This window comes from Scyliorhinus torazame, chromosome 4 (genome assembly GCF_047496885.1).
Source record: "Scyliorhinus torazame isolate Kashiwa2021f chromosome 4, sScyTor2.1, whole genome shotgun sequence".
Taxonomy (NCBI): domain Eukaryota; kingdom Metazoa; phylum Chordata; class Chondrichthyes; order Carcharhiniformes; family Scyliorhinidae; genus Scyliorhinus; species Scyliorhinus torazame.
This window is the reverse complement of record NC_092710.1, coordinates 171,552,734-171,696,912: the sequence shown is the minus strand read 5'-3', so window position 1 is coordinate 171,696,912 and position 144,179 is coordinate 171,552,734. Positions and strand designations below refer to the sequence as shown.

The window sequence follows — 144,179 nt, the reverse complement described above, 5'->3', positions numbered from 1 at the left end:
TCTGCAATCAGTTTAAATCAGCACAGCCATCCGGATTCTATTATTTGAATTAAAGGCTTTCTCCTGCTTAAATTAACAGACTGCCTTAAAGGCACATGTCCATAAATCATCCATGGATCAAAATTATAACGGCAAAAGTAAAAGAAAGGTGGGAACAAGGGAAAAGACAGGGAATAAACAAGAAGGGCCCTGACAGTATCTTCACACTCTTTCCTTGGAGAATAGCATGAATTGGCAAATGGATTGACAACCGACTATTAGTCTGATAGAATGTTCCTTTACTTACAACCTTTGTAAATTAATCTACAAAATTGCCAGGCCGAAAAAGGTGAAGTAACCCTTCAAACCTGCCCACATGTATGATGGTAGGGGTCTCCCTTGAGCTGGAATGGCAAGAGGGTCTCTGTACAATTATGAATTGTGGCCCAGAGCTGGAAATCATAGGCCTTGCACAAGAACAGCAGAAAAATGCTGGAAAAACTCAGGGAGTCTGACAACATCTGTGGCGAGAGGAAATAGAGGGTGCAAATTAACCATCGCGTTGAGCCTGCATGGATTTGGGCAAGCTGGGTAAATCACAGGAAAGGCCTAAATCGAGACTCGTACCGGCCGCGAACCAGTTTGCAATTCACCCAACACGCTCCTGGTGGCGAGTTCCGGATCGCGCCCAAATATGGCGAGAATATAATTTACCCTCATTTGCATTCACTTCAATCACATTAGCCAGATTGAAGTCGAAAGCAGCGACCTCCGATGAATTACCTGACTACCCAGCAAGAAATCATGCGGGCGTCGCTTAATACTCCTTTTTAAAAGTGTGAAGCTGGGGCGATGGCTTCTGAGGGGGAAGTGAAGGGGTGAGTAGCAATTTCCACTTTCTGACATCAAGGGCCCCAAAGCTGCTGTCCCAGTGGTGATCCTCCCGCGCACAAAGGGTAAGTGAATGAATCAGAGAAGGGCATCTGAACACGGTCTCTCTAATGCTCCCAGCAGACGACAGGGGTCTAGGGGCTCCTGATGTGGCCAGGGGTGAATGTGCAGAATAAGGTTTTCCAGCCGAACTGGCTCCCTGGGTAGCTCACTGAGAGAAGGCAGGACATGTAAGGGTGGGGGATGCTTGGGAGATTTGAGGGCCCCGAGGTGGAAGCCTTTACTGATTGTTGGTCTCTCTCCTTCTCCAGTTCCTTACAGATCCAAAATGGTTGCTGGTGTTGTTCCCACAATGGCTGCACTGATGGCAGCCGAGGAGGGCAGCTGCCGGAGAATGCAGCAGCAACGACGCAAGCTGTAGGTGGGGCCCCATGTGCAGGGGGCCGCTGCACACCCTGAATACCCAGCCACCCATCAGGCTGAGGAGGGACCCAGAAGGAGAGGCCAGCAATGGTCCGAGGTGTACATTCGTCACTCAATGAGCTGACGGACAGCATGTGCCCCAGAAGACTGCTTCTCAGGAGAGAGAGAGAAACAATGCGGCATCCTCTCGGATGTGGTACCCTTGGAAGAGGAGAAGGATACCAACTCCCGGTGTCCGTGAAGGTCACTGCAGCCCTGAACATTTATGTCACTAGTTCATTCCAGGGCTCGAGTGGGGACCTGTGCTGCATTTCACCACCCTACAGCCCACAGGTACATCCGGAAGGTTACGGATGCTCTGCATATCTAGGCATCAGACTTTATCACCGTTGAGCTGTACCAGGCCCACCAAGATGCCCGTGATGCAGAATTTACTTCCGTAGCCGGAATGCCCAGGTCCAGGGGGCCATTGATGGCACACATGTCCCCCTGCATGCACCAGGGCATTAGCTATTGTGGTCTCGTAACCCCCCCCCCCAATTTCCCTCCCATCCCTAATCCTCTACTCCCCCAATTCCCTCCTCCCCCCCCATGTCCCCCTCCCTCTTGCCCCATTTCCCTCCTTCCCACAATCCCCCTTCCCCCATTTCCCTCCTTCCCCTCAAACTCTTCCTCTCCCCCACCCCACCATCCCCCCTTCCAGACCACTGTTATCTCCTTGGTGACAGCCTTGGTTTTTTTTTAAAGTGTTTTTATTGCGGTTTCTGTGGTATACAAAACAAGGATAAGTGTGGATGAGCATTAGATGACAGAGGATAAAGAAAAATATTTACACATTGGTCTGTTTCTATAATGTACATAGTTCTTACATTATATACAGTGCTAGTTACGCTTCCCTTTATGTTCTCCAGTAGTTATTCGATTCTGGATGTTTCCCCTGTTCCCCCTCCCTATTCCATCCCGCCACCACCACCACCCCTCCACACCCCTGGTCGTTTATCAAGTCTTCTTCCCTCCTCGGCTCTTGTACCCTGCTCCAGGGTGATGATATTGGGTGATGATGTGTCTCATTTTTTGTTGGGAATGGTTGGGCTCCAAAGTTCTCCGTACCTCCTCCCACTCTCACTCCTTCCCCCTCTTTGTCGTATCGTGACTACTCCCTCCTATTCTTTGTCTTTTTGGCTACGAATAGGTCATGGAACAACCGAGTGATGTTGTGTGGAAGCCCACCTCCGACCCTCGGATGCCAAATTAAAATTTTCTCCATTTGGAGAAATTCCGATAGGTCGGACAGCCAGTCTGCAGTTTTTGGTGATGCTGCTGACTGCCAACCAAGCAGGATTCTCCGGCAGGTAATTAGGGAGGCAAAGGCAAGGGCTTTGGCCCTCCTCGCCATGAAGAGATCTGGCTGTTCTGATACCCCGAAGACTGCCCCTTATGGCAAGGCTCCACCCTCATCCCCATCATCTTTGACATTGCCTCAAAGAAGGCTGTCCAAAACCCAACAAGTCTGGGACAAACCCAGAACATGTGGGCATGATTGGCCGGACCTACTTGGCACCGTTCACATCTACCCTCCACCTCCAGGAAGAACCTGCCCATTCAGGTTCTGGTTAAGTGGGCTCCGTGTACCACTTTTAGCTGCATTAGGCTTAGCCTTGCACGTGTGGCAGTGGAGTTGACCCTGCACAGTGTTTCTCTCCAGAGTCCCTATTTTAAACCCCAAGTCCTCCTCCCATTTCTCTCTCATCTCATCCAGTTGGATATTAGCCCCCCTTAGCAGTTGCCCATACATGTCACCATAGTTCCCTTTGCCTAGGATGTCCACGTCCAGCAGGTCCTCTAGCAGGGATAGTCAAAGAACAAAGAAAAGTACAGCACAGGAACAAGCCCTTCGGCCCTCCAAGCCTGCACCGACCATGCTGCCCGTCTGAACTAAAACCTTCTACACTTCCGGGGTCCGTATCCCTCTATTCCCATCCTTTCATGTATTTGTCAAGATGCCTCTTAAACGTCACTATCGTCCCTGCTTCCACCATCTCCACCGGCAGCGAGGTCCAGGCACCGACTACCCTCTGTGTAAAAAACCTACCTCATACATCTCCTCTAAACCTTGCCCCTCGCACCTTAAACCTATGCCCCAGAGTCGCGGTGCTCATGGGTACTTCTTTGTTTCCCTTCACAGGAAGTTTTTGATCTGCAGGTTCCTTCGTTTGTCTCCCCTAGAAATCCCTAACTGTCAGCGTCCCTCTGTCCTGTCTCCACCTTTTGAAGGTGGCGTCCATTGCCACTGGCATGAACCTGTGATTGTTGCAGATGGGGCCGTGAATATTTTTGTTAGCCCTAAGTGCTGTCGCAGTTGGTTCCACGACTGGAGTGTTGCTACCACCATTGGGCTCATTGAATATTTATTCGGGGATGGGAGTGCCGTCATGGCCATGGCCCGGAGGGAGGTCCCTCTGCAGGAACCCTCCTCGATAAGCACCCACTCTGCACGATCAATTGCACAGAGACGAGAGTTGAATACAACTGAGGCTTTATTACTCTAAGATGTGTGGCCTCCTACAGCAGCTAGTGAAATGGCTGCTGTATGGGGAGCACATATATTTATACTCCGCCTACTCGACAGAGCCAGCAGGCAGGGACTACCCCCGTGCCTGTAGTACAGCGCCTCACCACACATCTCCTAATATAGATTTAGCCGGTCCGGGGCCTTGATGTGGCGTTGGGAGCGACGCAGTGGTGGCGGCAATTCCGGTGTTGGTCTGGTCCTTGGTGACTCCGGGAGCGTGCCGAAATCCTATTCATCCTCGGGCGTGGGCAGGGGGAGGCCGGATGGTCCTAGGGGGGTTGCTGCTGGGTGCGCCGGGGGAGGGGGGGTGGAGCCGGGCCGGAGGGGTGTGTGTGTGTGGAACCTGCTGGTGCCAGGTCCCTGAGGGAGACAGTATCCTGGTGGCCGTCGGGGTACGCTATGTAGGCATACTGGGGGTTAGCGTGGAGTAACTGCACCCTTTCTACCAACGGGTCCGCCTTGTGGAGTCGGACGTGCCTACGGAGGAGTACGGGTCCTGGAGCTGCGAGCCAAGTCGGGAGCGACACCCCGGATGTGGACTTCCTGGGGAAGGCGAAGAGACAGTCATGGGGTGTGTCGTTAGTGGTGGTGCATAGTAGCGACCGAATGGAGTGCAGTGCATCGGGGAGGACCTCCTGCCAGATTTCTGGACCATTGGGCCAGTTGGACGGCCCGCCAGACCGTCCTGTTCTCCCTCTCCATCTGCCCGTTTCCCCGGGGGTTATAGCTGGTCGTCCTGCTGGAGGCGATACCCCTGCTGAGCAGGAACTGCCGCAGCTCATCACTCATGAATGAGGACCCCCTGTCACTGTGGATGTAGGCGGGGAAGCCGAACAGCGCGAAGATTGTGTTGAGGGCTTTGATGACGGTGGCAGACGTCATAACGGGGTATGGGATGGCGAAGGGGAATCTGCAGTATTCATCGACCACACTGAGAAAATACGTGTATACGTGTTACGGTCGGTGGAGGCGTTCAAAGGGGCGAGAGGCCTTCACCAGGCGCGCGTGGTCCGGCTGGTAGATCCGGCTGGTAGAAGTGCGGTTCGCACTCCGCACAGACCTGGCAGTCCCTGGTGATTGTCCTGACTTACTCAACGGAGTAGGGCAGATTGCGGGCCTTTATGAAATGGTACAACCGTGTGACTCCCGGGTGACAAAGGTTATCGTGCAGGGTCCGGAGTCGGGCCACCTGTGGCTTGGGCCTCTTTTTCGATGGAGGAATGCCGAACTTCGGAAGCATGAAGGGTGCGGGAAAAGAATGCCCGGAGTCCAGCAGGCAAGAGGTCTCATGCCCATCGATCTTCACGCTTGTCGAGGTGGTGGCGAGATTGTGCGGGCGAGACTGGTCGATCGTGACCGAGGCGAGTCGTGGCTGGTCGTCGTTGGTGTCGAACAATGGGGTGCCCGGGAGTCACGGGTCCTGGAACAATGGTGGCGCCCATGTGCCGTGGGGAAGACAAGATGGCGGCACCTGGAGTTCCTGAGGTGGACAAGGTGGCGGTACCCATGGGCCGCACGTGGCGGGGGTTGAAAAAGATGGCAGCGCCCATGGGCCGCACGTGGTCCGAGAAGGGGAAGATGGCGGCGCCCACTGGCCGCGCGTGGTCTGAGGGGGAGAAGTTGGCGGCGCCCACTGGCCACGCGTGGTCCGGGGAGGTGAAGATGGCAGTGCCCATTGTCCGTACGCAAGGGGGGTCGGGGCAATAGCGGCAACTGAGCGGGCCTGGCACACCGCAGCGAATTGCCCCTTCTTGCTGCAGGCTTTGAAAAAGGCGGTGCGGGCCGGGCAGCATTGGCGGGGGTGTTCCTGTTGTCCGCAGAAGTAACATCAGGGGCCCCCGGGGTTGGCTGGCTGGCACGTGGCACAGGCTTATTGGCTGGGTGAGGCCCCCGGTGGGGTGGCCATCTGCGGAGTCCACGATGTGTACGAGGGGTGGGCCGCGCAGCTGGGGGTGTAGGCCTGAATATTGCGCGAGGCGACCGTCATCAATAGCGCCAGTTTTTTTGTTGCTGCGAGATCGAGCGTGGCCCCCTCTAAAAGTCGCTGGCGTATGAGGTCTGACCCTATCCCCATAACGAAGGCGTCCCGCATGAGGAGGTTTGAATGTTCCGTTGCCGTGACGGCCTGACAGTCACAGTCTCTGACCAGGGGAATTAAAGCACGCCAGAAATCTTCTACGGACTCACCAGTGAGCTGACTACGAGTAGAGAGTATGTGTCTGGCGAAGAGCATGTTCGTCCGCTGGGCGTAGTTCTCTTTCAGTAGCGCCATGGCTTCATCATAGGTCGGCGCGTTCTGGATAAGAGGAAAGACGTTGGAGCTCAGCCGCAAGTAGAGGATCTGGATCTTCTGAGCTTCCTGGATTGGGTCTGGTGCAGACCTAATGAAAGCTTCGAAACAAGCTAGCCAGTGTTGAAAGTCCTTTTTGGCGTCGCTTGATTGCGGATCCAGCTGCAGGCGATCCGGCTTGATTCGAGGTCCATCTTCTGAAAATCTTAGAGTAATAAATTGATGCACAATCAATTGCACAGAGACGAGAGTTGAATACAACTGAGGCTTTATTACTCTAAGATGTGTGGCCTCTTACAGCAGCTGGCGAAATGGCTGCTGTATAGGGAGTACACATATTTATACTCCGCCTACTGGGCAGAGCCAGCAGGCAGGGACTACCCCCGTACCTGTAGTATAGGGCCTCAACACACATCTCCTAATGTATACAACAGTGGTGATTACTACATTCGGTTCCTGGCTTCTTTATCCACCCCTTTACTCTCTTTGTGGTTGCCGCCCCGTGGTAGTATTGCAGGTTTGGGAGGGCTAGGCCCCCCATGGATCTCGTTCTCTGCAGTATTCTTTTTGAGATCCTTGCATCATTCCCTCCCCACACAAACGCCATAATCAGTTTGTCGAGTGAATTGAAAAATGCCTTGAGGATGTAGATCGGGATTGATCTAAAAAGGACGAGGAACCTGGACAGTACGTTCATTTTGTTCGGCTGCACTCTCGTTGCCAGGGAGAGTGGGAGTGTGTTCCACCTTTTTTACTTCCTCCATCAGGCAGGTCAGGTTTCACTTGTGGATCCCTGTCCAGTCATGAGCGATTTGGATCCTCAGGTAGCGGAATTTTTGTCAGGCCTGCTTAAATGGCATTCGCTCCAGCTCTGCCCCTCCCCCTTGCGGGTTCGCCGGGAAGATCTCGCTTTTGCTCTGGTTAAGTTTGTTCCTGTGATTTGAGGGGTGGCAGGTGGAACTGAGATAAGGAGAGAGGTGGTAACTTACCCTTGCACCTTGGTGGATGTCATTGGTCTCCTTCGACATTGGACGACGGTCCTCCTGGTCATGCTGCCCACACTGCCTGCCACTGCCACTGCAGGTGGCATTGCTGACCCTGCTGCCAGTTCCCGACCCCCTCGGGGGAACAGGGTGGCCTGTCTCGCATCAACAGTGTCGAAAAAGCTAGCCAGGTCAGCATCACCAAGGCGAGGAGCAGGTCTGTGCGCTTGCGTGTTTACTGGGGGTGAGTGACGAGGGAGCATTTAAAAGCGGTTCCCCCTTGTTAGTGGTGAGAAACTGAGGTGAGGGTCCGGCGAATCAGGCGACGAGACGGGCAGTAATGGCAATAATCTCATGGGGGCTCAGTTTTGGCACCAAGTGCCGCTGAATACAGGCCGTGATCTCGCCAATGCGGCTGTCGAGAAACACCTCACCAAACGCGTCCAAAATGACCTTCAGAAATATTTCCGCTGAATTACTTCCAGAGGTTTCAAGTCTGTATGATTCTTCTTCAGAGTTCTTCTAGCTTGAGAGGGACGCCAGGCTGCTATGCAAGGTAAGTAAGAGAGAGGGCGCTTCAATTTTTTGAATTCTGTCATGGAATGTGGGCATTGTTGGCAAGACCAACATTTGTTATCCATCACTAATTTCCTTTGAACTGAGCACTTTTAAGCCCATTTCAGAGAATATTTAAGTCAACCACATTTTTGGGGCAGTGGGTCTGGAAATACATAGGCAGATCAGGTAAGGATGGCAAATTTCCTTCCCGAAAGGACAGTAATGAACCAGATGGGTTTTTACAATTGGTGATAGTTGTCATGGCCAGCATTACTGAGACTAGCTGTATATATTCTAGATTTATTAATTGATTCAAATTCCAGCAGCAACCATGGAGGAATTTGAAGCCCTGCTCTCAGAGCATTTGCCCGGGCCTCTGGATTACGAGCCCATTACCATTATGTCGCCAATGGCACAATCTGCAATTTATTCAAATCATTAATTTTAAAAGTAGATTAATCAGCCAGGCCAGCACTGTGGGAATGGTAACCCCTTTACATGGCAACCCGGAGCTGCTCCAGTGCTCAGGCAAGCAAGGAGAGCCTCGAGGCCTGGCATGGAGTGCAGGACCCCGACTCTGCCACCAGGTGCACACCTCCAAGGACACAAAGCAGTCCCTGCTAGTGCTGGAGGCAGTCAGCCTCCTTCAATTAAACTGAATAAGGCTCTTAATGAACCCACAGCCACTTCCCTACACACAGGCAGGTGATACTGCTGATTGTCAATCCCACTTCCACAAAAATGGGCTGCAGGTGAATGAGCCAGGGGAATGACATTCCAGCTGCCTTCAATCCCAGCCTCACTGGGGCTTGAGAATTCAGCTTTATCTCTGGGATTTGGCTTGAGTTCAGCTTGGACAGATGAAACTGAACGTCTCCTCTGAAAGTAAGTAGTTATATGGACTGTAGTTATATTTCAGCCAAGAGCACTAAAAGTGCAAGACAAACTATTTCAGTTGATACTGCTTCCAAAATTGCAAGCACTATACTGCACATTGTTGATACTTAAAACTACAGTGTAAAATAGATTTAATAAATCCACACAAACACAACTCTAGTTCTGAGTAGAGGAGCACATATCACGAATTTGGATGCTTGGATCATCTTGCAGGATTTTCCATCTATTGATTTGAATGAACTGAAAATCCCGCTGAAACTGAACTTTGTGAATGAATTCCAAGTATGTGCTTCCCACTGTGCATAGCCCTACATTTGGAATGTGAATTTGTTAAATCTGCCCATATAAGTGGGGCTTAAGTGAAATTAAATTTGTCATGGTAAGGATAAACATATCCATTGATTCTAATTCATCTAGTTCTGAAAATAGTCTTCGGCTACTCCGTGCATCAGAGTATTTAATACAATCTTTTCCAGCATCACATGTCACCAGTGCAAGGCTCGTCATACCATGGCATCACCACATAATTGCTGTTGATAAAACCTGTTTCTCGACAACTTATAAGTACACCCAGCCTATAACTTGGTGAAACATCACAAACTGTTTCATGAGTGAAGGGGAGTGTAGACTGAGCAAATTTGGATGTTGAGTTTGGAGTAAAGTGTGGGGAAAGGTGGGGAGAGATAAAGTAAAGGATTTGGTGTAAAGGGTAGGGAAGTAGAGGCTGATGGTTGAAGTCTCATTATTAGTGATTGAATAACTGGAGGGATTGAAGCTTGAGACAGAACAGGCTACAGGAGGTTTCAGAACAAGGTAGAATGGATGTCATAGAAGTGGCTGTGGACAAAGAAGGTAATTTGAAGTTAATGTTTTGGTGTTGATAAGGACATAGAATAGAGGAACAAAAGTATTCCATTCAGCCCCTTGAGCTTGTTCCGCCAGTCAATCAGACCATGTTTGTTCTGTACCAAAGCTCCTTTTGTGCACCTTTGGTCCACAATTGCTGACACCCTTACATCCCCGATGCCTAACATAGACGAGCAGAGTTTGACACGGATGTTATAGCATTTAGAAAATAATCTTCTATTCACTTTCGTCAGGGCTTTAACAAACTGAGTTGGCAAATATTGCGACATCAATTAAATTCCAAACAATTTATACATGTTGCATCTGATGGTAAATTGGTGAGTACTAATCAGATGGCGTTTGACAAGCATTGTCCAGAAACCTGGAGTACTTGATGGGGAAATAAACGTCAAACACTTTGTTCATCGAAAGGGATAATCACTAAACCATGATCGAGCAGTCTGGAGATTGTTACAAGGATATCCTGGAGCTGGTATCTTAGATCTGGCAGCATTTGTGGGAGGAGTTGGCAGCAGGAGATGAATCTTCACGGTAGTTGCATCAATAGGTTTGCTGTCCTTTAAATTTTATATCCACTGTTAAGGGTCATTTATTTCTTAATTTTTCCAATTAATGGGCAATTTAGCGGGGCCAATCCTGCACATCTTTGGGTATAATGATCCGCTGAGTTATTGACACAGGCCCATCAGCCTGGAGTGATGTTAACCGGACCATGGAAGGGTGGAACAGGGCAAATTGGGGGCTCGGGGAGGGGGGAATGGGTGGAAGAGGATGGGGTGGCCAATGGGAAGAGGGGTCTGATTGGAGGAACTTGGGGGTGGGGGGGGAGGAAAGAGGGGAGGGGTTGGAAGGGTGAATTGGGGGTGAGGTGACGGACAAAGCCCTCTCCTATGAGAAGCGAGTGAGGATGAGGACCCCCTTGGCCTGCGGGACATGCCGGACCCATGCCACCACTGCTGCTGCCCATCGCCCTCTTTCCAGCCACTCCTGCAGGTCCTCCCTGGGCTTGTACTCCAGCCACTCCTGGTCCGGCCCCCCCTCATCCTCCTCAGACCAGGTTGCATGTCCCTCCTCCTTCTCCAGCATGTCACCCTGCTGCTGTGTCATGTTATGGAGGGCACAGCAGACCACCACAAAGCAGGTGACCTTCTGGGGGTGGGGGTACTGCAAGTCCAGGCATCGTAACTGCATTTTGAGCAGTCCAATGCATCACTCGGTGACAGCACGGGTGGCAACATGGGTCTCATTCTACCTGGTCTCCGCCTCGGTCTCTGGCCTCCGTAAAGCTGTCACTAAGGTGGACAAGTCCCCAGGTCCGGATGGGATTTATCCCAGTTTACTGAGGGAAGCGAGGGAAGAAATAGCTGGGGCCTTTGCAGCATCCTTGAGCACGGGTGAGGTGCCGGAGGACTGGAGAATTGCTAATGTTGTCCCATTGTTTATGAAGGATAGCAGGGATAATCCAGGGAATTATAGACCTGTGAGCTTGATGTCAGAGGTAGGCAAACTGTTGGAGAAGATACGGAGGGATAGGATCTATTCACATTTGGGAGAAAATTCACATTTTGGAAGAAAATAGACTTATCAGCGATAGGCAGCATGGTTTTGTGCAGGGAAGGTCATGTCTTACAAACCTAATAGAATTTTTTGAGGAAGTGACAACGTTAATTGATGAGGGAAGGGCTGTCGATGTCATATACATGGACTTCAGTAAGGTGTTTGATAAAGTTTTCCATGGTAGGTTGATGGAAAAAGTGAAGTCGTATGGGGTTCAGGGTGTACTAGCTAGATGGATAAAGAACTGGCTGGGCAACAGGAGACAGAGTAGTGGTGGAAGAGAGTGTCTCAAAATGGAGAAGGGTGACTAGTGGTGTTCCACAGGGATCCATGCTCGGACCACTGTTGTTTGTGATATACATAAATGATCTGGACGAAGGTATAGGTGGTCTGATTAGCAAGTTTGCAGATGATACTAAGATTGGTGGAGTTGCAGATAGCGAGGAGGACTGTCGGAGAATACAGCAAAATATAGATAGATTGGAGAGTTGGGCAGAGAAATGGCAGATGGGAGTTCAATCCAGGCAAATGCGAGGTGATGCATTTTGGAAGATCTAATTCAAGAGCGGACTATACGGTCAATGGAAGAGTCCTGGGGAAAATTGATGTACAGAGAGATCTGGAAGTTCAGGTCCATTGTACCCTGATGGTGGCAACGCAGGTCGATAGAGTGATCAAGAAGGCATACTGCATGCTTGCCTTCATTGGAAAGGTATTGAGTACAGAGTCGGCAGGTCATGTTACAGTTGTATAGGACTTTGGTTAGGCCACATTTGGAATACTGCGTGATGTTCTGGTCGCCACATTACCAGAAGGATGTGGATGCTTTATCGAGGGTGCAGAGGAGGTTCACCAGGATGTTGCCTGGTATGGAGCGTGCTAGCTATGAAGAAAGGTTGAGTAGATTAGGATTGTTTTCGTTGAAAAGACAGAGGTTGAGGGGGGACCTGATTGAGGTCTACAAAATTATTAGAGGTATGGACAGGGTGGATATCAACAAGCTTTTTCCAAGAGTGGGGGTGTCAATTACAAGTGGTCACAATTTCAAGATGAGAGGGGGGAAGTCTAAGGGAGATGTGCGTGGAACGTTTTTTACGCAGAGGGTGGTGGGTGCCTGGAACACTTTGCCAGCGGGGGTGCTGGAGGCGGGCAAGATAGCGTCATTTAAGATACATCTGGACAGATATATGAATGGGTGGGGAAGAGGGAAGTAGATCCTTGGAAAATAGAAGACCGGTTTAGATAAAGGATCTGGGTCGGCGCAGGCTGGGAGGGCCGAAGGGACTGTTCCTGTGCTGTAATTTTCTTTGTTCTTTGTCACCAGCCAGGTCCTCAGCTTCCCCTTAACCCCCAAGAGCCAACCCGTTAACCTGGGGTGGTCCTCTAAGATGCCGGGGATTTCCGTGTGTCCCAGGATGTAGTTGTCGTGCACACTCATTGTGAAGTGTGCACACGTGTGTATGATCCAGAGTTGGTGGTTGCACATCAGTTGAACATTCAGGGAGTGGAACCCCTTCCTGTGAATGAAGGGCCTCCCTGATGCCCCGGTACGCGCAAGGCGACATGCGCGCCATATATTCCCCACTGGACCTGGGGATATTGGCGATGGTGGAGAATCCTGCTGCCCGGGCACCTTGATGGGTTTGGTCCAACTCAAAGTTTATATGGTCAGCTACCTGGGTGTACAGGGCATCCATGACCTCACGGATGCACCTGTGGGCCGTAGATTGTGATATACCGCTCGAGCCCTCAGAACAATTCATATGTTGCGGTGACCTTACAGCCACCAGGAGTGGGTATACTCTTCCTATATGGGATACCAAGTCTAAGAGTAAATGACACGGGTGCCACATCATCTCTTTGTTGTGACGGAGCCTCCTGTGGCTCGTGCTGTCTGACATCCCCTCGAACGACCAACAACGCCTCTACACCTTGGGCCGTCGCTGGCCTCCCCCTCTCCCCGCGTCTCTCCCCGGCCTGATGGGCAGCCAGGTCTGCAGGGTGTGCGGAGGCCCCCTGCACATGGGGTGTCATGAGCCTACGACTCTGGCGTCTGGCCCTCTGGGCTGCCACCAACACCACGAGGACTGTTGCTGCGGGGTCACCAACACCATCCATATTGTGGTATCTGTGAGGAATTTGAGAGGGGGAGAGGCTGACAATCCGTTAGGGCCTCCACCCCGGGATACTCACAACCCCAAGCCTCCCCCACCCTTGTGTGTTAAAGCTTCTCTCATCCGGCACCCCGCCAATTTGACAAAATTGCGGCGCCTGCCACGCGGCCTGGAGCATCTCATTACCCGTCCCGATGACCGATTCTCTGGGGCCTCAGCGATTCAGTGTGCCGGATGGGCTAATTTCCTGACCGTGGTTCTAACCACCTGTAAAAAAAATTTGTGGCTGAGGCGGCTGCATGGGGAGGTAGGAGTTGTTGTGAGGGGGGACTGCGGGCTCCCGTAATGGACACCGGCCATGCTTTCGAGGAGGGGTGGGGCCAGGTCGAGCAGTTGGGGAGGCCCCGACATGACACGCTGGTGCCCACACAATAAGCGCTATTATGAACAAGAACAAAGAAAATTACAGCACAGGAACAGGCCCTTCGGCCCTCCCAGCCTGTGCCAACCCAGATCCTTCATCTAAACCTGTCATCTGTTTTCCAAGGATCTACGTCCCTCTGTTCCCCACCCGTTCATATATCTGTCTAGATGCATCTTAAATGATTCTATAGTGCCCGCCTCTACCACCTCCGCTGGCAAAGCGTTCCAGGCACCCACCACCCTCTGCGTAAATGGGTAATACTGCACGCAGTATTCCAAATGTGGCCTAACCAAAATCCTATACAACTGTAACATGACCTGCCGACTCTTGTACTCAATACCCCGTCCGATGAAGGCAAGCATGCTGTATTGCCTTCTTGACCACTCTATCGACCTGCGTTGCCACCTTCAGGGTACAATTGACCTGAACTCCCAGATCTCTCTGTACATCAATTTTCCCCAGGACTCTTCCATTGACCGTATAGTCCGCTCTTGAATTAGATCTTCGCCTCTGGCTCCGCCCTCACCGGGGGATATATAGACCGGCCACCTGTGGGTGGCACTCATTTGTACAACAGATGCTGGCAGGTGAGTTCCTGGATAATAAAGCCTAGTATTCACTTGTTCTCACGGTCTCACAGTGAATTGACGGTATAACAATTTATTATCCAGCGACAGCATCATGGAAGCCGCTCTAAAGCCAGATAAGCTCGAACTCGACACGCGAGCGACAGAGGCCAAGGAGATCTTCGAACACTGGCTTCGCTGTTTCGAGACCTACCTCGACTCTTCCACAACGCCTCCCTCTGAAACCATCAAGCTGCGACTCCTCCACGCTTGGGTGAGCCATTGAATCTCCATGATGATAGAGAAAGCTGCCACGTACGAGGTGGTCGCGACCCTCAAGGCGCATTTCGTGAAGCCCGTAAATGAGGTGTTCTCCCGACACCTCCTCTCTACTCGCCGTCAACGCGCCAGTGAATCGCTGGACGAGTACCTCGCAAACCTGACCCTACTCGCAAGGAACTGCAGCTATCGGGATGTGACGGCGCGGGAGCACATGAACCTACAGATCCGGGACACCTACGTGGCTGGGGTCCAATCGAACTACATCAGGCAGCGCCTGCTGGAAAATGGGACCACTGACCTGTGGGACACGGTAAAACTAGCCACCTCGTTAGCGGTGGCCTACCAGAGCCTCCGTGCGTTCCCCGCGGACCCAGCGAACCCCTCGTGGACACCATCGTCGCGGCCCCCATCGGACCGGACTATGTCACAGGCCTGTACCGCGCGGCTGCCCATCCAGACCGGGGAACGGCAATGCTACTTCTGCGGCCAGCGTCAACACCCCCGGCAGCGTTGCCCAGCCCGCACAGCGACGTGCAGCCACTGTGGCAAAAAGGGACACTTCGCAAGAGTCTGTCTGGGCTGGCTTAAAGCCCAGAAGTCAAACTCACCAGGCCCGACCCATGGACTCACAGGCCCGCACACCCCGCTATGTGGCTGCGTGCCAGCCGGGGACGCCCCCTTCAGACGCGTCATCAGCCTCGTGCGACTCGTGGGGGCAGCCACCTTGGTCGCCATCTTCGACCCAGCCCGACACGTGCGACTCATGGGGCTGCCATTTTGTCATACCGCCGACTACACCGGCTACCCGCAGCTGGGCGCAGTCGCCCTCGACCAGTCGCAGCCAAAGCACCCGAAAATTCCATGATGGTCGTCCGGGTCAACGGGCACGAGACCCCCTGTCTTTTCGTCTCCGGAAGCAAGGAGAGCTTTGTTCACCCTGACACGGTAAGGCGCTGCTCCCTTCACATCTACCTCGCATCCCAAACCATCTCCCTTGCCTCTGGGACCCATTCGGTTCAGATCCGGGGGTAATGTATCGCTAACCTCGCGATGCAGGGGGCTGAGTACGCTTGTTTTAATCTGTACGTCCTCCCTCACCTCTGTGCCCCCCTACTGCTTGGATTAGACTTCCAATGCAGTCACCGAAGCCTGACTCTACAGTTCGGCGGACCATTACACCCCCTCACGGTGTGCAGCCACGCGACCCTCAAGGTCGTCATCCCCCCCCCCCCTCCCCCTCTTTGCGATACTCACGCCTGACTGTAAGCCCACCGCCGCCAGGAGCAGGCGGTACAGTTCCCAAGACATGAATTTTATCAAGTCGGAGGTCCAGTGACTGTTGAGGGAAGGGATCATCGAGGCCAGCAACAGCCCCTGGAGAGCGCAAGTGGTGGTCGTCCGGACCGGGGAAAAGAACCGGATGGTTGTGGATTACAGTCAGCCAATTAACCGGTTCACGCAACTGGACGCGTACCACCTCCCCCGCATAGCGGAGATGGTCAACCAGATTGCACAGTACCGTGCGTTCTCAACAGTCGATCTGAGGTCGGCCTACCACCAGCTCCTGATCCGCCCGGGAGAGCGCCACTACACTGCCTTAAGCAGCCGGCCGACTCTTCCACTTCCTCGGGGTCCCTTTCGGCGTCACTAACGGGGTCTCGGTCTTTCAGAGTGATGGACCGAATGGTGGACCGGTACGGTTTGCGGGCTACATACCCGTACTTGGACAATGTTACCATCTGCGGCCACGATCAGCAGGACCATGACGCCAACCTTCAGAAGTTCCTCCAGGCCGCCCAATCACTCAACCTCACATATATCAAAGAGAAGTGCGTTTTCCGCACTACCCGACATTACGTCGTGGAGAGCAGAGTCCTAGGGCCTGGCCCAACCGCATGTGCCCCCTCCAGAACTCCCCCCTCCCCACAGCCTCAAGGCCCTCAAATGATGCCTGGGGCTGTTCTCCTACTATGCCCAGTGCGTCCCCAACTATGCGGACAAAGCCCGCCACTTATTAAAACCACCACATTTCCCCTTACGGCTGAGGCCCGCTAGGCCTTCGGCCGACACCTCTAAGGACGCAATGCACGCAGTGGATGAGTCCGTCTCCTTTCACGTAGAGAGCGCTGCGTCAGATGTCGCCCTGGCCCCCACCCTCAACCAGGCGGGCAGACCAGTAGCCGCCTTCTCTAGAACCCTCCACGCTTCCGAAATCTGACACTCCTCGGTTGAGAAGGAAGCACAAGCCATAGTGGAAGCCGTGCCGCACTAGAGGCACTACCTAGCTGGTAGGAGTTTCCCACTCGTCACCGACCAGCAGTTGGTTGTCTTTATGTTCAACAACGCACAATGGGGCAAGATTAAGAATGACAAAATCTTGAGGTGGAGAATCGAACTCTCCACCTACAAATATCAAGTATCGTCCTGGGAAGCTCAACAAGCCCCCAGATGCCCTGTCCCGCGGCACATGCGTCAGCGCGCAAGAAGACCGACTTCGGGCTATCCACGATGACCTCTGTCATCCGGGGGTCACCCGGCTTACCCACTTTATTAAGGCCCACAACCTGCCTTACTCCACTGAGGAGGTCAAGGCCATGACCAGGAACTGCCAAGTCTGCGCGGAGTGCAAACCGCACTTCTACCGGCCAGACAAGGCCCGCCTGGTAAAGGCCTCCCGGCCCTTTTGAGCACATTAGCATCGACTTCAAAGGGCCCCTCCCCTCCATCAACCGTAATGTGTACTTCCTCACCGTCATCGATGATGACTCCCGCTTCCCTTGCGCTGACATGACCTCGGCCACGGTAATAAAGGCACTGCACAGCATCTTCACACTGTTCGGTTTCCCTGTGTACGTCCACAGCGACTGGGGCACATCATTCATGAGCGATGAGCTGCATCCGTACCTGCTCAGTAAAGATGCAGCTCATTGCTCATCGTCAACGGGGGTGGGCAGGGGGAGGATGGACGGTCCTGGGGGGGTGGCGGGGGAAGGGAGGGTGGTGCCGGGGGCGATGGGGGTGGAGTTTGCCAGGGCGATACTTAAGCAGGACTACGAGCTATAACCCGCAGGGAAACGGGCAGGTAGAGAGGGAGAATGTGACGGTATGGAAGGCCGTCCTTCTGGCCCTCCGGTCTAGAAGTCTCCCAATCCCCCACAGGCAGGAGGTCCTCCCCGACGCCCTCCACTCCATTAGATCACTCCTCTGCACAGCCACGAACGAGACCCCTCTCGACCGTTTGTTTATCTTCCCTAGGAGGTCCATCTCCGGGGTCTCTCTTCCATACTGGTTGACAACTCCGGGACCTGTCCTTCTCCGGAAGCATGCAAGGAGCCATAATACCGACCCCCTGGTCGAGAGGGTCCAGCTACTGCACGCCAACCCCCAGTATGCCTACGTTGAGCACCAGGGACAGAGGGCAAGATACGGTCTCCCTACGGGACCTGGCGCCAGCTGGTTCCCCTGCCATCGCACCCCGCCCCCTGCTGCCTACCACCACGTCCTGCGTCCCTTACCTCCCCCTGGGTCTCCTGTATTGGCCTGCGCCTGCACTGCCGCCACCCACCACCCCACTGAGACACGATCAATTTGACTGGAGACTAAATTGAATCCAAACTGAGGCTTTATTAGTATCAGATGTGTGGCCTCCCACAGCAGCTGGAGAAATGGCTGCGGGCTGGAGGCCACGCATATTTATACTCCGCCTCCTAGGCGGAGCTAGCATGCAGGGGCCCAGGGAACTGTACAACCTCTAATATCAGAACACAGTGGTTTACCACATTCACCCCCTGTTAAAATTGAGTCCGCCGGGGGTGGTGGATACCTATATACAATTACCAATTTTTAATATTTACTGAGCAGTTTATATAAAAAAAAAAATAAAAAAAAAAGTGTCTCGTCATCCAGCGGGCCGGTCAGAGGTTCAGCCGGTCTGGCGCCTTGATCGTCCTCTGGGATCGATGAAGTGGAGCCGGCGATGTTGGTGCTGTCGTGGTCGAAGTTGACTCCGGGAGCGTGCCGAAATCCTCTTCGTCAACGGGGGTGGGCAGGGGGAGGATGGACGGTCCTAGGGGGGGGTGATGGGGGTGGCGGGGGAAGGGAGGGTGGTGCCGGGGGCGATGGGGGTGGAGTTTGCCAGGGCGATACTTAATCTCGTAGTTATAGGTGGAGAGCTCGATTCTTCATCGCAAGATTTTGTCATTTTTGATCTTGCCCCGCTGCATGTTGTTGAACATGAAGGCTACCGACCGTTGGTCAGTGAGGAGAGTGAATCTCCTGCCGGCCAGGTAATGCCTCCAATGTCGCACAGCCTCAACGATCGCCTGGGCCTCCTTTTCAACGGATGAGTGCTGAATTTCGGAGGCATGGAGGGTGCGGGAAAAGAATGCCACTGGCCTGCCTGCCTGGTTGAGGATGGCAGCAAGGGCGACGTCCGATGCGTCGCTTTCTACTTGGAACGCAAGTGTTTCATCTACGCAATGCATTCCAGCTTTGGCAATATCAGCTCTGATCCGGGCGAAAGCCTGTTGGGCCTCTGCCGTCAGGGGGAAATAAGTGGACTGTATCAGTGGGCGGGCCTTGTCCGCATCGTTTGGGACCCACTGTGCGTAATATGAGAACTCCAGGCAGCGTTTGAGGGCCTTCGGGCGGTGGGGAGGGGGCGCTCCATGAGGGGGCGCATGCGATCGGGATTTGGCCCCTAAACTCCGTTCTGGACTACGTAGCCGAGGATGACTATGCGGTTTGTACGGAACACACAACTTCTCCTTGTTGTACGTGAAGTTGAGAGTGGCGGTGCGGAGAAATTTAGCGATGTTGGCGTCGTGGTCCTGCTGATCATGGCCGCAGATGGTCACATTGTCTAGATACGGAAACGTGGCCCGCAGCCGTACCGGTCGACCATTCGGTCTATCTCCCTTTGGAAGACCAAAACTCCATTGATGAAGCCGAAGGGGACCCTAAGGAAGTGATATAGCCGGCCGTCTGCCTCGAAGGCGGTGTATGGTCGGTCCGATTTACGGATGGGGAGCTGGTGGTCAGCGGATTTCAGGCCCACCGTTGAGAAGACCCAGTACTGTGCAATCTGGTTAACCATGTCAGATATGCGTGGGAGGGGGTACGAGTCGAGCTGCGTGTACCTGTTGATGGTCTGGCTGTAGTCCACGATCATTCAGTTTTTCTCCCCACACAACCACTACCACTTGAGCTCTCCAGGGGCTGTTGCTGGCCTCGATGACTCCCTCCCGAAGTAACCGCTGGACCTCCGACCTGATGAAGGCCTTATCCTGGGTGCTGTACCGTCTGCTCCTGGTGGTGACGGGTTTGCAATCTGGCGTTAGATTGGTAAAGAGGGAAGTAGGATCGACCTTTAGGATCGCGAGGCCACACACAGTGAGGGGTGGTAAGGGTCCGCCGAATTTTAGGGTCAGGCTCTGGAGATTGGATCTGGAAGTACAGGCTGAGGATAAGTGCAGCGCAGAGGTTAGGGAGGACGTAGAGGCGAAAACCGTCGAAGTCTACGCCTTGGACTGTGAGCGTGACCGTGCAGTACCCCAGGATCACTCCGCAATGGGATCCGGAGGCCAGGGAGATACGTTGATTGATAGGCTGTACCTTAAGGGTGCAGCGCCTTAACGTATTCAGGTGTACAAAGCGCTCGGTGCTCCCGGAGTCCAGTCGGCAGGAGGTCACATGGCCGTTGACTTTCACGCTGGTGGATGCGTTGGTCAGAGTATGTGGTCGGGACTGGTCGATTGCCATGGATGTGAGCCGTGTTGATCGTCGGGTAGTGAGGCGGCTGTTGAGTTGGGTTCCTGAAACGCCGTTGGTATCCATGTGCTGCGGGGTGGACAAGGTGGCGGCGTCTAGAGGTCCTGGGATTACAAAATGGCGGCACCCATGGAACACACGATGCGGGGGTGGAGCAAGATGGCGGCGGCCATGAAACGCACGTGTTGTGCGGGGGAGAAGATGGCAGCGCCCATTGCTCGCTCCTGGCCTGGGGGGGGAGAGAGGAGGATAGCGGCGCCCATTGTCCGTGGTGGGGTGGGGGCGACCGCGGCCGCTGAGCGGGCCTGGCACACCGCTGCGAAATGGTCTTTCTTCACGCAGGCCTTACAAAGGGCAGATCGGGCCGGGCAGCGTTGGTGGGGGTGTTTTTGCTGGCCGCAAAAATAGCATCGGGGCCCCCCAGAGATCACTGGCTGGAGCGTAGTGCAGGTGTATTGGGTGGGTAGCACCCCTGCTGGGGCGGCTGCCTGTGGGGCCCATGAAGCGTAGGAGGTGTGGGCCGCGCGGTTGGGGGCGTAGGACTGGACATTACACAGGGCGACCGGCATGAAAAGCGCTAGTGTTTTAGTCTCTGCGAGGTCACGCAGAGGCTCCCTTCTAGGAGCCGCTGCCTGATAACATCAGACCCAATCCCAGTTACAAAAGCGTCCCTCATAAGGAGATCTGAGTGCTCCTTAGCTGTAACGTCCTGGCAGTCACAGTCCCGAACTAGTGGGATCAGGGCCCTCCAGAAGTCCTCGATTGACTCACCAGGTAGTTGAGTACGCGTTGCGAGCGCGTGTCTGGCAAAGAGCGTGTTCGTCTTATGCACAACTCTCTGAGTCAAGTCATAGCATCAGCGTAATTGGGCGCATCTTGGATCAGCGGGAAGATTTTAGAGTTGAGTCTGGAGTACAAGATTTGAATCTTCTGAGCCTCTGGAACAGGGGTCGGCGCCGCGTTGATATACGCTTCAAAACAAGTTAGCCAGTGCTGAAAGCCCTTTCTGGCGTCGCTTGCGTGTGGAACCAGCTGCAGTCGATCTGGTTTAATCCGGAGGTCCATCTTCTGAATCAGATACTAATAAATTGAGGCACGATCAATTTGGCTGGAGACGAAGTTGAATCCAAACTGGGGCTTTATTAGTATCAGATGTGTGGCCTCCTACAGCAGCTGATGAAATGGCTGCGAGCTGAAGGCCACGCATATTTATAACCCAGCTCCTGGGCGGAGCCAGCAGGCAGGGGCCCAGATGAACCTGTAGTGCAGGTTTCAATGTACAACCTCTAATATCAGAACACAGTGGTTTACCATACCCCCTGCCTACCCCACCCCTCAATCGTCTCCAACACGCCGGACTGAAGCTCAAGCTCCAGACAACACGCCCCCGGAGTCACCACCTGCAACAACCGTGCCCGCCGTATCGCCAGAGCTGAGGAGGTCTAAATGAACGATCCGGCCTCCAGACAGACTGAACATTTGATGACCCCACGTCACCCTTGCTGGACTTGATTTTTTTAACAGGGGCTGAATGTGGTGAATGTATTCACCTAAGTATGAACTGTCTGTATAATGCTGTGACCTATGACCTGGAAATGATAATACAGTGTGGTAGTATGTATTAGGGGTCATGTGGGACTGTGAAGCCGTGATGCTATTGGCTGACAGATCCCGGGTCCTGGTTGGCTGTTGACTCCTGGCTCCGCCCTGAAGGCGGAGTATAAGAACCCGAGCTTCTCCCCGCCGCTCCATTCTGTTGGGGAACTGCTGGGGACAAGACTCGCTTAATAAAGCCTCATCGACTTCATCTCTACTCGTCTCTCTCGTAGGTCATTGTGCGCTACATACAGTCTACTTTCAGGTACTGTACTGGAACCCCAGTGGGCTCCGCCTCTGGCTCCGTCCTCAACGGGGGTATATAGACCGGCCACCTGTGGGTGGCACTCATTTGTACAACAGTTACTGGCAGGCGAGTTCCTGGATAATAAAGCCTAGTATTCACTCGTTCTCACGGTCTCACAGTGAATTGACGGTATAACAATCCCCTGTGTGTCTGTCCCCTGGGTCGTGGTCCCCTGTGTGTCTGTGCCCTGGGGCCGTGGCCTCCTGGCTCGTCTCGGGCAGAGGGCTGCTCTACCGGCTGCTCGCCCCGTCGGTGCTTGGCAAGACACAAGACAACTGTATGGTTAGACAGGCAGACGGGGGTGAGGTGGTGAGGGCTGTTGGGGTGAGAGGTGTGTGGTGACAGGTTGAGGGGTGGGCACACGTGTCGTGAGGACCCACAACCAGGCAGGGGAGCTCACTTAGTGGCGTACCTCCGTGTCGGCGACCTCCCTCTCCGGCCTGCCTACAATGTCCAGTGCCCTCTGCTCAACCACTGAGGGAACGCAGGTCAAGTGGTCCGCCTCCGATCTTCTCCTGCTCCCGGAGGTTATGTGCAGACTTGTCCTGGGCGGGGAAACACAAACAGCAACAGTGTTAGACGCCTGGGTGCATGCAGCCCAGGGGTTGGGTCTCTGATGGCATAAGTGCAAGGGCACCCTCCCATTGCGGCTGGCATGGGTGGGTGCAGCCACGTAGGTCAGGGTGGGGGTGGGACCATCCCCCTGGTGGGGGGGTGGGGGTCGCATGTGCGTGGGGAGTAGGGGGGATGGTGCCAGGGGACAGTGATGGCTACTCACCCTGGCTGTCCTGAGGAGGTCGTGCAGCTTATTGTTACACTGGTCAGCAGTCCGGGCGACCTCGCTGACAGCGCTGATGGCCTCGGCCACCTCCGCCCAGGCACGGCGAACGATGGCGCTTGCTGTCCTCCATCTCGGCCTGGGGTACAACACCAGCCTCCTCTCCTCCAGGAGGCTCTTGAGTTTGCCGTCCTGAAATCGTGGCGCTGCTCTCCTGGCGGCCATCTTGCCTGCGACATTGTGTGTGGGGGGCAGAATTATTACGTGCAGCCGCGGCATCGTGTAAATGACGGAGCCGGCGAATCGGCGGCCGGTCTGTCGGGCGTTTCACGATGCTCCTGTGCTAGCCCCTTGTGAGCTGTTGAATTGCTCTACCTGTGGACCCGTTGACACCATCGTGAAATGCAACGGTTTTCACTATGCCGTGAACACTTGGCCTCATTGTGGGTGAATCCAGCCCCATGAGTGCAAATCAGGAAATTGAAAACAACATGCTTGTGATTATCCAATTTATGCTCACAACAGGCCATCTACCTCACCATGGCAGGCTTTCTACCAAAACAAATAGAAACACCTGTACGCAGCATGGGCGCAGTATATCAGTGGAAGGAAGATTTCCAAGATTTATTTTCTTCCAAGATTTATCATGGCTTTTATAATACGGAATGTCTCATTTCATTTAAGTGAATTGTGATCTATGAACTACATCAATTGACCTTTTTTACACCCAGTTAAATAAAAAAACTTATCCTGAGCAAAAAATATAGTATAAAGAATATTGCTTAAAAGTCTATTATCCTAACATTACACTCTTTTCCCAGGAAAAAAAAACGAGTACACTATGTGTAGAATAGTAGGTGGTGGAAAAGTGTGGAATGGACAGGAAGATGCTTTAGATACATCATGGGCTTAGCCCAGTGTTTTTCAAACTTTTTTTCCGGGGACCCATTTTTTAAATTTTTTATAATAAACATTTTATTGAGGTATTTTTTGCTATTATAACAACAATAAAATAAACAATATACATGAAACTATAAACATAGTGCAAAAGCCGTCTCCCTCCCTTACAGGTCCCACCTTTATTAACCCCCTACTCTAACTAAACTAACCTCCCCCCACCCCCCCCTTCTGCTGACGATTCATTTTCCGCGAAGAAGTCGACGAACGATTGCCACCTCCGGATGAACCCTAACAGTGACCCTCTCAAGGTGAACTTGATTTTCTCCAAACCGAGAAAGCTAGCCATGGCTGATAGCCAGGTCTCTGACTTCGGGAGCTGAGTCCCTCCAAGCTAATAGTATCCGTCTCCGGGCTACCAGGGAAGCAAAGGCCAGAACGTCTGCCTCTTCCTCCTCCTGGATTCCCGGGTCTTCCAACACCCCGAAAATCGCCACATCAGGACTCAGCGCCACCCTTGTTTTTAACACCGTGGACATGACATCTGCAAACCCCTGCCAAAATCCCCTAAGCTTCGGACATGTCCAGAACATGTGGACATGGTTCGCTGGTTCTCCCGCACATTTTGCGCACCTGTCCTCCACCCCAAAGAATCTGTTCATCTGGGCCACTGTCATGTGAGCCCGGTGAACAACCTTAAATTGGATCAGGCTGAGCCTGGCACATGTTGCGGTAGTATTGACCCTACACAATGCGTCCGCCCATAGACCATCCTCCATCTCTCTTCCCAGCTCCTCCTCCCACTTGCGCTTCAGCTCCTCTGTCTGCGTCTCCTCCGACCCCATAAGTTCCTTGTAAATGTCCCAGACGCTCCCTTCTCCTACCCACCCTCTGGAAATGACCCTGTCCTGAATTCCCCTTAGCGGTAGGAGCAGGAAGATTGACACCTGTTTACGAAGGAAGTCCCGCACCTGCAGATACCTGAATTTGTTTACACTCGCCAACCCAACCTTCTCCTCCAGCGCCCTCATACTCGGAAAGCTCCCCTCTATAAACATATCCCCCCATTCTCTCAATCCCTGCTCTCCGCCATATCCGGAACCCCCCCGTCCATACTCCGGGGCAAACCGGTGATTATCACAGATTGGGGCCCAGACCGATGCTCCCACATGTCTCCTCCATTGCCCCCAGACTCTCAGAGCCGCCACCACCACGGGGCTGGTGGAGTGCCGTGCCAGCAGGAACGGCAGAGGCGCAGTTACCAATGCCGCCAAACTGGTGCCCTTGCATGAAGCCGCCTCCATACGCTCCCATGCCGACACCACCCCCACCACCCACTTCCTGATCATGGCTATATTCGCCGCCCAGTAATAAGTTACTAAAATTTGGCAGCGCCAGCCCGCCATCTCCCCGACTCCGCTGAAGCATTACCTTCCTTACTCGCGGGGTCCTGCCCGCCCAAACAAAGCCAGAGATCACTTTGCTGACCCATTTTAAAAAAGGCCCGCGGAATAAAGATGGGGAGACATTGAAACACGAACAGGAATCTCGGGAGGACCGTCATCTTCACCGTCTGCACCCTCCCAGCTAATGACAACGGGAGCGTGTCCCATCTCTGAAAATCGTCCTTCATTTGGTCTACTAGCCGGGCCAGATTCAATTTATGCAGCCGGTCCCATTCCCGTGTCACTTGAAGCCTAGGTACCTAAAGCTTCTCCCTACTAATCTAAACAGCAGCTCCCCCAATCGCCTCTCCTGTCCCCTCGCCTGGACCGCAAACATCTCACTTTTCCCCATATTTAGCTTATACCCCGAAAATCAGCCAAATTCCCCTAGAATCCTCATGATTTCTTCCATCCCCAATAATGAGTTTGATCCATACAGAAGCAGGTCGTCTGCATAGAGTGAGACTCTGTGCTCCACCCTTCCCCCGGACCAACCCCTTCCAGCCCCTTGAGGCTCAATAGTGGGGAGAGAGGTTATCCCTGTCTCGTCCGCCGGTGCAGTCTAAAATAGTCCGATGTTTTCCTATTCATCCGTACACTTGCCACAAGAGCCTGATACAGCAACCTGACCCAGTCAATAAAGTCCTGCCCAAATCTGAACCGTCCCAGTACTTTCCACAGATAATCCCATTCTACCCAATCAAAAGACTTTTCTGCATCCATTGCGATCACTATCTCCACCTCCCTACCTTCCGGGGGCATCATGATCACATTTAACAGCCTTCTTACATTGGCTATCAACTGCCTACCCTTAACAAACCCCGTCTGGTCCTCCCCAATAACGTCCGGAACACAATCCTCAATTCTGGAGGACTAAATTTTGGACAGCAGTTTGGCGTCCACATTCAACAGGGATATCGGCCTGGAGGATCCACACAGCTCCGGGTTCTTGTCCCACTTCCGAATCAGCAAAATCGTGGCCTGTGACATCGTCGGGGGCAGCACCCCTCTTTCCCTTGCCTCATTGCCTCATTGAAGTTCCTCATCAACACCGGCCCCAATATCCCCGACAACGTTTTATAAAACTCCACTGGGTACCCGTCCGGCCCTGGGGCTTTACCCGCCTGCATGGCCTTCAGACCCTCCACTATCTCTTCCAACCCGATCGGGGCCCCCAGCCCTTCTACCAGCCCCCTGTCCACCTTTGGGAAATTCAGCCCCCCCAAGAAGTGCCTCATCCCCTCCGGCCCCGTAGGGGGTTCCGACCTATACAGCCTACTGTAGAAATCCCTAAACGCCTCATTCACCCCTGCTGAATCTCCAACCAGGTTCCCATCTCCGTCATTTACTTTCCCTATCTCCCTGGCTATCCAGCTTTGGCAATCAATCCGGGAGTACACTTTTTATGCACGTATGAGTAGAAGGAGAACTCCTTCACCCTCGGCTGCCCAAATCTCCATGGATCCATCCACCACCCACCCCCCCCCCCCCCCCATCTGCTCCATGAATCCTTTTAGTTCCTTTGCCATTGCTGGCATCCTGCCCGTTTTTGAGCTTGACCGGTGTGGTAGTATCCGGTATTGCAGTACCCAAGAGGCTGTAGACCATTGGGTAAACCTAGGAGTTTACCATTGGCTGTTTGGTATGGAGCTCCGCCCTGACAGGCGGGGTATAAGAACAGATGCCGTCCCAGCAGCTCTCATTCTGTACCGAAGCTGCTAGGGAACAGATCTAGTCTATTAAAGCCTTCAGTTATGTTACAACCTCGTCTTTGAGTTTAATTGATCATGCATCAATTTAATAGACTAGATCTGTTCCCCAGCAGCTTTGGTACAGTGCCCAGGACTGGATCTTCATCAGGTCAGAGGACCAAAGGCTACTGAGGGAAGGGGTCATTGAAGCTAGCAACAGTCCCTGGAGAGCTCAAGTAGTGGTGATGAAGACCAGGAAGAAACATAGGATGGTCATTGACTACAGTCAGGCCAGCAACAGGTTTACGCAGCTGGATGCGTACCCTCTCCTCCGCATATCTGACCTGGTGAACAGGATCGCGCAATACAAGGTCTTCTCCACGGTGGATCTCATGTCCGCTTACCATCAGCTACCCCTCTGCACTAGTTACCGCAAGTACACTGCCTTCGAAGCAGATGGGCGGCTCTACCAGTTTTTAAGGGTTCCCTTTGGTGTCACTAATAGGGTCTCGGTCTTCCAATGCGAGATGGACCGAATGGTTGACCGGTACAACTTACGCGCAATGTTCCCGTATCTTGATAATGTCACCATTTGCGGCCACGACCAGCAGGACCACGACACCAACCTCCGGAAATGTCTTCAGACCGTGAAAATCCTTAACTCAACATATAATAAGGATAAATGCGTATTTAGCACCGACCGCCTAGCCATCCTTGGCTACGTAGTGCGAAATGGAGTTATAGGCCCCGACCCTGAACGCATGCGCCCCCTTATGGAGTTCCCCCTCCCTCACTGCTCCAAGGCCCTGAAGCGCTACCTCGGGTTTTTCAGTTATTACGCACAGTGGGTCCCCAACTACGCAGACAAAGCCCGACCCCTAATCCACTCCACAACCTTGCCCCTGTCGACAAGAGGCCCACCAGGCCTTTTGCCGCATCAAAGCAGACATTGCAAAGGCCACGATGCACGCCATCAACGAGTCCCTCCCCTTCCAGGTCAAGAGCGATGCGTCCAACGTAGCTCTGGCCGCAACCCTCAACCAAGCAGGCAGACCCGTGGCATTCTTCTCCCGTACCCTCCATGCTTCAGAAATTTGCCATTCCTCAGTCGAAAAAGAGGCACAAGCCATAGTAGAAGCTGTGCGACATTGGAGGCATTACCTGGCCGGCAGGAGATTCACTCTCCTCACTGACCAATGGTCGGTGGCGTTCATGTTTGATAATGCACAGTGGGGCAAGATAAAGAACGACAAGGTCTTACTGTGGAGGATAGAACTCTCCACCTACAACTACGAGATCTTGTACCGTCCTGGGAAGCTAATCGAGCCTTCCGAAGCCCTGTCCCGCGGCACATGTGCCACTGCACAAGTGGACTGCCTCCGAGCCCTCCACAAGGACCTCTGCCACCCGCGGGTCACTCGTTTTTTCCACTTCATTAAGACTTGCAACCTGCCCTACTCCATCGAGGAGGTCAGGACATTCACCAGGGACTGCCAAATCTGCGCGGAGTGCAAACCGCACTTCTACCAGCCAGAGAGGGCGCACCTGATAAAGGCTTCCCGTCCCTTTGAACGCCTCAGCATGGACTTCAAAGGCCCCCTCCCCTCCAACGTCCGCAACACGTACTTCCTGAACGTGATTGACGAGTACTCCCGGTTCCCATTCGCTATCCCCTGCCCCGACATGACCGCAAGGACCGTCATCAAGGCCCTCCAGGATATCTTTACACTGTTCGGTTTCCCCGCATATATACACAGTAATAAGGGGTCCTCCTTTATGAGCGACGAACTGCGTCAATTCCTGCTCAGCAAGGGCATCACCTCAACAAGGACGACCAGTTACAACCCCCGGTGAAACGGGCAGGTAGAGAGGGAGATCGGATCGGTCTGGAAGACCGTTCTACTGGCCCTACGGTCTAGGACTCTTCCCTGTCTCCCGCTGGCAGGAAGTGCTCCCGGAGGCCCTCCATGCCATCCGGTTGCTGCTCTGTACAACTACCAATCAGACACCTCATGAACGTCTCCTTGTCTTCCCCAGGAAGTCAAGTCCTCCTCCGGGACTTCGCTCCCAACCGGGCTAGCGACACCCGGACCCACCCTGCTTCGGAAGCACATGCGGGCACACAAGTTGGACCCGTTGGTCGAGAGGGTCCACCTGCTGCACGCTAACCCCCAGTACGCCTACGTGGCGTTCCCTGACGTCCGGCAAGATACAGTCTCCCTCCGGGACCTGGCGCCCGCCGGAACCCCACGCGCACCCGAACCATTACCCCCACTCCCTCCACCCCCCCCCCCACCCCACAGCACCTCACCGGAGGGTCGGTCCTCCTGCCGCTCCTACCTAGGCCATCCCACCGACCGACGCCCCCTACAGGCGCCCCCCTCTTGTGTCAACCGTTTGCCCCACCAGCGCCGTCTAGGGATGACTAAGGTGCCAGGGAGGATGAAGCCATGCTCCCGGAGTCGCAGACGCCCGGACCCCCACCAGAATCACCACAGAGGCTCAGATGATCCAGGAGGACGACCAGGCCACCCGACCAACTGATTGCTACATTGTAACTGTAAATGAACACTGACTGTATATATCTTCCACGCTTGTAAATATTCACGGTACCTCCATATCTGATCATACCATGTTAAATGCAATAGTAACCACTGGCCACCACCCCTGCCGGACTCTTTTTTTTTTTTAACAGGGGGTGAATGTGATAGTATCAGGTATTGCAGTACCCGAGAGGCTGTAGACCATTGGGTAAACCTAGGAGTTCACCATTGGCTGTTTGATATGTAGCTCCGCCCTGACAGGCGGGGTATAAGCTCAGGGTGCCGTCCCAGCAGCCCTCATTCTGTTACGAAGCTGCTGGGAAACAGATCTAGTCTATTAAAGCCTTCAGTTATGTTACAATCAACCGGACCAAGCCAGGGTCAATAACTGTGTTGCAGTCCCCTCCCATGACTAACCTGTGCAAGTCCAGGTCTGGAATCTTCCCCAGCATCCTCCTTTATAAACTCCACATCATCTCAATTTGGCGCAAACATATTTACTAATACCACCTGCACCCCCTCCAGTTTCCTACTGACCATAATGTACCGACCTCCCACATCTGAAACTATTCTACCCGCCTCAAACACCACCCGCTTATTGATCAGGATCGCGACAACTCTAGTCTTTGAATCCAGTGCTGAGTGAAAGACCTGACTGACCCAGCCTTTCCTCCATCTAATCTGGTCAGTTAGTCTAAGGTGCGTCTCCTGCAACATTACCATGTCCGCCTTCAGTCCCCTAAGATGTGCGAATACCCGTGCCCTCTTGACCGGCCCATTTAACCAGGTGATCAGCCTAGTTGGAGGGCTCATTGCCCCTCCTCTTCGCTGATCAACCATCCCCTTTTTTGGGCCTGCCTCCAGCCCATGCTCCATGCCTCCACTGGGCCACCCCCGGGCAGCCTCTGCCCCCAACCTCCTCTCTGTCCCTTGGCCCAAATTCCTCCCTCGTCAGCAGAACATTTTCCCTCCGCTCCCCCCCCCCCCCCCCCCCCCCCCCCCCCCAGTAACAGCACTCTGCAACCCAACCCCTTTGATAAACCGAACATATGCACACCATACTGCGCTTCCGAGAGCTAGCCCGCCCAGCTAGCTTGGTGGCCCCCATCCCTGGAGCCGGATACTCTCCCACCTATTGTTCCCTCACCACCCCCACCCCCCACCCCCGCTCATGCAAACGTACTCCAACATCAAACAATCCCCACAAAATTGCCTGACAGAGAAAAACCAAGATCCTACCCGCCAAAGATTTTTCATGCCCTCTCTTAGCTCTCCTAATCTCTTTCTTCAGTTCCCTCCTGGCTATCTTGTATCCCTCCAGCGCCCTGTCTGAACCTTGTTTCCTCAGCCTTACATAAGTCTCCTTCTTCCTCTTAACAAGACATTCAACCTCTCTTGTCCGGGGGGCGGGGGGGGCCGGGGGGGGGGTTGGTGGGATCGGGAGCGCCGCGACGGACGGCTCTGCGACCCTCCCGACACCCACCCGCGGGTCACGCCCCCGAGTTTGACAATGCCTGGCCTAGCCTACTGGGCAGGTTGAATATACAAATCCATTTGTGACACTAAAGTGAACAATGAAAACAAACCCTGCCCGATGGTATAAAGATCAATTGTAGCTCTGTCCCATTCAACATAGGTTTCCTATCATTCTGCTGGTCTTTGGGCTCGGCTTTGAAAATTCCTTGACTAATTGTCCTATTAGGACAGTTCCAAAGGGTAAGATCAGGAGTGGAAAATAAAACTGTTGATTCTTCAAGTTGCATATTCTATCCAAAACCTGGTATGATATTGCTGTTCATTTTGAAAGATCTTTTGAGTCCTTGCCCATTGTAAGCATGGATTGGAAATTCACTGGCATCTCAATTTTCTGATATGCATTATTGGTGGACCAGGCACCATACCAGAGGCAAAGACTTGAAAAATATACTCCATAGTCAAAAATTGATCTTTGAAATCAGGCAAACCCTTTTGAAAAGCCTGGCAACATTATTGCTGAAGAAAAGTTCTGCTTGTTTTGTCCATTAATATAAAGGTCTGTTCTACGGTTTAATATGTGTACCTTTTGTATAAGTGTTTTGGGAATGTTTCAAGCCTCACCCACTTTGGTCACTGGAAGTTATAACTCAATATCAATGATTGTAAACTGCAGAATATTTGTCACTTTTATGTGGGAAAATTACTTCACATTCACAAAAGGCAAACATTAATAGACTTCCTGCAATCAGGACTTTCTACTTCACTTTGAATGTCAATCTTTAAGAAATGCTAATATTCAAGCATTTTACTTTCACAAACTGATTTAGGGTTCAATATATTTTACAAACCCATCCCAAAACTTCTGTTCACTAATGTTTTGCAATGACAAAACAGAAGTCTCATGAAAGTTAGTGTGTGCTTGTATGTACCATAACATTAATTGCTAATGATCAGCTCAGTTTCAAAGTCTGACAATATATTTCAGATGGCTGTTTATCAGTTGTCTCAAAACCAAAGGAGGCATTAATATAAGTATTAACCTGCGTTTCTTTCAGGTGCTGTTTGACAAACTTTTCATTCCTATTTCATTCACATGACCCATGCTTCGGCACATAATTTAGCTTTTAATAGCATGATTCAGTAAAGTCTTCAAGCTTTGAATAATTATGCAGAGCTAAAGAAATCATTTACTGAGCCCATTATTAACACATATAATTGAACATCTTTTATTCCAAGAATGATTGAGAAGTAATAGCTTTTTATATTAACTGTCACTGCTAATTTCCTTTAAAAGCAATTCACTTTGTCTTCAGGGCTAATGTGAAACTGTAAAGATACAAAGAAAGTGTGGTTCTCACTTGCTGTTTATTAATGTCCATCCTTACCCACTCTTTGTGTAGCTTTACTTAATGTGACGGCACACTGTGACACAACATGATTAGCTCAAAGTTTTTCCGATGATCCCGAAGTGAAACTTCAATTCTTTCTTTCCTATCCATTCCTTCAGCAGATGTCAAACACACTTTAATAACTGAAAGTACCCAGCAGTTAAAGAATTTCATTAGTTAGACAAAAAAAGGGGACATTTTATCAATAGCTTGATATTGGTGGGCTTTTTGTCAATTTGACCCATATCTAATCAGATTACTGTTGCAAGTGAGACAACTGTTTCTACAGCGACCTAATGTTCTGCCTATTATGTGCACATGATCTATAACCTTTTAAAATACTACTGTGGGAAAGCAGAACACTTCCCTGCAGACCCAAGTCATAGATTCCTAACAGGTGGCAGTCTTTCACTTAGCAACATTTGTTACAGAATCCCAATGTTGAGTATATTGGAAATATCAGGGGGCACAGTTTCCTACCAGGTATCCAGGGCAAATAAGTAAAGAGAATGCAAGAAGGCATAATCAACATAAATACATGCAGCTGCTGTCGATTTATGAACTTGGAGAGACCAACAGCTCAGAGGACACAGGTTTAAAATGATTTGTTGCTATCTGCAGCGCCACCTTATGACCTTCATAAAATAAAGCAGCTGAACAAAGACTTTGCAAGAACACATTCAGGAATGTAAAAATAAGCTTTTCCTGTCGTTTACGGTAGTCAGGTCATAATGTTCTCTGGATATTAAACTTAATGTAAAGTAGATGTAGGCTAACAAGGATAAAGTTGGTGGAAAGTATTAGTCGTAAATTGTATATCTGTGTCTTGGTTCTTAATGTGTTTTTAAAAAAAATATATAAATTTCAGGACCTCTTACAGACCAATTATGGGAAATTCCAACAGTCATTCCGGCATTGAGGAGACCATTTTAATCTGCTCTAAGCGATAAAACAAAATCCTGAAGTATGCATAGCTTACTCTGAAGAATAGATTCATTCTCCGTGCTCACTCTGTAGGATCTTAAAATATATGTATTTTAACGGAAAACATGTAGGATATTTTCATCTTTCACAGCTTTGCTTTTAAATTACTAATTCTAATGCCGTGGATATATTCAGATTAAGAAAATTAAATTCTAGTTCCTAAGTAAAGCAATTATGCGGTGGAGGTTGATCGAATAGCTGTTTTTTTTTTTTTTTTGTAGATTCATTACTGTAAAAATTGATCCCTTTAAATTAAAACTTGAAATTTGAGCCGCTGTACATATTGGTGTACTTCCAAATCTAAAAGCAAACAGCAAAAATTGATCAATTTAAATCCGATGCTTTCCTCCAGTAATGATGAAATTGGACAAAATGGCCTCTTTAAAGTTAGTACCCCAAAGCGTTTATGCCAAATGTCTGAGAATTCACCACAATAAATATTGTGATTGCATTTAGGATTTTTACCAATGAGAGCGCCACTCTATATGATCCTCAAGAGTTGCCATATTCTCCAGGACACGCTGTAGTTCTAGGTATTCACAGGCTGCACTGTTGAAGATGATGAACTCTTTCACATTAAAACTTTAAACCCTCAAACCTTGCTAGATGCTTGGAACATCTTTGAATGGTTGCTGAAAATGTTATTCAAATTGCATCCTTTTAAAAGTGAGATCGAAGATTTAGATTCGCATTATATATCTGGGAAACAGAATGGCCTGACTCTTCAGTTGGTGCATTCTTATTTTTCCCTTGTTTGCCTATCTTCTGTGCTTTCCTCATTGTATCCACCCCAAAATGTCTCCGTGAATCACCTTGAGTGGATGTAATATCATGTGAAGTGAGTGCAGAATGAGTAGGTTGCGGGCCTATATCTTGTTCTTTGAGATCCATAAAAAGATACGAAAATGTTATCGTGACTGAAAGGTCGCCCTGAAACCGCTTTCAAAACTAGCTGTGTGTTTCACATTTGTTTAAGTTATGACCCCCTTGGGGCCCAAGGACTGTGCTCTCTACGATTATCCCCTTTCACCTCAGAGTATGAACCTCCATGGTAATTGGGGGCAGCTAAAAGGAATATCAGATTTGGGGAAGTAAAGTGATACGAGGGCAGTTATCATGTTGGACCCAAACACAGGGAGAACAGGTTATGTACACGTGTTCCTGCTCAAGAGCAGTGCATTTTGGGGAAATTGAGGGGAATACGTGTGGTATTGCCTGAGGAACTAACTAAAACACTGCCCTCTCACCGAAAACAACAACCTACCAACGCAACGTAAATCAGGCAGGGGAGCATCCGAAGTATAAACCTGGTCCAAGGAAAGGTCCAGTGTTGATACTTAATGGCCAAATATTATATCATGATGTCCAGCATGAGGTGTAACGGTGATGTTAAATTTAACGGGGATAGGATTACCAAATTGGTATGGTTGAAAAGGTAAGGGAGGGGGATTTTTTACTCAGGAGCAGGATCAGCAGCAAGAGCGGGAAATCCCGCAAAAGTCCAGGTGGTTTACACTGGTGAGACTTTCTGTTCCAATTGTCCCTCCGCCATTGACATAATGGGATCCTATAATGGGATAATTAAATATAATTATCAGGCCTTTATTCCTGCTAGCTCCACCCTCCTCACCCCACTAGATTGTCCATGCACATCGGCGGAATCTTGAAAGGTTCCTATGACGTGCACTTGGTGAGCAGAACCCGCTAGAGGCAAGGGAGAGGAACATGCCCAGATAGTACCTTGACACTGCCTCAGCACTGCACCCTGACACTGCCCATTGGTGGGTGTTCTGTGGTGGAGTGGGTTCCGCGTGTGTGTGGCTATGTGAGGAGATGGGTCCTGTGGGGGGGGTCCATGAGGAGTCTGCGCAAGGATAGGGTCCTGTGGGGGGGGGGGTCCATGAGGAGTCTGCGCAAGGATAGGGGGAGTGTACCGGGAGGAGGACTCCATGAGGGGATGGGGGTTCCATACAGGGTGGGATTTAATCTTTTTCTTAATCGGGAAATGGTGTCCACTGTTTTACAAGCAGGAAGGAAGAAGGATTCTAGGAAGGCGATGTCATGATATGCACTCATGCACATAATGAGATACAGACAGGCAGTGACAGACACCCAGTACAGCCAATCAACATACAGGACAGAACACAACCAATCACCAGGCAGAACACTAGAGGGGGGTTTCCCACTATAAAACACACGAGGCATCAGCACTCTGTCTCTTTCCACTGGTGACAACTGTAGTGACAGTCAGGGTGTATATATCAGTTAGCACCTTCTACACGTGGCTCAGAGCTAGTCTGGTCTAGTTAGTTATAGTTAGCACACTTAGATTAGTAGAGTGTAAACCCATAGCAAGCTGTGTGCAGTGCTCAAGAAGTTCAATAAAACGTATTGAACTAACGTCTAAGTTTGGTGTCTACTTTCCAGTACAACTGCATCCAGTTGCAGTCCGTGTTACCCCAGGGTTAATAACAAGACATGGTACCAGTAGTCTACTTTATCGAAGTAATTTACCTTGTGATTCAGTAACGACCAGCAAGTGCCTTCCAGCGGCATGGAGAAGATCGAGGCCCCCCCCACAGCTACGGATCTCCGGCAATCTCGGCCCCAACTGGCAGGTCTTCAAGCAGAAGTTCCTTCTCTACATTGAGGCCTCGAGGATGCGTCCGATGCCAGAAAAATCACGCTGTTCCTATCGACTGCGGGGGACCAAGCCATCCAAATTTTCAACTCACTTACTTTTGCCGACGGCGAGGACTAGACCAAATCAAGACCGTTTTAGCTAAATTCGACAGTCACTGCGAAGTCTAAACGAATGAGAGCTTTGAGCGCTATGTCTTCCAGCAACGCCTTCAGGGTAAGGATGAACCTTTCCAATCCTCTATAACTCATCTCTGTATATTAGCGCAGTCCTGCAATTATGGCGACACCGCTGATGACATCATCAGGAATCAGGTAGTGTTTGGGGTCCACTCCAACTCTTTGCAGGATCAACTCCTCAAAATCAAAAACATGACCCTGCCAGTCGCAATCGAGACATGTAAAGTACATGATCAGGCCAGAATTCGGTACTCCCGTTTCAAATCGGCAGAACATGAACAACTTGCCTCCCACGAGGCAGTGTACAGGCCATCACCTGAATGTGGCGCCTCAGTATCGATGAAGGCGGCCATTTTGCGCACTTTTCCTGGGGTCCCACGCATGCGCACCACGAACGGGAGAACTAAGCGGGTGCGAACATTGGCCGACTGCACTGCATATGTGCGGTGACGCACGGAGCGTAACAATGTCAATGTCATGACGTGCCCGAACTGCGGCACCCTGCAAAAGGCAGGCAATGTTTAAATTGTGGAAAGCCTGGACAGTATGCAGCCTTGTGCAGGTCTGCACCACCGGTCAAGGGCCAACGATCCCATTTCCAACACAAACGCGTTTGTTGTGTACAGCAAGGTCCACTGGATTCTGATCCTGGAGTCCCCATATCGTGTGGGCATCATCACTACATGTGAGTATGCAAATTCAGCAAGACGCCTATCTATCCTCAATGTGGATTCTGCGGATGAATGGCGTGCTGTCATACACGTTAACCAATGCAGCATCCAGTTCAAGCTGGACACTAGTGCTTCAGCCAATCTCATCTCTCAAGCTGATTTTGATCGCATTAAAAAGCAACACAAAATTCTTCTGTCAGCCTGCCAGCTCCTCGATTATAATGGCAATGCCATAACTGCACTAGGATCTTGTCATCTCTTCATCTCCAACAAGACCACCAATGCCACACTGCGATTCGAAATCATCAAGCCTGACAAGGCATCACTGCTTGATGTCCATGCATGCAAGCTACTCAACCTCGTACAGCGAGTCCATACCATGTCTTCGTCCAATGTGGATCTTCAGGCTGACATTGATGACATCCTGGCGCAATACCCGGATGTGTTCAGTGGAATGGGTACGCTGCCATTCTGCTACAAGATCTTACTCAGGCCTGATGCCACGCCTGTGACCCATGCACCACACCGGGTGCCGGCTTCTCTGAAGGAACGTTTAAAGGCACAGCTGCAGGAGCTCCAAAACCAAGGTATAATCTCTAAAGGGACGGAACCGACTGACTGGGTCAGCTCAATGGTCTGTGTGAAGAAGCCCTCAGGAGAGTTGCGGATATGCATAGATCCCAAAGATCTTAACCGGAACATAATGCGGGAACACTACCCGATCCCGAAGCAGGAGGAACTGACCAGTGAGATGGCATACAGCAAATTCTTCATGAAGCTAGATGCATCGCGTGGTTTCTGGCAGATATAACTGGACGAGTCCAGCAGGAAGCTCTGCACGTTCAACACCATTTGGCAGGTACTGTTATAACCGTATGCCGTTCGGCATTGTCTCAGCCTCTGAAATCTTCCACAGGATCATGGAGCAGATGATGGATGGCATTGAGGGTGTGCGTGTCTACGTAGATGATGTAATCATATGGTCCACGACCCCCGAGGAACACACATTTCATCTCAAACAAGTCTTTTGAAGTGTCTATGCAAACATCCTCAAGTTGAACGAGGCCAAGTGCTCCTTTGGCATGTCATCCATCAGGTTTCTGGGCAACCCGATATCCCAGCAGGATGTGCAACCAGATTCGGACAAAGTCAAGGCCATTAATGACATGAAGACCCCAGAAGACAAAAAGGAGGTACTACGCTTCCTCGGTATGGTAAATTTCTTGGGAAAGTTCGTTCCTAACCTGGCCTCACACTCCAGGCTCTCTGGCATCTGGTGAAGAAGTCCACTGCATTCCAGTGGCTACCCACACATCAAGCAGAGTGGTTCGAGCTCAAAGCAAAGCTCACCACTGCTCCGGTACTTGCGTTTTTTGACCTGGACTGGGAGACAAAAAGCTCCACGGACGCAAGCCAGGACGGCATTGGTGCGGTGCTCCTCGAGAAGGATGACTCCTTGTCCTGGGCTCCAGTGGCTCATGCGTCAAGGGCCATGACTCCTACTGAACAGAGGTACGCCCAAATAGAGAAAGAGTGCCTGCGCCTCCTAACCGGCATTGTAAAGTTCCATGATTACATCTACGGTCTACCAACTTTCACAGTGGAAATTGACCACAGACCCTTGGTCCATATCATTCATAAGGACTGGAATGACATGATGCCCAGGCTTCGACTCCGCAGGTATGATTTCGAATTAGTATACACACCAGGCAAGCAGCTAATCATTGCGGATGCCCTGTCCCGCTCCATAACCCCACCCTGTGAGCAGGTTGACTTCATCCGCCAAATTGAGGCACAGGTGCAGCTGTGTGCCAGCAACCTCCCAGCCTCAGATGAAAGAGTGATCAACATTCGTGAAGAGACTGCTAAGGACCGTCTTCTGCAGCGTGTAATGCACCATCTCGCAAATGGCTGGCAAAAAGGGCAATGCCCTCAGTTCTTTAATGTCAAGGACGACCTGACAGTCGTCGAGGGGATCCTCCTCAAACTAGATCGTATTGTTATTCCTCACAGTCTGCAGAGCTTCGTGCTCAAACAAATCCATGAGGGACACCTCGGTGTTGAAAAGTGTAGGCGCAGGGCCCGGCAGGCTGTCTATTGGCCTGGAATCAACCAGGACATATCCAACATGGTCCTCAATTGTGCGACCTGCCAGCGTTTCCAGCCTGCTCAAACAAAAGAAACACTCCAGCAACACGAGATCATGACCTCTCCGTGGTCCAAGGTGGGAATCGACCTTTTTCACGCCAATGGGTGTGACTATGTGCTCATCATAGATTACTTCTCAAATTACCCGGAAGTTGTGAAGCTGTCAGACATCACATCAAGGACAGTCATCAAGGCCTGCAAGGAGACATTTGCCAGGCATGGTATTCCACTCACTCTCATGAGTGACAATGTTCCCTGCTTCCACAGCCAAGAGTGGTCCAAATTCGCCAAGTTGTACCAATTCAAACACATTACCTCAAGCCCACACTACCCGCAGTCCAACGGGAAGGTCGAGAAAGGGGTCCATATAGTGAAGCAACTGCTCTGCAAGGCTGCGGACTCTGCTTCTGACTTCAACCTTGCGTTGCTGGCGTACAGGACCACACCTCTGTCCACCGGTATGTCTCCGGCACAACTCCTCATGAATAGAGACCTGCGGACGATTGTTCCGACCATACACTTACCAGACTTGGAACACCTCCCAGTGCTGCAAAAGGTGCAGCAACTCGGGAACTGGCAAAAGCTGACATACGATGCTCATGCTGCCGATTTGCCTGTGCTCTGTCCGGAAGATGCTGTTCGGATCAAGCTACCTGATGGAGGCTGGTCAGCCCCAGCCGTTGTTTTCGACAGGCTGCTACCAGATGGTTTGTGGTTCGTATGGCTGATGGCTCCATTGTCAGGCGCAACAGAAGGGCACTATGCAAACTGGCCTGCCCACCACCTAATCTCACCTTTCCATATGTTGTTATGCCTCCTCCGAACACCTCGCACCATGAGGCCACCAATCTGACTGCAATCCTGCCTGTCAAGGCGCCGTCGTCCCCTGTAGCCACCTAAAATGGCTGATTCCCGATTAGAATGGTCAAACCCCGATCTAAAATGGCGAACGAAAGAGGCTGATGGGAAAATCAGCCAACAGGACTCAAATGGACAGCTGCAGGGAAAACGGTGTATTCGCCTCTGGGAAAGTCGGCCCAGACCGATACCTGCAGCCATCAACATCACAACAACCCAGCCAGCTGCATATTAAACAGCCATCCCCGGGAACAATTGCTACAAATTAGCAATTGAAAGCCGACCCAGACCTTTCGGCGCCAGCAGGGGCTGACACAAAGGAAGGTAAACGACCACCCCCCGATCAAGGAATCGCCCCATTATTGGAGCATATCGAACCAAGTGATTGGGACCAAGTCCAATCACTTGGAATCAGGTACGAGGTCCGCCCCGAGAGGCGGGAAGCCCCTGGGGAGTATAAGAATAGGGGCCAAGTTCAACTCGCCCCTTCTCTTCCTGCTCGCAACCTTCGTGACCCTTCGACAAAGAAAATTGTAAGTCTTACTCCAGCGATCGCTACCAGATGGGTGCTCCTGACTATCGACTTGTACCAGCCTTTGAATCCCGCAGGCTCAGACCCAATTCGAAAGACCATTTGTTTCCCTGACCTGGTGGGCCATTTCCAAAGTTAAGTATTGGCCTTTAGTGGTAGGTAGTAGTCTCGAAGTAGGATTATTGTATAAGTATTAATTGCTGTATATAATAAATGAGCGTTGATTTAACTCTTACTAAGCGGTGTGTTGCATTATTAATCATTACTTGGACTTGAACCACGTGGCGGTATCAGAAAGATACCTGGCGACTCATGAGCAAAGGTGACAGAATAGGAATAAAGTAAACTAAGGCTAAAACGAGCAACACCCCACCCCCACCTCTCAGGCGGCCAACAAGAATCCAACGCAAGCCCCAAAGATTGGACTTGTAGACATTTATCTTGTAAATATTGTTCTGTATCTGCTCGCTAGACACCTTTCATGTACATATTCATTCATTCATTCACCATTTAATGTAAATAGTTATACATGTACATACAGTCGCATATGCTCTAAGCAACAATTTTTTTTTTTGAAAGGGGGGGAAATGTCATGATATGCACTCATGCACATAATGAGATACAGACAGGCAGTGACAGACACCCAGTACAGCCAATCAACACACAGGACAGAACACAACCAATCACCAGGCAGAACACTAGAGGGTGTTTTCCTACTATAAAACACACGAGGCATCAGCACTCTGCCTCTTTCCACTGGTGACAACTGTAGTGACAGTCAGGGTGTATATATCAGTTAGCACCTTCTACACGTGGCTCAGAGCTAATCTGGTCTAGTTAGTTACAGTAAGCACACTTAGATTAGTAGAGTGTCAACCCACAGCGAACTGTGTGCACTGCTCAAGAAGTTCAATAAAACGTATTGAACTAACTAACATCTAAGTTTGGTGTCTACTTTCCAGTACAACTGCATCCAGTTGCAGTCAGTGTTATTCCAGAGTTAATAGCACGACAGGTGGTAAATCAACAATGGGTAACCAAGGAAATTAATGATAGTAATAAACTGAAAGAAAAAACATGCAATGTTACAAAGATAAGTGGTAAGCCAGAGGATTGGGAAAGTTTTTTAAAAAATATGACCGAAAGAACAATAAAGATGGAGAAGATAAACTATGAGAATAAATTAGCAACTAATATAAAACTGGCAGTAGAACTTAAAGATTGAAAACGTTTTCAAAAAGGGAGAGAGACTCAAAAGAGGTAACTATATGCCAGTTAGCTTAACATCTGCCTTTGCAAAAATGTTGGAGTCTATTATAAAAGATATAATAGCAGAGCATTTAGAAACACATAATATCATTAAACAGAGTCAGCATGGCTTTCATGAAGGGGAAATCATGCCTGACAAATTAATTCGAATTCTTTGAGGCGGTAACGAGCAGGATAGATAAATGGGAACCTTTTATTTCAAAGAAAATAAAAATAAGTAAAACTATACAAGGCACTAGTTAGACCACACCTGGAATACTGTGAACTGCGCTGAAGCGAGGTGACCTTTTGCAAGCTGTGCCCAGCATACGCTCCAATTCTCTTTTACTCTCGTTCTATGCTTCTAAAACTTAATTCTAACTCTTTTAAACTCTCTAACAATGTTCTAATTCAATTACTTATAGATTTGGCGATCTTTAGGACCCTGGAGCAGACTTTTGAATGAACCTACCTCGTATTAAGTTGATCTTTTCTCTCCATCCTAGTTCTGACTGTAACATTACATTCTGTAGTCTCCTCTTCCTTCTCTATGTACAGTATGCGTTGTTTGTATAGCATGCAAGAAACAACACTTTTCACTGTATACTAATACATGTGACAATAATAAATCAAATCAAATTTTCGTCCCCTTATCTAAAGAAAGATATACTGGCATTGGAGGTAGTCCAGAAAAGGTTCACTAGTTTTATCCCTGTTATGGAGGTGTTTTCTTAGAGGAGAGGTTGAGTAGATTGTGTCTGTACTCGGAGTTTTGAAAAACATGATGCGACCTTATTGAGATATATAGGATTCTCAGGGGACTTAACAGGGGAAATGCTGAGAGGTTGTTTCCCCTAGTGGGGCAGTCTCGGAGCAGAAGGCATAATCTCTGAGTAAGGGGCCACTCATTTAAGATACAGATGAGGAGGAATTTCCTCTGAGTGTAGTGAGTCTATAGAATTCTTTACTGCAGGGTTGTAGAAGTTGGGCCATTAACTATCTTCGAGGCTGAGATAGACAGATTTTTAATCAGTCAGCGGATCAAGCATTATTGGATGAGGTGAGAAAGTTTTTTTTTTTTTAAATTTAGGGTATCCAATTCATTTTTTCCAATTAGAGGGCAATTTAGCATGGTCAATCCACCTACCCTGCACATCTTTGGGTTGTGGGGGCGAAACCCATGCAAACACAGGGAGCATGTGCAAACTCCACACGGACAGTGACCCAGAGCTGGGATCGAACCTGGGACCTCGGCGCTGTGAGGCAGGAGAGCTAACCACAGCGCCACCGTGCTGCCCCAAGGTGAGAAAGTTGAGGTGAGAATTATCATATCAGATCAGTCATGATGATCTCATTGAATGCTGGAGCAGACTCAATAGGCCAAATCGCCTAGTTCTACTCCCCCACCTTATGGTCCGATGGTCCTAAATTCAGTTGAGTGTGGAGTGGGCTCAATTATTGTCTGCCCCACCAGCATGACATTGTGGGACCTGCCCGTTCACTTTTTTTAAATCCTAGAATCGTAAAGAAACCTGGAGGAAACCATGCTTGGGAGAGGCAGCTTCCACCCTGTTTATCCTGTCCGCTGCGAAAAAAAGGAGATAATTACACCAAGAAGTCTGTATGAATGATTATTGGGACAAGTGTTGGACCAAACCATTGGTCTGGAGACAGGAATGGTGGATTGGAGACAACACTCCCAGTCTGCAGGGAATGGGGCTCAATTAATGATGCAGCTACAGTATCTAATATAAGGATATATCTTGTGAATAGTTTTGATTTGGCCTCTCTGGAGGTAGAGATGCAAAACCTAAAGGAAAGATTTAAAGATATTTTGAGGAAAGGGAGTATCAACCAGAACTCTGAGCTAAAAGAGGACCACATTATGACCGTCCACCTGAAAAAGGTGGTAGAACAATTGGAGAATCATGCCAAGTGTATTAATAAACATATTCAGGAGGCTAGGAGTGCTTCCAAAGAGGCTGTAGGGAATGATATGTGCATTCTATATGTGGCTCTTGGTTCCTGGAGCAAACCTGTGTCAACATGAGGTAGGGTTACTAACAGCCATCTGGAAACATTGGCTAAATGTGAAGACAACCTCACTATGTGGGGTTAGTGGGTTACGGGGATAGGGTGGAGGCATGGGCATAAGTAGGGTGCTCTTTCCAAGGGCCGGTGCAGACCCGATGGGCCAAATGGCCTTCTGCTGCACTGTAAATTCTATGTGTCAGCTCAGAGGTTTGGTGATGGTTTATCCTGTATAGATAGAATGGTGTTAAAGTGATGGAATTGATGCTTCAATTTCTGGCAATACCGCCTGGGGTTGACACCACTTCCAATATATAGGGTCGAGAATATTGAGGTTGCAGAAGAGGATATGTACAATATCATGACCACCTACTGCATACTGTGAATATGGATGTTTATATAATGGGTACCCATTTGGAGGCTTGGAACACTTGATGGGGTAAAGTGGTTTGTCCCTATAGGATGGAAAAGCACAGTCAGTTGACTTGTGGGTTTAATATCACAGACAAAAATTCTACCATGGAGATAGGAAAGACAATTTTTAAGCCTACCCGAGTAACCTGCATATGGAAGGGTGAATATTGTGTCACCACCAATAGGAAATTGTATTGTTATGTATCAGAAAATGCATCCCTGCTGGTTAAACGTCACGTGATGTGTGGTGACGTCAATAGTGTTTGTGCAGGCTATCCGTTCTCCATCTTAGATTGCATGAGCAACACCTTAATAAACCTTTCATCATGTTTTCAAGAATCCAGAGTGTGGGCACCTCCATAGCTTTTCCCTTTGCAGCAAACAAAGAAATATAACAAGTATCACTATGGCTCAAATTTCAAACACAGAGTAACCTTGCCTACATTTTATTTTGCTCCTGAGGGACCCACAAGGGTTGGAAAAGAGAATTGATAAATACTTAGTTATAACAACACTGGAATTAAAACCCGTGACACTAATAAAGGAGAGTTGCGGAAGTAGGTGGAAAGATTTTGTTACGATAGTCCCCTGCTACCAGAGCATCTAGTTGAGCTATGAGAAGAGATTGATAAACGCCAAAAAATATATTATTGCATGGATTATTGAGATAAAAGAAATAAAAACTGTTGTAATTAAAAACCAATTAAATGGACAGAAACGCAGGTTTCACATTTTTAGAAAAATAGTACAAAGAGTGATATGAAGATATGTAAAGCAGTGTTTTTCAAATATTTTTGCCTGTAACCCATTTTTCCAACCGGCTATCCTTCAGGACGATTTCCGACCCACCATTTTCACTTACCTTTAATGTGACAGGTGAGCCTGCTGGGTCCTCACGATCTCACTGCTTTGTTATTCAATGTTACATTTCTGATAATGACTTCAGCTGATGATTTAAGATCTCATTGCATCCGTTGAAAAAAAGAGGTTTATCCTTGAACTCTCCATGCTTTAAAATGACTTTGGATATTTGAGGGTTTTAAACTTTCATTTGCCACTGCTTCCCTGCATGTCACACACAGGAACTTTGAATCCTGACCTGCAGTGGCACAATCAATAACACATACCTCAAGTAATCATCTTAATGCTGCTTTGTTCATATTTTCAGCTTCTTCTTCATCACCAGAGGCCCTGGAGCTCACACCAGTACTGCTGGCAGCTGCAAAATGGAGGAATCGCTCTTGTGCGCCCAGAGCACGTGATGTCAGTGTTCGGGGCGTGTGTCCTGCTCTCTGCCGTCGCTTCAGCCAGGAAGACTCCAGCGATTATCTGCTGACTGACGTCAGGAGGAGGCATTCTGCTCCACTGAGCTCCGGGCCTGCGCATTGCTGAGGGGGCACACATGAACGGAGTGGGCGGCATTCTGAAAGCCGATCACAGCCGGCATTTTTAAAAGCTGGTCGTGCCGTTGAGCACTTCTTCCTGCAATCGGGAACGCCGCAACACATGGCCCCGCGACCCCCCCAACACCCACCCCTGACCCACCCGCAGGTCGCGACCCTGGGTTTGAAAATGACTGATGTAAAGGACTGTATTGGACTGCACTGTGGGCTCCAAACACAGAGCATGATGGTCAACTTTGTCATGTCAATGGTTGGCATCAATAAAGTTCAGCAAAATGTCTTAAGCTGCAAGAGGACTCATACCATGGAAAACAAGCAGGCAAGCATCAATAAGGGCAGTAAATGAGCCAGTTTCTCCCAGCTTTGAGATGGATAACAGTCTTGTAGGTAACAGAGTCAAACTGACCGAGTATGCCCTTCAGATGGGACCTACGGGGGAAGATCTGTAAAGGCATGAAAATGAAAACTGTTGTAATTAAATGGACTGAAACGCTGGTTTCACATTTTTAGAAAAATAGTATAAAGAGTAATCACACAGATTCATTGAAGCTGCAGTGGGTGGAACAATTTTGCAAGTTGCTCAGAGGATGCAGAGGATTTTGTTATTGAATTGAACACTTGAGGTAGACCTCAATACACAGTAGAACTTCGCAATTGGTATTGTTGTGAGTACATACTATCACTTTGTGGTTTAATAAAGGTCTAGCACCTTGATGAAACTTCACCCAAGGTGTTGTCAGTTTGATCCAGAGTAGAAACAAAGGAACCTTTAGGCCAGGTAGGGTCTACAATATTTTGCATCTGAATTCCCTGTAGAGAATACATATAACATCTCATAAATGAGCATGCATCAAGAGGTGAAGGGGAGGGAGGACCTTAAAAGCAAATACAATCACCAGGGGAAGAATATTGAGAAAATTATCAGAAATAAAAGCTGAAAAGTCCCCAGATTGTGATGGATTTCATTTAAAAAAAAAAAAAAAAAAGTGACTGCTGAGAGAGTAGGTTCCAAGATTTCCTTGATTCACAGAAGGTCGCATCAGATTGAAAAATACCAACTGTAACTCTGCTATTCAAATGCCAAGTACAAACCTTAGAGAAGGGAGGAAGTGGTGTTGAGGGTCAGAGATCTATAGATGGTAGAGCAGCAACTCTGGGGGAACAAACTCCTGAAAGGGAACGAGCACCGATATCTCCAAATACAGGACTTGCTTCACAAAGAGGCTGGCCGACCTGGCAGAATTCCTGAGCCTTGAAAATGTTAATTTTTCCATCGGGGGTCGGATGAAGGGTCCCTCCTCAGGTGGAGGCAGTTCACCACCATCTTCAAACACATGTTCGTGATCAGCAGCCGGAGGGGGGGGGGGGGGGGGGGGAGAGAGAGAGCTAGGGGTAGGCGGGGTGGGGGGCCGAGGGGTAATGAGCGAGGGAAAGGAGAGAGTGACATCCATTCACACCACTACGAAGGGAAAAAAAAAGTTTGGTCTGCCCCCGTGGCATGGGTACTTACAAGCAGCATTCCGGTGGCATTGCCCTGCAAATTGTTGAATTTCCATCCTTTTTTATCTATCTCTGATGCTGTACTTGTAAATATCCATTTCTTCATGTTACTGTTGTGTATTTTGATTATAAATTACTTTATTTGTTTATTGTAAATTAAACTCTTCAATAAACATACTTCAAAAAACTGCTATTCAAGATAATATTTTGACAGAAAGCAGGAAACTACAGGCCAGTTAGTTTAACATCTGTCATAGGAGAAATGCTAAAAACTATTATTAAGGAGGTTATGGTGAGGCACTTTGAAAATCTCAATGAAATAACGCAGAGTCAATATGTTTTATGTGAAAGGGAAATCGTGTTTGATTGATTGATTAGAGCCCTTTGAGGAAGTAGCAAGCAACATGGATAATGGGGAAACTGTGGCTGTAGTGTACTTGGAATTCCAGAAGGCATTTGACAAGGTGCCACATCAAAGGTTACTACAAGTGCAGCAGATACTTGAACATAGATACATGGGGCAGCGCTGTAGCACAATGGGTAGCACTGTTGCTTCACAGCGCCAGTGTCCCATGGTTCGATTCCCGGCTTGGGTGACTATCTGTGCGGATTCTGCATGTTCTCCCCGTGTCTGCGTGGGTTTCCTCTGGGTGCTCCGTTTTCCTCCCACAAATCCCAAAAGACGTGCTGTTAGGTAATTTGGACATTCTGAATTCTCCCTCTGTGTACCTGAACAGGCGCCGCAATGTGGTGGCTAGGGGATTTTCACAGTAACTTCATTGCAGTGTTAATATAAGCCTACTTGTGACAATAACGATTGCTTTACTTTACTTTACATGGTGGCACCACTACCTGGAGGTTCCCCTCCATGTCACTCACCATCCTGACTTGGAAATATATCGCCGTTCCGTCACTGTTTCTGGGTCGAAGTCCTGTAATTCCCCCCCACTCCCCTGAACAGCACTATGGGAGTACCTACACCTCCGGGACTGCAGCGGTTCAAGAAGGCAGCTCACCACCTTCTCAAAGGTAACCAATGTTGGGCAATAAATGCTGAGCTCGCCAGAGATGCCCACATATTGTAACAATGAGTGCAAAAAAAATCACAAAATAAGAGCTTATGGTGCAGGAGGTTACACATTAACACGGGTCGATTAGCAAACAGGAAACATAGACGAGGCATAAGTCAGTTCTTTTCAAGTTGGCAAGCTGTAATGAGCGTAGTACCAGAGGAACTACTGCTGGGACCTCAATTATTTAGAATCTATATTTATTACTTCGATGATTGGACCAAATGGGGCAGCACAATGGTTAGCTCTGCTCACAGTGCCAGCAACTGGGGTTCGATTCCGACTTTAGTTGACTGTGTGGAGTTTGCACGTTCTCTCCGTGTCTACGTGGGTTTCCTCTAGGTGCTCCAGTTTCCTCCCACAGTCCAAAGATGCTAAATTGTACCTTTGTGCAAAGGGTAGGTGGGGGTTACAGGGATTAGGAAGGGATGTGGGCCTGGGTAGGGTGGTCTAGGTAGGGCAGACTCAATGGGCTGAATGGCCTTCTTCGGCACTATTGAGATTCTATTAAATGTATTATTGCTAAATTTGCTAATGACATGCAAGGGGGGGTTCTCTGTAGGCTAACACCGAAATCGCGAAACGCGATTGGATGGAGAACATGTTCTGGCAGGCACTGATTTGACCTCGTTACCTCGAAAGCGATGCCAGTGCGCACCGGAACGCACATACCTTTGCATGCCATTAGAGGCCCAACCCGGTATTCTCCGGGGCCGCCGTGATGCTCTGCCTCCGATAGACCGAGTTTGCGGCGGCGCAGTTCAAATCGTGCTTTAAAAAAATCATGATACCGGCCTTGTGGTTGCTGAGGGGGAGAGAGAGAGGACGGAGGACATAGAGAGGCACTACATGAGCTGCCGGGCTGGCCACTGGCCGGGCTGGCTGGGGTTGGGGGGCCCTGTCAGGGCCAGGAGGGGTGACGGGGGAACGGGCCGGGTGGCCGGGGTGACCCCACCATGGGACTGGGGTGGTGTCCAGACATGGACCGCCATTACCGTGGCCTGCAAGGCAGCTACTTGTTGCGCAGCCCACTGACCACCCACCTTAGTCCCTGGTTCTGCAGAGTGACACCAGCCATATGGGCACACCCACGCCACTACCCTACCATCCACCACATCCCCCCCCCCCCCCAACCTGGTCGCCACCCACCGGCGGCCCATCCAGGACAATGCCCACAGTAGACCATACGGGGGCGGATGTGCATACTCCTGGCAGGGGAAGTGCCAGCCGACGGTGCCCCTGGCATCAGGGACAGGCACCAGGGCCAGAGACCCCCATGGTGCCTGCCACCAACAGGGCCAGGGGTGCGGGGATGGGGGCAGAGCACTCAGTGCCAACTGGGGCCATCATGCAGCCCATTGGACCTGGTTGGGCACGGGAGGAAGCACCATGCTTCCATGTCGGCCTTTTACGCCCTCCAGACAATGTTCATTTGGATTCAACCAGCAATGGTGGCCTTCCTGCTAGTCACAGCAGCCCTGGGGGATGTCCTGTGGCTGTAAGCGTTGGATCTGCCCGAGGAGGAGGGAGCAGGATGGTGAGCCGGCCACCCAACATGCCGAGGAGGAGTAGATGCCAAGGTGGTGCCACATGAGGCCTCGTGTGTACCGGCACCGCCTGTCATTTGAGGACCTATTGGACTGGGTACGTTGTTGTAGACTCCAGCTGAGCAGAGAGACAGTACGACATATCTGCCAGATCATGGCACACCTGGCACCACAGGAGAATGGGGGAGGACACCCGCTCCCAATGGCCGTCAAATTGACGGTCTCCCTGAACTTCTATGCAACAGGATCCTTCCAGTCGCTGAGTGGAGACCTGTCCGGGATCTCACAGACCTCGGTGCACTGGAGCATCTGTACTGTCACCGAGGCCCTATATACCCAGGCGGCACAACACATCCACTTCAATGTGGACCGCGCCCACCAGGGTGCCTGGCCAGCGGGGTTCATTTCCGGCATGCCCCGGTCCAGGGGGTGATCGACGGGATGCATATCCCCCTACGAGCGGCTGCAGATGACAGGCCGCTCTACACCAACCGAAAGGGGTTCCGCTCGATGAATGTGCAGCTGATATATGACCACAAGATGCGCAACATTCATTTCTGTGCCCGATACCCGGGAAGGCTGAACGCGCTTCATCCTGGAACACCCGACGGTTCCTAACATGTTCAAGATGCTCCCCCCTCCCCCGCCCCCCCAGGCGACAGGGTTTATCCACTGCGCTCATGGCTGATGATGCCTATCTGAAGACCACAGACCCTGGGCGACAGGGCCAACGCCAATGGGGCGCTCTGATTGCCTCCAGGTTCCCCAACTATGGAGGTGGGGTTTGGGGGGGGTGGCATTGTGGGACTGACCAGGAGCATGGACACTGCATCCTAACCCCACACACCCTCACTTCCCCCCCCGCCCCCCCCCCCCCCCCTGCCTGCACCCCCTCCGCTGACACAGGTCTGCCGCACTACAGGGTGGAGGCCCAAGGTTGGCAGTAACAGCGGATCTGGTCCATGGCATGGAGGATGATGGCAACCCACTCTGCGATGAGCTCCAATGCTCCATATCATTTGACAATGTCTGACTCCTGCCCATAGTAGCACGTTGCACCGTCCACCTGGTTTATCCCTGCATGCAAGCTCCCCATTCCATCACACGGTGTCATCGGATCCCTGGGTTCTCGGTGGTGGGGACGGATGTGGGGGGAGGGTGGGAGCCCAAGCCACCCCAACATCCGCCCATTACCCCCCTCCACTCTGTGGCCAGACCAGACCAGCCCACCCCTCACACCCATCTGACAGAGCTCCGAGATAGGTTGTAACAGCGTGAACATGTGTTTAATGTGAACAGTTATAGATTTTTGCCCGAACCCCTATAACTAAACTGTGCCCTGCACCCGTACCAACTTAACTTGTGTCTAACTTTCTGGCCTTATGGGCCCTAACACTGTTTACCTGGTTCCCCAGATGGTACAGCAGAAGTGGAGGCAGGCTGCTGTGATTCCCGCCCTTGTCGGGCATCTTCTGGGGCGACATGGCCTGATGGGCCTGGCTGCTGCTTGGGTGTCCCAGGTGGCGTGATGCCTCCCTGTTCTATTCTCTGCCCCCCAGATGAGGCTGTTTAGCACAGGGCTAAATCGCTGGCTTTGAAAGCAGACCAAGGCAGGCCAGCAGCACGGTTCAATTCCTGTAACAGCCTCCCCGAACAGGTGCCGGAATGTGGCAACTAGGGGCTTTTCACAGTAACTTCATTTGAAGCCTACTTGTGACAATAAGCAATTTTCATTTTCATTTCAATTTCAGATGCACCAGGTACATGAGGAGGGGAGTCTGAGGAGCTGCGATGTTCCAGCACCTCCCCTGTGGGAGTCACTGGCACGGGCCCCATCACGGGCCCCAGGGCTACTCCATGGGATGGGAGTTTGAGCGGAGCTATCCCCTGAGGCTCCTTCGCCACCTGGCGCTGCCAGTCTTGGAGGCCCGCTCTGGCCAGTGTCTGCACGCACGCGGCCAGGGAGCACTATGAATGGTCATCTCCATCTGGGACTGCGCCAAATTATCTATTGACTGTGCCACCACCTTCTGGGTTTGTGTCACATCAGCCAGCGACTGCGCCACCTCCCTCTGGGACTGGGCCACTTCCCACTGTGTCTATGCCAGGTCGACCAGCATCTGGGCAATACCGGCAACGTTGCCAGCCATAGCCTGCTGTGACTGGGCCATGCTGAGATGCGCCATTGCGATTTCCAGATGGCTCTGCCACATGGCTGCCTCTGAAACGCCAACCCTGTCCTGGGCCACCGTCCACACCGAATGCCCCAGGCCTTCGACATGTTGATCCATGGCCAAAGCCAATGCGTGCCCCCAATACCTCCATCGTGGACACCACCCATGCAGTGTTGGCCTGGGTGGCAAGCTTTGTCGGCACCACCTCCTGCTACCGCACGCGATTGAACTCCTCCAACTGCACCTGCAGATACTGGATGCTCGCCGACATCCCGTCATGTAGTCCCTGGCTCTGTGACTGCATCTCCACAATCGATGGGACTGTCCATTCCAGAAGCCCGAAACCCATCTGGATGACAGCTAGTCCCTGAGGTTGGCCCGCCCTTTGACCGCCCTCCCCCTCGGGAGTTCTTACCTCCTCCAGCTGTTCTGGAGTATCTGTGTGGTGCGCACCAGATAGTATCCCAAGAGCCTCTTCACTCAAGTGCCCAACCGAGGTGTGAGTCTCTGGGATGATGGAGGGTGTTGGAGACAGCTGTGACAGGAAATCTGTGTCACCATCCGACCCGAGCTCTGGGGTGTCCTGAGTCTCGGGTGGAGGGCTGGTGTATGTGCTGCCCCCATCGCTATTCCAGCTCACAAGGGGCTCCGCCTGTGGCACTGGCTGGGGGTGGGGGACGCCAGATGGATCCACCCTGTCACCAGCAAGTCCTGCAAGACACAATTGGATCAGAGCATGACTCTGGTCTCTGGATTACTAGTCAAGTGACAATACCACTGCACCACTGCCACCCCAAGAGTCCCAGGATGCTGTGGGAGGTGAGGGAGGAGATTTCAGGAGGTCAGACCCAAATTTTTAATTCCTCTCTGGCCACGGGGGGAAGCGCCAGAGAACTGGGGAACAACTAATATGGACCCACTTTTTAAGAAAGGTTGTCTCGATAAGCAAGGGAACGACAGACCAGTGAATGCTATGTCAGTGGTAGAGAAGCTATTGACGGAATCTCTGGAAAGAATCTATCTCCGCATGAAGAGGTAAGGTTTTATCAGGAATAGTCAGCATGGATTTGTCAGAGGGAGGTTATGCCTAACTAATTGGATTTTTTGAGCATGTGATCAGGTGTGTAGATGAGGGTAGTGCAGTAGATGTTGTTTACATGAATTTCAGCAAAGCCTTTGACAAGGTTCTACATGGGAGACTTATAAAGAAGGAAAATGCACATGGGATACAGGGTAACTTGATAAGGTGGATTCAAAATTAACTGTAGGGGCCAGAGGGTGATAACAGACGGCTGCTTTAGTGACTGGACGTCAGTGTCCAGTGGCGTACCACAGGGATCTGTACAGGGTCCCCCCCTATTGTTTGTCATTTATGTAAACAACATAGCTGACAATGTGGGTGTTGTACCCTCAATAACGACGTAGAGTAAAACGGTAAAGAAGGCTTTAATAAGCTAAGAATTAGCCTGGTGCCAAGATGGGTGCTTACTGGGTGCCGCCTGCAAGGTGGCCCCTTATATACGACTCCTGGGTGGGCGGGGCCAGAGGCGGAGTCTCCCAGGGTTCCAAGCCCGGTCTTAAAGGGGACATCACCTTACATGATGATAAGGGTACAGTACTACAATAGCCGTTCATCACAGTGGGGGGTAGAATCGGTAAGTTTGTGGATGACACAAAGATTGGCCGGGTGGTTAACAATGAGGTTGAGTGTCTTGTGCTACAGGAAGATACAGATGAGACGGTCAAATGGGCAGAAAGGTGACAGAAGGAATTTAATCCCAAAAAGTGTGAGGTGATACACTTTGGAAGGAGTGATTTGACAAGAAAGTGTTCAATGAATGGCTTGACACTCAGAAGTTCCAAGGAACAAAGGGACCTTGGAGTATTTGTCCATAGATCTCTGAAGGCAGATAGGCAGATTAACAGGGTGATGAAAAAAGTCATATGGGACACTTGCCTTTATCAATTGAGGCATAGATTACAAAAGCAGGGAGGTAATGTTGGAGTTGTAGAGTACTTTTGTGAGGCCACAACTGGAGTATTGTGCAGTTCTGGTTGGCACGTGATAGGAAGGATTTGATTGCACTGGAGGAGTGCAGAGGTGATTCATCAGGATGTTGCCTGGATGGAACATTTAAATTATAAAGAGAGATTCGGTAGGCTTGGGTTGTTTTCACTGGAGCAAAGAAGACTGAGGGGTGACGTGATCGAGGTGTACAAGATTATGCAGGGCATCAACAGGTTGGATAGGGAGCAACTATTCCCCTTAGTTAAAGGGTCAATTACAAGGGGACACAAGTTCAAGGTGAGGGATAGGAGGTTTAGAGGGAAATTGAGGAAAAACGTTTTTACCCAGAGGGTCTGAAATGCACTGCCTGGGAGGGTGGTAGAGGCGGGTTGCCTCACATCCTTTCAAATACACCTGGATGAGTACTTGGCACATCACAACATTCAAGGCTATGAGCCAAGTGCTGGCAAATGGGATTAGCGAGGCAGATCAGTTGTATTTCATGTGTCGGTGCAGACTCTTCTGCAATGTATGATTCTGTGGTTCTGTAGCAATAGGTTAAGGATGGAGTATTATATGTGAAAATGTGAACTTGTCCACTTTGGCTGGAAGAATAAAAAAAGCATATTATTTAAATGAGATTAGGAAGTGATTAGGAAGACAAATGGATTATTGCCATTTAATGCAAGGTGGGTGGAATGTAAAAGTAGGGATGTTTTGCTAAAGCTGTATAGGATATATATGAGACCATCTCCAGAGTACTCTGTACAGTTTTGGTCTCCTTACTTAAGAAGGGACATAATTGCATTAGAAGCAGTTCAGAGAATGTTCACCCAACTGATTCCTGGGATGAGGGTCTTAACCTTTGAGGAAAGATTCAATAGGCTGGGCCTGTGCCCACTGCAGGTTAGAACAATGAGAGCCAATTTTGTTGGGACTGGGTGATTGCTGACAGGATGTTTCCCTTGTGAAAGAGATTAAAGCTAGTAGCATAATAAAATCCCTACAGTGCAGGAGGCTATTCTGCCCATCAAGTCTGCACCGACCCTCTGAAATATCGGCCGACACCACCATCCTTTCCCCATAAACCCACCTAACCTTTGGACATTAAGGGGCAATTTTGCATCATCAATCCACCTAACTTGCGCATCTTCGGACTGTGGGGGGAAACCAGACCACCTGGAGGAAACCCACGCAGACGCAAGGGGAACGTGTAAACTCCACCCAGTTACCCAAGGTCATAATCAAACCCAGGTCCTTGGCGCTGTGAGGCCGTAGTACTAACCACAGTGCCACCACGTAGACGCAATTTAAAAATAAGCGGCATCCATTAAATTTTCGATGATAAGAAATTTTGTCTCTCTGAGGGCTTCTCTACCTTGGAGAATAGTGGAGGCAGGGTCATTGACCTGGGTCATTAAATATATATTTTTTTAAATTTAGAGTCCCCAATTCTTTTTTTCCCAATTAAGGGGCAATTTAGTGTGGCCAATCCACCTCCGCTGCACATCTTTTTGGGTTGTGGGAGTGAGACCCACGCAGACACGGGGAGACTGTGCAAACTCCATACAGTGACCCAGGGCTGGGATCGAACCGGGGTCCACAGTGCCGTGAGGCAGCAGTGCTAACCACAGCGTCACCATGCTACCCATTGAATATTTTTATGGTTGAGTTAGATAGATATTTTATTGACAAGGAGGTCAAAGGATATAGGGGTCGGAAGGAAAGTGGAGTTGAGGCCACAATCAGATCAGTGCTGCACTTATTGAATGGTGAAGCAGCTTGAGGGGGTGAATGGCCTCATCATGCTCCTAGCTTGTAAGTATTCACAATCCACCTTAATTCTTCTAATATGCCTATGGCAAGTGATAAAAGTGAGTTTCTTACAGTCATCTATGCTTAATGCAGAGTTGCCTCTCTCAGGCTATATAGCCTCTGGTAACAGGCTACCAAGCTGTTCCAAGAAAAAAATAGCGATGGAAACAGATACAAGCATTTGCTTTGTCTGCCTTAGATGCCACTAGGTGATGGAAAGTCTCTTGGTCTATTCTATGAACATTGGCTTCTGTGTGTTAGATGTTCTTGCAAATTAATATTAACTCCCCATACCTCAAGTTCATTCACTGGCCCTATTATCTAGGTACCCTTATGAAGATCAAACAATTTGCAGCTTTAACGCTGGTGTGCTGTGGTCCTTAATTTTGTTTTATTCTCTTCGTTCCTCTTCTTTCCTTCCTTCATTTAATAGGGACTCAGTAGTAGCACCACAGATCAAGCTGGCCAGATCCTAAAGTGCATAGCTGCTGGACTGGGACTGTGGCAGGATATGAGGCAACCAACAACATACTTCACCTCTTTCTCACCAACCTGCCTGCCGCAGATGCATCTGTCCATGATAGTATCGGTAGAAGTGACCACCATAAATCCATGTGGAGATGAAGTCTCATCTTCACATTAAGGATATCCTCTATCGTGTTGTGTGGCACTACCAACATGATAAATGGAATGGACTTCAAACAGATATAACAACTCAAGACTGGGCATCCATGAGGCACTGTGGGCCATCTGCAGCAGCAGGATTGTACTCAGCCACAATCTGTAACCTCATGGCCCGGCATATCCCCCACCCTGCCATTACCACCAAGCCAAGGGATCAACTCTGGTTCAGTAAAAAGTGCAGGAGAGCATGCTAGGAGTAACATCAGGCATACTAAAAATGAGGTGTCAACCTGGTGAAGCTACAACACAGGACCATTTGTTTGCCAAACAGCAGAAGCAGTAAGTAATAGGCAGAGCTAAGCGGCCTACAATCAATGGATAAGATTTAACCTCTGCAGTCCTGTTACATTCAGCCATGATGGCCAATTAAACAACTCACTGGAGGAGGAGGCTCCATAAATATCCCCATCCTCAATGGCAGAGGAGCCCAGCACATCTGTGCAAAAGACAAGGCGGAAGCATTCACGATAATCTTCAGCCAGAAGTGCCGAGTGGATGATCCATCTCATCCACCTCCGGAGGTCCCCAGCATCACAGATGTCAGTCTTCAGCCAATTTTCTTCACCCACATGATGTCAAGAAATGGCTGAAGGCACTGTTTTAAGGAAAGATCGATTCATTCAAGGAGTGATAACATAAGAAATAGGGCTTGGTTATTTTATAAAATACTTTATTAAGACATAACTTTTAGACTTCAATCCTAATAATAGCAGTTACATCTAGTGTCTTAACTTTAATGCACAAATTCCCATTAAACAGCACTTTAAATCAACATTCATCTCTCATTCCACTTACACTGGTAGGCAAAGCTGATATTTGTATTTACAAAGTAATTTTTCTTCTGTTAGGGAACATTTTTTCGACTCCTTTTCGAAAGCCTCTCTTGGTGGCAACTTTCATGACCTCTCACGGTCGTTTTCCAAAGCAATCTCCTTCTCCTGTTCAAATACAGCAATCTTTCTCCCTCTCTGAGCTCTGCCTAGCCCCTCAAGCATAGGTTCTCGTATGCAACAAAGCTCTCATTGCTGGACAAAGAGGTCATCAGACTCTGTAATGGGCTAATGGCTTGTCAGACAGGACTGTCCCAAAGGACAATGGATCTATGGGCATCCTTTGTATTCCCACTAACACGTTTAAGTCTGAATGGGACAATGTAACTCAGGCTACATTTAGGTATAACCCTCTGGGTCCATGCTAGCAGTTTTTTCCCTTGGTCTATTTAATCACTAAATTGTCGGCTCCAACTTCGATCCCATTTCTGGACCCAAGTTCTTAATATCTCCTTCTCGTAACAGTTGGTTGGAGTCAGACATGACACAGGATGGTTGTGCTGGTTGGAGGTCAACTAACCCAGCTCCAGGATATCATTTCAGGAGTTCCTCAGGGTAGTGTCCTAGGCCCAAACATCTTCAGCTGCTTCATCAATGTTCTTCCTTCTATCATAAAGTCAGACGTGGGTATGTTTGCTGATGACTGCACAATGTTCAGCACTCATCAGATACTGAAGCAATCCATGTCCAAATGCAACAAGACCTGGACAATATCTAGGTTCGGCTGACAAATAGCAAGTAACATTCGTGCCACACAAGTACCAGGCAGGTCAAAGGCTAGGAATCCTAGGGTGGGTAACTGACCTCCTGACTCCCCAAAGCCTATCCACCATCTACATGACACAAGTCAGGGGTGTAATGCAATACTCCCCACTTGCCTGGATGAGTGCAGCTCCAACATCACTCAAGAAGCATGACACCATCCAGGACTGCTTCCAAACATTCAAACCCTCCACCACCGACGGACAGTGGCAGCCATGTGTTCCATCTATAAGATACACTGCAGTAAATCACCAAAGTTCCTTCGGCAGCATCTTCCAAACCAAAGTCCACTACCATCTCAAAGAACAAGAACAGCAGATACCTGAAAACACCACTACCTGGAGGCTCCCCTCCAAGTCACTCACCTCCCTGACTGGGAAATATATCACCATTGTCACTGGGGCAACATCCTGGAACTCCCTCTCTGATAGTACAGTGGATGTACTTACGCTTCAGGAATTACAGCAGTTCAAAAGACAGCTCACTACCACTTTCACAAGGGCATCTAGGGATGGGCAGAAATGCTGGCCTAGCCAGTGACACCCACATACCGTAAATAAATTTAAAAAACATAGCTGTTAAATTTGGAGTTTCAGCGGCATTCCTATGTGCCACTCTGTATTGTATGCACAGGACACATCAACAAAAATGGTTCCTGTCTTCATGACTTTCTGAAAACTAGCTGCTCCGGCTACAATATATGAGGTTTATGCCAGACCTGCTTGGAGCAGTTGTCGACTGTGTGAAAACATTCCTGTTTCAGGGTATCACTATTTCCAGAGTGGAATTTAGTCTGTTTAGTCTTTTGGGAGAGGAGACCGCAAGCTTAGCATGATCCTCCTGTTGAGGTAAGTTTACCAACTTGAAAACTTGAGAGCTAATGCTGTCAAGAAGACAATGAAGCAGGACTAATGGGCTCCCAGTCCAAGCAGCAAACAACCGCTGGAGAATATAATAATTTGGACAATTCAACCTAATTGAATACACATAAAACCACTGAAACCAGTTGAATTTAAACAACTTGTCAACACAATTCAAAAGGAACTACCAGAACATAACAAAATCAATCACAAACTGGTTTACTTATGGTTGAAGTGTATGGACTCACACTTAAGCCCATTTTTCAGACATTTTTAGCAAGTTACATTGGGAACACGATTCAAGCTGCACGACAGGAAATGGTTAAAATTCATGACCCCAAATTTCTTGTGATCGAGCAGGATTTCTGGCAGCTGGTTCCCTCCAGACCCTATCAGAATTCCTTAGGCACAATACGTACAAAAGGTGAGCAGAGTATGCAGTCTTTTCAGCACAACCCACCTCAGGAGTAGAGTTGACTGCCGCGTTACCGGGAATTGTCCATTTCTTCAATCCTTCTAGGAAATCCTGGCCTTCAACAGTTTTGGTGCCTCTTACTCCATTAGCAAAGCTGAACATGATAATTTTCCTTGCATATACTGTTGCTGAGGGCATAAGTCTAGCACTGACATTTTGCAGCATTATTCTTACGTTTAGCATTTGTTGAGCCGTGATAAGTTTACAAAGGATTTAAGATTTAGATGATTGGGGGGAAAAGAACAGAACCCAATGTAATCGGGGCTCACCCACCTGCTACGTAGGTGGTGCTGTATTGCAAAAAAAAGTGGAGGAAATGTGTCTCTCCTGTGTACTTGTTCAAGTTAAAGAGAATGTTGCTCAGCTAAAATTAGCCAAAAGGGCTTCATATTCTAACTTTAATCCTTCTGTTTATCGACTATCACCTTTTTATTTGTAACAAACCACTTGTTTCATATTAACAAATATGAAAACGAAATGATACATGAAGAACTTGTCAAGTTATTAACAAGTTTATATTTATTACAATCAGATATGTTGACATAACAAATGATTGTTTATTTTAAATTCACAAGCATAGTATATTATCCATGGTACATAGTTTGATTCATAACAATTTTAAATATTCAGTTGAATTTTAAAATTTTGATTTGTTCTTTGTTTTTTTTCCATTCAGGGACTTTTTATCTTTTTGATAGCTCTCCATAATCTGTTGCCAGGTGAGAGCTGTGCTTCTTTGAAGGATTTGCTGTCCCTTAATGTGTAATTTACTGAGTGTTCTTTCATTCAATTGAGGCACATCATCAAACGATTTCCACTTAAGAGGGTGAGGAACATTAATTATAAGCTGCCCAGGTTGCTTTTTCACATAAAGCTCCATTCCATCAGTTAGTTTGTTTGCAATCTGTTCCAGGAACCTAAATAGTTGTTCAGTAAATTTGCTGAAGTTTTCAATAAACACATTAACTGCATATGCTCCTTGAGCAATTAACTCTTCATAGGGTTCATTCAGCTTCAAAATAGCTTCATCTAATTTAGTTTTAATTGTCCGTTTATATGCAGGTATTTGATTGTTAATGTCTGAAAATGTACGATTCAAAAATTCATTGACTGTCTTAATATATTCAGGAATTGTTCCTTTTCCAAACTCTTGAAAACCAGTGAGCGAGTATTTAAAATATGTATTAAAATATTCTGTTGAATTTGTAATGAATTTTACTTCCTGCTTCAGAATATTGGCACTTGCAACATTGGCATTAATTAAGTCTTCAGACCAGGTCTGTATATAACTTTTTAAGAAATTTAGATATTGTTCGACATCAAGACGAGACATCTTTGTTAAAACATCAATCACTTTTGTTAGAACTTGTTTTAGAGACCCTCCTAACTGAGAAAGTATTTCTGAGGCTTTAATGGTTGAATTATTACCAGGGACCATGTTAAACTCCAATTCTCTGATATATTCAACCGCATTCTCAAGATGATCTTTTACAATATTATCAAATTTCACAAACAATTGTGTTCCATGATTTATGGACATTGTGTATAACTCTTGTCCTGTATACTGGTCAGCAAGTCCAGGTAGTTGAAATTTGGTGTATTTTAAAAATTTGATTGCTGCTTCAATTAAGTCCTTCAACTTACTCTGATATTCTTGTGTCAAATTTGAAATGGCATCTAATAATGTGGTGACCTTTTGCTCAAAGTCTACATTTGCTACTTTGTCTGCTGCTCTCTTAAACAATTTATTTGTGGCTTCTTTCACTTTTTGATACTGTGATGCCGTATCAACTGTAGACTGGAGAAAAATCCCAACTTCCTTAATACGATTGCGTGCTTTTGTGAATGCTTCATCAACACCCAGTTTGATCAAATCTTTGCCTTTTGAGGATACAACACTCATCTCTATTCCAAGGTGTTCAGTGTGATATTTGTTTACACACTTATAGATGGCTTGAATCATCCTGGGTATCCTTTCCTTCAGGCCGTTTACCATATCTGTAGTTACATCATTTGCCCAGTTGAACTGCATATTAATGCTTTCAGGGTTCTCCAGTGAAACTTTACTAGCCAAAATTACTATTTCGGATGAGATCTGTGGGAAGAAAATTTATGTACATTCATATTGCATGTAAAGACTGAGCTATAAATAATTTGAAATTGCTTAGAAGTGGCAGGTCAGAAAATGTATTCATCCTTAAAATTCACCATTTTACATGGGGTGGATGGAATTCTCCCATCGTGTCCGTGGCGGGTTTGATGGCGGTTTGGAGTGGAGAATCCAGCGGAAGCCGAAAAGTTAGAAACCAGCTGGTGTAAAAACAGTATGAAATTCTCCCAACACTGGGTTAACAGTAGGTTGGTTCTCCAACTGCCTGGTGGTAGAATGCTTTCTTCACTTTATGTCTCATGGTCGGAATTCTCCGGCTGTTGATATTCTCTGTTCACACGCAGCGCACCCCTACCCGCAGGGTTTCCGGGCAGAATGGGCTGGCTCCAAGGGGAATACCCATTGACAAGCGGCAGGAACAGAGAATCATGCTGCCTAGCGTACAGCGTGCCGTTGAGAAACATGCAGCTGGGGGACCGGAGAGTACAGCCCCATGAATTCTCATTAAAACAGAAGTTTGTCGATGTCTCTTCAGGCCATCCTATCTTGCGTCAGCCAGCAGGAAATCACATCGGTGTAAAACCATTTGAAAAAGAGTAACGTGCACTCAAAACTCTGAGGTGAGTGCAACATTGCATACCCGCTATAGCGCTGTGCCGATCCTGTTGAGCTGAACGCCATTCCGCTGGGGCGGATGGTTGTGTGCCCTCCAGCTCCTTTCCATGCTGTGGGACACATGGGTACTCCACTCCAATGGACCAAAGTTCAATCGGGGGTGGGGAAAGGCCATTGGCTCATCATGTATGCACGGCTTTCCAAATGAGAATTAATAATAATATAATAATTGCTTATTGTCATAAGTAAGCTTCAATGAAGTTACTATGAAAAGCCCCTAGTCACCACATTCCGGCGCCTGTCCAGGGAGGCCGGTACGGGAATTGAACCCGCGCTGCTGGCATTGTTCGGCATTGCAAGCCAGCTATTTAGCCCATTGTGCTAAACCAGCTCCTGTCCACATTTCCACAAATGAAGTCAATTATCATGGTGGTTGGGACAGGGTCTTCCAAGCTATAACCTGTTAAAAACCTAAGATGCAGGGGGTTATCGCTGACCGCCTCCCCCGAAAAATTGAGCAAGTCCGGGGTGCTAAATTGTACTGGGTGGAACGGGCCCTCTGGGGTCCCGTCCGACCCCCAAATACCCTGTGGCAGCTGCTGGGATTTCCTCAATACCCCCCCGCCTCTTTTCTTTCTGGCCACGCTAAATTGCACCTTAATTGGTAAAAATATAATTGGTAAAAATATAATTGGGTAATCTAAATTTATTTTAGAAAAAGAAATCCATGCTGGCTCTTTGTAAGTAACCCACATTTTCCATGTGACTATTAATTCTATCCCAAATAACTGTTTCTCGAAACTTGCCCACCACTAAGACTATGTATCCCCCACTAATCGATTTGTGAGATCTATGAAGAGAGTAGCCATTTGAGTATGTGATGTCCAAATGAAAATTTGATAGTGGAGGGAGCTGAGGGAGGATTTACCCTGGTGGAGCGGATGCGATCATTCATCCACTTCCTTCACTGCATGATTACCAGTCATGCTCCTAGGCTGGAGAGGTGATGTGGTGTGCTTCCTGGAGCCATTCCTTGGGTAGAGGATATGCCTCTATGCCTGGAATCAAGGCTCAAGGATGTTAGGAAAGAGTTAATGTTTCCTAGTGCTTAAGTTAGAATTGGAGCTTTAATAGACCACACTGATTGTTTGATAGACTGCACAGATATAAGTGGATACAGGTGGCACTGTGCAGTTGGAGGAGAAGTGATCGTAGAACCCAATAAAATTGGAGTTGAAGAGGCCAAGACTTGCTTTTCAGTTGTTATTACAGAGACATCCTGCATGATTGCATGAAGACTGGTTGGCTGGGGTTAATTGTATGAGCATGCTGGACTGGTGTTTACATATATGGCGGGATTCCCCGTTTTTAGCGGCAGGGTGTTGACCCCATCGTAAACGCCGGAGTGTTTTACGACAGGGTCACCGGGCCGCTAGGAGCAGCGATTCCCCCAACGTACAGGGGGCCAGCACGGCACTGGAGCGCTTCACGCAACTCCAGCTGCCGATATGGGCCACAGCACGGCCGGCGCGGGTCCGCACATGCGCATGGGTTGCCGTGGCTGCTCCAGCCCCCAGGCAACATGGCGGAGACCTACAGGGGCGTGGCGCGGAGGAACATAGGCCCCCCCTGGAATTAGCCCGCCTGCCAATCGGTAGTCCCCGATCGCGGGACTGGCCACTATGGAGTCGGATCCCTCCCCCCCTCCCCACCAGGACGGCCCCACAGCCAGAACGCCGAGGTCCCGCGGGGTAGGACCACATGCGAACGACGCCGGCAAGACTCGGCGGAACTTGGCGGGCACTCAACCCGTCGAACGTGGAGAACGTCGAGCGGGGGCAGCCGCATTCAGCGGCTCTGCGCCATTGGCCGCCGGAGAATCGGTGGAGCGGCGTGGCTGGATCCGCGTCCCCCCTTGCCGATTCTCCGCCCCAGTGCGGGATTGGAGAATCCCTCCCATAGCTCCTGGATCTTTGAACCTGCTAGCTGACTGCGGGCGGACTGATCATATCCCGTCCCATCCGGTCATTCAGAGAGATGCTTGCTAGTCCAATGTTAATGAGGCTGCAAGTGTGGAATTGGGCAAAGGGTCACGCCATTCTAGCCAATCAGAATGATCCCACCAGAAACACACACCACTGCTCTCAGAGAAAAAAATGGAGAATTCCTCCCATTGTATGTGCAAGGACCGTGAATGGAAACATTCAATAAATATCGAGACAATTGTTTTGGGCATTTAGTTCATGTTTATCATCCATAAAAATGAAGTTACTTACTGGTTTATGGATATATAGTTTTCCATTCAGAACATTTGATCCTTTTCTTTTGATTACCAGTCCTATGAATCCAGTAGCTGGAGAGGAGACTGATGAAGTAATTTCACCATTATTCTCCCGCCAACGAATATTTAGGTCTGTGAAAGTTGGACTGGTAACATCTACCCTCAGATAACTTGTTAGTCTAATGGAGAAAAATGTTAGAAAAAGGAATCATTATTTACTGTATAAGAAAATGACATTTTCTCTTTGTACAATATCAGAATTCATATTTAAAGCGACTCAAGAAACAATCATGTTTTATTTATTTATGTAGCAGCAGATCACCACTTCCCAATTCTTGGTCCTGTAAAAACTGTGAGATCTGTTGTACAAAATTAATACATGAACAGTGAAGATAAAAAAACTTGTCCACCAAGTCATTTAAATAAATAAAAAATAATTCACGGGATGTGGGTGTCACTGGTTAGGCCAGCATTTATTGCCCATCCCTAGTTGCCCTTCAGAAGATGGTGGGGACTTGCCTTCTTGAACCGCTGCAGTCCTTGAGGAATAGGTACACCTACTGTTCTGTTAGGGATGGAGTTCCAGGATTGGACAGCGAAGGACTGGCGATATATGGGAGGGGAATCTCCAGATGGTGGGGTTCCCAGATGTCTGCTGCCCTTGTCCTTCTAAATGGAAGTGGTCGTGGGTTTGGAGGGTGCTGTCTAAGGAACCTTGGTGAGTAACTGCAGTGCATCTTGTAGATGACACACATGGCTTCCACTGTTCGATGGTGATGGAGGGTTTGAATGTTTGTGGAAGGAGAAGCAATTAGGCGGGCTGCTTTGTCCTGGATAGTGTTGAGCCTTCTTTAGTGTTGCTGCACTCATCCAGGCAAGTGGAATGCACTTCATTACACTCCTGATTTATGCCTAGTAGATAGTGCACAGGCTTTGGGGGGTCAGGAGGTGAGTTACTCACCGCAGGATTCCTAGTCTTTTACCAGCCCTGATAGCCACAGTATTAATATTGCTGGTCCAGTTCAGTTTCTGATCAAAGGTAACCCCGTGAATGTCAAGGAGTGATGGTTAGATCCTCTCTTGTAGGATATAGTCATTGCCTGGTACTTGTATGGCTGAATGTAACTTGCCATTTGTCAGCCCAAGCCTGGATAGTGTCCAGGTCTTGCTGCATTCAGACATGGACTGCTTCATTATCTAAGGACTCGCGAATGGTGCTGAATATTGTGCAATCATCTGCAAACATCCCCACTTCTGACCTTGTGATGGAAGGGAGGTCATTGATGCAGCAGCTGAAGATGGTTGGGCCTAGGACACTACCCTGAGGAACTCCTGCAGTGATGTCCTCGAGCTGAGACGATTGACCGCCAATCACCACATTTTCCTTTGTGTCAGATATGACTCACACTAGCGGAGAGTTTCCCCCCTGATTCCCATTGACTCCAGATATATCGGGCTCCTTGAAGCCATAGTCGGTTAAATGCTGCCTTGATGTCAAGGGCAGTCACTCTTACCTCACTTCTGGCATTCAGCTCTTTTGTCCATGTTTGAACCAAGGCTGTAATGAGGTCAGGAGTTAAGTGACCCTGGCGGAACCCAAACTGATCGTCAATGAGCAGGTTATTGTTGAGTAAGTGCCGCTTGACAGCACTGTTGATGACTCCTTCCATCACTTTGCTGATGATGGAGAGTAGACAATAGGACGGAATTGGCTGGGTTGGATTTGTCCTGTTTCTTGTGTACAGGACACACCTGGGCAATTTTCCTCAATGTCGGGTAGATGCCAATGTTGTAGTTGTACTTGAACAGCTTGGCCAGAGGTGCGGCAAGGTCTGGCGCACAAGTCTTCGGTACTATTGCCGGAATATTATCAGGACCCATAGTATTTGCAGTATCTGGTCCATCTGCAGTCAGCCCCTCAATAAGCACAGGCAAAATTATGAGAATACACACTAAATTTATTGGGGAACCAATGCTTTTAGAAGACTAAAATATCTTAAAATTAAAAGTTCTAACACCTGAAAAGACAAAAGGGAGCTAGGGCATAACCAGAGAGGGCATCAAAGAATATAGGAACTGCAGAATTAGAGGAGTCTATAGCCTAGGGGAGAATTTTCCACTCCCATTTTCAGGGGGCAGGATCGATGGTGGGATTTGGTAATCGAGTCGCAAAATGCGATTTACGCTGGTGGGATTTCCCATTCTGATTGTCCCCGCCCCCACCACTGACATAACTTGCCCACATTTGAATACATTTAAATGTAATTATCAGGCCTTTTACACCTGATCATTTCTTCAACCGCCCTCCCCACCCCCTCACAGTGTACACCAGTGAAGCAGAACCTGCCAGGAGAGTTCAGCTGAGTGATTCGCTCAGGAGGGGAAAGGGTCATGCCTGGGCACAGCCCCCAAGCAGTGCTCCCTCAGGCAGTGTCAGGGTACAGTGCCCAGGCACGACCCTCTTGTCCCCAGAGCCAAACACTCAACTACGCTCCTCTGGCAGATTAACTGGTTCTGTTCAACAGGTGCACACTGTGGGAGACTTGTCGTGGTCCACGCTAGCATGCCCTCACACTGGCGTGAATAGACAATCTAACGGGGAGGGAATTAGCCTGCCCTGCTCCTGGGAATTAAAAAAATATATATCTCACAATATGGTGAGGAAGCCGTCATTGGGACCGGCGGCTTCCAAGCCATTTTTACCACCTGTTACCACACTCTACAAAAACATGAGGAACCCTCAGTAATCAAACCTAAATTAACAAAACATACACAATTTTATTTCTCATACCCTAACCCGCTGCCTCTTCCACATAACTATCCAATTGCAGCTAAAGTAAATCTTACCATATTGCTTCAATCTAAGAAACTGGCATTTGATGCACATGGCAGAACTTTTTGTTTCTGTGGGAAACATAATGCCCTCACAAAACAGTCCTCTTGATTTTCCTTTATCTGCAGTCAATCAGGAAAGGCTGTATAATCAGCAACTAATCAATTAAATTCCATTTATGCTCCTGCTGCAGCTGTAAGCTCTGTCCTAAACCTCTCATTTTGGGTTAATTAGTCAAATCATAGAATCCCTACGGTGCAGGCGGCCATTCAGGCCCTCGAGTACACGCCAACCCTCTGAAAGAGCACTCTACCTAGCCCATCCTCGGCCCTTTCCCTGTAACCCTGAAACCCCACCTAACCTGCACAGCTTTGGACTATGGGAGGACTGTGGGAGGAAACTAGAGCACCTGGAGGCACGCAGACAAGAGGAGAAGGTTCAAACTTCACATAGACATTCACCCAAGGCTGAAATTGAACCTGGGTCCCTGGCACTGTGAGGCAATAGTGCCCATTATGTCTTTGCATGCTTTCCTTTTCCACAGGGTAGGAAACCTTTAAATATGACTGACACTTTAATCTATTATTGGTTGTCATCCAAACCAGCATTAACATAACATTTTAGCTCTACCAGTAAACCGGTTTATCAAGCTACTGGTGACATTTTTTTGGTAATTAAGCAAAATTAAACTTTCCAACAGACAAGTTATCATCTATAAATTTAAAAAAAATATGCAACATACCCTGAACGTTGAAAAGTACAATTCTGCTTCCAGTCAATACTTAAGTCAGGATGGGCAAATGTATATTTTCCATCAAGATTGTAGGTATTAATGGTGGTGCTTAAGGTTGCACTTGCTACATAAAATGGGGGAAATAAGTTTTAAAAATGCACATAAAATGTCATCCATTAATTTTAATGCTAAATTCTTCTACAAGAGATATATTGAAACACATAAACAAAGTAAATTATGCCAATATTGTAAAAAAAATTGTCTTCCATAACAGATGCAATAGCATATCATTTTAAAAATGAGGTATTTAAATAATTGTTAAAAAATTGCTGAATTAAATTTTCTTGGAACAACCCATGAAGTAACTGTAAAATGTAATGAACTACCACAGAAAAAGGCACAAAGGTAAAAGTATATCCAATGTGTCAATAATTAAATATGGCAGTTTTTAGAAAAACAAACTGCTATATTTTCAACTTACCATCTATTTCATATTCCAGAAACCGCAGTGTAGAACTGGATGTTGCATCTACTGCTGCAATGAGGATATCAGCTCTATTTTGATCCGATTTCACACTTGTAATCCATGTCGTATTGTATATCGGTGACAAAACTTTGACATTTCCAGTAAAAGACTTAAATGCTGGCAAAACAAGTGCTAGAGGTAATTTTGCCTTCAATGGTGGAATCTCCACTGTCTTTGCTGGGATTGTTATTGTCGGTAGCTCAAAGTTTGCAATTTGCTTTGCAATGTTGTCCAACTGCAAATAATGTCCAGCAATTTTGAAGGATTTTGGTAGATCAAACTGAGAAACAGAGATTTTGAATTCTGGTACTGCAATTTCAAGGTAAGGAATCATGTAACCACTAAGTTCAAGGTAAGTGGAATGAACAGTCACTTTAGGAAAGCTAACAGTTGGCAAATTTGGCAAAGTTAGGTCAAATGGAAGAAAATTTATCTTTGGTGGTATAGCAATATCCGTTAAATTAATGGTGTATGATGGTACCCGAAGGGTAGTATATGGAACCATAAATTCAGGAGTGATGATTATCCTAGGTAATTTTAATTCTGGAAACTGGGATTTATATGATGGCACAACAACATTTATCAGCGGTATTATGATTGTTGGAAACTCAATTTCATCAGGAATGTGGAAGTTTGCGATCTGTGGAATCATTTCTGGTACATTTTTGACCCATTCAGGTATATGAAGAGTAATCTCAGGAATATGTATCTTTAGACCATTAGCTAACATCTGCGTTGGTAAAGGGATAAATAAATTGTTTTCACTCTTTGTGAACACTATTAATGCAGATACATTTAAGTATTGTCGCTCCTCTTCACTAGTAGTCAAGTCAAATTTCAATATGTCCCAAAAACTTTTTTCATATAACGGAAGCTCAATTTGTTTCAGAAAATTCACATATCCCTGCAAGGAACCAGTCAAGTCAAGATGTATTTCTGCTCCATTGTTTAGTAGTTCCACCTCATCACTGAAAACTGCCGACAGGAGGTGACCATTATTATTCCACTTTACCTTTTGCATCTCTGGTTTGATGATTACAGCTATATCACTTTGTACATCTGCTTTCTGCCACAGGTCACTGGTTTGATCAATCTCAGTTTGTAACTTTGCTGTCAAACTCCAGAATGCTAATTCTAATGTTGCTTTAGATTTTTGATGACCATTTGTTTCAAATACTGATGGAAGCGTCAGAATATTATCAGCAGAATGATCCCAGGTGGCATAAATTTGATCCTTGGATGTCGCTACAGCAAGGTTTTCATTTGTTGTCATGTTCCAAACATTTCCAGAAGTTGAATCGACTGATGAACTTAACTCAAGTTTTACACTGGAACGTGTATTATTTGAACTGAGATAAATACTTGCTTCATTGTTCATATTGCCAAAAAATTTGTATTGCATAGTTCCTTCAATGTGAGCATTGGTTGACGTTTCCAAATTTAAATAAGATGCAAAGTCCGCCAAGGTAAGAGAATGGATGACACTTCCTTGAACGATGGGAACTTCGTTGTCAGTTGAAGGTACTGATAAACTGTATTTAAGGGAAATCTTTGATTGCACATTAGGCGTAGGTTTTGCTTTTCCATTCAGATTATGTTTGAAATTAAGAACAAAACCATCAAACAATTTAATTAATGCTCCAGTACTAATTGAAGCCTCCATGTTCCTCTTTGTTAAAGTTACAGTACTGTCATGGTTTCCTCGAATGGTATCATGGTTAACAGAAATAGTTGTTGCTAATTTCAGTCCTCGCCGTCTTGCCAGGCTTGTTGTTCCTTCTGCTTTGAAGTTTGAAGTAAAGATAGATGAAGATGAGACACTATAACGAGCAATTATGTCTGACTGGTTGAAGAGCTCAAAATGAGAGTTAAAAACTACTAAACTTGATTTAAGTGAGAAATCATACGTCAAGTTACCCATAGCAGGAACTTTGATGGTGTCTTGTATACGTGGCATTTTGATCCTTGGAAATGGCAATGTATACAAACTGTCCGGTATATGTATCAATTTTAACCCAAGAAATGGTATAGCAAAAGTGTATGAAGGCATAATGAAATTAATAATGGGTAATTTAAATGTTGGGGTAGTAATAGTTCTTGTAGTATCAAAATTGAAAACCGGGATTTCTAGTCTATAAGAGGAGACTTCGATGTTTAGTCCTGGTATAGTATATCCTGGTATATGAAGCATTCTTGTTGCAGAATTTTCTTGCAGTCCATCATGCTGTATTTTCTTTAGTAACTTCAAGATATTGTTTCTTGCGTGTCGAAATCGATAAGCAGATGTCGTAAGGTAATCATTAATCTTACTGTAAAGTGGCTCCATGTCGATTTTGAAACTATGAAAATCTTTATTCTTTCTGTATTCAGTCTTTATACTTAAGCCAAGTGACTGTCGAGTTGTTCTCAAGAGGTTTTTCAGGTTTGTATGTTCCCACAAAGAATAATTTCGAACAGGGCGAATTCTGAATGATGAATAAGGGAGTGAAATTTCAGGAATGGAAATGGGTAGAGTTAGGAAATCAAGGTTTGCATCACCATTCAATTTAAGATGCATACTGATATTTTCTTCACTATTAGCTACATAAATATCATGCATATATTTGTACTGGTTGAATGTAGAATTTACTTGCCATGAGAACTGTTGTTCATTTGGATTTAGTGTCAACTCATAGTTATTCAGAAACTCTAGTTTGCCAATGAGTGTCAAAGGGAAAGAAACCTTTACATCAGCACTATTCTTTGCTTCAAAGCCAACTGCAAATGGTTCTGCTGTAAAGCGAAATGAATTTGCCACTGTACCCACTGCTCTGCCATTAAGGTTAGTTTTGTGAGATCCTCTCAATTCCACTTTTAATGGTACTAGATCTGCTTTTCCATTCGCAGTCACAAAACAAACTACAACATCAGCGAAGTTTGCCTCTGAGTTCAAAGTTAATCTGGCAGAAAATGAAGGGGCGATCTCAGTCTTGAAGCTTTGTTTCATCTTTATATACTTGGTGTTGGTGTCACCTGAGAATGCAACAATAAGAGCAGGTGCATCCAGGTTCAACTTCAGCTCACTTTTGTGTGCTCCTTCATCAGAATAGCCTTGAAAAGACCATTTTCCATTTGCAGTAGTTGTGATAGATAATGCTGCATTTTTTTCATTAGGAGAGGTTTGAATGATGTTCAGAAGTGAAACTTGGCTTGACAGCTGTTTATGTGGAACATTGAGGTTGTGACTATAGGTTGTCTGCATTTTTGTGGAAAGTGCTTTCTGTATTTTCATTGTAGCTATATTTATTGTTTCTGCATTATAGGCTTCAGTGGTAATCTTAATCTTAGTCTCTGCTTTTCCATTCACAAAGGGCCTTGTAAAAGTAAGATTACCCATATGACCAATGGTTATAGCTGTGTGGTCAAATGTTATGCTTTCACTGAGTTCCAAATGAGTTTGCTCAGGAGCTGACAGACGGGCATTTGCTTCTAAGTCAAAGGATAGAGCGCTTACACTTGAAATACCCTTCGCTGTGATAAAAGCTAGAAGTTCAGTGCTATTTTTAACAATATTAATGTTATGAATACCTGCAGTGGTATGGAGTCCATAGACAGGACAATTAAAAGTGAATGTACCACTGAGTTTTCCGAATGCAGGAACTGACACTTTAAGAGGTATACGAGGAAATTGGAATTCTGGAATTTGAATATCATCCAACAAGAAGTGGTCCAAATTTACTTTACTTATATCAGGTATGTGGAATGCACTGAAATCTATTTCAGGAAATGTTACATCTGGCAATGACATAGCTAGGAAATTTAAATCTGAAAGTGTATTGAACTCTCCAATGAAAATTTCAGAATTGAGTATATTTTCTATAGTTGGGAGAGTAAAATTCTTAATCTTTTCCAAATCAATTGTGATGGCAGGAACAAAAATTGAATCCAAGATAACAAATGGTGGTATTTCAAATGTAGAAGGAATTCTTATTTCATTCAGGTTGTTTAAGTTGATATGGTAGGATCGAATGTGTAGGTTAGTCAGAGGCACTGTAAATGATGGAGTATCGAACTCTCCTTTTCTGATAGCACGAATGCTTATTTCAAATGCAGGGATAAATATTACACCTATGTCCAGTTCTGGAACAATAAAACCTTCTTCCAGGTACATTTCGATTTGATTGACAACTTCTTTGAAGTCGTACCTCGTTGCCAAAAACATCATTTCAATTTTTACATAATCATATGCTGCTGAGATGTGACTCGCAATTGTTTTATAATAGTTCACAGCATCCTGCCAATATATTTGCAGTTCCTCTTGGATATCCATTTCATTGATCCTAACTCGGAGGTCCTCGAGTATGTCCCCAAACGTGGCTTCCAGGTAATTTTGAAACGATGTAACTATACTTCTGAGCACACCTATCAATGGGCTGATCAGTTCGGCCATGTTTTTCTGTTGCAGTCGCTCAATGTAGTGAACCATGTAAGACTGAATTTCTTGTAAAAAAAATTTCACAGACTTAACTTTCTGTGGAATTTCTAAATCTTCCATTTTATCCTTGATGTCATTGATTATGGATAGGATCTGAGCATTTCTTTCATCAACAAAAGCATTGTAATCAAACTGTCTCAAATTTGTAATAATGATGTTGAGGAGACCATTAATTTTGTCAATCAGTTTTTGGTAATCATATAACTTTATCTGTTCAGTTGCATCATCAATGTACTGAATTATTCCATTGTATGATTTCCCAAGCGATTTTTTAAGAGAAATGATGGCTCCTTGTATTGTATCCTTTATCTTGGATGTTTGAACAAGTTTCACTGTTTCAGCCAAAAGTTTCTGAACCAATATGTCAATTTCATATGTAGTGATTACCTGCTGCATCTTGGCATTAATGCTGTTAATTTTATCATTAATTTCATAGTGCTCCAACAGCCATAAAATCCCCTCATAAATATTCTTAATTTTTTTTTTAATCTCTTGATCATATGTATTCAGATATTGTTCCAGTTTTTCAATAAGTGCATTTAAATTAATTTGTTGTGTTAATCCATCAGCAAATTCCTGCAGATTGATATTCTGGAGTTGCAAGTGTAGTTCTTTTAACATATCTTGAAGCTGAGCTTTAATTTGATATTCTTCCTCAAGACCTTGAATCCAATCAGCAAAGTTACTTTGTACAGCATTCTGGTAGTATCTGCTGAGAACTTCCTGCATTTGAATAATGGCGTTGGCAGTTTTTTTGCTTACTGCATAATTTTGATCAATTTCTATCAATGCATTCAGAGTTAGGTTAATGAAATTTGCAATGGCTTCCTTCAATTTAGTTTTGTCATATCCTTTCAGATTGAAAAGAGCTTCTTGCAGATTGGTCAATGTACTGTTGTGAACCTGTATTAAAGCAGACTTAAGGTATTCGGGTAGTAATTGATACTCTCTTACAAACACTAACACTTTATCCCTTGCATCATTGACCTTGATGTCTAAATTCATGTCCCTAATGAAATCACTCATTTGGGTTAAAGCTTTCTTGCATTTCTGGACAAACTGATTAATTTGAATGTCCTTCAAGTAATTTTGAATGCCCTCCAAAGTATTTAAAATTACAACTTTAAATGACTCAAAGTAAGCGGGTAGGTGTTCCAAGAATGGAATGTCAATAACATGAACATCCCCATTTTTATCATATTTCAGAGTTCCTGAAATCTGAATCGTCTGAAGCCCAGCTTGATCAACAAACTCAAGCACCTTTGAGGGAAGGAAATTAACTTCTTTCAGACAACTAAAATCAACCTCTGCATTACTTGCAATATCTATGCCTATTTTTTCTGGATCGTTGTAGGCATTAATAGTTTGCATGTAAGTATTATTGTTTAACTGACTCTTTATTATCCACTTGCTTTCCTGCTCAGTTGGAATGAGCAAAATATTCAAACTGTTTTCCAGAAGTGACTTCAATCTTCTGTCTGCCAATTCATGTTCAGAAATTCCTTTAAAGTCATGATGAAGTGCAATGGCAAGTGGTTCTGCCTTCATTTGGAGCTTATTGTTAAGCTCTCCACTGTGCAAACCCCAGCCATTAATAGATCCCTTAGCAGAGGTGTCAGCTGAAAATGTAAGCACAAATGGTATAGCTGTAAAACGTACATTATTTTGAAACTTCAGTGCTCTTGAAGTACTGGACATGTCACTGGAGAATTTTGCAGAAAGTCCATTAATTTCCAGGTTCAGCCTGTGGTTAATATTCATATTATTTAATCTTCCAGTTGTGTTTGCACTTAATAAAGTTTTCAAATCAGCATATTTCAAGATATAAATATGAACCAAGCGATTCTCCTTCTGCGATCCTGTCAATTCACCCTTAAGTTCAACCTTGAAAGGTTCAAGTGAAAGTTGCACAATGTGGGAAGCATGTAGCTGTTGATACTGGAATTTATTGTCAAAATTGATTGAAACTATGAAAGGTCGCATATGCACTTCAAATTTTTGCTGGTATTTGTTGTTAGAATCTAAATAACTGCCAGTCTCAATTGTATTTGAAGCAGTTAATGTCCAAGAACCAATGGTAATGTTATTTATATGGTTAAATGTTGTTTCTTTGAACAATGCCTTTGTCATTGTGTTAAACATCAGCCCTTTCTCTCCATTAAACTGAAGATCAATTGTATTAGTTGCTTTAGTTTGCAAAATAACACCTGAACTGGTGATGTATATTCCACCACTGTTTGCTTTTCCTTCCATGTTCAAATTAATTAAATTACTTTTTTGATCATTGATACCAATGCTCATTATGACTCCATGTTGATTAATGACCGTTGTGAATACATGTTTCAGCATGAAAGAACGCATATTTACACTTGAGGTCACTTCAGTTGACAGAGCACCGTTATCGTATTTCAGAATACCTTGGTTAGCTACACCAGCAAAGGCAGTGTCAGACTTTAGCTCAAGGGCACCATCATTAAATGTGCCAGACAAGATGCTGTGGAACTTCTTGTCATAATAATCTGCATTCCATTTATGTTCAACTTCAACATGCTCCTCCAGTACTAAGAGACTCAGGCTGTTGGTTGTAGCCACCTTGTTGTACTTTCCAGTTGAGTTCAAGAAGAGACTAAGTCGGTCCTCACGATAGTTTAGCTCGTCTTTGGTTTCTAATGTAGCCCCATACAGTTCGCCTCGCAGTTTATTCACCACTTTTAGTACTTCAGCACTTTTAATCAATTTTATGTTACTGCTGAAGTTACCATTGCTGAACTCGCCTGAAGTGTCACATTTCAGTTCAAATTTCTTCGCCCTTGAATTCATTTTTATGACATTTTTCAAATTTAACCATGATCCTTCGGTGTTTGATGAGAATGTGACAACATCCTTGTTATATTCGCCATTCATTTTGTTGGTAACTTGGAGAAATGCTGAATTAAAGTTCAAAGTAGAATCTCCTTTGCCTTCCTGGTTAATGGGATCAATTGTTTCTGAAGTCCTGTAATTCAACGTAGCATCATATGAAGCTACATTTAAAGTTCCTGCTGATTGTCCTTCCATTTTGATGATTGGCGATTTATTCATATCAATCTTATACCATGAACGCAAAGAGCCTTTTGTTCCTAAGTTACTGAGTGCATCACATTCATAGGTCGTCTCGATCAGGATCTCATCTGGAGAATTATACTTCTGTGATAGCTTTATGGAAGACTCTAGTAGTTTATGTTGAAATGACGAAGAAATGCTGCGAGTAAGCATGTCCTCTGCGTCTTGTTTTGAAAGTGCAGAACCTATTGTACATAATTATAGACAAATATATTTTAAATTGTGAATGCAGTAATGAAATGTATTCAAAGCTGTAATATTTATAGCCATGAAAGTTCATAATATTTAATTAGCTTTCACACATACCAGATGCCGTTTTAACTATCATGTATAATTTTGTTCTTTTTATTTACCATAATATGAGCATCACAATGCTAATTTCAAATTTTGAGTGGAAATCTTTGCCATGCTTTTTGTCTTCCTATCAAATTTATAACTTCAGATATGCTCTAGTAATCATACTTTGAAAAATTAATACTCTTAAAGGACATGTAAGTTTTCAGGAATCCACAGAATTTTATTTCAAAGATATTCATGAAGAAGTCTCTTACCTTTCAGATGATAGGACAGATAATCCAGTGCTGACACTGCTCGGATATCTACATCAGCAGAAAATTGTTTTCTGTCACTATTATCCGTCGTGAAGTTAGAGGAATACTTGTAGTAATTACTGTTCATCTGTGTGGAGAATTCCAGCTTGTTAATTGAAGGGATATGGAGATTGTATATTTCAGGAATAGTAATGGTTTGAGTAGAAGTATCTTCTTCAACAGGTGGCTTGCCGTACTCATTGGAATTCATTCCAAGCACTTTCATAACCATTGGTTGTGCACTTAATATTTTTGAAAAGAATGAACTTCCTTTAGTCACTATTGCACCAAAAGGAATTGGAACTTTAATAGTCCACTTATTACCGCTCAATGTGCCTGCGATGGAACCATGACTGCAAGGGGAAAAAACAAGCAAAAATATAAAATGCAATAACAGAATAACATTTTCACAAATGTATCAAAAAGCACAACCACAGTAACAAGATAGACACCAAATATTGGGAAAAGGCAGTAATGCATAAATGGTAGCACTGGAAAAGGAAACCAGTTGAAAATAACATTTTTAGTGGGATTTTGAGTCCAGGTAGAATTGTAGCAAGGCGAAGAGAACTGTTAAAAAAATTTCAAATGGTAATTATCATCCACCAATAAATGAAGCAAGGATGAAGGATACTGACCAAAGGCAGGAAGAAATCACGACGGTAAGGGAACGAAGATATAAAGAGATTTGAAAAGGCAGCATAAGTCATTTATAAATGTCAATATTTGCATATTTCCTATTCTGGTCCAGTTTCTGTATCTCTTATTAATTCTGGATTCATTGGTCCTGACATTTACAGGGAGGTGGGAAGGGGTTGGGGAAAACTCAGCAAGGCATGTGATGTGAAGGTGCTGCTGAATTTATAAGCAAGCTCTCAACGGGCTGATTGGGGAGTGAAGGTTTATATAATAGACTCATGCTCCTCCTGATGTACAAGGGTACTGCAAAAGGCACTTACCATCTTGAACTGGCAGCTGTCACCTCCGTTTTACCACCACATTTCCTGAGCCTCGGAAAACTTGCACAGTAGTAGCTTTTACATTTGCTTCAGGCTCCCTATTACATTGTGTGAACCTGATGTTAATGAAGTATAATGAGACACTTGTAGGTCTCGATCTTCAACATGCTTGTTATGGTGGATGGAGGGATTCCAATGAGTAGAGTCTCAACCTATTTAACCTTTCTTCAGAAGACAACCCCTCCATAGTAGTGATCATCAGAATGAATCTTCTCTGAACCACCTCCAAGTAAATAATGGCCAGAATTCTCCGGTCATTGGGATTCACTTTCCCACTGGCAGCGCACCACCGCCTGTGGGTTTTGTGGTGGTGTGGGGTGGTTTCAATCGGAAATCCCATTGGGTGACCGGAGAATCCCACCCAATATCTTTCCTTAAATGAGGGGACCAAAACTGCTCACAGTACTCCAGAAGTGGTCTTCCCAGTATCTTGTACATTTAGGGCAAGACTTCCCAACTCTTATACTCTTGAAATACGGGACAACATTGCATTAGCCTTCGTGATTATCTGCTGCACCTGTGTGCTAGCTGTTTGTGTTTCTTACATATGTACTCCAAGTCCCTTTGTGTTCCAGCTTTCTGCAGTTTTTCCTCAATTTAAATAATACTGTTCTTTTGTTCTCCCTTCCAAAATGAACTTCACATTTTTCCATATTATACTCCATTTGCCAACTTTTTGCCCACTTACTTAACCTATCAATAACCTCTTTGAAAACCCTTTGTACCCTCCTCACACCTTGCCTTTTCACCTATTTTGTGTCATCTGCAAATTTGGCTACAATTCATTTGCTTTCTTCCATCAAGTCATTAATATATATTGTAAACAGTTGTGTTCCCAACACTGATCCCTGTGGGACCCACTGGTTACAAGTCTCCAACCTGAAAAAGAACCCCTTATCCCCACTCACTGTTTCCTGCCTATTAGCTAATTCTTTATCCATTCCAATATACTACCTCCAGCACCATGGGCTCTTATCTTATGAATTAAGCTTTTGTGAGGTACCTTGTCGAACACCTTTGGACTTCTGGAAGTCCAAATACAACACACCTGCAAGTTCCCTTCTATCCACTCTGATTGAGATTTCCTCGGAAAACTCTAATAAATTTAATCAGACACGATTTCCCTTTCATGAAGCCATGTTGACTCTGTTGATTAGATTATGATTTTCCAAATATGCTGCTATTACTTGCTTAATAATTGATTCCAACATTTTTCCAACAATAGATGTGAGGCTAATCGACCTATAGTTACCCACTTTTTGCCTCTCTCCCTTTTTGAGTAGGGGTGTCACACTGGCAGTTTTCCAATCCCCCAGTACTTCATAGCATCATAGAATATACAGTGCAGAAGAAGGCCATTTGGCCCATCAAATCTGCACTGGTCCTTGGAAAGAACACCCTACTTAAGCCCACAACTCCACCCTATCCCCGTACCCAGTAACCCCACCTCACCTTTTTGGACACTAAGGGCAATTTAGCATGGCCAACCCACCTAACCTGCACATCCTAGGACTGTGGGAGGAAACCGGAGCACTCGGAGGAAACCCACGCGGACACGGGAAGAACATGCAGACTCCGCACAGACAGTGACCCAAGCCAGGATTCGAACCCAGGTCCCTGGCGCGCTGTGAAGCAACAATGCTAACCACAGTGCTACCGTGCTGCCCATTAATCCCTGGAAACCAAAGATTTTTGGAAAATTACAATCAATGCATCCACTATCTCTGTAACTACTTCTCTTAGGATCCTAGGATGCAAGCCATCAGGGCCGGGGAATTATCTGCCTTTAGCCCCATTAGTTTGTCTAATACTACTTCTCTAGTGATGGTGATGGTATTTAATTCCTAGTATTAAAGGAATGTTCGAAGTATCTTCCACCGTACAGACTGATGCAGAATATCTGTTTAACTCCTCTGCCATTTCATTGATCCCCGTAGCTATCTCCCCAGATTAATTTTCTAAGGGGCCTATGCTAATTTTTACCTCTCTCTTCCTGTTTCATTATTTAAAGAAGCTCTTCTTGTCAGTTTTTTAAATTCCTCGCTAGTTTTCCCTTGTAGTTTATTTTCTCTCTTCATTTAATTATCTTTTTAGTCCTCCTTTGCTGGATTTTGAATTTATCCCAATCTTATCTCACTGACTTGTGCCTCCTTATATGCTTTTTCTTTTAACTCAATACTCGCCTTAACTTCCGTGGTTTGTCATGGTTGGTTTATTCCCCTCTCAGAATCTTTCCTCCCATTCTGACCATCTTAACCTACCTTGGAGGTGCCAAAGTCTAGCCTCCTAATGCTACCTGCTTGTTCCTTGCATGCCTTCCCCCGGTCACTGACGGTTCTCCTTTGTGGCTTTCAGACTCGGCCATGCCCATGACTGACCTTAACTTCCTGCTGCTTCTCCATAGTAAAGGAACACTACCTATAAAAATGCTGAAATCCCAACATAACTTCATATAAAAGTTTAATTAAGAAAAAAGGAACAACTTGATATATTTTGAGGAGTGCATTTATTTTAAAAAGCTGCTGCAACCTTTTAATTTTGCGAAATAACTGCCTGGATTTAATCTTACTAACATTGGGCGCGATTTAACAGGATAAATTCTAAGTGTCATATCGGGCACGACTTCCCGATGGCCGAACCGGCAAAAGCTGTCCCGTATTTAACGGCATTTAGTGCCAGAAATGATCCCACACAAACTACACAGCGGAACTGGCTTTCCCACCGGATGATTCACCTGAACCGCTGGCAGCTCCCTGCTACAAGGGGGAGCAGCTCATAAAATCTCCCTCTAAACCAACTCCGAAGCAGCACACGATCATGGCACCACTAAGACCTGCTCCACGCTTTGGGTAAGCCTACCTGTCCAGGCAGGCAAGCTAGAACATCCTGTTCCCCCAAGGGGGTCAGCGGTCTAGCAACAGGGCCGCCAATACCGCCTGGGAGGCAGTGGCAGCGGCTGTCAGTTCGGGCAGCGTGAACAGGAGGACCAGTGCCGTACAGTGCAGGAAGAAGATCAATGAACTCTGCCGGACCACACGAAAAACACCCGGCCCCTTGGCATCAGTTCCACCTGCCGCCCCTCTGACCTCCGCACCGCCCCCCCCCAACAAGTCGGCAGCTTGCACTTCACAAACTACCCGCCCATCCTCACGGCATATCACCAAGCCTGCGCCCCAGCACACCCTGGCACCCACCAGCAAAACCTTCTGATGCGGTACTCACACATGCCACCTGCCATAGACCCACCCCCGATGCACTAAGTGCATGGCTCACAATGCCCCCTCTCTCTCCCCACAGAAGAAGTTGACCCATAACAGGTGGAAAGGGCCCAGAAAGGCGGTGGGGTTCCAGACATCAGAGTCCTCACCCCGTATGAGGAACGGGCCCTGGAGATCGTGGGTTTGGCCAAGGACAGAGCAGTCACCGACAACGAGCTTGATCTGAGCTGCAGAAGTGAGTATCCGCTACCCCTTCATCCAGATGATTTGTTTCAAGTGAGTTGTCATGTCAGACAAAAAGTTCCTTCCCTCTCAATGACCACATGTCCATTTTCTCACAGGATCTCCACCTGATGAGGCTAGGCCACCCCAGGTAGTTCCCGCCTCCCCGCCCCCCCACCCCCACCCCACCTTCCCTCCACCACCATCCAAGAGAACACCTCAGAGGAGAGCTCCAAGGAGACCACCATCGAGTGTCACAGCTGTCATCCCCCCCATCCACCAGCACAGTGACACGCACCTCGGTGCACAATCTGGTGAGAACCAGATCGTTGCTGGTGCACATCAAGTGCTGGCAGGAACATCCAAGGGAAACAGCAGGCAGAGGACTGATGGATCCCAGGACTCATTGAGTCCCATTCAAATGCCGAGCCTCTAGGAAAGGTTATCACAGAGCTGATGCAGATGCTGGGGCACGGCTGTGAGATTTAGGAGGAGATGTTAGCGACAGGATACAGGCACAGAAGTTGGTGCCGGCAATGCGTAGCACCAAGGCCAACACTGCTAGGGTGGCGATCGTAGTGGACAGCCTGCAGCATGAGGTCAGCATCATTCGTGATGGTGTCCTAGGTGTGGCTCAGTCAGCATTGACCATGGCTAGGGCCTCAACATCATCATGTTCCAGACTTTTGAGGGATGTTTGCCAGATGCAGGTGGACATTGCCGAGGCCCTGCAGAGCATGTCCCAGTTACTGAGGAGCATCGCCGAGGGCGCCAACACCATGGTGCAGACAACAGGGAGGCATCAGGACCGGCTGAACCGGAGGATGCAGAGTCCCCTGGATTCACACCAGTTGTCCCTCTGTCCCATGAGGACCCCAGAGCCCTACCCAGTGCCTTCCATCAGGGAGACTATGGTGGTCACCACCTCATCCAAACCATCCCCTCCTGACACCTGCATGTCTCAAGGTCAGTGGGCAGAACAGGGTGGCGTGGTGATGCCAGTGACACCAGTAGGTCAGCCGGGGCCTCCGATTCCAACCCCTCCCAGAGGACACCGGCCAAGGGTAGAAAGGCCACAGTGCCTCATCCCCACCTTACGTATCCTGCCTTCTCTCCGAGTGCCATCCGCCAAGTTAGTTGTGCTGGAACAATGCCAATTCCTTATTAGCAATAGCCTTCAGCTGTGAAGCTGGAGGCTGCTCCCAGCCAAAGGGAGTTAAAATGACCTTCAGCATAGAACCAAGTATGGGGCTCTGTCCCTGAAGTGTTTGGCAGAACAGACAGGCAGCAGCTGAAGTTGCCTCTTTTATGGGTATACACCATATTGGGGTAGGATCCGCAGATGTTAAGCCCCTCAAACCTTGCCCAGGGGTGACCCCCTGACCTATGGCGCCCAGCCGCCCAACCAGGTCTGTTCCCACCCATGGGGGCTCCCCACTGCACTATGTTCCCGTTTTTAAGTAGGGGTGCTAAATGGCGCCTGCGTGTCCTCCCACTGGGGCTGTTAGATTATGTGTCCATCTCAGTAGTGAGATGGGGATTGCTCTTAATTGGTCTCAATTGGTGTCTTGCCATGAATAGGTGGAATGTGGAACCCGCCAACGGGAGCAGGCCGGTTCAATTGCAAACTGATTTGTGCCCAGCACAGATCACAATTTCGGCCTCTCCCACGATTTAACCGCTGCACCCAGATCCGCGCCAGGCGTAACACGGCCATTAAATTGCAAACGTTATTGCTTAAAGTCTACTTTCTAAAATGATTGCACACTCCGAACAAATGCATTAATAAAAGTTTTTTTTCCTATTACTTAAATGAAACTTTAACCTTTACTTAAATTTTGGACAGGTGAAAAACCAATCACAATTGTTTTTTCACAAGCTACAAAATTATATTGCACTTTCTAAAACACTGGTTAAGCCTCAACTAGAAAATGTAATCCTGTTCTGGACACCAAAGTTGAGCTACAATTTGAAGGCAGAAATAATACACAAGAATGGCTCAGGAATGAGGAAATTCAGTTGCACAGATAGATTGAAGAAGTTGGGATTGTCCTCTTTGTAGAAGGAGAGGATTGAAAGGAAATCTAGTAGAGGTATTAAAAATCATTAGGGGGCTGGACAGCATAGATATGGAGAAACTATTCCCATTGGTAGATGGATATAGAATCCGGTGAATCTAAGAATCACAGAACTCTTACGGTGCAGAATGACACCATTTGGCCCATCATGTCGGTACCAACTCTCCAAACGAACATTCTGAGTTAGTGCCATTCCTCTGTCTTATCCTCCTGCACATTGTTTCCCTTCAAGTAATCATTTAATGTCTGCTTGAATGTCTCGATTGAACCTGCCTCCGTCACGCTTTCAGGCAGTGCATTCCTGAACCAGTCGCTGTGCACAAAACCTTTTCTCCCCAATTACTCTGTCCAACCCTCTCATGATTTTGAACATCTCTATTCAATCTCCTTTAAAGATTTTTTCTTGGCAAGGAGAATAGTGCCAACTTCCACAATCTATCCTCATAACTGAAGTTTCTCATCACTGGAACCACTCCTATTAACCTCTTTTGCACTTTTTCCAATGTGCCATATCCTTTCATAGTGTGATGCCCAGAACGGTTCTCACTTTTCCAGCTGATGTCTGTCCAGTATCTTGTTCAGCACAACCTTCCTACTCTTTCACTCGAGGACACTATTAATAAAGCCAAGAATAATATATGCTTTATTAATTGCTCTCTCTACCTGTCTTGTAACCTTCAATAGTCTTTTGCACATATACACCTAGGTCTGACTGTTCCTGCACCCCTGAAGAATTTTACTCCTTATTTTCTATTGTCTCTCTATGTTCTTCCTACCAAAATGTATCACCCACACTTCCCCACATTGAACTTCATCTGCCACCTATCTGTCTACTCTACCAATTTGGCTGTAACCTTTTAAAGATCTACACTGTCTTTTTCATAGTTTGCATTACTTCCAAGTTTCGTATCATCCACAAACTATGAAAATGTCTCCAGTACACCAAGATCTAGATCATTAATGAAATCCTGCATAGTCCCTGAGGACAATAGGTTGCTCTCCATTTTTGAGAGAGAGTTGACTGCTGGTGATTTGACCTGAAGAGTCACCACATCTCAGGCAGAGCCTTCATGAATAACCTTAGCTGGTATGGGAATTGAACCCGCACTGTTGATGCCACACCCCATCATGAACCAGCCATCCAGCCAAGTGAGCTAACTAACCCCTAGCTAGGTCACTAATATTTTTCAGGAAAATCAAGGCTCCCAATACTAACCCCTGGGGATCACCTCTACAAACCCTCCTCCAGCGCGAAAAATATACACCAACCTTTACTCTCTGTTTCCTATTATTCACCTAATTTTGTATTCATGCTGACACTGTCCCTTTTATTCCACGGTCTTTAACTTTTCTCACAGATCTAGAGAAGACTGGAAGATTTTGCCCAGCGCTACAGTAATTTTGATTTTTACTTTCTTGACATTCCAAGGATACATCTCATCCGGTCTCGGTGCCTTGTCAACTTTAAGTACTGACAGACTATTGAACACTTCCTCCTTATCAATTTTTAATCTTCTGGAGGCAGAGTTTCCTCATCTATCTCCTTGGTAAAACGTACTAACGAGTGGAGGGATAATAATCCCGGTAATGGCAAGTGAACAGGCTAATCCCTGCTCACCTGGTGGACATGGGAAGTGTGGCATATAGCAACCCTTCCTCTGACCATGTTATTTTAAAAATTATGGCGGACGTTTATGGCCCCTTCCATCTGCGGGATCTTCCGCTCCCACTGAAACCAATGGATCTTTGTCCGTTGTGACGAAGCCATAAAATCCTGCTGTTAGTGTCTGCAGAATTCATATAAATCAACACTGTGCTGGGGAAAGTACTTTATCCAACATTGATATTAATTGCCTTGACAAGTTGTATAAGCAACTACTTGCCCCTTGAAACAAGAAACAAAATGACTTACCTCTTCAGAAATAGGTTTTCTGGGGGATTAAAATATGATTTTATTTTCTCAAAATCCACTGTCCCCAGAGCCTTCAGATTTCTTTGAAAGGTGTCAACATGTGGATTATTTAAAGCAGCCTGTTGTAACCAGCTATTGCCAGCCTGACAAAAACAAAAACAACAGTATTTTTTTATTATGCCCCATAGGTGAAAAAGTCAAAAGGAGAAATATTGGTCAAGGTCTGACTACTTCACACTTGGTCTTGCTGAGACATGCACACTTTGTGATGCCTGTTCATCGAGTCAAATAATCACAGAAGAGGGCCATTCGGTCCATCAAGTAAACTGCTCCCTTAGAACATTCCAATTAGTCTTATTCCCCTGTTCTATCCCGGTAGTCATGCAAATTTACTGCTCTTAAATACCTCTTTTAATAACTGATCTAATCTGATTCCACCACCCTCACAGGCAGGAGCTTCCGGGTCATTACCACTTACTGTTTAGAAATATTCTTCCTCACATTCCCCCCTTGAAACTCTTGTCAAAACTTACCTTTCCACTTTAAGGGATTTAATTTACATGCTGGCTTGGATTTCCATTGAGGCGGGAAGATTCAGGAAACTTTAAAAAATGGTGATTACAGAATTCCTGACATTATCCCAAAGCTGTCTGATTTCTGGAAGTGCTCTCAGCCAGGCCTCATTATGTATGCCTGGCTGAGAGCCCAAGCATTCATTCAGCTTGTTGAAACATCTTTGTTTTTATTAATTTTTACAGGATGTGAGCTTCGCTGGTAAGGCCAGTATTTATTGCCCATCGCTAATTCCCCTTGGAAAAGTGGTGGTGAGCTGCCTTCTTGAACCACTGTAATCAATGAAGTGTGGGGACACCCACAGTCCTTTCTGGGGAGGGAGTTCCAGGATTTTCACCCATCCGTAGTGAAGGAATGGTGATATATTTCCAAGTCCGGATGGAGAGTGACTTGGAGAGGAACAGAATGGAGAGTGACTTGGAGAGGAACTTCCAGGTGGTGGGGTTCCCAGGTATTTGTTGCCCGAGGTGGGAGTGGTCGAGGGTTTGGAAGGTGCTACCTAAGGGCCCATGGTGAGTTCCTGCAGTGCATCCTGTAGATGGTACACACTGCTGTCACTGAGCATCAGTGGTGGAGGGAGTGAATATCTGTGGAAGGGGTGCCAATCAAGTGGGCTGCTTCACCCTGGATGGTGTCGAATTTCTTCAGTGTTGTTGGAGCTGCACTCATCCAGGCAAGTGGAGAGTATTCCATCACACTCCTGACTTTGTCGGATGTGCTTCTACTGATGTGCTGGGATCTTCCATCATTGAGGATGAGGATATTTGTGGAGCCTCCTCCTCTAGTGAGTTGTTTAATTGTCCACTACCATTCACGGCTGGATGTGGCAGGACTGCAGAGCTTGGATCTGATCCATTGGTTGTGGGATCTTTTAGCTCTATCATTTGCTGCTCATGTTGTTTGGCATGAAAGTAGTCCTGTAGCTTTACCAGGTTACCACCTCATTTTTCTGTATACTTGGTGCTGCTCCTGGCATTGCTCTCTTCATTGAACTAGAGTTGATCCCTGGTTTGGTGGTAATGGTGAAGTGGAGGATATGCTGGGCCATGAAGTTACAGATTTTGGCAAAATACAATTCTGCAGTAGCTGATGGCACACAGCACCTCATGGATGAGGCTGAGTTGCCACACAACACGATGGAGGGTATCCTCAATGTCAAGATGGGGTTTCATCCATCACAACTGTGGTGGTCACTCCTACTAATACGGTCATGGACAGATGCATCTGCAGCAGGCAGATTGGTGAGGATGAGGTAAAGTGTGTTTTTCCCTCTAATTGATTCCCTCACAACCTGTTGCAGACCCAGTCTAGCAGCTATGTCCTTCAGGGCTCTGTCAGCAGTGATGCTTCCAAGCCACTCTTGGTGATGGATATTGAAGTTCCCCTTTCAGAGTACATTCTGTGCCCTTGTTACCCTCAGTACCTCCTCCCAGTGGTGTTCAAAATGGAGCAGCACTGATTCATTAGCTGATGGTGGACGGTACATAGTAATTAGCAGGAGGTTTCCTTGCCCATGTGTGACCTGAAGCTATGAAATTTCATGAAGTCCAGAGTCAATGTTGAAGACTCCCAGGGCAACTCCCTCCTGACTGTATACCACTGTGCCGCCGCCACCTCTGCTGGGTCTGTGCTGCCAGTGGGACTGGACAGACCCAGGGATTGTGATAGTGGTGTCTAGGGCGTGATCTGTTAGGTATGATTCTGTGAGTATAACTATGTTAGACTGTTGCTTGACTAGTCTGTGAGGCAGCTCTCCCAATTTTGGCACAAACCCCCAGATGTTAGTAAGGAAGACTTAGCAGGGTCAACAGGGCTGGGTTGCTATTGTCGTTTCCAGTGCCTCGGTCGATGATGGGTGGACCATCCCGTTTCTTTCCTTTTAGAATTTGCTGTGGTTTTAGACACACTGAGTGGCTTGCTGGGCTTATTTAGAGGGCATTTAAGAGTCAACCACTTGCTGTGTATCTGAAGTCACATGTAGGCTAGACCAATTGAGGGCTGCAGATTTAATTTGTAAAAGGACATTAATGAACCAGCTGTTTTTTTAAATAACAATCAATAATGGCTTCATGGGCTTCATTAGACTTTTAATTCCAGATATTTATCGGATTCAATTTCCACCATCTGCGGTGGCGGGATATGAAACAGGATCCCAGGATATTACCTTGGGTCTCTGCTTTACCAGTCCAGTGACAATACATCTCCGCTTCCACCACCTGCACCCCAGAGAAAACACAGATTTACAGCTCAGGCTCTCTGATGTCAATTTCAAAATGTTTGTGTTCAAGGGACTTTCAAGAGGTTGTAGTTGTGCTGTTGACACGTTTAAGGGCTTGCCTCTGTACTCAGCAGCCTCCAAAGGTCTTCAAGGGTTGGTGGCTGGCCCAATTCCAGCCCATACACACCGTTTGGCAATGAAGATGCTGCCTTTGTGGTTACTTTCTCCCGAGGTGGGCAGGCTGAGCCAGGGATTTTTGCTGACATACACTATCCACCTTAAGGATAAAAATCCAGGCCCCCTATTTTGGGAACTTCTTGTTTTTATGCCAGATTTCCAGCATTTACATAATTTCCCTGTTAGTGGACTGTATTTGTAGATCATTTTCCAAAATATCACAATTTTGAGTACTACTAAGCAGAATATCACATATTTCCCATATTAAAATTCACTGTCTTACCTCCATTGATTTGTCCAAAATGTGCTTTAGATTCATATCAGTTTCTGGAAGTTGTTGATTGAATAATTTGTCAAAATAATTATTCACATCCTTTTGGTATTGAGACATATCAGGCATTTCCATATTTCTGATTTTCTCATTAATTGGTTTAAGATCAGATGTTACTTCTGAGTCCCATGCAACTTGAATCTTCTTGTTATCTAAAAGTGTAATAGAGTGGAATAAATTTTAAAAGTCAAGATCCCAAGTCATTTGCTGATTTTTAAACTGCTCTATAAATTTATTTAATGTGATCATTTTAATATCACTGTACACTACAGCCTGATCATGACGAATAGCTCACCCACAAACTGGCATTAGGGGCTGGTTTAGCACACTGGGCTAAATCGCTGGCTTTTAACACAGACCAAGGCAGGCCAGCAGCATGGTTCAATTCCCGTACCAGCCTCCCTGAACAGGCGCCGGAATGTGGCGACTAGGGGCTTTTCACAGTAACTTCATTTGAAGCCTACTTGTGACAATAATCATTTCATTCATTCATTATGCATGTGTTATAAGCAGAGGCAGCTGATGAATTAAATCACCAGTTACCTCCACTAGAGTGGAACAGAATGTGGAATCCAGAGCATGCAGCATAGAAAAGATCAGAGTAAGTCTGAACTTGGTGGATGCATTTAAGCAACCTGGATAACCTTTGGAAAGGCAAGACATCCTTTAGGAGAGTTAAAGCACCCTTTGGGAGAGGCATGCATTTTTATGCACAAACTCATTAGAATTGTCAAGCTGTCAAAGAGCTGTCCAGCTGTTTAGCGACTGTTAAAGAACTTTCCAGTTTTCCATGAACTGTCCAGCTGTCAAGGAAATGTTGAGTTGTCATGGAACTTTCCAGCTGTGAAGGGACTGTTATCGAAGTGTCCAGCTGTCAGGGAACTCTTAAGCTGTCAAGAAGCTGTCCAGCTGTTAAGAAATTGTCAAAGAGCTGTCCAATTGACAAGGATCTGTCTGGCTGTTAAGGAGTTATCCAATTATCATGGACATGTTTGGGAGATATAAAGCTGTCAATACTACCCAGAAAGAGGCAAGCCATCAAAGCTACTCAAGAAATGTTAAAATTATCCAGGAAATGTCAAACCTAAAAAGCTACTCGGGAAGTATCAAAACTGTCAAGCAATTTTCCAAGGATACTCAATGAGTTGGCATGGAGGAGTTAAATACAAAGGATGGTGGGTGAGGGATATGGGTTGGCATGAGTTAACAAAAGTTAACTTGATGGGCGTAGGGTATTTGTGGGGCTGAATTTGTGTGGGCGAGGGCTGGAGGAATGTATTTTATTTAATTATGTATGCATGGATTTATTTATTTATTTAAACACAGAGCTGAGACACAGAGGCAGGCCTTGCATCTAGACTGCCTCTTCACCCAACAGCCTGCATCGAATTTGAAACGTCCACCCGAACTCCTCTTTTAGCCCACAAACCCTGATCAGAAATCGGCTGACAGGGGTGGCACGATGGCACAGTGGTTAGAACTGCTGCCTCACAGCGCCAGGGTCCTGGGTTCAATTCTGGCCTCGGGTGACTGTCTGCGTGGGTTTCCTCCGGGTGCTCCGGTTCCTCCCACAGTCCAAAAATGTGCAGGTTAGGTGGACTGGCAATGTTAAATTTCCCCTTAGTGTCCAAAACATTTGGTGGGTTACGGGGATAGGATTGGTGCGTGGGCCTAGGCAGGATATTCTTTCCAAAAGGTCAGTGCAGACTCGTTCTGCACTGTAGCGATTCTATGATTCGATGGCATAGAAAATCGATCTAGGGATGAAAATCTAGGCCTAACTCATTAGTATTCAAAGGTACTCAAGGCCCATGAGCAATCTTGTGGGGTGCTTTTAAATGGGTGCAAAGTCAATAAATTATCCAATCAATTTGTGCTGGCATGTGCTTTGACTCATTCTGAAGCTCAAACTCCATTAACTTACAGCCAGCAAGCTGCAGGCACCAAGCAGGAATCTTGCTTCATCAAAACAATTCCAATAGAGTGGGTAATTATCCAGTTCACAGACTGACATAAGCAACAGGTCAGGCTGGGGAAAGACGGTGAGTGATCCTGAGTGAAGTTGCCAAGGAGCCAGTGGGGCAAGGAGCTTTTTCAGAGTTTTTTTTCCCTGTGCACACCAAACAAGTTTCCTGGATCACCTTTGATTGTCCTTGCATGATCATTTTAAGGACTGCGGATTAGGCTGCTCAATTGAGGAGAGTGTTGAACTCGACAACTGCCATCGGAGAGACAAGTAGTATATTTTAAGAGTCATCGCTTGTTTCAGACAGGCAGACTGTTTGCCTGTTACAGACCTGAAAATTGCCTCAGGTGGGCCTTGGCCTTTAATGGACTGGGAAAAGTGACCACACTCACTCGCCCACCATCACCTCTGATTTTCTCAGGCACAAACTGATGGCCACTGTTATAGATTTTTCTCTTGAGTATATTATTTTGCCTCATTCTCGCTTCAGAAAAAGTGTGGAAGATATCGGGCGGGATTCTCCGGCTGCGCCTGCCCGGTGACCCGAAATTCCCGCCCGATGTCAATGGACCTTTACATGTTCCTTGAACCGCGCGTGGCAATCTTGCGGCGGGTGGGGAGGAAGAATCCAGCCCATCAGTATTGGAAGATCAAATGAGACGATTCAATTTGAATAATTAGTCATACAACACAGAATCACAGAATACGAATACTACATACAGTCCCGCTTTCTTTTCCCCCTTCCCCTGTCTGGTCTCCACAATTTAACAATTGAAGCCAGGACCTTACAGTATGAGGAATTGTAGGCATAGCTCAATTTCTGTTACACTGGGTTACAGTGTGATACAGATGCCCTTTTGGCCATTGGTTAGGATTGTGGTACTCTACATATTCTGCACCAAAATAACAGGTTTATTTACTTCTTGACTATATAATCCTAAATACTATTAAAATATACATTTATTAAAAGATGTGAATTCTACTATTTTAATTAACGCTGTAATCAGAATTTTTCCCACAGTCCAGGATCCCAGTTTATTACATAAGGAAAAGGTTGCATGAAATGTTATAGCTGCCAACATTTTGAGTTAATATATGTTGGGATTGATAGTGTTAGGTTGTAGATTCATGCTGATGGTTCCTAACTATATTATGGGAAGGCTAAGAACATTCCCATGAGCCAAGTAAAAAAATAAACACAATAAAGTCACTCAGGGGGATTTTCCGGCTGTTCTCGCCAACTGGATCTTCTGGTCCTGCTGGTCCTTCTCGCCGCAGGTTTCCTGGCAGCAGGGAGTGGATTCAATGGGAAATCCCATTGTAAGTGGCGGGATCAGACGATTCCGGCGCTGGCCATTGGCAGGCTGCCTCCCTCCGCTGAGAAACATGCTGTGGGAGGCATGGAAAATGCCCCCCCCCCCCCCCGCCCCCCCCCCCCCCCCCCCCACCACCACTACCCGTTTCAACTTCAGAAAGCCATGTCTTTTATAAAATAGTAGATGCAAAATAAACATTATTACTAGCGTACCGTATTTGTAATTAGTTCGGTATGAAGCCTTAAGGTATGGAATCGAAGCTTCTATATTGAATTCAGTAAATGATTCATCAGACGAATGCCGAATCTGAGTTCCAACATTTGTATTTATATCTAGTTGAGGAATGGAGAAGATACCCTGCAGCAAGAGATCTTTCTGTTCATTGTTGTACCTTTAAAAGGAAAATATCACAGGTTGAATTGGTATTTTCATTGCCATTATATCTGCATTGTTCCCTCTTTTTCGCAGCTTTTTCTATGTTACATGGGGTCACATCAATGGTGGTTGATCATATCAACCTTATTTTCTGGATTTGGTGGTTGGGTTTATTTGGGCCAGTGGGGAAAGGACGGTTCTTGCTTCTGGACAAAATTTGTTGCCCATCCCTGGTTGCCCTTGAACTGAGTGGCTTGCTAGGCCATTTCAGTGGAGGCAGTTAAGAGTCATCCGCATTGCTGTGTGGGTCTGGTGTCACATGTAGGCCAGACCGGGTAAGGATGGCAGACTTCCTTCATCAAAGGAAATTAGTGAACTCGATGGGTTTTTATTACAATCATCAATGGTTTCATGGTCATCATTAGACTTTTAATTCCAGATTTTTTATTGAAATCAAATTTCGCCATCTGCCGTGATGGGATTCAAACCCAGGACCTCAGAGCATTAGTCTGGGTCTCTGGGTTACTAGTCCAGTGACAATACCACCAAGCCACCGCCTCTCCCACTTCTCACCACTAACCTTCCCCAGTTACTCAGATTGGGGATTGGTGCTCATCACCCTGGCTGCCTGAAGCTTTGTCTGAGTAGTTTTGTGCAACATAGGTCCTGGAGTGGGATTGAATCTGGAGCACTTCACTCACAAGGCAAGGGTACTGTCACTGGAGCCAAAAGACCAGTGCTGTTTATACCCACATTGTAAATTCAGCATTTTAGAAGATTTGTATGTCGCAATATACTTTTTTATGTTCATCAAAGTGTCAGATGGCAGTATTGTAAATTGATTAGCTTTTGAACTGAATGCCAGCATTATAATAATAATCTTTATTGTCACAAGAAGGCTTACGTTAACACTGCAATGAAGTTACTGTGAAAATCCCCTAGTCCCCATACATCGACGCCTGTTCGGATCACAGAGGGAGAATTCAGAGGACAGGATTCTCCCATCTGAAGGGAAAGTGTTGACGCCGTCGTATAAACTGGAGATTTAATGACCGCGTCATCAGACCGCTATGTGTAGCGATTCTCTGCCCTACAGGGGGCCAGCACGGCACTGGAGCGACCCACGCCACTCCAGCTGCTGATACCAGCATTAAATGGGTGCTGCAGGTCTGCACATGTGCACTGCGACCGGCGCACATGCGCAGTGGCTCCCTTCTCAGCGCCGGCCCCGACGCAACATGGTGTAGGGCTACAGGGGCCGGCACGGAGCTAAGGAGACCCCCACCAGGAGAGGCTGGCCCACCGATCGGTAGGCCCCGATCGCGGGTCAGGCCACGGTGGAGGCCCCCCCAGGGTCGGACCCCCCCTCACCTTCCCCCACCAGGCCGCCCCCCCGCAGGATGGATGCCGAGGTCCCGCCGGGTAAGACCACGGGCAAGATTCTCCGACCACCCGCCGGGGCAGCGGCCGCTGACGCTCCCGCGCATGCGCCGCCCGGAGATGTCATTTCCGCGCCAGCTGGCGGGGCACCAAAGGCCTTTTCCGCCAGCTGGCAGGGTGGAAATTCTTCCGGCGCCGGCCTAGGTTGGGGCTCGGTTGGGGCTCGGCCCCCAAAGATGCGGAGCATTCTGCACCTTTGGGGGGGGGGGCGCGATGCCCGACTGATTTGCGCCGTTTTGGGCGCCAGTCGGCGGACATCACGCCGTTTCCGGAGAATTTCGCCCCAGATGTGAACGGCGCCGGTGGGACTCGGGCTTTCTGGGCGGCCACTCGGCCTATCCCGGGCGCAGAATTGCCATGGGGGCCGCATAGAGCGGGGCCGCATAGAGGGGGGCCACATAGAGCGGTGCCGCGCCGAACGCGCCAGCGCCAATGGTGCCGATTCTCCGGTCACCGGAGAATCGGCAGACCGGCGTCTGGGCGGTGTCGCGCGAATCGCGCCCAGCTCGGCGTTTCTCCGACCCGGCGTGGGCTGAGAGAATCCCACCCAGAATGTTCAATTCATCTAACAGCACGTCTTTCGGCACTTGTGGGAGGAAACCAGAGCACCCGGAGGAAACCCACGCATACATGGGAAGAACTGCAGACTCCGCACAGACAGTAACCCAAGTGGGAACTGAACCCAGGACCCTGGCACTGTGAAGCACCAGTGCAAGAACTTGCCAGCCTAATATAGCAAGGGCTGAATAAAAGGTGAAGATCTGGCCAAAAACCTGCTTGAGAATGAGCCTCAGATGGCTCCTTTACTGCACACTGAGAGTTTCTCTGAACACATATTTGCTTGTAGATTTTTATGAGTGAAATTGGCATCTTATGGCCAAGTTCTTTTCAATTGCGAGCAGTACATTTGTGTTGTGGTGTCAATTCCATTAAGTCTTTGGCTGAGACCTCACCAAATAAGTTCACATAGGATCTTGCAGCTGAAACCGAGAGGAGGTCTTCAATCACTTGGGCTGGACAGGATGGCCTGGATTTTCCGGTTCCATTGTGGCACGTTCTCCCCGACGCAGGCAGCACGCCATTGACCGCTGGTTGGATCTTCCAGTCCGCTGAAGTCTATGGTGTTCTGCATGGCTCACCTGCCTCAATATGGGTAAGGGCGGAAAATCCCACCCTATGTCTGAAGTATCAGTCTTGCATTTTCTTATTAGTTATAAGAATGTTATTACTTTCAAGCATTTGCGTTTTCTTTGATATATTTTTTAATTTCTAAAATTTAACCACATATTACCAACAAATTCCTCTCATCAAGGAAGAACGCCAGTGCCTTCCATGTTTTCAACCTTCATTTTTGAAAAGCTACTTTTTTTTCACACTTCTAACTAAGATTGCTATTTGAGTTCTCAGATGCTTTTAGATTTTGTCTGATGAGAATTGTTTGGTATTTTGGCATCAGTAACACTGGCATTAGTTCAGTGATTTTTAAATAACAAAGAAATGGATGGATTCTCCTCTTCACAACGCAAGAACTGAGAATTGCAATCAGGCGGAGAATCGCATAAAATAGAAAAAATACTTTTTGTGCCCGGCGCCGATTCTGACACCATGCTCCAGTCCCTAGCTGGTGGCAATATCGGCCGGCAGACCCATGTAAACCTGTTACTTGCATGAATTTTAATATCATTAACAGCTTAGGTGCTCCATGGTCCATCCCTCTGTGATGCTCTGCCCCTCTTAAGCGGAAGTCTCGCAGGCGCGAATTAGTGCAAGAATTTACAAGCGGGGCCTGGATTCCATGGCTGCGGAGGGCGTGCAGGAGGCGATAAAATCTCTGAAAAAGACTCAAAAGCTGTCGGGCTTGCTGGGAGTGGCTACTGGGTTGGGGCCATAGCATGGTACAACTTGGTGCCAGGTCCATAGACTCAGGGGGCTGGATTCTCCGATTTTGGGGCTATGTCCCCATGCCGGCGTGGGAATGTTGGCGTTTTACATAAGAAAAACTGGCGGAAAACGGCCACCGATTCCTCGTTTTGCTGGGCGCTAGTAGGACGGCAGCGTGGAGCACCCGGCTCTAGCTGCCGATACGCCACGGAGAATTGCCAGGTCCGTGGCTGCGCAAGCTGAATGGTGGCGGCCGCTCGCGGAGCCGGCCCGCGAAATAGTCCCCCACTTCAGCCACTCACACACCCTGGACTACCCCCCCCCCCCCACACAGTGCCCCCAGTCCCGAATAATGTATTTCCCTCCCCGCAGATTAGCCCTTTCCCGACTGTGGCAGCGCTGGACTGAGTCCGCAGCAGCCACTCCGAGTTCCCTACGGGTGAGACCCACACCATCGGGTACTCAGCCGGTCGGGGATTGTGCATCGGGGGGCGAGCCTCAGGCAATGTCCTGAGGCCGTCGATACGCTTTGGAGGGGGCGGAGCATCACAAAAGCAGCGTCCCCCCTGATTTGGGCGCAAACTTGGATTCTCCAGCCATTTGCCGAACGCGATTTTGACGTCGGCCACCGGAGAATCCAGCCCAGGGTGTCCCCTCTAGATCGGGGTGGCCTGGTTCAGACCGTCGTTTCAGCATTCTGTGTTTTAAATGCACCCTTCTGGTGCTACTCACAAGCTCTAACTGCTTACACAGCTGAGTGCTCCCTGTGTCCTTTGAATGCTCAGAGAGCCTCTGGCCATCTGGGAGCCCACCCAGGCTGTCCCTCTGGAAACCCTCATACCCCAACTGTTTCATTAATGAGATGAGTGCGGCCAAGCTGAAACAGGGGCCCTCCAGATGTTGGCAGTCCTCAGAAGTGCTGTCCCACTGCAGAGGAGGCAGTGTATCAGCAGAGCTCACCCGAACCAGAAGATACTTGCACCTTGACCTTTCGAAGCCTCCCTGGTTCTCTGCCTCTCTTATGGCAGATGCGTCGCTGGTGACCTCCCATTCCTCTGGATCACCAGCTGTCCCCTCCTGGTGAGGCTGGCAGTACTAGTTGCCCCTGCCACCACCTCCCATGCACTGTTGAGTCTGAGCCCATTCTGGGCAAGAGAGTGTCCCTCCTCGGCTCACTGGCATGGAGTTGTGGGTCCACATTGGACTCCCAGCCTTGTCGTCTGTGAGCCATGTTCGTGGCTGCAGTGAGTGTAAGTGGAATGCTTAAAAACAGCTCCAGCTGCCAGGCTCTTTGGTGTTAGTCCTGGCCCCAGGAGTTACAACGCCTGCTGGGCTAGGAATTGCTCTCAATTTGCGCTGGTCCATTTCCATGTCCTGACTCGCTTACCGAATAGTGCCCCAACGAAGAGTGAATCTTAACGCTATTCACTCCTGGTATGAACACGTAGGGCACGATTCAACCACTGCGTTTTGCCCAACACAGAGCCAAGCACAATGGGTGAATCCCACAAGAGTTCCACATCGTGCTCCGCACTGGGTGACTCACTATGCTTGACACGATCTGGATCACGCCTTCGATGTGCCTGATCCAGATAATAATATTTAAATGAGCAGTTAGGCTCATTTAAATTCCCGGGCGCCACTTTCACCTGGTGCCCGGGAGTCAACAACCGCACCTGCAAGACCTAACCAGGTGCCGTTTAGCACTGGTTTCCACAATCGACGTGATGGCACCTCAAGCATCTTGCAGATCATTAGAGACCCCGGATGGACAGGAACAGGGCAGGGTAGTACCATGGCCAGGGTGCCAAAATGCCCAGGTGCTAGGTTGGCATTGCCAGGGGTCGGGTCCACGGGGGCCTTGCTCATGAGAGGCGCATGGCGGGGGGGGGGGGGGGAGTTTTAGGGACCAATAAAAGGTTGGAGGGGGTCCTGAAAGTGTGGGGGAGGGGGTCCTGAAAGTGTGGGGGAGGGGGTAGAGATTGGGGCTGCCATTCAAAATGGCACAACAATCTGTGCGGAGCGGGTCCTACTGGCAAGCTCAGCTCAGCCATGCAGGAAAAGAGCCCAAGTGCGGCCCCGATGGGGAGAAACTCCCCGAGGCCCAAAAAACTGACAAAGTGCCAGTGAATAGCAGAGTGACTCTCGGTGCTGCAGCCGGCGAAAAACACCCCGCCAAATGTGCCCGACATTTGGGCGTAAAGTCATTTAAGAATATTCAGAAGTACTAAAATGCATGGAAATTTTGTTCACACCCAGAAAAAGCACTGACGTGATCATGCCACTGGTGGGGGGAAGGGTTGGTGGGGGCGCAGGGGGTGGGGGGTGGAGGCTGGGGGCGGAGGGGATCTCAAACCGAGATCTCACCGGCGCAAATCCCATCATGGGACATTGAGGGTGGCACGCTAGCACAGTGGTCAAAACTGTTGCTTCACAGCGCCAGGAACCCGGTTCGATTCCCATTTGTGTCACTGTCTATACGGAGTTTGCACGTTCTCCCATTGCCTTCCTGGATTTCCTACGGTTGCTCCGGTTTCCTCCCACAGGACGTGCTTGTTAGCTGAATTGGACATTCTGAATTCTCCCTCTGTACCCGAACAGGCGCCGGCCGGAGTGTGACGACTAGGGGCTTTTCACAGTAACTTAATTGCAGTGTTAATGTAAGCCTACTTGTGACAATAATAAATGTAATAGCTTATTACATTTAGATTTATTTCTGCTGAATCTCGCCCTTGGTCTCCCAAACGGAGGATTCCGGCCAACATTTGATACACACCTTGCACGTCCTGTGAGTGTCACCTCAGGCACATTTCTGTTTGTGATATCCAATTTAACAACATATGCGGTGTTTTGTGGTGCAGATTTATCTTCAATTCCTAGCTTCATGCCCAATTCGACGTCAAATTTTGGAATCTGGACATCTCCTGTAAATGTTTGCTGATTGACGTTGTACTTAATTTCAGCTGTCGCCTCTGCATTTTCGCTCCCTGTTTGGTTAGAAATAAATTATCATTACCATGACACTTCACTCCATTATATGTTCTTTCATTTAATTGTGCAGAAAATCATGATGAAATACATCTGAATTACTGCCATTGGCTGTTAGTAGGCAAAGCTTTGTGCCAAAAGAATGCCGTTGTAAAATTCCCGAAATACAATCCGTTCCATCAGTGAGGAGGTGACGTAAGTTATCATCTGCCGTTCGACTGGAATTCATTTTGTAGTCCCTCGCTACATATGCTGTTGTACATCAAAAATGAGCGATAACTTTCTTTATCTTTATCCATAAGTAGTAGGAGGCAGTTTAACCCTCCTGAGTAAGTTATCTGTGTTGCTTCTCATTCTGCTCCAAGGTAGTGAATGGCATTATCAAATAGTTGTTAGGTCAGAAATGCTGACGGAATTTAGAGGGCCCGTTTGCAAGCACAAATCCTATTAAGGCCATTCAATCTCGTGAGAGGGCCATGATGGGATTCGCGCCGGTGAGATCTCGGTTTGAGATACCCTCCGCCACCCCCACCACCCACCACCCACTCTCCTCTCCCCCCCCCCCCCCGGTGTCCCCCCCCCCCTCCCCCCCCGCCCCGTCCCCCCCCCACCGGTGGCATGATCAGGTTAGTGCTTTTTCTGGCTGTGAACAAAATTTCCATGCATTTTAATACATCTGAATATTCTTAAATGACTTTATGCCCAAATGTGCGACCATTCTGGAATCGCTCCCCTCCCCCCCCCCCCCCACCCCCCCCTCCCCCGCAAGCCCCTGGCTATAGCCCCCCGGGCAGTGAGGGGCCAAGCCGGGCCAGTGGCAGGGCTTGAAGGAGCTCCTTTGGAGGGCTTCCCTTTATGTGTGTATGCAAGGAAGAGGCCCAATGGTTTTCGTGGAGGGGGTTTAGTGCATGCATTGTGGTGTTGGGGGTGGGGACGGTGCCAGTTATGGAGTGCGGGGTACAAGTAGGAGGGTATGGGGTGCCCCAATTCTGGTGGGGAGGGATTGGAATTCGGGTCACCCAATGCTTTCATGTTGTGGGGCGTGGGGTGCCCCAATCCTTGCGCGATGGGTAGGTGCTTGCCCTTCTGCATGTGGGGATTGGAAGTTCCCCTTATCCACTGGATATCTTAACCCAGAACTGAGGGTTACTGTGAAAATGTGCGAAACTGTTCCGTTGGCACATTTGCCAGAAATTGTCTGCCAGTGAGCTCCACTCCTGAGCCACATTGACTTATCCAGGATTAAGCTCAGTTATGACTGGCAGACAACCAGGCAGAACTGGGAGAATAGCTGCGGATGCCCTTTTAACTTTCTGAAACTTCTTCCCAATTGACCAATTAGGCACTAATTTTATTGCATTTTAAGGAAGATCTCGGGGGGGGGGGCTCTAGGTTAGCACCCCGGCCTGGGTTCCCAGTTTGGTCTCTCACACCCATTTGTATTGGTACGCTTTTATCATGGCATATAGAATGCTCAGTAGAAGGGAAGTAAAATGTAGGGCATTCTGAATGTCAGAATTCCATCCTTGACCCTGCCGTGAGATATATTTTGGGATAAATGTCCAAACAAATCTCAGCAGAAACTCAGCCTTGCCCAACTTAGCAAGGTTACAGCCAATTCCCTGCTTCCTCTGATGCACCTACATGGACATTTTGCTGGGAGTGTTCAAGTGGGTACCATGAACTTTTGACACTGCTGAATTAATATGTTAGCAAAGGGAATATTGTCGATCCTTGACACCCTGCAAATAAAATGTAAATCAATGTACCTTCTGCTTGAACAGTAAATTTAAGGGAGTGTTCCAATTCCTCTTCAATTCTTTGTGATTGATAAGCAACTGCTGCCGCATAGTTTCTCACATTGGCTGTAGGTTCAATTTCAACTTCAAACCTAGGATTCAAAGAATGGATAAGAAATTTGAATGAACCAACACTAGATCAACTAAGAGAAGAAGTAATTATGCAAAAAGAGATGTTACATCACCACAAGGTACCTATTAATAACATTTTAAAACTTTATTCTAAATTTTGGTGACAATCCAGAATGCTAATTGATTTGATGCATGAAATGAATGAGCATCATTTATTATATTTGTAGTAATAAAATTCAAATTATTTCTTTAAGTTTTAGTGATGATAGCGCAGTATCACAAAGGGAGGCAGTGGCGAAGTGGTATTGTCACTGGATTAATAATCCAGTGATGCAGGGTAATATTCTGGGGACCACTAAAACACTTCCTCGTGCTCGACAAATATCCAGTGACCATAATCTCTGCTTCCTATTATTCAGCCACTTTTTTCCCTTTTGCTGTCCCTTTTATTCTATAATCTTGAACGTTTCTCATAAGTCTGTTGTGTGGCACTCTATTGAACGGCTTTTGAAAGTCCATGGCTGGGATTCTCCATGCCTCTGCGCCAAAATCCCGCTCGGCGCGGGGGCGGATAATGGGGGGTCAGACCCGCGATCGGGTCTGACGCCTCCCCGCGATTCTCCGCGGAACGGAGAATCGCCATCAGTCACACGAGAGCGGTTGAGTCAGTGCCGGTTGGGGGCCATTGAAAGAGGCCCCCGCGGCAATTCTCCGCCGGCAGCTGGCCGAGTTCCTGCCGGCGTGGTTCTAACATGGTTCTACCCAGGGGGAGAGGGGTGGGCGGGTCCTCCAGGACAGCTAGGGTTCAGATCGGGGGCCACCGATCGGCGGGTGCGCATGATCTGGGGGGGGCCAATATTGTTGAGACCGGCTTGCTGTGTGGGTCCGCCATGTGCACATGCGCGGACCCGTGGCGGGAAGTGCAGGGCCCGTATCGGCAGGCGGAGCTGCGCAGAGCACTCCGGTGCCCTGCTACCCCCTTCAAGTAAGTGAATCGCTGGGCCAAGGGGCCCGTTGACGCTGGCGTGAAACGCTCCGGTGTTTTCGCCGGCGAGAACACGTATCCGCCGTTTCAGGGAATCCCGCCCCATGTATACCACATCAACAGCATTACCCTCATCAACCTTTTCTGTTACCTTCTCAAAATATTCCAGAAAGTTAGTTAAACACCATTTCCTCTCTAGAAATCCATGCTGGCTCTTCCTAATCAACCTACATTTGGCCATGTTACTGCTTATCCAAAATAACTGCTTCTAGAAGTTTTCCCACTACTGATGTTGATCTGGCTGATCTGCAATTGCTGGAACTATCTTCACAACCTTTTCTGGACAGGAGCGTAACAGTTGCAATTCTCCAGTCCTCTGACAGCTCGTCTGATTCTGGAGTACATTGGAAGATTACAGCCAGTACCCTGCAATTTCTATTCTCAGTTCCTTCAATATCCTTGGTCCCAGTGCCTTCTGAACTTTAAGTACGACACAATTTCCACGACTGTCACCATGTCCTGCGTAGACTGATGTAAAGTGTGTGTTCATTGAATACCTCAGCCATGCCCCTGCCTTCATGTTTAAATTCCCTTTAGGTCCCTGATAAGCCCTACTCCTCCTTGCAGCACTCTTATTATTTATATGCCGATATATGATTTTGAGATTCTCCTTTATGTTGGCTGCCAGTCTGTTCTCATAATCCCCTTTAACTTCTCCAATGTGCTTTTCCATCTCCCCTCTGAAATTTCTGTATTCATTTTGGTTCTCAGCTGTATTTTCTGATACCTGTCCAAAGCACACTTTTTCTTCCTTATCTTAATTTCTATCTCCCAGGAATGGGCAATAAGTACCAGCCCAGCCAACAATATCCACATTGAATGAATTTTTAAAATCATCAATGTCTAGTGTGCAACAATGATATGCAAATCACTGTTTTTTTACAATCATAACCCCTTCTGGTGTGAATGGAAGTATATATAAGCTCACCATAAATTTGCCCAGTCATTTGTATGAAACAAAGGGGGCAAGATTCACTGTTTCTGAGACAAAGTGTTGATACCAATGGAGAATCCGTGGACTTTTACAACAGAAAAACCTGGGTTGATTCCACTACCACTGAGGGGCTAGCACCAGTGCCGCGCGGAACACACTCAATTCCACAGAAAAATTGTACCGGATACGCCTTGTCCATGATCGACACTCGAGAGGCTGACAAGCTGCAGCCACACATATACATTACAATCCCACACACATTCATCCCAGCCAAAAAGATGGCAATGGTTGTGCTGTAGGGTGCCCATACAGCTGATGGGTCGTCTGGGGCCAGAGGACACACGGGGGGTGCCCTGGGAGGACACCTATATAACCCGTGGCACCAAGTTCAAAGTGGGCTATTAGCAGTGTGCCCAGCTTCATGGCTACCTTGCCGGCTGCGGCAATGGTGAACTGTATCCGTCCACTCTGACCCCACAGCCCATCTCCTGGCCAATCCTACCACTCCCCCTAGCCCTGGCAGAAGCGCCCCCCCCCCCCCCCCCGGCCAGCGGCACAACTGTCAGCACACTATATCCGTACCCCCTCTGTCTCCCTCAGGAGCCTCCATGCCGGTTTCACGATTTTAAAAGCACAAATGAACTAGGTCGTCGGGAACTTGGCCCAACGGAGGCAGAGAATTGCAGAGGCCCTGGTGAGTACCGGGTCGGGCCCATTAATTATATGCAAACGGTGCCTACTATGCAGAGTGAAACACATTGACGATGTTTTTGAGGTGACGGAGAATCGCAATTTGGCGTCAAATCGCCGCCTGCTGTGATTTTACTGTCAGAACCGATTCTCCGCCAAATCGCCTTTCCCGATTTTGGCATCAGCCAACGGAGAATCCCGCCTGGGATCTTTGAACAAGCTATTAAAAATACATGTGTATCAAAAAAATTTAAGTCTCATACAAATTGGTAATTAGATTACATCTAATAGATGTATAGATTACATCTGAGAATAATTATTTTCTCTTGAAGTGAAATTGTGTTACGTGGTAATGGGGGTGATTTTCCAGCCACATTACGCCTGCCGCAAATCCTGTTCTGTTGGGAGAATTGCGACAGAGCTCTGAAATGGGATTTGTGCCAGCTATAAATCAGTTTCCCATTCTCCCGGCTCGCTCCATCTGGCGTGATCAGGATCTCATCCAGAAAGGGCAAAGTCACCCAGGCACAAATCACAACTGGTCCCTAAAAGCAGGGGCACCGAAGGGGAGCAAGAGGGTGAGTACCCTCTCCACTTTTACCTCCAGGGTGCCAAGGGGGATCCTTCAGGAGAGGTGGGGGTCAGAGGGGTATGGGCTGGGGAGGGCTTAGGTTGGGAGTCTTTCAGGGGATGGGGTCCCGTGGCAAGTCTTCCCTCTGTCACCTTAATCTCTCTTTCAGCATGTCAATTTCAGTGATCTGTCAGATGAAGGTAAAAGCCTTCCCTACATCACCTTGAAAACCTTTGATGTCTCTTCCAGCATGTCTATATCCAAGATCTGTCAGATTAAGGTGAACATCTTCCCTCTCTAGCCTTGAAAACCTTTGTGTCTCTTCCAGCATGTCAAGTTCAAAGATCTGTCAGATGAAGGTAAATGTCTTCCCTTTGGTGATTTAGAAACCTTTGAAGTGACTTTTTTTCACATTCAATTTCATACCCCTTTTTTCCCAAGCCTCTGGACTTGCTGAGAAGCCTAAAAGCTTTGAACTGCATTATTTACATTCAATTTCACAATGCATTACATTTTACAAGCCTCTTGATTCATCGAATCATACAGTGCAGGAGGCCATTCATCCTGCCGAGTCTGCACCTGCCCTTGGAAAGAGCACTCTATTTAAGCCCAAACCTCCATCCTATCCCCATAGCCCAGTAACCTTACTAAGGGGCAATTTAGCATGGCCAATCTACCTAACCTGCACATCTTTGGACTGTGGGAGGAAACCGAACACCCGAAAAAACCCACGCAGACATGGGGAGAAAGTGCAAACTCCTAACAGATAGTCTTTCGAGGCCAGAATTGAACCCGGGTCCCTGGAGCTGTGAGGCAGCAATGCTCACCACTGTGCCACCTGTGATTGACAGGTTCAGGCTTTTTCCAAGGAGAGTTTAGCCTTGTTTGTTTTTATAGCTCTTCATGGTCCATTGACTTTGAACTGCTTCCTCTTTTGAACAGATGTTGTTTCTAACTGTAGCTTTCTCATAAAAGTTTTTTATTTCTTCTGAAGCACTACCTACAGAGACGAGGGGCATGATCTTCCCAAAAGGGAACAAAGTCCTCGAGCGAGCGCGTTTAGCTGCGTGTTTCCCGTCACAGTAGTGCCGAAAAATACATGACTATTCAACATGACTCACTTTAAATAATGGGCCTGAACAGGGGATACACGGCCGCACATAACCCCGATTTTTACAATGGGGAGCTCCGATCGCCGGAACTCCCCGATGTAGCGAGAGGTCGTGTTGCCATTTTAAAATGGCGCCCCAATCTTCAAGGCCCCCAAAAGAATCCCTGACTTACCCCCCAGCCCAAATGCAATATGGGAGAGTCCCACAGCCCCAGTCCACACTCCACAATTCCCACATCGGGCAGCATCAAGCCGATCGCGCAGGTGCAAAGAACGCCAGCTTGGCAGTGCCAACCTGCTACCTTAGCAGTGCCCCTACCACATTGGCAATGCCAGGCTTGCACTGAGATGGCACTGCCAAGGTGCCAGGCTTTGCACCAGCAGTGCCAGGGCACCACCCTTCCCAAATCCCCTTGGAGACCTCCACAAGTACTGTTCCATCTGGTTCTGTTTGCGGAGACCAGTATCAAACGGAGCTTTCACGATGTCCCCAGCGCAAAGGGATTGAATCCCAAAGCCTCAGGTACCTAGGGAATCTGCACATTAGAGTAAGGCTTACTATCTTGCTCTAAAATGCAGATTTGCCTAAATATGATCCCGCCATTGTGGGCAGGATTCACCTTGCAAAGTCTTGAGTGATTGCGTTGAATCTTGCGAGGCATTGCGAGCTCGGTAGATCCCGGGAGTAGGGTCTCCTGGCTTTCAACGGCCACGCTGCCCTGCAGCGAGCTGCTTTTCCAGGATGGCTGGAGGAACGCGCCCAGGTATTCCATCTGACTGTGTTTTTCTGCTTTGGTTTCCTCTGTTCTGAAGTCCTTCCTAGAAAAACCAGGTGCTCTCTGAGTGCTGCCCCCTGGCACCGCCAACCTGTGGTGGGGCCTGAAGGGGGAATCTTGGAGGGGGGGGGAGAGGAGGGGCCTGAGTGGGGCTCTGAAAGGGGAGGGTGTTTGTTTAACCTACAGAGGGATGTCACTGACTTGAGGGTGGGCTTGCCAACAATTGTGGGTGGGAGGGGCCTTGCTATGGATTGTGGATTGTGTGTGGGGAGGGGCCTTGCGAGTGATTGGTGGTGGTGATGGGGCGGGGGGGGGGGGAGGCGTTCTGTGGTGATATCCAGAGATCAGGGTGCCCCTTAAAGGTGGTGCTCCGATCTCTGTAGATCCAGCCTTGCCAGTTTCTTCAGGTCCCATGGCGTGAAATCACCCCTGGCTTCAAAAAAGTTAGAAGTGTGGGTGGATTGCAATCTGGATCGTACCAATCCACCTGGCAGGAATCGTAACTGGTTTCCCGCCAGAGACCACATTTGAAATTCTTTGAGAGAACTCCACCCAATATCTTAATGGTTCCTATGGTACTTCAACAAAGATGGTAACTTACTTAAATGAATTAATGTATTTGCTAAATTATCAGAGAGGGCACACAAATGTGTTTGCCTACCACTATCACACAGCACGCCAACCCTCCAGAAATGATCTATGAAATGCATGGTGGGAAAATTAGACCAGGGTAATTCAAGTACATTCAATGTTAACTTTGAAAATGAAATTGAAAATGAAATTGAATAAATATACAAAGAGTGGGACCAACTGGATAGGTCTTTCAAAGAGCAGGCATAAAACATGGTGGGGCAAATGGCATTCTTCTGCGTTATAGGATTATATAGAAAGCCAGAAATTATGCATTGGAGTGCAGAAATTAAATGGAATTTGGACAATAAACTTAAAAGCAATAATATGTACATCACAAATCTGCTGGAATTCTTTGAGTGAGCACTAAGTTGGCCAACAGGAGCACTTCATTGGATATGCCTGAGGTGCTGGTTTAATGTTTTTGAGAATTGTTTAATTGCTTGATCAAATTGCTCTAGATTTAGACAAATGACATGGCAAATTTGTTTACGGTGGTAAAACAGAACCCCCCTGTCCGCCCATGCTGAAAGATTGCAAACTCATTCATAATTGGAACAATGGGATAATTTACATGGTCAGGGCAGTGAATCACTTGCAGACACACTTCAAGGTTTCCTGAAAAAGTGCCAACCCTGGACCACGGGTTGAACTGTTGGAAGTGAAAAATGTTGAAATGTACCCCGCTACTCCAGTAGTGCAGAGAAAAGGTTTAGCAAATATTCAATCAAAATCTTTACTTTTTTTTCAATTTCCCATTCCCATTGGATCAGACAAGTTTCTTGGAGCAAGTTAATTGGTCCTGGAGGGGATCAGTTACCTGACATTGCTTCAGTCCCCTCAGTTCTTAGATGGCATAATCCCCTGAGCTTTTACAGTAAGTTAGGGATAGAGTAGGCCATTCAGCCCTTTGAGTCAGTTCCACAATTCTTCAGTTTGTTTTATCCCATAACTCAACTCTACCGACCCATTCATGTTTGATATCCCTTGATACTTTTACCAAACAAAAAACGCTAAATCTCAGTCTAGAAAATTTCAATTCAATCAGCACCACAGCATTTGGTAGACAGTTCCAGATTTTCGCTATCCTTTATAAGACCAAATGACGTAGGAGCAGAAGTAGGCCTTCAGCCTATCGAGGCTGCTCTGTCATGCAATGACATCATGACTGATCTGATATGATAATCCTCAACTCCACTTTCTCACCTTATCCTCAAAACCCTTGATTCCCTTCCTGACTAAAAATGTGTCTATCTCAGATTGCTATCATCATTGTATAAAATGCTTCCCAATTTCACTCCGAGATGCTCAAGCTCTAATTTTAAGATCATGGGTGGGATTCTCCCCTACCCGACAGGGCGGGGGGTCCCGGCGGGATGGAGTGGCGTGAACCACTCCGGCGTTGGGCCGCCCCAAAGGTGCAGGGGCCAAGCCCTCACCTTTAGGGGCTAGGCCCGCTCCGAAGTGGAGCGGGGGATCGCTAGGCGAGCCTCTGGCAATGGCCCCCCTCCCCCAGCCTCGCGGAGTAATTTGGGCCCGATTTTGTCATGAAATTTGATTCTCCGCCCCCTGCACCAAATGTGATCCTCGGGGCTGCGGAGAATCCAACCCAATATTTTTTGGCCTTTGGCTGAAAAATATTCATTGAAAAACAAGTAGTTTATTAGCACATTCAGTGTAGGTACATGTAATGACCTCCAATTAGGATTATTGGTTGGCCAATTGGTGTATGAGCTCCCTCAATGATAGCTCATTGAGGGGGCCCATATAAGCACCTGTGTAGGCTTTGTGAGGCAGTCTTAAGTTGACTGGAATGTGAACAGCACTGTTTGGAGCTGCTCTTGTATATAAAGTTATTGCAAATAAATACTGGAGTAGTGACGGAACCCCTGCCTCCTGTGGATTATTACAGCACACATTTCCCAAAGATACTGCGAAAATGTGTTGGTCACATTATCCTTTTGGGGCAAATATAAGGAAATTTGATATTCATTTTCTCCCAAAATACTGTGTTAAAGACACAGCAAGTTTATAAGACAGTTGTGTAGTCAAAGGTTACCTAAGTCAAACTACTTTTTCCATCTTTCTCCATTGCAGTCACCAATTAAATATCCTTGACAGCAACTAATATGGAAATTGCAGGCTCTTTGTAGGGAATTACTAGATGACTCCATACTCCCTTTATCTCCAAACAACTGCCTCCTTAAACTTCTCTCTTTAACCCCTCCATGCTCAGCTCTAACAAATGCCAAAAGTGCATTGATTTCTTAACTCCCAAGTTAGAGAACAACTTTCTGCCACCTCTTTTGGTTTCACTCACTTCCCTTGTCCACTAAGGAAAAGCTTCACTCTAATCCCACCCACATCCTTAATCTGAAATGTCTCCCCCCCCCGCTCTCCACATCCTTTGATTTCTCTTCTCTCTCCAATTGTATTGAATCTAATCTTTTGCTTCCCAAAATTCAATCTCACTCAGTTCCCTACCAGATCACTTAATTTCTTGGGCTTAATGCCAACTGAACATTTTTCCCTGCACTGATATTATCCATTATCTTTCAAAATCATCAGCATCCTGCCTTTAAAACCTGGCTACCCCTCTTCCCATCTCCATGTCCTTCATCCTTCAGCTCTACAAACCTGTTGACAGCTTTTGAATCTGTGCCCATCTCTTTACAATTTCTACCCATCATCATTGATGAACAATAACTTCCAAACACATTACTGACCTTAATTCTCCAGTCAGTGGACAACTGGGTGTATCAGGGTACGTGGCACTGCTGCAAATTGCAACTCCTATAAACAATGGTTTGCATGATTTCCAGGTTTGCCCTTTCTCCGTGAGGAATGCAATCTTCTCAGTTTTTGTATTATGTATCAGAGACAGTCCATTGCTGTAAAAAGGGCAGATAAAGATCTTGTTAAATGTGTGGCCATGCTTTTGATTCCGTGAAAATTAAAAGGATGAAGGAATAACCTTACACTGACCTAATACTTAAAAGTTTGATTGGTTCTTTGGGTGCTGGAATGCTGAATTTTATCTGATTATTACTCTTCTTGATCCGGGCTTCAAAACCAGATTCATGATACAAATTTTGATTAATCTGTATTCCATTTCTGGCAAAATTAGGTACATTTACTCCCAGTTGGGTCACAAACTCAATTGCAACTGCTGGCTTGATGAGACCTTCACTCTGCAATAGAAGAAATACATGCTTTCATTAACAATTTTCCAAATCGGCGATCAATAAGTAATTTCCATTTTGCTAAAAAGACTTATTGCCGAAGCTTTTAGTCTTTTCTGGAGAAAAAGATGCTAATTGATTGGCCATAGGTTGCATGGAGAAATCAATAGGCTGGGCGAGAGGCTTCCCAAGCTCTTGGGTAATTCAGTTAAGATGCAATGGTTGGGCAGCACGGTGGCGCAGTGGGTTAGCCCTGCTGCCTCAAGGCGCTGAGGTCCCAGGTACGAATCCCAGCTCTGGGTCACTGTCCGTTTGGAGTTTGCACATTCTCCCAGTGTCTGAATGGGTTTCTCCCCCACAACCCAAAGATGTGCAGGGTAGGTGGATTGGCCACGCTAAATTGCCCCTTAATTGGACAAATGAATTGGGTACTCTCAATTTTTAAAAATTGCTAACCGCTGTGCCACCGTGCTGCCCACAACATACATTCATACACAGAAATTAATTGTCTGGAAACAAAAGATCTCCAAATATGTTCAAACCTTGCATCTTTTTTGAATTACCTGAGGGCTTGGGAACCTTCTAGTTCCTGTTGCTTTAATTTATGGTAATGCCTCAGCCAATCAAAGTTTACTTGCTGACCAAACGGCACCCTTTTTATCTGTAGTGTATAAATTGTTGTGATAGTTTCAAATTTTGTATTCTTGTGTTTATCCTGATGAGTGCAAGATAAAAAGCTCGGCAACATAGAATCCCTAACAGTGCAGAAGGAGTCCATTCAGCCCATGTTTGTACCAATTCTCTCTGAAAGGGCACCTACCTAGGCGGACTCCCCTACCCGATCCCCATAACCCCAACTAACCTGCACATCTCTGGACACTAACGGGCAATTTAGCATGGTCAATCTACCTAACCAGCACATCTTTGAACTGTGGGAGGAAACCGGAGCACCCAGAAGAAACCCGCACAGGCACGGGGAGGATGGGCAGACTCCACACAGTCACCCAAGCCCAGAATTGAACCCATGTCCCTCGTGCTGTGAGGTAGCAATAGTAACCACTGTGCCTCGTGCCGCCCCATGTCTCGCTTTTCTATAATATTCAAGTTCTGTGCTACCACAAGACTATCAATAAGTAAATTACATAGTAGGCATAATTTTTCACTTCATGCTTCTAGTGGAGAGCTTTACAAATGAATATGCACAACACCATGCAAAATCAAGAAAACCGACCCGGTATATACTTTGGATGATTTTTTATCAATTTCAACTTAATTCAATTATGTAACAACTCAATTTGTTTAGATTATATATGTGTATGGATTTCATGACTGCTATATTTCCCAGTTGTATGTGAATGCAGAATTAAAGGATTGATTTCTCTCCCTGCTCTTAAATATTCCCACATGAAAAAATCTAAGGGCGGAATTCCTGTCTCCTCCCCTCCCCCAAGGGGCAGGGTGTTTTGCAGCAGTGGAGGAACCCGGCATTGACTTTCCAAAATTTTCCAATCCTGCCACTGTCAACTGGTTTTCCCATTGTTTGCATCTTTTGCTGCCGGAAAACCTGTAGCGGGGTGGGGGGTGGGGGGGGGGGGGGGGGGGTCGCCATTAGCAAGACTGGAAAATTTCACCAGCGGGAACTGGAAAATTCTGGCCTGAATATTTGAAGATGTCAAGCGAAGAGTGAGGAAAAGATGATCTGTCAGTGATTTCTCCCATGATAAATCAAGTCCTAATTTTGAGCAAAATTAGGTAAATATTACCTTCTTTCCTGAAAATCGTATCCCTGCTTTAGCACCAGGAGCAATTGTACCAGACAAAGACAACTTAAGAGGAAGACCAGCTCCAGTGGGGAGATTAAACTGGGTGTCCATGAAGATATAGTGAGCAAATAGGTCGCTATTTATACCTTTCTGCAAAGCTGCCATGAGCTACAAATGCAAAAAATAATAAGTATTAATATATAAAACAGATATTTAAACAGTTTGTCATGTATTTTATACCGTTAGTTTTAAATAAAGTTATTTTTTTTTAAATCCTGTTTCGTATTTCATGAGTATTCATGACAAGCTTTTCTTCTTTTAACAGCACAGAAAGCAAAGTTACCACATTATTGAAGTTTCACAGTGTTAAGAATTATTCTTTGTATCTTTAAAAGGCATAATCACATGGATCATCAGGTAATGTCTACTGTTAGCAATGCACATTCAAATTAGCCGATTGTAGCCAGAGATGTATGTTTTCTCAACCACGTATATTACAGCATCACAAAGCCAATAAATTTTTTAATTTGGGTGTTTCTTTTTGACCAAATGATAATCTTTACATCTATCCTGTGCCTTGTGATTTAATGCATGGTACCTTTGGTGGAAGGCTTCGGAATAGTTGAAAAGCATTTGACATCATTTCTCTTGGCAGTTTGAAATCACTGCCTTTAATATAACCTAGCTCATTTCCAAATATTCTCAAAAAAGCCTCTGCTTCTGGTGTTTGTTCTTCAAATTTCTTCAGCATTTTGTGGAAATTATCTGTGAGCTTTTTCATTAGGTCCTAGTAAACAGTAGAAAGGTAAAGTATTGGTAAAATATGTCAGCATACTCTCACCAGTAAATTCTGGAACAAATTAAGTGTCAATCCCAGATACATACTTGTTCTGAATCTTCTCCATCTTTACTGATTCCAAACCAATTGAACATCACTTGTGATACCTTATCTGGAACTTTACCATTCATCCAGTATAATGCCTTCTTTGCACTGTCTGGAAAAAATCCTTTCGATCCAAAAATTGCTTCCAGAGATGGCTCAAATCCATTGCCATCCAGACCAAACTGTTTAAAGGAGAGAATCTTAATTACGTTGTATGAATTACTTTTAAATTATGCATTAGCATTAATAATTGCTGGTTTTAATATAATTCCGATTATTGTTATTTGTATTAGTTGTCCATTATCTATTTTCCCATTCTCTGCCCTCCTTGCTTGTAATTTTCTATCTTTCACCTTGAGAGATATCCGCTCCAATACTTATAGGGAGGCTGGGAATCTCACTACAAGTTCTGTTCCCCCATCATCATTGTTTTCGCTGACTGATATTGACTCCTCAAATCATAGAATCTTACAAAAAGAGACCATTCAGCCCATTGTGTCTGCACCGACCATCAAGCATCTATCTATTCTAATCCCATTTTCCAGCACTTGGCCTGTAACCTTGTGTGCTCTGGAATTTCAAGTACTTCTTAAATGCTGTGGGGATTCCTGTCTCTACAACTCTTTCAGGCACTGAGTTTCAGATTACCACCATCCTCTGGGTGAAAAAGCTTTTCCTCAAATCCCCTCTAAATCTCATGTCCCTTACCTCAAATCTATGCACCCTAGAACTGACCCCTCTACCAAGGAGAAATGGTCACTTCCCTCTACCCTATCTGTTTACCTCAGAAATATATCCCTCAGCCTTCTCTGCACTAAGGAAAACAACTCCAGCCTATCTTCATAGCTAAAATGCTCCAGCACAAGCAACATTCTAGTGAATCTCCTATGCACCCCTTTCTAGTGCAATCACATCCTTCCTATAGTGTGGTGACCAGAACTGCACACAATACTCTAGCTCTGGCCTAATGTACATTTTACACATCTCCCTCATAACCTCCCTGCTCTTATATTCAATGCCTTGGCTAATAATGGCAAATATCACATATGCCTTCTTAACCACACTATCTATCTGTCTTCAGGGATATATATACATGCACCCAAGGTCCTTCTGGTCCTCTATACCTCTTGGCATCATTGTGTATTCCCTTGGCTTGTTAGTCATCCAAAGTGCATTCTCATTCTCATTTCAAAATCCTTCCATGGTCTCAAGTCTTTCCACGTCTCTAATCTCCTCTAGCCCCACAATCCTGCAAGATATCTGCACTCATCCAATTCTGGCTTTTCGTTCGCATCCCCAATTTAAATTATTCAACCAATGGTTGCCATGTCTTCAGGTGTCTCGGTGCTAAGCATTTGAATCTCTTCCCTTAACCTCTCCTCCTCCCTACCTCCCTTTCATCTTTTAAGGCCCCCTAAAAGCTGCCTATTTGACCAATTTTTTCATTGGCCCTATAATATTGTCTTTCATGGCATGATGTCAGATTTTGCTTTATAACACACCTGTAAAATGCCTTGCGATACTTTATATTAGAGCACTATATGAATACAAATTATTGATGTTGTGAGGTGAAGAGAAATAAGATGCAAAATGACTGCCAAATGTTAACTCCTAGGAATGTAAAGGAATAGATCAGCACCGAACAGGTGAATGGTGGGCGAAGGGAGGGTGACAAGTTAGGGGGCAGTGCCAGGGTATGTCTTTCTCCCCCCGGGGGCTATACTTACCTTTGCGCCCCGGAGGGATCCCTTTGACTGTTCATTGTTTTAAAAAAGAGGTTTTAAACTTCGCCAACATGATGTTACGACGGTGATGTATGAATATTTAGTTGGGGGGGGGGGGATCATGTGCTGGGGAGACCCATTAATCATGTTAAAATGTATTAAAATCCATTTAACTGAGATTCCCACCTTTTGTGGGGGTAAACCTTGTGCCGTCACCAGCGAGGAAAATCAGGAAATGCAATCTTTCCAGAGAGAATTGCGTTTCCTGATTCTCTACAGATTTTCCACCCACATCACTATTCTCTCTGACGGCGATCATGGGCTGAAAATCGTCCCTGAGCTTCTACAGCAATGAGGAGAAGCTGTGATTGACAGAAGGATGGCCAAAGGCTTAATAATAATAACCTTATTGTCACAAGTAGGCTTATATTAACACTACAATGAAGTTACTGTGAAAAGCCCCTAGTCGCCTGTTACACAGATGGAGAATTCAGAATTCTCAGCTGGTACGGGAATTGAACCCCCGCTGTTGGCCTTGTTCTGCATCACAAACCAGCTGGTCTAGCCCACTGAGCTAAATCTTCATCTCATTAAGGCTTCATTAAGGGGCTGGGAGCAACACTCTTACTCTTCCTGCCCGACAAGGGGTGCTCTGAAAAACATTAACCTGCTGGAGCTGGCAGCTCTTGTATCATTTCACTGCCAGATTTCCCAAGCCCCTAGAAACCTTGCCAGCAGCTATTACATTTCTATCAGGGTCCCAAATGCATTGTTGGGAGTCTGAATTAAATACTTTAATGAAGAGCTCCACCTTTCCAAATTGCACATGCACCCTGTCAACTTAAAAATGGTGGCAGGTGAGAATGCAGTGGGTTGGGGACACATTGGTAATTTTTTAATTTTCAGCCGTGACCCCAACCCACCCTCAACTGTCTGCAGCCCATCATGAGGTTGGGGGTTAATATTAAGGCCACAGGGTTAACCCAGCACCAGCAAGCCTCTGAATATAACAGCAAAAATTCAATCTTTACATGTGAGTTTAGTCAAGGAATATATGTTATTTAATCCCCCCAGGTTGGTTTCAGTCTTCATCACAGGCCGCTGCAAAGGGGAAGAAGGTCTTAGTTAGCAAACACAGCAGGGAGCCTACCTTTTTTTCCTAGTCTTAACGTCGCTCTGCTTAAGATCAAGTAACATAAATGTATGCTAGACATGAAACCTGAGACTTTCTTGCTCTGTATGATTAAGTTAAGCAGTAGCATGGCATTGGCCGACTGAGCCTTCGGGAAGAGCTATCGTAAATGTTCAAATTTTCTCAATTTTAAAACTCTTGAGTAAGTAGCTGATATCTGCTAGAATTTGTCTAGGGAGGATTTTAAGTTGTTTATAAATTAGAGGCAATCAGATTTGCGTTCATATGTACACCTACCTCAAAAAGATCCATGGATTCACCAAAAACATTTAACGTAGTTTCCAGCATTACTGATCTTGGCAAGTATTCGCCTTGCTCAAAAATGACATTGCTTTGCAATCCAGCTGCCAGAGCATCCTGTTTTCCTGGAAGGTTTATTTTTTTATACACGTTATAGTTTCTAGAAAACTTTCTAAAATTCATGGGACCTGGGAGATGAATGTCTCGTAGAGCATCTGATAATTTGTTTTTCAGTCTGTGCAAAAGAAAGCACAGAATAATTTAGCTGAGCCATGCATGAATAGTATTGTTACATTCAGGTGTTTCTTCAAAATGATCAGCAATACCCATATAACAGAATTACATAGACATGCATGATTTTTAACAATTCTAGGTTCTAATTATTTATTAAACCAAGGGAAAGAAACATTCATTCTCATCAGCAAGCTAAATCAACATTAGATTAACATGGAAATTGAAATGACATAGGTAACGGTATATATTTACAAGACAATGGACATGCCAGTATCTTCACAGTCAAACATGGGTGCGCACGTTAATGCTAAAATTTGTACGACAGTAGTTTACTTACACTTGGACATTGGGCGCCTCAGATTTGAGAATATTGGAGAGATGTGTGGAAACAAAGTTTTTAACTTGGATATTTTCAATCTTTGGTAGGTATCTTGCAATTTTTTTTAGATGGTTTGATGATGGTTCCTTCATCACCATTAAATAGGCTCCTAGCCTCCTTGACACAGATCCTTTCACATCTTTGAATACTTCAAGAAGCACATTGCGAAGCTGAAATTAAAATTATTGATATGGTAACATTTTTTTCTGCACACAAAAATATTCTTCAGTAGCTCTGCCAAAGGTGACAGTGGAAGTGACAATTGAACATCAGAAATGAGTAACTCGGGCTACAAACTCAACATGACCAAAAGTGAGATCTTCCCGGTACACCCACAAGTCGGGGGGGCAGAACTAACGGGACTGCCGTTTAAACAAGCCCAACACAAATTCCGCTACCTGGGGATCCAAATAGCCCATGACTGGGAAGGGATCCACAAATGGAACCTCACCAATCTGACGGAGGAAGTGAAAAAGGACCTGCAAAGATGGAACACACTCTCACTCTCTCTCGGAGGGAGAGTCCAGACGTTCAAAATAAACAAACTGCCCAGGTACCTCTTCCTACTTGGATCCATTCCGATCTACATCCCCAAGGCCTTTTTCAAAGCACTGGACAAACTAATCATGGAGTTCGTATGGGGGGGGGGCGGTGACCGACTGGTAGAGAGGACCGACACCGTACTGGACGCAACAAGAAAGAAACGGGAGGAGGACCTGGGGATTGGAATAGGGTGGGGACTCTGGTGCGAAGCACTGTACAGGGTCAAAACCAACCACCTCCACGTGTGCAAGGCTCAGCCTGCGCAGCTAAAAGTGGTACATCGAGCCCACGTAACAAGAACCCCTATGAGTAGGTTCTTCCCGGAGGTGGAGGATAGATGTGAACGGTGCCAAGGAGGCCCGGCCAACCACGCCCACATGTTCTGGTCTTGCCCCAGACTTGCGGGGTACTGGACAGCCTTCTTCAAGGCAATGTCCAAAGTGGTGGGGATGAGGGTAGAGCCATGCCCGAAAGTGGCGGTCTTCGGGGTTACAGACCAGCCAGATCTATTTCTGGGGAGGAGGGCGGACGCCCTTGCCTTTGCCCCCCTGATCGCCCGCCGTAGAATCCTGTTCGGCTGGCGGTCAGCAGCACCACCCAAAGCTGCAGACTGGCTGTCCGACCTCTCGGAATCTCTCCAAATGGAGAAAATCAAATTCGCCATCCGAGGGTCAGACGACGGCTTCCACAGTACATGGGAGCCATTCACCCAATTGTTCCAAGACCTGTTTGTGGTCAACGAACAAGCGGAAGAATAGCCAGGTAGCCAAAGCATGAGAGTGAGAGATAGACTGGGGGGCGCGGGGAGGAGGAGGGTGCGTGCGTTAGGGCAACTAAACCCTAGAGAAAAGAAAGGCGAACCACAGGAGGGGGGGGGGGGGGAGGGGGGGGAGGGAGGGGGGGGGGGGTGGTGGGGGGAGGGAAGAGGCAGGGAACAAGAGAAGAGAACCAGGGAGGTGGGAGGAGAGGCAGGGAAATGACAACCGGAAGGAGGGCACGGGATTCGATAACAAACTTGGCATCTCCAGGAACAGAGAACAAGGAGAATACAGGCGAAAGACAGGACGAACGGCTGAAGTGGAGGTGAGCGCGAGACGACAACGACAGCGAGATCCGTCCGAGAGAAGCAAGTGACAACACCAACACCAAACCCATTTGAGTATTGCCCACTGTAATTGTTTCTCCGGCACCCAAATGTATATTTACCTCCCCAGTCTCCACCCCACCCCACCCACCCACAAACAGTTGTCTACTTATGTGTTGTAAATAATTTTGCCAGAGTTTGTACAGAGTTGCTGCTGTTGAGCTGGTGCACAATACCCTAACTTTTATTTTTTATTTTATTTTTTATTATTACTTTTTTTTTGGTATGTTTGGGTGTGCCCTTCTCTTCTATATATATATATATATATGTATATATATATTTCTTATTCTTTATACATAACGGTAAATATACTTTGTTCAAAAAACCAATAAAAACATTTATAAAGAAAGAAATGAGTAACTGAGAAAAATGGACAAGATTCAAGTTCCACTCAATCATGGGTTAGTGGAGGTATCAGCTTGCACAACAGCTGGGCACGACATTTGACCTTAATACCCTGGATTAAGGGGGAGTAATTGAGACAGTTTATCTGCCAATGATCACAACAAGTAGTTTGAGTTGGCAAAGCCATGTGTACATTGATTTTGTGTGAGTAAAGAATTTGGTTCAGTTTACAAGATATTCTCACACTCTGTCTACACTCAAAAAGAAAAATTTGTCATGAAGGCGAGATACAAAAGGATAATCAAGACCCACCAAACCATGGCTCAGATACTTTTAGTTATTTCTGCTCCACTGCCGATCACATTTCGATGCACAGACTTACATAGATGCGGGGGAGACAATAAAGGGAGAAGGTTGTATATTTTCATCCGGAGACACATGTAATTGGGGTGTAAAGGAGCTAGCTGACCTTAAAAGTTGAGAAACCACCCAAATGTCCTTGTTCTTTTACACTGATCCCTTCCCTGAACATATTTCAACTCATCTTATGGCTCCTGCTCTATGTTAAAGAGCCAGATGCACAAATTTGCTGAAATTACCTTGATTCAAAATTGTATATATTTAAATCCACCATTAAATTGGTGCATCAAAGGGCAGTATTTACTGGCCCCACCATCTCCGGGATTGTCCGGTCCTGATGAAGGTCAATGGATTTTTGGCTACCCTGCCGTATCCCCATGGTGGGTCCCACAGCTGGAAAGATCCCAGCCAAAGTCATTTTTCTGTTGTTTTGCCATTTTCTGAAGTATTTAAAACAAAATTATCCCGTTCTGCACAGTCTTTTCTATTTCTCAGAATGCATTTTGGAGCATCATGATTACATGCAATGCCCAGTGTGCATGAGTAATGGATAACTTGACACTAAAAGAAGAAATAATTGGTTTGAGTTTGATGCTTTCCTCGGGCCCTGATTACTTGTGCTGACTTATTCTTGTTTATACCATTTAAATTAGGAACATTGGAAATAGGAACAAGAACAGGCCATTTGGCCCATTGGGCCTGCTCCACTATTCAAACCGATCATTTACCCCCTTACGCGATTGTTTCTACGAACCACATATCATCCAATGTCACGAGGATCCAAAAATCCTCTCGACTTCTGTCTTGAACTTGGCGCACTGACTGAGCTTCCACAGCCCTCTGTAGAGAATTCCAAAGAGTTACAACCCTCTGAGTGAATGGCTGGGATTCTCCCCTACCCGGCGGGGCGGGGAGTCCCGGTGGGATGGAGTGGCAGGAACCACTCCGGCTTTGGGCCGTCCCAAAGGTGCGGAGAAAACCGCACCTTTAGGGGCCAAGCCCTCACCTTGAGGGGCTAGACCCGCGCAGGAGTGGTTGGCGCGCCGCCGGCGGGCGGGAAAGGCCATTGGCGTCACGCCAGCCGGGGCCGAAGGGACTGTGCCGGCCGACAGAAGTCCACGCATGCTGTCAGTGGCTGCTGGCGCCAGCCCCGCGCATGCGCATCGCAGAGGCTATGGCCGAGGCGGAAGGAAAAGAGTGCCCACACGGCACAGGCCCGCCTGTGGATCGATGGGCCCCGATCACAGGCCAGGCCACCGTGGGGGCACCCCCCCGGGGCCAGATCGCCCCGCGTCCCCCCCAGGACCCCGGAGCCCGCCCGCGCCACCAGTCCCGCCGGTAAGGTAGGTGGTTTGATTCACGCCGGCGGGACTGGCATGACAGCAGCGGGACTTCAGCCCATTGCGGGCCGGAAAATCGCTGGGGGGTGGGGGGCGCCGACGGCGTGGCGTGATTCCCGCCCCCGCCGAATTTTTGGTGCCGGAGAATTCGGCGGCCGGCGGGGGCGGGATTCACGTGCCCTAGTTGTGTTTCCTCACCTCTTACACGGGACCTTATCGAAAGCCTTTTGAAATTCCAAACACACCATTTCCAATGTTTCATCTTTATCTCTGCTTCAAGTAATATCCTCAAAAGACTCCAACAGGTTTGTCATTCTGTTGTATGTTAATAAAATTGGCATAAAATCTGGATGTAGACAGACATTTGGTAAAACTTCAACGGGATCTTCCTAATCTTGTCCTCAAGGACATTCCACCTCTTGGTCTCACCTGTAGACCAACTCCAATAAGGACAAACATTAACAATCAAGGACTACCACAAAGAACAAAAAACAGTACAGCACAGGAATAGGCCCTTCGACCCTCCAAGCCTGCGCCGATCATGATGCCTGTCTAAACTAAAATCTTCTGTACTTCCGGGATCCTTATCACTCAATTGCCATCCTATTCATTTATTCGTCAAGAGCCTCTTAAACGTCGCTGCTGTATCTGCTTCCACCACTTCCCCTGCAGCGCGTTACAGGAACTCACCACCCTCTGTCTAAAAAACTTTACTCGCACATCTCCTCTAAACTTTTCCCTCGCACCTTAAAACTATGCCCCCAGAAATCGACTTTTCCACGCTGGGAAAAAGCATCTGACTATCCATTCTAGCCATGCCAATCATAATTTTGTAAACTTCTATTAGGTGCCCCCCCCCTCCCCCGTCCCCCATCCCCCAAACCTCTGTATTCCTAGTGAAAACAATCCAAGTTTATCCAACCTCTCCTCATAGCTAATACCCTCCAGACCGGGCAACATCCTGGTGAACCTCTTCTGTCCTCTCTCCAAAGCAACCACATCCTTCTGGTAGTGTGGCGACCAGAATTGTACATAATATTCCAAATGTAGCCTAACTAAGGTTTTGTACAGCTGTAGCATGTCTTGCCAATTTTTATACTTAATGCCACCACCGAAGACTTGCATGCCGTATGCCTTCTTGACTACCTTATCCACTTGTGTTGCCACTTTCAGTGATCTGTGGACCTACGGCCAAATCTCTCTGCCTATTAATACTCCTAAGGGTTCTGCCGTTTATTGTCTAATTCCCACCTGTATTAGACCTTCTAAAATGCATTACGTCACATTTGTCCAGATTAAAATTTATCTGCCATTTCTCCGCCCAAGTCTCCAACCGATCTATATCCCACTGTATCCTCTGACAATCCTCTTCATTCTCCCCAACTCCACCATCCTTGTGTCGTCTGCAAACTTACTAATCAGACAAGCTATATTTTCCTCCAAATCATTTATATATTCTACCTGACTGAACAGGTAGACGAGGGTAGAGCAGTTGATGTGGTGTATATGGATTTCAGCAAAGCGTTTGATAAGGTTCCCCACGGTAGGCTATTGCAGAAAATACGGAGGCTGGGGATTGAGGGTGATTTAGAGATGTGGATCAGAAATTGGCTAGCTGAAAGAAGACAGAGGGTGGTGGTTGATGGGAAATGTTCAGAATGGAGTTCTGTCACAAGTGGAGTACCACAAGGATCTGTTCTGGGGCCGTTGCTGTTTGTCATTTTTATCAATGACCTAGAGGAAGGCGCAGAAGGGTGGGTGAGTAAATTTGCAGACGATACTAAAGTCGGTGGTGTTGTCGATAGTGTGGAAGGAAGTAGCAGGTTACAGAGGGATATAGATAAGCTGCAGTGCTGGGCTGAGAGGTGGCAAATGGAGTTTAATGTAGAGAAGTGTGAGGTGATTCACTTTAGAAGGAAAAACAGGAATGAGGAATATTTGGCTAATGGAAAAGTTCTTGAAAGTGTGGATGAGCAGAGGGATCTAGGTGTCCATGTACATAGATCCCTGAAAGTTGCCACCCAGGTTGATAGGGTGGTGAAGAAGGCCTATGGAGTGTTGGCCTTTATTGGTAGAGGGATTGAGTTCCGGAGTCAGGAGGTCATGTTGCAGCTGTACAGAACTCTGGTACGGCCGCATTTGGAGTATTGCGTACAGTTCTGGTCACCGCATTATAGGAAGGACGTGGAGGCTTTGGAACGGGTGCAGAGGAGATTTACCAGGATGTTGCCTGGTATGGAGGGAAAATCTTATGAGGAAAGGCTGATGGACTTGAGGTTGTTTTCGTTAGAGAGAATGTTAAGAGGAGACTTAATAGAGGCATACAAAATGATCAGAGGGTTAGATAGGGTGGACAGCGAGAGCCTTCTCCCGCGGATGGAAATGGCTAGCACGAGGGGACATAGCCTTAAACTGAGGGGTAATAGATATAGGACAGAGGTCAGGGGTAGGTTCTTTACGCAAAGAGTAGTGAGGCCGTGGAATGCCCTACCTGCTACAGTAGTGAACTCGCCAACATTGAGGGCATTTAAAAGTTTATTGGATAAACATATGGATGATAATGGTATAGTGTAGGTTAGATGGCTTTTGTTTCGGTGCAACATCGTGGGCCGAAGGGCCTGTACTGCGCTGTATTGTTCTATGTTCTATGTTCTATATATTACGAACAACAAAGGTCTCAGTACTGATCCCTGCGGAACACAACTAGTCAAGGTCGTCCCTCTGACGTCTATGACCGAGCCAGTTTTTTCTAGCTCACCTCTGATCTCGTGTGACTTCACTTTCTGTACCAGTCTGCCATGAGGGACCTTGTCAACGGCTTTACTAAAGTCCACGTGGACAACATCCACTACCCTTCCTTCATTAATCATCTTCATCTCTTCCTCAAAAAAACTCGATCAAGTGAGTGAGACATGACCTCCCCATCAGAAAATCATGCTGCCTTTCGCTAATAAGTCCATAGCCGGGATTCTCCGATCCCGCTCCGGGTTGGAGAATCGCGCCACGCCGCTACAACGCCGGGCCGCTGATTCTCCGATGACCAGGGAATCGGCGCCAACCATGCCCGTGCGGTCGCCGCCACGCCGATTGGGGGCCGTTGAAAGTGGCCCCCGCGGCGATTCTCCGCGCTCGACTGGCCGAGTGCCTGCTGAGTTCCGCTGGTGTGGGTTATGTATGGTCCTACCCAGCGGGACCTTGGAGTTCTGGCTGCGGGGTCCGTCCTGGTGGGGGGGCAGGGGGATCCGACTCCGGGGGGGCTCCACGGTGGCCAGGCCCGCGATCGGGGCCTACCGATCAGCGGGCGGGCTAATTCTGGGGGGGGATCTATGTTCTTCCTCGCCGGCTCTGTAGAGCTCCGCTATATTGCCCAAGGGCCGGCGTGGAGACGGCAACCCACGCGCATGTGCAGACCTGCGTCGGCCGTGGCGCGCATGAACAGACCCGCGCAGGCCATGTTGCATCGGCTTTCGAGCGCACAGCACTCCGGCGCCGTACTCGCCCCCGAAGAAGGGCCGAATGCCTGGGCCTGGAGGCCCGTTGACGTCAGCATTGCTCGCACCGGTTTTGACGCCAGCGTCAACACTTGGCCGGGAGTTCGGAGAAACCCAGCCCAATTGATTCCAAATGTGAGTAACTCCTGTACCTCAGAATCTTTTCCAATAATGTCCCTACCACTGACAAGGCTCACCGGCCTATAATTTCTTGCATTATTCCTGTTACCCTTCTTAAACAAAGAAACAACATTGATTATTCTCCAGTCCTCTGGGATCTCACCCATAGCCAATGAGGATACAAAGATTTCTGTCAAGGCCCCAGCAATTTCCTCCCTTGCTTCCCTCAGTATTCTGGGGTAGATCCCATCAGGCCCTGGGACCTATCTACCTTTAATGCTTTTTAAGACTCCAACACCTCCTCCTTTTTGATACTGACGTGAACCAGACTATCTACACACCCTTCCCTAGACTCATCATCCGCCAAGTACACCTCTTTGGTGAATATTGATGCAAAGTACTCATTTAGGACCTCGCCCATTTCCTCTGGCTCCACGTATAGATTCCCTCCTCTGTCCTTGAGTGGGCCAACCCTCTGGCTACCCTCTTGCTCTTTCTACACATATACTGACATATACTGACCCTTCAAAAAAAGACTAGTTGTATTTATTTTGACTGCTTTAAACGCATGCAGAGTGCAACTGCAAGGAACTATTTTTCTTTCTATGGAGCTCTCAACAATCTCTTCTCCAATACACCAAGCTTTGGCAAATGGTTCCAAGTGTGTTCCAGCCCTGAACTAACAAAGCACCCACCATACATTTTTCATCCACCTGACCCCAATAGGATCAGTGGTGGGGCTGAGGGTAAGCCTTTATGTTGGGATGTACGTCACCCAGGATTTTATAGGCTGCATTAATTAACGGATTAATCAAAACAGCAAAATAATCATTAAATTGCTGTTAACTTGCAAATGTGGCACAAAAACGTAAATGTTGGCAAAAAAAAAATGGCCATGATAAAATTCCCTCGATCCAGTGTCACTCGAATTCAGTATTGTTGAATCTAAATGTTGCCTTGTAATAAACTGCATTGCAAGTATACATAATTGTGGTTACTGCAAGGATGCATTGGGTTGATTTCCAGAGAAGCTTTGAACCCAACCCTCTTTCTGAGGTATCTGTTCCCAAGAATAACTTCAAGGCTAAGAGGAAAGGGCAGAAGATACATCTCCAATACTGTCGTCTGTAGTTATCAATTCTGCTAAGTAGAGTGGGAACCTATTCGAGATGGATTCCATCCCAATTTCTGGCTTATCTACTCCTGGAATGTCCGATGTCCATTTCTAAAAGGGGAGGCCGGAAGTAATTAGCCACAGATATCTCCATCATTACTGCAAATAATAATTAGAAAATTTAAAATGTTCTTGCGATGGCATCTTAATAGAGAAGCAAGAGTCATTCTCAGTATTTATTCATTTCCAAGCTCTCAGAACGATGGGGACTGTTTCTCTCCCTCACTCTCTCATTCCCTCTCTAACTGACAGACTTTTAAAGTTCTGAATTGATGTGACTTAAACACTATTAATCAGTTGTTTCATTGTTGTATCCTGTTTTATAATAAAAACAGCAAATATTGTCATCTTTATGTCATCCAGAAGTGACTTTACCTCATTGTTCAAGGTTATCTGTCTCAGAGCTTGAATTGCAGCTTGTTGAATCGAGGGGGAGACATTACTGTTGTTAATACATGCTATAAGATTTGCATTTATTCCAGGTATTGCATTCTCCATTGCCTGTCCCATGTTTCCCAGTGCCTGCAGAATGAAAACATAAATCACAATTGTAGCTGTATTCAATCCATGTCCAAATGTTAAGAAATCATTTTTTAGCAAATCGTATACTGTTACCTTTAGAGTCAGGTAGACGCTGTCTTCATCACCAGAGCAGTCACTTCCAATTATGGACATCAAGTAATCAGCAACAGCTTTTAGCTCTGGAACTACAGACTTTGTTTCATCATAAAATCTAACAGGATCATGAAAGGATTAAGTGTTGGAATATGAAACTAATGTCATCTATAAAGTCATATCACAATATCAAAATATTTCAGTATTGTTTTATAGCATGATATACCTATTTCTACGTAGAACATAATGTTAAAATAAAAGCTCTAATAGAATAATGTTTTCCAATTAATTTGTCATATTTAATATCACTTCATCTGCTGCACCATTAAAATGACTTTGCGATTGGTGAAATAATAAAATAAGTATATAAGTGGTTTGGCTGCTCAAGGATTTGGGGGATATGGGGATAGTGGAAGAAGTTGGAGCTGGGGTAGAAAAAATGCCACGATCTTGTTGACTGGTCGAACAGTGTCAAAGGGCCAAGTGCCTTACTCCACCTCCATTTTCTTAAATTTCTTGTGTTTCCCAAATGATCAGACTGGTGTGTATTTTGAGCTTTCAATGTATGCTACAGTATAATCATTCATTCATTTATAATATCCTACTCATAAATAATAAACTATAGATTTCTGAGATTTTATTTTCATTCAAGTGTTCATTTTATACCTTACTGAAATTATTTTACAATCCAGTCATTGTATAAGGTAATCCACTAAATTAATAGTTTGCATTGACTATTTTATACAGGTGGATGTCAAAATATTTAAATGAATGTGAAATGCATGAAATTGTGCTTTGCTAAACTTTTATTGCTTGAGAAATGCAAACTGTCAATTTTGCAAGACCATGGGTGGAATTTAATGCCCCTCCACTTCCCCACAATCCTGGAGGGAAGCTTGGAGGTGGGAGCCGAATAATCAGCGATGATCCCTGGCGAAGGCCCAAGTGGCCACTGCTCATGATGGTGTTGTTGCATGTACAGGAAAATTGCCATTCCTCTGACTGGCTAGCAGCTCTCAAGAAAGGGATATCCACCCTGCTTTAGCTTAATTCAACAGGAAGTAGGGTTCAAATCCCACTGTCTTCCTGACTTCCCCTGATTAAGTTCCAGATAAAAAGGGTGGAGGGAAGCCTTCCCCTCTGGGGGGTCAACCGAGGCCCTGAAGTAGCCAATTGAGGGCTACTTAATGGATTTCCCCTGCCACTGATGGTATTCAACCAGTGGTGAGTGAGGAATTTGCCATCTGGGAAGACTGACTAGCAAGTTCTATTGAGTTTCCCTGTAACCTAGTAGGGGGAAGGGTCTCTCATTCTCAGGCACTCTGGGCCTTATCAAGAGGGATGAGCCGGCAGAATGCGACCCCTGACCCTACTTGTGAAGACCTTTTCCACTTTCGTCAGCACTCCCCTGCCTGTATGCGGCCACTATCCTGCCCATACTTACCTCTCTTGCTCACAGGGCCAAATGGCCTACTCCTGTTCTTTGTTTGTATGTTCCTACGTTTCAGGGATCCAGCAACAATCCCTGGTGAAGGTACAAGTGGCCACCATTTCCAGTGGTATTGCCAGCATTGGAGAGCTGCTAGCCAATCAGAGGCTGACAGTTCTCAGAGCCAGGATATCTTCCTTGTTTGGGGCTTAATATAACAGGTAGCCCAGAACTGTCCCGGTAAATGCCTGATTTCATCGGACTTTCTGGAAAAATGCAACTTGGGATTCACACCAGTAGGAGGATGGGCTCCCCCCATCACTAACATTAAATTCCACCCATGTTATGCCCAAGTGTAATGATGATGGGGGAGGGAGTGGGGTTGAAAAATGCAGCAAGCCGTGCAAAAGTCCACTGACTTTGGCGGAAAATCCCACCAGCGTAAAATTTCACAATCTCTATTTAAAGCTTTGTCATGAAAATGATGAATTATTTCTAACCACCGCATTTTGGTCACAACTTGTAACTAAAATATGGCAGCAAATTATTTTCAAGTAATTAACATTTTTTGAATTATAACATCGGTACTCTTCTGGACAGCAAATATTTTGCACCTCAACAGTTAGGCTCGCTGAAGTATAACTGTTGAAAACTTTTCATGTAAAAAAAAAGTAACAGTAACGCTTTTCTATTTGTTTGATGTGCCAACAAGTAGAGCAACTCTAGTGCTCGAGTTATACATTCTGAAACTCTAACCCCCGTTGCAAATCATATTAAAATCTCTCTGCCTGATTAAGAAAATTACAGTCAGCTATTTGATTTTCCACTAGATGGAGCACTGCAGAATATTACAGTTTGTCCCCTCAGAAACCTGGCAGGGTAAGTATCACTCTTGATGAGTTTGTCCTGTTAACTATTCATAGGTGTGTTCGGATAGCTAGCGAGGTCGGCATCCCAGACAAACTTCCCTTTGAAAAGCAAGCAGAACTAACTCTACATAGTAAGAAGTCTCACAACACCAGGTTAAAGTCCAACAGGTTTGTTTCGAATCACTAGCTTTCGGAGCACAGCTCCTTCCTCAGGTAAATGAAGGGGTGGGTTCCAGAAACATATATATATAGACAAAGTCAATGATGCAAGAAGATGCAAGTCTTGCAACATTGACTTTGTCTATATATATGTTTCTGGAATCCACCTCTTCATTCAGCTGAGGAAGGAGCTGTGCTCCGAAAGCTAGTGATTCGAAACAAACCTGTTGGACTTTAACCTGGTGTTGTAAGACTTCTCACTGTGCCCATCCCAGTCCAACGCTGGCATCTCCACATCATAACTCTACATAGATATTAACCTAAGTAAGGAAATAAAGGGAAAGGCATTTTTCTAAAAGATTGTTTGATATAGTTTCATAAGAACCCTCAGAAAATTTAAAGTCAATAATACAAGTCATATTTCTGGAAACGTTTGTCAAATGTATGCCAGATGTTCTTATCAACTACTGCACTTACTTTCTTATTGTGTGGCTCAGGGCGTAAAAGATACCCCGTGTATGCCGAAGTTTTGCCTGATTAAGGGTTTCCTGTATCATACTTGCAGACGGCGAAGCCATAAGTCCTATGGCATAGGTAACTGCATCTGCCACCATTGGAGGGAATTGATCACTTTGTAGAATTTTCAGGATCGCTCCAAAACACTCTGGAGTACCACACTGGAGAAGCGCTTGAAAAGTAACGAGCCTTTTAAAGTGTCAAAGGAAGTTTAAATACAGTTACTCAGGTAAGTATTATATATCAAAATTAACAGGTTATAATAACAATGAGAATACATTGTTAACCTTTGAAGTAAAAAGCACCTTGGCCCTTTTAATCTCCCTGACTCAGGTGGGTACCTTGACGGCCTAGCAGAAAACCATGAGAAGATTGCCATGACCACAGCAAAGACATGCAAAGAGCAGTCAGTCATTTTACAGAATTTTTAGCTGCTTCCACCCTATTTCTGTCTTGCAAATTCCCTCCAACTCTGTGCCAATTATGGCACTCAGGTTGGAAGCAATGAATCGAAGAATTATATTGAAAGGAAAACAACTTCGGACAGCATTAAGAAATATTAATAATCCCTTAACTGCCTCAATATTATAATCATGTTTTAAATTATAAACAGGAAGTTGGTAGTAATAACTACTTTTCTCACAGAGTAAAAGGTTTGAAGTGCATTATCATTACAGAATAATTTATTTAGCACCCACTCTTTTATTTACTTTTTAAATCTTTTCCAATTAAGGGACAATTTAGTGTGGCCAATCCACCTAATCTGCACATCTTTGGGGGTGAAACCCATGCAGACACAGGGAGACTGTACAAACGCCACACGGACAATGATCTGGGACATCCTAACCACTGTGCCGCCTGCACCCACTGCTTTATGCTCCTTTTATGGATAGATACAGTGGAACAAGTGCCAAATTATCTGAATTACCTGGATGCATCAATTTCATTGAGTTTAGGTAAAGCAGTTTCAAAAGTATCTTTCTCTATCCTCCTCAATTCAACGACAAACGTTTGAAACAGATTGGCTCTTTGTTGGTTTGAACCGCTCTCAGGTAGTCTGACCAGATCCTGGAGTGATGAAAGTGCAGAATCTGCATTCTTTGCTCTACTATCGGCATGCTCCAAAGTCAATTCTTTCATGATTGTTGATTCATCTATAAAAAATCATTTCAAACAAGCTCTTAGTGTCCACACTGAAATAAATATATTATCCATAATAATGCTGCTGTTCAAAATTATGAATGTTTTATAACCTTGTCTTTCATTCCATAATGGGCATTACAAGAGGAGATTAACAGGATGTAGGTTTGGGAGGTGTGAAGTGGGGTTATGTCAAGTCCACCCACCATCACCTGTTTGCAAACCAGGCTACAAGATCATTATAAATAGGAGCAGGATTTGGCAAGGTCACAGCTGTGAATTGCAGGGTTCAGAATCAACTCACCCACAGAGTGGAGGGGTGATTTAAATAAGTGGTGGGAGAACACTTTACGCTACGTTGCGAGTGAGAAACAGGGAATTCGAGAGGCCATACTTTTTGTGGGTCTGGAGAAATATTCCTGCACGCTCTGGACACATTTAGGAACATTTCTGTCTTCCTCCCCTTCCCCAGGTTTTACTGGTGATGGTGTAAAGCCAACAAAATTGATTAGTCTTCAGGGAGGCATGTGGTGCAGTGGTTAGCACTGGGACTGCGGCGCTGAGGACCCGGGTTCGAATCCCGGCCCTGGGTCACTGTCCGTGTGGAGTTTGCACATTCCCCCCATGTCTGTGTGGGTTTCACCCGCACAACCCAAAAGTGTGCAGGTTAGGTGGATTGGCCGTGTTAAATTGCCCCTGAATTGGGAAAAAAAAATAATTGGGTGCGCTAAATTTATACAAAAATAAATAAACAAATTGATTAGCCTTCCATGGCAGAAACCACTTGATTTTCCTTTCAAGAGACGTCACAGAGTGGAAGGTTGGGTGGAATGCATTATAAAAAAAGTAACACAACCTTGCGTTTATAAGCACCTTTGATGCTACCAGACAGCTCAAAGTGCTATAGAGTCAATTAAGTACAGTTGAATTGTATTCCCTATTGTAATGTAGGTAATGCAGCAGCCAATTAGCTCATAGTAAACTCCCACAAACTACGATGTGATAATGACCATATTGTTTTGTGATATTAATTGAGGTATGTATATGGGCTTGGACACCAGAGAAATACCCCTGCTCTCCTTCGAATTAGCATAATGGATCTTTCACATCTACCCAAACAGGCAAATGGGACATCGGTTTAATGTCCCATCCAAAAGACGGCATTCTGAGGTTATTATCACAACATTAGGCCAGCTGCTAATGTTACTGCAAGTTCGCCCGATGTCTTGTTTCCCACCAGGTTTCAGTAGCGTGTTGGGAACTCACCACACAGCACACTCCTGTGCTGAAAATGGTGCAGCGCCTTTCTGTACTCCTTTTTTGAGAATAATAATGAATCTGCCTCCATTTGCAGTGCATGTGCTGACCGCAAAACTGAGGCCCAAGCAAAAATCACAAATGAGCATGATTCTGGTAAGAATTCAGCATGTTCTTTCAGTTTCATCCTGGTATCATCCCATTAATGCTGAAAACTGGAGTGAAAAAGAAATTAGAACCCCCATCTAATCTTGCCAGGAATGGTTTAGTCTACATTTATTTCCTGGAGCACATATTGAGATATTGTGCTTATTTCCTATGATCATCCATTCATTAATGCGAAGAACATACTAAAATCCCTAATATGGGTTTCCAATGAATGAAAATTGAGAATGTAAAGTGATAAAATTACCCTTCATTTCAATGTACAAAAACTTAAATTTACCGGGCTGGATTCTCCGCTGGCGGGATGCTCCATTTTGCCAGCAGCCCGGGGGTTTCCCAACGACGTGGGGCTGCCCCACAATGGGAAACCCCATTGGCCGGCCGGTGTAATGGAGCATCCCGCCGGCGTACTGAACCAGAAATCTGGCGCGGCGGGATGAAGAAACTCGCCCAACGTGATCCAAAACATACCATATTTTACAGATTTTTAAAGAAATGTAAAGTGACAAGCTGGAGACTTTTTTCCTCCATGTTAATAGAAAATATTTCCATGTGTAAAGTAAAGTCATCATAGTCCCAGATGCTTTCCCTTTTGAGGGGGGAGCTGACTGGTGGTGATTTAACCTAGGGTCACCACACCTCAGGCGAGGAGCAAGGTTGAGAAGGCGGGGCCTTCATGAATAACCTCAGCCGATACGGGAATTAAACCCATGCTGTTGGCCTCGTTCTGCATCACAAATCAACTGTCTAGCCAACTGGGCTGAACCGGCCCCTCAAGTTATAAAACCAAGATGAAGGAATACTGTAAAAGGATCTATAAAACTATAATCTGTAAGACTTGGCATCTATGGAGAGAGAAACAGTATTAATATTTTGAGTCAGTATGACTCTTCTTCAGAGATGATGCTGCAGACCAACTGAGTTCTTCCAGCATTTTTGGATTTTATAGCTATAACACAGTCATCGTTTAAGATCAGTATCTTACCATTAGCAAAGTATCTGGTATTAGATGGACTGAAATTTTCAAGTTTAAGCGTCTGCTTTACTTGTGACACAACTCCATGTGGATTCCTAACAAGGAATAAAATATTAAATCACTATTACAAGTACTTTATAATGGTTCTGTTGACAAAATGTAGTTTTAGGTTTCTAATTACATTAGGTTTAGATGAAAAAACATTTCACATGTACTTGGACAAGAAGTGGAGGACCATCTCCAACTTTTGATGCTGACATTTTTAGAAAGCTTCCTCTGTTGCCCAGTAGACCTCCTTCACTTCAGCTGTGAGACTTTAAAAAATCTTCTTTGATATTAACAGGTAGGCATGTGGTTCTCTGGTAACATCACAATGTAATGAGAACTCTGATACTGGTACATGAAATGCTACAGACTTATACAGAGAACAATGGAGAAGTGCTGCTCCATGCCCAATTGCTACATTTCTGAAACAAGAACTGCAATGGAAGTGTTCTTACTTCCAGGAATTTTTTAAAAATATAATGGATGGAGGTTTTGTAACAGCTTCCACTGGTAAGGAGGTGTGCAGAACAAACCAGCCACCCAACTTAAGCAGCCTAAGGTCTCGCAAATTCTCTACTACACTTGCTGCAGAGATCGAAATAGGCAACCGCCATGGAAGCTGGAAATAACTTTAAAATTTCTCCTGATAGCTGATTAATTATTTTGCATAGAGAAAACGTTAATCAAATTAGAAGGTTGAAAAATTATAGTCTTTCTTTAACCAATTGGATAGTTTAGACATGAACTTCCATGTACAAGAACATTTATGGAGTGTAGAATAATACGGAAGATACATGCAGCGAACAATGATTAACAGGAAATATGTCAAAGAACATTGTAATAGCCTAATAGTTTACTTTTCCTAAATTGCCACAATGGGTATTCAGCAAAATAAATACATTTACCAAAGGTTCTTAAGAGGATTCTTCAGAATATTTACTTTTTTCTTTGATAAGTTTGAGAAATGCTATAAAGTTGTACGGGTGTCTCAGTTTAAAATGTGTTCTAATATGAAGGTTCATGAGAGGGAAGCGACAGGCAAGAGCGGTGAGCAGGAGGGTCAGCATCAGAGGGGGCAAGAAGGAGATCAGGGAGAGAAGTGGAGACTGGGAATGGCAGTAAGCCGGGACAGGCAGTGAGCAGGAATGTGCAAAAGGGATGTGGTGACTTGGGAGGGTAGGGAAGAGAAGGGAAAAGCTGAAGAGCCAACAAGTAAAGTGATGAGTGGGAGGTCAGGGAGAGTAGTGGTGACCAGGATATTCAGGAGAGGTGACGAGTCAGGAGACGAGGAAAAGAAAGTGGCGAACAGCATTGGTGGCAAAATGGAGTGTCAGGAAGGGAAGTAGCAAGTCGGAAGACTCAGTCGTGAGCGGAAAGCAGCGAGCAGGCAGCAAGTTGAAAGAGTTACTAAGTTCAAAAGTTAGTAAGTTATTTGGAGTTCTTAAATAATTAATAATTAATATGAGGATTTTTGGGTCATTTATATTCAAGGCAGCCAATAGGTGTTAAATGTAAAAAAATAAAGGTTATGAATGTAACTTACTCGTATTACATGTTTTCTAATGGGGAAAACGAGGTGTATAGAACATACATAACAGCATCACACAATACAGCCCAAAATCTACCGTACGAGTAAAATTAAAAAACCCAAACTCTTTAAAACACAGATTATTAACCTAAATTAGATATTAAAGATGGAAGAGCAGATATTCTTGTGTTTTCTTGCTACACTTTGCTGAAATATAGTTTTAAAATCTATTATAAGAAAATGTCAAGATCTGCAATCCAGAGGTATTAAGTGATACTTTAGGTGAAGCAACTTACTCATTAGAAAGAGACAGAAAATTGTGCTTTTCATTGCAAATGGCTTCTGTTACATGCTTCTTCACATCGAGGGAATAGCTGCAAGATTGACTGCTACTCAGAAAGGATGACATGGCCATATGCTGCATATATTAAGAAAAAGCTTTTAAGGAAGAGATGTCACATAATCAAACTTAAATTTGCAACAAAAAAAGTGTTTCAATAATATTCATACTTTAGTAGGTATTATTTTCTTACCGTTCCTGTAAGTAGTGCCAAAGGACTTCTGTAGTCTGTGGTTGGTGTGAATCTATTACAGGCAGTAAGATCTCTCTTGACTGTCATTTGAGTAGCTACATTATTTACTCTGTTGTTCACTGTGACCTCGCTTGTGCAGTTACCATAGACAGTAGCCTGAGTTACAATGGAAATTTTTTTTACATTTTTAATAAATATAGATTTGTTTTAAATTTCTTCAACAGAAAAAAAATAATGCTAATGCCAAACCTTTTGAAATTAACATCCCAAATAAAAATGAATGATCTGGCCCTTTTCCTTTTCCCATTTCTTAGTTTCCCCTGCACTTTGGAAAAGTTAATGGCTATCATTCAAAATTTTGATTGAAAGTATATTTTTCATGAATTTCATGAAAATAATGCTGTTTTGGAAATGTTCTGATTTATTTTTTTCTCAACATAAGAGAGCTTACATTCAAACAAACCAAACAAAACTGACTCAGTTTTGCACATTTTCTAGTTGACATGCAAGGGAAAATATATTTTCTTCAATTTAAATTACAAAATTAACCAGTTTCAGTCCCAGGCTGAAAATTCTCCACCAAGCTGTAGAGAGGCAGATAATAATGTTCTTCGACAGTTCATAACATTTCAGCTTTGGACCAAGTAATTTTATTGTAGAAGCTCTGCTGTGGAAAGGACAATTAACTTTTTTTAGTAAATGCACTTGAACTGTGATGAACTAATTTTAAAAAATCTTACTATGTCAAATGTCTGTACATCTTCATTAGATTCCATTGGCAGCAGAAGAGCAGAAATGATTCCTCTTTTGATGTTGAGAATATTGGCCGTTTCACTTTTACTTGGGTATAGATTGACACTCAAATGTCCATATGTTGTGAATTTCAGTTCATACCTATGGGGGAAAATATTTCATAGAATTTAGAAGTAAATAATTTGGCCAATTGTGAGCTAGGCAGTGTTGGCTCTTCACATAGATTGTTTAATCCAATCCCATTTCCTTGTTGTTTCCCATATATCAAGATTATTACAGATGAGGAGTGTCACTTGATCCATTTTGGTTAATCTTTCCATTAAAGCGTCCAATTTTTTCTTGAGTTATTCCAGGATTTCCAAATTCCTTTTGGAAAGTCCAGGTACAATGACCTATTAATTGGGCCTTAATGTGCCTGTTTTATGTATAAAATGTGCACAACTAAGGCCAATATTGTGGACCAACATGTCACAACCAAAGGATACCTAAAAGATATCTAAAATTGGCCTGCACCATTTTTAAACAGTTATGGATGAAGGTCCTGGAATACAGACATGAGAGGTTGATAGCTGATTATGAGGCCCTCTTTGAAATTGGACATTGCAAAGTTGAGGGGAGCTAGCTTACTCTGCTCCAAATACATCAGTGGCTACAGTCTAAGCAGCTGTCAGCCCCAGATATTAAATAAGCCATAACTAATGACTGGTTGATTGTGTCCTATGAATACAATCCTATTAATTTAGTGATATTGTAAGCTAAGTGGCATCCACAAGTCACAAGTAGTGGAAACGTCTACCAGTAGCATACAGTGAAGGGGCATTTGAAGCGTGTCTGTCTATTGTTTTCAATGTGATCTTAACTAATTTATTTTAAATGGTAAAATCAAGAACTGAAGAATGTCTTGTGAATGTGTTAAGTATTAAGCTGCCTGTAAGGCAAATAGTCATTTGTAGCAGTGTATCTTTTTACAGACAAAGAAAGGAGGCAGATTGTATTGCTGAGCTCCGCTGCTCGTCTGGCATTATTTCAGATGAGGTGCTGTGGTCGCCGACATATGGTGTGTTGTTTACACCATTTTACCAGTTCTGGGACTGTTCAGCTAATGCTATCACAGGTGACATGAGAAGCCCCACTGAAATTCACGCATTAAGATTCAGAAATGCTGATGTTCCTCACTTGGACATAGCTTGCTGGAACTCTTCAGTGTCCTTGGAAAGCACAAAGTTAGGTTTGCCATCAGCACTGATGCCGCTTACTTCCTTCAGGGTGCATGCCTTTATCTGCATGGAGTAGGCACAGTACTGAGGAACTTCAAGTTCCACCTGTTGAAAAGAAACCAAAATAAATATAGTTTCAACTGTCTTTTCAATTTCAGTTTGTTTCTAATTAGTACACAAATTAGAGGCTCGTCTGACAGGCAGATACATTGAAATGCTGCTTTCTTTATTTTTAGGAAATATTTTAAAATGCTTGAATATTCTTTTGACATGTACAGTAAGGGAACTGGGAATGCTAGTCTGCACACCTTTAAAACATAACAGTAGACACATAAAGATATATCAATTTGTCTTCAAGATTTAAATAAAAATTGTATTTTACTGGGAGTTTCCAAGCATTGTCACTGACAGAATAAGCAACCAATTAGCCTGCCACCCTGGAAGAGGTATATGTACAAGTTTTGGTAGTTTGGAAGTGTTTTAAAAGGATAACTACACCTGGGCACAACAGTAGCAACGTCACTATATTCATTAAAAAAATGTAACGCCGTATTGACAGACCTTTTCACTGGGCTAGAATCAGAAACTTGTAAAATACATTATTTTTTATTTCGTTTTATAAATTGTATTTCTTACGTTATTTGGGCTGAAACATGTACATTTGAGCAAGCGAAACTTATTGAAAGCTCCCAAAATTAAATTATAGATGCAGATTCTGTCATTAAGAATCCATTTGAAAATATACAAAGATCATCTGGAGGCTCTTCAAATGTCTCTTCGTGGGCTCCGGATTTAAATGCTGCGTTTCTGGCACGTAGGAAAACTTTCTACTTACCCTGCAGGATATGTGGACACCGGAGCGGGAGCTTGCAGTCTCAGCTATTCCGTTGGAGGTTTCAGCTTCATAGTTGTAAAAATACGTCTTAAGGTTTTTGAAACGAGTTGTTCGTTCTGCATTGGGTAAAATAAGTACACGTTGTAATTATCAGGCCGGATAAACCCACATCCCCAGCACCCCAACTCTTTAGATTTATATCATAATGTTGATCGTCACTCCGGGTGCTAAGATTGACAGATGTCCTTGTCAGGATGGTTTGTAGGGCTGCACCATTCCGATACACCAAAGGGCGGCGCTGTTCCACCAGAACTCCCACAAACAAAATTCTTGACAGATTTTGTTCGTCAGATACATCCTCCATATGCGGCAGTCACCAAGAGGCAGGACGGTTGCGTCTCCCCCTTTATTAATCTTTTAGTCCTCCAACTCCCCGACTCCAAATTCCAGAATTGCCCCCCAAACCCTCCTTATTGGCATGACAGCGCCTCCGAATAACAACCTTAACAATTTAGTCCCTTCTGCGCAAATCGTGAAACTGCATGGTTTGCGTATCACTGAACGCCGAGCAAACCAAGGTGCGATCTGATCTCCGCTGGTTTCCAGGAGGTGGTCTCAAATGCCTAGCAACGAAGGTCAGGTCATTTTCAACTTTTGCAGTTAATGCAATATGACTTACTTAAACAGGGTGCCGTTTCTTTGTCATCAGATCTGCCTTCTGAAAAGTGAAGAAACATTTTTATGTGCAGATTTTTAAAAAACGCAAATGCAACTAAACTGAACAGCGCATCTTTCCTTTCAAAGACCGCTCCGCCACTGTCCTTGATGCGAGAGCCATTTCAACAGGTCACTCACTCTTTGAATGTGTTTTTGTGCTTCTGAGCAAACAGTCCCAGACCCCGACTGCAATTTTCTGTCTCGCGCTGGTGCAAAAGGTGATAACATTTATAAAATGCAGGATTTTTTTTTAAAAAGCTTCAGTGCACTTAGTTTTTGACATGTTTCAAGCAATTTGGGGTTAAACAGTTGAGTAGAATTGACTACTGCTTTTAAAATAAAATCCTTTGATTTAACAGATTAACTTCGCGCGTTGTGACTCAAGTTCTTGTGTTCGTAAAAGTAGTTTTTGTTTGAACAATTTGAACGAATTTCAACTAATTCTATTCGACGGATAATCGTATTGCCTGTGAATTACCGTCTTTCTGACTCAGACAAGCATTCACGTAGGTTGCAAAAGTGTAAATGGAATATAAATTAATAATTCCAAACCTGCTACAGCGCACAGCATGTAAAACACGGTACCGAATACAACTGTATTTTTCACCACATTCAATGGACCCTGGTTTACTGTGACAAACGTTAAGGACAACTTACGTGCAACAACACAACTGCCGAACAGCAATAGAAAGCAGAGCTTCGTGATGAAGCCCATGTTGAACTGTTCTTCGATCCGCTGCTGAAGTGACTCGATTGTGACCTGGCGCAGTATTTATATAGTCACTGATACTGAGCCAATCTGTTGATGAAGTTCATTGCAGTTGCAAATGTTATCAGAAGGTCCGAAGGTCACAACTTTTTTTTAAAGCAATTGGGACAAAGAGAGCTGAGGAATCCTCACAATAACTTTACAATTTTGCCGAAGGAATGGTTTTCCTTTGCGAGCATATTGACAAGCGAATCCTCTTCTTCACGAGAAAAACACCGATGACCAGCGGTTGATTCTACACCGATATGATATTTTAAAAAATGACCCACACCTGCAGAAATCGGTTGGAACTAGTTTAACACAGACAGACTAAGGTGACATCATTAAACTCAGAGCGAAACTCAGGCAGTCCATCAAGATAATTTTAACTGCACAAGTGATAGTGCCGGTGGAGATACTTTTCCTCGCATGAATATAGGTGGAGTTAGTGGAGGGGTGGAGAGGAGTTATTTGGGTTTTTTGACACAACAAATCATGACCTGCGATGATTTGACAAGAAGTTAGTTCCTATCGTGTGACGACATAATAAAAAGCAAAATTCTTTACAGAGAGCCGAGGCCCTAGGACATCTCAAAGTGCTTTACAGCCAAGACGTACTTTTGAATTGCAGTCGCTATTTGTAATGCAGGGAATTGAAATAATGGAGGAGGGGGCTCCACAACTATCACCATTCTCAATGATGGAGGTCCCCAGCATCATGGTTGTTAGCCTTCAGACAATTCAATTCACACCACCTGATATCAAGAAATGGCTGAAGGCACTGGACACTGTAAGCAGCCTGTCTGTTTTATTGGAACAGGAAGAATCCAGAAAGCTGTGCTGGTTTAAACTCGAGTTGCAGAATGGCCAGCATCAGTGAGAGAGCTTGGTTGGGACTTAGTTTGATTGATTTGGCTGGTGGCCAATGAATTAGCCCAAAAGGCTGTTTCCTGCCTGGTAATTTGATCCTATTCATGCTTTCGGAGTCCCACGGTTTCAGTTTGGTTTCAGTTTTGATTCTGGCTGCACAGTGAAGAATTCAGCTATCTCTCTCCAGAAAGATACAGCCACTCTCTGGCAGCTGTGTGGGCTGTCCCTCTCTCTCTAGAAAGACTGTGAGTCCTCTTTTCCTGAGACTACAGTGGCCTGAATGCAAACCTCAAATTGAAAGCAAAGTTTGAACAGAAATAAATGTCTCTCCAGAAAAAGGTGTGAGTAATGCATTTCTAAACTACAGAGATCATTACTCATTGAAAGCCAAATACTTTAATCTGCAAGCTTGCTGTGAAGAAAAGTGCATTAAAGACCATCATCTGAAACAAAGACTCTTTCTTCTCTCCATATGTCTTTTGTTTTACCCCTTTCCACCCCTTTCTGTTTGTCTGTCTTGTGTCTGTGTGTGTGTAGAGGATGGGGGCAAGTTAAGGTGGAGACTAGGTGTTTGCTAATAGTTAACCAGTTGTATTTGCTGCATATTGCATTATAACCTATGTTATAAATAAACAGTGATTGTGTTTACATTTGCAAACCTGGTGACTGACTATTGGGCAGCCAAGAGTCAAATACTTTGAGTATTTCTATGAGAATTATTGGTTCATTCACTTGTGTTGTGACTCTGAGACATGTTGGGCTAGAATTGACCACACATTAGTCAAGGGTGTCGTAACAACTTCAGGTGTTCCCCAGGGTGGTGTCCGAGGCTCAAACATCTTAAGCTGCTTCATCAATGACCTTCCTTCCATCACAAGTTCAGAAATGGGGATGTTTGCTGATGATTGCACAATTTTCAGTACCATTCATGACTCCTCAGATTCTAAATCTGTCCATGTCCAAATGCAGCAAGACCTGGACAATATCCAGGCTTGGGTTGGCAGGTGGCAAGTAACATTCATGCCACACAAGTGCCAGGCAATGACCATCTCCAAAAGGGGAGGATCTAACCATCACCCCCTGACATTCAATAGCATTACTATCAGTGAAACCCACACTATCAACATCCTAGGGATTTCCATTGACGAGTAATTGAACTGAACTAGCCATATTAATACTGTGGCGACCAAAGCAGGTCAAAAGCTAGTAATCCTGCAGTGAGTAACTCACCTCATATGTGGCAGTGTGTACCATCGACAAGATACACTGCAGGAACTCACCAAGGTTCCTTAGTCAGCACCTTCCAAACCCAAGACCACTACCATCTCGAAGGACAAGAGCAGAAGATACATGGGACCACAACTACTTGGAATTTCCCCACAAAGCCACTCACCATCCTGACTTGCAAATACATTGCCATTCCTTCACTGTCACCAGATCAAAATCCTGGAGTTCCTTCCCTCACTGCACTAAATGTGTACCTACACCTCCGGGACTGCAGGAGTTCAAAACAACAGCTCACACCACCTTCTAAAGAGCAACTGGGGAAGGGCAATAAATGCTGGTCTAGCCAGCGATGCCCACATCCCATAAATAATTTTTTAAAAAGGAAGTCGCGGCCAATTTCTGCACAGCGAGACGCCACAATCAGCAATGTGATAACAACCAGAAAATCTGTTTTCTTTATATGAACTGAGGATAATGATTGGCCGGGACATCATCGATAAACTAGAGTGTTCTTCTTTATCATAATGCTGTGGGATCTTTGCTATCCACCCTAGTGGAAGACAGGGGCATAGTTTAACATTTAATTTGAAATCTGAAAGAGAGCACCTCCAATAACCCAGCACTCCCTCAGTATAGCATTAGAGTGTCAGGTTTGATTTTGTGCTTAAGTCCAGGGGTGGGACTTGAACCCACAACCTTATCTTTACAGACACATCCAAATTCAGAAACATAAAACAATTTACCATCTCCATCTTATTCTCTAAAATTCTAAGTATGCGGCACATGTAAACCAGCACCACACTCCAAAGTAAATGACAGATGCGGCCATAGCAGATACTGTGGATTTTACAACAACCTATCCAGTTACCTGCCAAACCATGAGTCAACTCGTCTCGTTGGAACTTTGTCTTTCTCAAGAGAGTTTCCAATCTCCACATTTGAAAAACCCGCTTTGGAATTCTCTCCAAATATCGCTCCCACTCAGCTGGCTTCAAGGATCTACTTCCAGGGTTTCAACCTCACATTCTGACCTTCCCTTCTGCTAAATCTCTGAGTACACTCAAACTTCACCTTCCAAACGCAATTTCAGATCCTCAGCCATGGCCAGAACATGACTGCTCCAAATGGCCTGCAGTAAGGAATCACCAACCTTAGGCTGCCTCGTCAGATCTTCAGGACTTCTGTCAAGCCCACCTTGCATCAAGTCTGCTCCCTGCAACCCTGTCTTTTATTCATAGCTTATTTATTGACTCTTTTCTTTTGACTTAAGTTCCAGAACATCTTTCTGTTGCACTCTGATTTGGGATCTTCTCTTTAGTTTCGGACCTTCTTCCTCTCCTCCTCTCCATGTGCTGCTGCCTGGGACACCTTCTCTTGAATGGTGCTCTGGTTCAGATCACATGCCCTGCAGTTACATGCTGTTTTACTTCTTTTTTCTTCTGCGCATGTACACAAGGCCGCTTTCTGGCTTAAAGATATTATAATGAATAAACTGCACGTGGGTGTTCATTTCCTGGCCGGCACATGTGAAGTGGTCCTGTGGCCCACCGGAAATTGGAGTTCCTGGCCTTTAGACTCTCAATCTCCGACTTCTGGCTCATGATCTCAACATAAGGTAAGATTCTTTTTGAGGTTCATAACATTGAAGTTGGTGTACTGTATTTATTAGCTGTATAGAGCTTATGGCCTCCTCCTCCTCCAATGCTCTCCTCTGTCATCCAGCTGAGTACCACGTCATTTCCTGGTTCCAGTCCAGTAGTGGCCTAACAATTGGCTGCAATGGGTTCTCTTCCCATTCCTCAAGGTTAACATTGGTTAACAGTATTCGTGAAAACTACCAACCCTCTGCGTATTTCTCATCTCAATGCTGAACCACAGCAATATCACCTAAAAACATATTGTCCTGCTTGTCCCAACAGAAGCAAACACTAAGCAGTTCACTGGTTTTTTTTTGATTCGTTCTTGGGACATGGGCATCGCAGGCTGGGCCAGCATTTATTGACCATCCCTAATTGCCCTGAGGGAGCAATTAAGAGTCAACCACATTGCCGTGGGTCTGGAGTCATATGTAGGCCAGGCCAGGTAAGAGTGGCAGAATTCCTTCCCAAAAGGACATTAGTGAACCAGATGGGTTTTTACGACAATCGACAATGATTTCATGGTCATCATTTAATTACTTTTAATTCTGGATTTTTATTGAAAATCAAATTTCACCAACTGCAGTGGTGGGATTTGAACCTGGATCCCCAGAGCATTACTCTGGGTCTCTGGTTTACTAGTCCAGTGACAATGTCACAACGCCGCCACCTCCCTGCGTGAGGGCCACAACTGCAGCATAACGTCCGGGGAGCTCACCTATGTTCATATCTGGGATTTCCAATGTGGTAGGATGGGCTACAGAGGAGCCCACATTGATGGTTGCACCAGAACCTGTCATTTGGGAACCTGGGCTGTTTGCCCAGCATGTACATCAGTTTTTATATGGACTTTTTAAGAGCTGCCCCTAGCATGTATACAGCCTGTTCAGGAACACATCCATTTAAATCAATAGGAGTGTTAATAAATTCTGGCTCCTCTAGAACTGGCAGCATGGGTTGGTACCTGGGACTTTGATGTTGTGGCCATTTCGGAGACATGGATAGAGCAGGGACAGGAATGGTTGTTGCAGGTTCCGGGGTTTAGGTGTTTTAGTAAGCTCAGAGAAGGAGGCAAAAGAGGGGGAGGTGTGGCGCTGCTAGTATTACCGTGGCGGAGAGGATGCTAGATGGGGACTCTTCTTCCGAGGTAGTATGGGCTGAGGTTAGAAACAGGAAAGGAGAGGTCACCCTGTTGGGAGTTTTCTATAGGCCTCCAAATAGTTCTAGGGATGTAGAGGAAAGGATGGCAAAGATGATTCTGGATAAGAGCGAAAGTAACAGGGTAGTTATTATGGGAGACTTTAACTTTCCAAATATTGACTGGAAAAGATATAGTTCAAGTACATTAGATGGGTCGTTTTTTGTACAATGTGTGCAGGAGGGTTTCCTGACACAATATGTTGACAGGCCAACAAGAGGCGAGGCCACATTGGATTTGGTTTTGGGTAATGAACCAGGCCAGGTGTTAGATTTGGAGGTAGGTGAGCACTTTGGGGACAGTGACCACAATTCGGTGACGTTTACGTTAGTGATGGAAAGGGATAAGTATACCCCGCAGGGCAAGAGTTATAGCTGGGTGAAGGGCAATTATGATGCCATTAGACATGACTTGGGAGGGGTAGGTTGGAGAAGTAGGCTGCAAGTGTTGGGCACACTGGATATGTGGAGCTTGTTCAAGGAACAGCTACTGCGTGTTCTTGATAAGTACGTACCGGTCAGGCAGGGAGGAAGGCGTCGAGCGAGGGAACCGTGGTTTACCAAAGAAGTGGAATCTTTTGTTAAGAGGAAGAAGGAGGCCTATGTGAAGATGAGGTGTGAAGTTTCAGTTGGAGCGCTTGATAGTTACAAGGTAGCGAGGAAGGATCTAAAGAGAGAGCTAAGCCGAGCAAGGAGGGCACATGAGAAGTATTTGGCAGGTAGGATCAAGGAAAACCCAAAAGCTTTCTATAGGTATGTCAGGAATAAAAGAATGACTAGGGTAAGAGTAGGGCCAGTCAAGGACAGGGATGGGAAGTTGTGTGTGGAGTCTAAAGAGATAGGCGAGATACTAAATGAATATTTTTCGTCAGTATTCACTCAGGAAAAAGAGAATGTTGTGGAGGAGAATGCTGAGACCCAGGCTATTAGAATAGATGGCATTGAGGTACGTAGGGAAGAGGTGTTGGCAATTCTGGACAGGCTGAAAATAGATAAGTCCCCAGGGCCTGATGGGATTTATCCTAAGATTCTCTGGGAAGCCAGGGAAGAGATTGCTGAGCCTTTGGCTTTGATTTTTATGTCATCATTGGCTACAGGAATAGTGCCAGAGGACTGGAGGATAGCAAATGTGGTTCCTTTGTTCAAGAAGGGGAGTAGAGACAACCCCGGCAACTATAGACCGGTGAGCCTCACGTCTGTTGTGGGTAAAGTCTTGGAGGGGATTATAAGAGACAAGATTTATAATCATCTAGATAGGAATAATATGATTAGGGATAGTCAGCATGGCTTTGTGAAGGGTAGGTCATGCCTCACAAACCTTATCGAGTTCTTTGAGAAGGTGACTGAACAGGTAGACGAGGGTAGAGCAGTTGATGTGGTGTATATGGATTTCAGCTGCTAGGCTTACCCAATGGTCTACAGCCTCTCGGGTACTGCAATACCTGATACTACCACATTCACCCCCTGTTAAAAAAGAGTCCGGCGGGGGTGGTGGCCAGTGGTTACAATTGCATTGAACATGGTATGATCAGATATGGAGGTACCGTGCGTATTTACAAGCGTGGAAGATATATACAGTCAGTGTTCATTTACAGTTACAGTTACAGTGTAAAAATCAGTCGGTCGGGTGGCCTGGCCATCCTCCTGGATCGTCTGAGCCTCTGTGGTGGTTCTGGTGGGGGTCCGAGCATCTGCGACTCCGGGAGCGTGGCTTCGTCGTCCATGGCAGCTTCGTCATCCCTAGACGGTGCTGGTGGGGCAAACGGTTGACACGAGAGGGAGGCGCCTGTAGGGGGCGTCGGTGGGTGGGATGGCCTAGGTAGGAGCGACGGGAGGACTGACCCCCCCAGTGAGGAGCTGTGGGGGGGGGGAGGGGGTGGGGGTAATGGTTCAAGTGCG

General features: G+C 46.4%; 1 protein-coding gene across 1 annotated transcript; it reads right to left on the bottom strand.

Moving 5' to 3' along the window:
• Positions 1-59,620: 59,620 nt before the first annotated feature.
• Positions 59,621-137,417, bottom strand: apoba (apolipoprotein Ba). The gene is made up of 29 exons (XM_072498870.1): positions 137,259-137,417; positions 136,564-136,602; positions 135,885-136,000; positions 135,009-135,154; positions 133,820-133,973; positions 133,080-133,235; positions 132,843-132,964; positions 130,983-131,068; positions 128,364-128,589; positions 127,397-127,624; positions 124,463-124,580; positions 124,223-124,369; positions 115,289-115,500; positions 114,715-114,952; positions 111,564-111,743; positions 111,277-111,465; positions 110,679-110,846; positions 108,719-108,924; positions 108,460-108,624; positions 99,875-99,996; positions 97,894-98,104; positions 91,634-91,812; positions 88,092-88,291; positions 84,841-84,983; positions 76,353-76,744; positions 68,181-75,986; positions 67,709-67,823; positions 64,129-64,312; positions 59,621-61,222 (listed from the first exon to the last, which is right to left on the bottom strand). Exons 1-29 carry the CDS (start codon positions 137,314-137,316, stop codon positions 59,765-59,767), a joined length of 13,764 nt encoding a protein of 4,587 aa, XP_072354971.1. The 5' UTR covers positions 137,317-137,417; the 3' UTR covers positions 59,621-59,764.
• Positions 137,418-144,179: the final 6,762 nt, after the last annotated feature.

What these genes read in the sequence shown, in the direction of transcription:
- apoba (XM_072498870.1), bottom strand. Translation starts at nt 137,316, where the DNA reads ATGGGCTTCATCACGAAGCTCTGCTTTCTATTGCTGTTCGGCAGTTGT. An exon ending in AATCCATGGATCTTTTTGAG is followed by an intron (nt 111,744 to 114,714) that starts GTAGGTGTACAT and finishes TCCTTTAAACAG; the next exon opens with TTTGGTCTGGATGGCAATGG. An exon ending in TTTTGGACAAATCAATGGAG is followed by an intron (nt 84,984 to 88,091) that starts GTAAGACAGTGA and finishes TGTTTTTGTCAG; the next exon opens with GCTGGCAATAGCTGGTTACA.